At 53.0% G+C, this 122,425-nt stretch overlaps 3 protein-coding genes, 2 long non-coding RNA genes and 1 other non-coding gene across 7 annotated transcripts in view; 4 read left to right on the forward strand and 2 right to left on the reverse strand.

The window, feature by feature from the left end:
* Nos1 (nitric oxide synthase 1) overlaps positions 1 to 13,048 on the forward strand; it is an 85,758-nt gene extending 72,710 nt beyond the window's left edge. The window contains exons 23-28 of the mRNA XM_059249430.1: positions 3,191 to 3,401; positions 4,050 to 4,137; positions 6,251 to 6,372; positions 7,889 to 8,037; positions 10,387 to 10,581; positions 12,858 to 13,048. Of these exons, the coding sequence (XP_059105413.1) occupies positions 3,191 to 3,401; positions 4,050 to 4,137; positions 6,251 to 6,372; positions 7,889 to 8,037; positions 10,387 to 10,581; positions 12,858 to 12,980 (888 nt within the window). The 3' untranslated portion in view covers positions 12,981 to 13,048. The remainder of the gene's footprint in view (positions 1 to 3,190; positions 3,402 to 4,049; positions 4,138 to 6,250; positions 6,373 to 7,888; positions 8,038 to 10,386; positions 10,582 to 12,857) is intronic.
* Positions 13,049 to 32,595: 19,547 nt separating this feature from the next.
* Positions 32,596 to 72,754, forward strand: Fbxo21 (F-box protein 21). The gene is made up of 13 exons (XM_059249750.1): positions 32,596 to 32,621; positions 36,486 to 36,734; positions 37,689 to 37,824; positions 39,744 to 39,838; positions 46,026 to 46,147; positions 48,900 to 49,046; positions 49,280 to 49,416; positions 50,888 to 51,024; positions 55,223 to 55,402; positions 56,480 to 56,612; positions 61,293 to 61,483; positions 63,922 to 64,079; positions 70,713 to 72,754. Exons 1-13 carry the CDS (start codon positions 32,596 to 32,598, stop codon positions 70,898 to 70,900), a joined length of 1,899 nt encoding a protein of 632 aa, XP_059105733.1. The 3' UTR covers positions 70,901 to 72,754.
* Positions 36,111 to 36,217, reverse strand: LOC131898700 (U6 spliceosomal RNA). The gene has a single exon (XR_009376006.1). It is a non-coding gene; the product is annotated as a U6 spliceosomal RNA (small nuclear RNA).
* Positions 72,755 to 72,857: 103 nt separating the features above from the next.
* On the reverse strand, positions 72,858 to 77,153 carry LOC131898638 (uncharacterized). Its single transcript, XR_009375973.1, has 3 exons — positions 77,012 to 77,153; positions 75,587 to 75,977; positions 72,858 to 74,256 (listed from the first exon to the last, which is right to left on the reverse strand). It is a non-coding gene; the product is annotated as an uncharacterized LOC131898638 (long non-coding RNA).
* A 682-nt stretch (positions 77,154 to 77,835) lies between these two features.
* On the forward strand, positions 77,836 to 81,160 carry LOC131898483 (uncharacterized). Its single transcript, XR_009375944.1, has 3 exons — positions 77,836 to 78,018; positions 78,477 to 78,600; positions 80,861 to 81,160. It is a non-coding gene; the product is annotated as an uncharacterized LOC131898483 (long non-coding RNA).
* Positions 81,161 to 90,891: 9,731 nt separating this feature from the next.
* Tesc (tescalcin) lies at positions 90,892 to 121,429 on the forward strand. Of its 2 annotated transcripts, XM_059249510.1 has the most exons (8): positions 90,892 to 91,046; positions 106,133 to 106,202; positions 112,770 to 112,850; positions 114,519 to 114,658; positions 116,001 to 116,062; positions 116,167 to 116,274; positions 118,965 to 119,012; positions 121,168 to 121,429. In XM_059249510.1, the coding sequence occupies exons 1-8, from the start codon at positions 90,989 to 90,991 to the stop codon at positions 121,243 to 121,245; spliced, it is 645 nt and encodes a 214-aa protein (XP_059105493.1). In that variant the 5' UTR covers positions 90,892 to 90,988; the 3' UTR covers positions 121,246 to 121,429. The 2 variants fall into 2 exon arrangements, with proteins under 2 accessions (XP_059105493.1, XP_059105494.1); XM_059249511.1 differs by lacking the exon at positions 112,770 to 112,850.
* The last annotated feature ends 996 nt before the right edge of the window (positions 121,430 to 122,425 follow it).

The following is a 122,425-nucleotide window of genomic DNA, read 5'->3' on the forward strand; positions in this document are numbered from 1 at the left end:
CAGAGCACCTAGGTTTTATTCCTAGAACCCACACGGCAGCTCATAACTCCAGTTACAGGGGATCAGATGACCTCTTCTGACCTCTGGAATCACCAGGCACATTCACAGCATACACACACACACACACATTCAGGAAAAACATTCAGATACATAAAATCTAAAATTTAAAAACTAATATAATTTAAAATAAAGTCACAGACCTACTCAGGTGGACCACCCAATCCAGTGTTTCCAGGAATTGGGGGTCTCTTCCGAGGAAGCAAGCCCCCAGCTAGGGCCATTTCTTATGCTATCCAAGAAAGGGGACCGGGCGGTGAGTAGCAAGGGGGAGGCTCATTAGCAAGAGCGCATTATCGAGAAATGTGAAAATAAACACCAGAAGGCAGCAAGGACTTTGAAGTGGGGAGCTGGAGACAGATGGCCGTGGTAGGCCGGGTGGCCGTCGTTTTGCATCCTAAGCTTAGCAGGATTTTAGAACTTTTAGAATATGTATAATTTAGACTCAAAACTTATGATTAATGGTGGCGGGGGTGAGTATGATGAGGGAACATTTTACATAGCATTCTTTGAGAGAGAATTTCATATGAAGTCCATTTCTCCCGGAAAGCAGAGTCTCCAAGACAAGTGAGCGGGATTTTATTATTATTGTTGCTGTTGTTATTATCAGAAATAACTGTGAGAGAGAAAAATGGGCCGGGAGGTAGCAGGGGTCTGGGAGGGAATGGTCAGGCTGCAAAACAAAGCTGTCCAAAGAGAAGGAGAAAAGGAGCGAGGTCCAGTGGAAGTATCCCACTCGCAATGTGGTTTCTGAAAAATGCCCAAGGTCCTTGGGGGTTCCTAGAGCCAAAGTCAGGGTTCCCTAGAAGGGGTCACCTTGACATCTACCATGAGCTTGAACATCCTGCAGGAATCCATGCCCAGCAGCAGCACAGCTGCCGGATGCCAGCTTCAGATAGCGGTCTCTGCCAGGGGGAAGTCAGTTTTAAGTGAACGCCCGTGTTTTGAATGTGAAACGTGGGGCTGGAGAGTTTGTTCAGCTGTTCAGAGAACTTGCAGCTCTTTTGGAGGACCCAAGTTTGGTTCCCAGGACCCACATCAGGCAGCTTGCAGTTATATGTTAACTCCAGTTCCAGGAGATTTGGGCCTCTGGCCTCTGCTGGTACCTGCACTCAAGTGCAATACTCACATGTAGAGACACACACACACACACACACACACAAACTGAAAACCAATAAAAATAAATCTTTGAACGTGTGGTGTCCCCCACAGGCTCCTCCTTGGTCCATCGCTGGTAGCACTGTTTGAAAAGGTCATGGAACTTTTAATGGGCAGGGCCTCCCTAGAAGAAATGAGTCATCAGGGGAGAGCCTTGAGGTCTTACAACCCAGCTCCATGTCCCTGTTCATTCTCTGCTTCCTTCCTGCTGCGTATGTGCATTAGGATGGCTGCCTCGTGTTCCTGCAGCCACTTGCCCACCATGATTGGCTGTATCTCCTTGAATCGTAGAATAAAACAAATCCGCCTTCCTTTAGGTTGCTTCTTGTCAGGGATTCAGACACAGCAGTTAGAGAAGTGAGTAATGCAGCCTTGAGCAGCTGGAGGCCAGTGAGGCTCAGCGTTGGAAACAGACACCTTTGAAAACACTGTTCTCAGGGCTGGAGAGACAGCTCAGTAGTTAAAGAACGTGCTGTTCTTGCAAAGACTGGTTTAGTTCTCAGAGTCCACATCGGGTGGGCTACAACTGTCTGTAATTCGGGCTCCAGGGAACCTGACGCCCTCTTCAGGCCTCTGCAAGCACTCACATGCACACACACATACATGCAGACACACGCATACATACATGCACACACACGTACACGCAGACACAGAGACATATGCACATAAATAAAAAAATCTAAAGTAAATCTTTTGAAATGTAAAAACTATTCTTACCTCACAGGTCACACAAACAGGTGGCGGTCAGGGATTGGTGTGCTGGCTAAAGGTTGCCTTTCCTGGCTCAGACCCAAAGCCTAGTCCTAGCTTACCAGGACTCTGTGTCTCCATAGCAGCATCTGTGAAATGGGATGATGGTAAACCACTGCTGAGGGGTGAGGGTTTATGGCCCCTAGAGTTCTCACATCAGAATTAGACTCCCTCAGAGTTGGTGTGTCACTTAACAGGGGGAAGACATCAAGAGGTAGGGATTGGGCTGGGGGTGCAGCCTGGTGGCTGGAAGCTACAGTGGCGTGCACAAGGCTCTGAATTCAACCACAAGGACTGGTACTGTAGGAGAGGGCAGAGATAGGAGGGAGGGAGGGAGGGAAAGAAGAAAGAGAGAGATAGGAGGGAGGGGAGAGAAAAGGGAGGGGAGAAAGAAGGAAGAAGAGAGAGAGAGAGAGAGAGAGAGAGAGAGAGAGAGAGAGAGAGAGAGAGAGAGACACTGACTGAGACTTTTGTAAGGCAGTTGAGTCAAGGACTCTGCCCTCCTAGGCCAGATAGGCATTTTCATAAAAAGAACCCAGGAAATCTGCTTCCCCCTTCTGCCATGTGAGGACATGTAGGCACCACCAGGATCTACATGTTCTACAGGATCCACACCAGGATCTACACCAAAGTAGATTCTCCCCAGACACCAAATCTGCTGGCGCCCCAACCACAAGCCTCCAGAATGTGAGTGACAGATTTCTACTGAGCCAATTAACCAGCCTTGGGTATTTCGGAATAGTTATGGCCATCTCTGTGACCAAATGCCCAATAATAATGGGCAGCTTAGGGCAAGAAAGGTCACAGGGTGCAGCCATCGGGACAGGGGAGGTATAACCACAGTCACAGGAGGCGGCTGGTCCCATTGCATCTGCAGTCAAGGAAGCAGAGTGTCAACAGGAAGTGGGCTGGGCTATAAAACCTGAAGGCCCGCCCCCAATGACTCACTTCCTCCGGCTAGGCTCCACCTCCTAAAGATTTGACAACCTCCCAAAACAGCACTGCCAACTGAGAGCCAAGTGTCCAAACACGTTAGCCTGTGGGGATCAGTTCACACTCGAACCACAACCCTAAGAGTCGATCCATTTCAAAGCCAGAGCTGCATAGCCCCATTGTAGGTAGTGAATATCGTCAGGTCCGTTCACCTCTGCCCTGGCCTTCCTCCAGGCCCCGCCAGAAATCTGGGGCCTGGACTCAAGCTCCCCTCTGTCCTCTCTTGCCACAGGGGCTGCAGGAATACGAGGAGTGGAAATGGGGTAAAAACCCCACTATGGTGGAGGTGCTGGAGGAGTTCCCGTCCATCCAGATGCCGGCCACACTTCTCCTCACCCAGCTCTCGCTGCTGCAGCCTCGTTATTATTCCATCAGCTCCTCTCCGGACATGTACCCCGACGAGGTGCACCTCACCGTGGCCATTGTCTCCTACCACACCCGAGGTGCGCATGCGGGAAAGTGCCAGCTGGGAGATCTTTGCGTCTGCATTTCCCCTCAAGGTCTCTCTCCCTGAACTGCCTGTGGAGCAGATCCCAAATTCTTACAAGACACTCCAGCCCAAGCCCCGGTAGCTGAGCTACCCCTGAGTATGGTTAGAAGTAGGGAAGGTGTGTGTTTGGGAGCGGCACCTAAGACAGGCTTCCCCCACCCTGTCCACCCTCCCGGACAGCACTCACGGGGGCGGACAGCACTCACGGGGGCATCTCAAAAGCCTGGCTGGTACTAAATGACACAAGTACAGCTGTGATGTTTTTCCCTTGTGATCAAGCCATTGAAATGCGCAGTGCCTAGAGGCTCTGAGACCTGGATGAACAAGCCATTCAGAGGCACCTGACCCAGGTCAAGTGGGCAGGGTCTGAGTATTCCCATCTAGACCAATCCAAACCCGGTGCCCCGTGCACAAGGAGCTCACTCTGAGGGTGCTAGCTCCTCCTCCCTTTCAGAGGCAGGGATCCAGATCTGGAACTCGGAGGCATGACACATGGCATTGAGGGGGGAGATACTTCCCTGGGGGTGAGGGGTGGGGCTGGGATTGGAAAAGGGAGACTATGCATGATGTGATGAGATGGACCACCTGCTCGTTCTGTTAGATGGGGAAGGACCAGTTCACCACGGCGTGTGCTCCTCCTGGCTCAACCGGATACAGGCTGATGATGTAGTCCCCTGCTTCGTGAGAGGGTGAGTGACAGATATGGGGAGATGCATGGCCATCTCCTATCAGCGTGATGATGCTGTGCATTGGAGTATATGAAGGACCAGCCTGAAGGGCTGTAGATAGAGGCAGGGGTAACGCCAATATCCTGCATCATTTCGAGTTGTTAGGGAGACAGGATCAAGGGACACACAGCCAGCGGGGTATCCGGGTAATAAATACTTATACAAGACCATAAAAAGATGGCCTCGGCCGGGCGGTGGTGGTGCACGCCTTTAATCCCAGCACTCGGGAGGCAGAGCCAGGCGGATCTCTGTGAGTTTGAGGCCAGCCTGGACTACCAAGTGAGTTCCAGGAGAGGCGCAAAGCTACACAGAGAAACCTTGTCTCGAAAAACAAAAACAAAAAAAAAAAAACAAAAACAAAACAAAACAAAACAAAACAAAAAAAAGATGGCCTCAACCTTCATGAGTTTTATAGACCAGTGGGCTTTCTATCCTTGAAGATGTAACAATCCAAAATGTCTTCAGACATCATCAGATATCCCTGAGGTGGGAGGCAGAGGGCAAAAGACACGCCAGGTTGATTTTTTTTTTTTTTTAATTTTACCAGTGTGCGTGTTACGTGTAAGTGCAAACACACACATGGAAGTCACAGCACAACCTCAGTGAGTCAGTTCTCCCTTTCCACCATTACGTAGGATCCAGGAATCGAACTCAGATCAGCAGGCTTGAACAGCACGTGTTCTATCTGCTGAGCCATCTCAGTGGCTCCTCTTTCTGGTTTTCACTCCAGTTTCTCAGAGATTGGGATGTACTAAACACCCCATCAATAGACGATTTCCCCATTTTAAGGATGGTCCTGAGCTGGGACCCTCACCTCATAAACAGCTGCTTTCTCAATGGAAACTCTGCTCCAACACTGGCTCGGCCCACCAAGCTTTTCTCCTGTGGAGGGTAGAATGTTGGTGGTATGGACCGCCTACTGTCCACATCAGAGTCTCATAGAGTTGGCCTTAAAACAAGAGTCCTAAGCCCAGCCTAAACACATAGCCTGAGAACATACATGTTAGCATCCCCAGATAGCTCATTTAGGCACCGATGTCTGTGACTCCCCTGATTAAAGACCTCACGGGTGACTAAAGACTCGTTCTCAAGAAATCAGGACATGGGGCAATGGCTCAGTGGGTAAAGTACCTGTTTTACAGGTGTACAGGTCTGAACTCAAATCCTCAGCACCCACTTAAAAGCAAGGCAGGGTACTCATGTCTGTAAGCCCAGCGCTGGCGTCGGGAAGCAGATAGGTGGGTTAATGGAGCTTGGAGGCAGCTAGCCACTGAATCAGGGAGCTCCAGGTTCTGTGGGGAAACCTGGCTCGAAAAATAAAGTGGAAAATGATAGAAAGACATCTGATGTTGACTTCTGATCTCCACATGCACATACATGTACAGACAAACATACACACATGTATGTGCATGCATACACACAGATAGATAAGATAGAAGGATAGATAGATAGACAGACAGATAGACACAGGTAGATAGATAGATAGATAGATAGATAGATAGATAGATAGACAGATAGATAGATAGATAGAATGAATAGAAGGATAGATAGATAGACAGACAGATAGATACAGGTAGATAGATATACTCACAGACAACTGAAATTTTTTAAACTTAAAATTCAACCCAGGGTGATCTTCTCCCTCTATCTCCCACCCTGGAGACATTTGATGATGTCCAAAGACATTTTTGATTGTCATGACTCTGGAGTTAGTTACTCCTGTTATCAAGTTGGTAGGAGCCCAGGGTGGCATTTGAACTCCCACAATGCATACAATAGTTCCCCAACAAAGGGGTCCCCATTCCCAAAGCCAGAACACACAGTAAGCCCAGGTTAGCTCAGGTTTATTGTTCGTGGGACTTAGCCCGACAAGTGATGAGGAATGGAGAAAGAGCCAAACTCCAGCAAACTGACTTTGAAATTCCTCTGATCTGTGAATTCTCACTCTAAAAGGGAGCCCATGGTCCCACTAAAGAACAGTACATCTCTCTAAGATGGCTGCCTGGGCTATCCTGGGCTACCCTGGGCTCCAACATGGAGCAGCGCACAGTGATGCTTCTCTCTTTCTGTCCAGTGCCCCGAGCTTCCACCTGCCTCGAAACCCCCAGGTCCCTTGCATCCTGGTTGGTCCAGGTACCGGCATCGCGCCCTTCCGAAGCTTCTGGCAACAGCGACAATTTGACATCCAACACAAAGGTACATACAGTCCAGGGGCCACTGAGCTCTGACCCAGAGGAAGATGGAGGGTCCCTGCTTCACCTCACTGCCTGGGGAGGGGAGAGGAGGGGTTGCCATACCGATGTAGCCGCAGGGTGCAGTTTGAGCAGCCCACCCAAACAGACCTGCTACATAGCCTGTTCCAGGGGCCTGAAATCTTATCCTCAGAGAGCATCTTCTTGACTTAAGAGTTGGTCCTAAAAGTCCAATATGCCACCAAGGATAGGCATGCATCCTTCTCGAATGGATTTGTGCATGTGACTGCCCCGTGAACCATCACAAGGACAGGTCTTGCTGTGTGAGATAAAGTTCAGGTTTGGAAAAAGGAGAGAAAAGATCCCCAGTTGCAGACTCGTCAAATAAGGAGTCCAATAATATCAGACAGAAGGACAGCGCAAATTCACATTTAAAACCTAGACAGGCGCCGGGCGGTGGTGGCGCACGCCTTTAATCCCAGCACTCGGGAGGCAGAGCCAGGCGGATCTCTGTGAGTTCGAGGCCAGCCTGGGCTACCAAGTGAGTTCCAGGAAAGGCGCAAAGCTACACAGAGAAACCCTGTCTCAAAAAAACAAAAACAAAAAAAAAAAAAAAAAAAAAAAAAAACCCTAGACAGGCTGTGTTAGACCAGGACTTGGAGGCCAGTCTGGTCTGCACAGTTCTGGGCCAGGGATATTAATAAAAAGAAAGAAGGAAGGGAGGGAGGGAGGGAGGGAGGGAGGGAGGGAGGGAGGGAAGGAGAGAGAGAGAGAGAAAGTAAGTCCCACACACAGTTGTGTTTCCGACAGAACAGTGACCCCAGGAGGTGGTTGGTGGTATTACCATCAGCCCACACACTGGGTTCTGAATCTGATTATCCAACTGCCCATCAAACAAATGAAGAAAAATATGGAATCTGGAGTGAACATCTACAGACTTTTCCCCTTAAACAGTGCAGTATAACAATTATTTTAGAGAGTCTACATTGCACCAACTGTTATAAGTAGAGAGGTAACCAAAGGTGCAAAGGTAGATGTGTAGGAGTTCTAGAAAATGCTGTGCTATTTTACATGAGCTGGGGCAGCTGCAGATTTTCACACCCGGGTGGTCCCTGGAATCACCCTTTCCCATGCATCCTGGGAGATAGTGTGTGCTTCCATTTGCACATGGGGAAACTGAGGCTGCGAGAGAGAAGTGACTTGCTCAGGGTCATACAGAACTGGGACTCGGATCCAGGCCATCAGGCTCTGGTCTGGACTCAGCATTTCCCAAGAGCAGGCTAGTAAGGAGTCAGGGCTGGGCATCTGGAATGAGTGAGATCAGGAAAGGAATGCCCCCTGTTCCCCCACAGGCTGTGCTCATCTGTGTGCATGGATGAAAATGTGTGGGTGCCCCCATGTGTGTGAGCTGTCCTCTGCATGTCACACCCTGAAGTCCTGGCACCCCAGTTCCTGTAGTTCAACCACTGCCTACTTAGGCATCAAAGCCATCTGTGATATGAGGTCTTCCTGCTCCCCAGGAATGAATCCCTGCCCCATGGTCCTGGTCTTCGGGTGCCGACAATCCAAGATAGATCATATCTACAGAGAAGAGACCCTGCAGGCCAAGAACAAGGGTGTCTTCAGGGAGCTGTATACCGCCTACTCCCGGGAACCTGACAGGCCAAAGGTAAACTGGCCCACACCTAGCCACACTCAGTGTGCATGCGTGAGATTGCTTGTGCATGTCAACACACACACCCCACCCCATGTTGGCCACTTTTTATTGCCCATTTGAAACAATCTAGAGCCACCCAGGAAGAGAGGCTCCTGGAGGATTGTCTGGGTTGGGTTGGCTTGTGGACATGCCTGAGGGAGATTTTCTTAATTGGGTTAGTCAAGGTGGGAAGACCGACCCTGAATGTATGCACAGCATCATTTCATGGGCAGGACCTTTGGACTGAGTGAAAAGGCAGGAGCAAGCTCAGCACTGAGCGCCATGCATCCATTCCTCTCTGCTCTTGTCTCTGCATGTGACTGAACTCTGCATCGTGTTCCTGATACTGGGATGGCTCCACAGTGATGGACCTGAGCCAAAAATCAATCCTCTCCTCACCTAAGTTGCTTTCATCAGAGTGTTTTTATCACAACAACAGAAAGGAAACTAAGACACCCCACTTCCAAGTGCCCCCCACCCAAATCTGCTCTGTACTCAGAAGGCCTGGATAGGGCTGAAACCTTTGAAATATTAAATAACAGCTGCATTATATGATCTCGATATATAGCCCAGGCTGGCCTAGAGCTCACACTTCAGCCCAACCCAGCCTAGAATTTGTAACCATCCTGTCTCTACCTCCCAAATGATGGGATTATAGGTGAATTGTATACTTTAACATTCTATGTTGCGTATATTTTTCAACAATAAAAAAACTGTTTTAAATAGAGCCTAGCTGGGCATGGGAGGCCATACCTATAAATACAAGCACTTGGGAGGTGGAAACAGGAAAATTATGAGTTCAAGGCCAAACTTAGCTATGCAATAAGACTGGGTTACAAAAATTAGTGAGTTAAAATTAACAGAGAAGCTCAAAATATATTTATTTACAGTCCACAAGAGACAGCACCAATCAGAATAAACATGGGCCACGGGGCTGGAGTTCTGACCGCTGGGTTGGGGGGCAGTTTGGAGATCCCAGGGATCAGGCTAGGACCTATGGCATAGGGAGAAGGACAGTCAGAGGATGTGGAAAGTGGCAGTTTGGTGACTGGGGTAGGGGGGTGCTCATCAACAGAATTTACTGGCTGAATGTCCAGCCTCACATAGGAGGAGTTTCTGGACCACTAAACAAACTCTGCAATGGAGTACCTCTGTGCCCAGTTTGCAAGCTCCTAGCCTGTCCTTATGCCCACCATTGTGTGGCGTTTACCTACCAACCCCACAGTTCTCCAAAGTTTTCTTGAGTGCCAGCAGCAGGAAATATTAGATAGAAGATTTAGAGTGTGGAGATAGACAGATAGAAAATAAAGGATAGCCTCAAGAGGGCCTGGAACCTATTCCAACGGGCCCCGAATGTCTCTGCCCCAGGGTGTTTATAGAGACACCAAGGGGTGGAGCAAAAGACCTCCTCCCCCAGCACAGCCAAGTGCAGACCATCTCAGACACCTGCACTCAGGCCCGTGGTCCTAATCATCCTCTCTATGCGGATCTGCTGGGTAAAGCCACGAGGAACCTGAAAACGGGCTCCCACACACCATTGCTATAACATCCAGCTTATTGGGGAGGTCGGGTGGGGGGGGCATGGAGGCTGGCAGCCCCTTACCTTGCTCCATCCCTGGCTTTGTGTCCTGAGTTTCTCTGACCCAGTGGTAGCCACCACCCCTTGGGGAAAGGAGAAGGTAGCTAAGGCCTTTGTGTTTCAGTTTCCTTATCTCACAGCCAAGACAAAATGCTTGAGAGAAGCACCTTAAATAAGGGAGGATTCATTTGGACTCAGTGTTAGGAAGTACAGTCTCCATGCCATCATGGCGAGGAGGAGCCGGAGCCACGTGCTCACATTGACAACTGCGGTCTGAGAGCAGAGAGAGAGGTAAACGCTGGTGCTCGGCTCGCCTTCTCTTTTTATTCAGTCCAGAACCCAGCCTATGGAAGAGTGCCACCCATACTTGGTTAACCCAGTCTAGAGACTCCCTCACAGACACACGCAAAGGCTTGTCTCCTAGGAGAGTCCAGGTCTTATCACGTTGACAGTCAAGATGAACCATACATGCTGGGGTGATCCCCCTGGAGGTGACCTGGCAGCACTCCCCCAGCTCCCCAGAAGGTCCAGCAGACAAGCCTGAGCTTGGAATCAGTTCACTCACACACCGTGGTCTGGTCCCCTGTTGCACTCCTTCTGGTCCCTCGTCCCATTTCCCTGAGGTTACCTCACAAAATATCTTCCCTACCCACAAGCCCCCGCATCACACTCTGCTCCCTCTGGGATTGAGGCACAGGAGCCTCTCACAGCGACCCCCCCCCCTTCATCATCCTCTTCTGTAGAAATATGTCCAGGACGTGCTGCAGGAGCAGTTAGCCGAGCCCGTCTACCGCGCCCTGAAGGAGCAAGGAGGCCACATTTACGTCTGTGGGGATGTCACCATGGCCGCCGATGTCCTCAAAGCCATCCAGCGCATCATGACCCAGCAGGGGAAGCTGTCAGAGGAGGATGCTGGTGTGTTCCTCAGCCGACTGAGGGTGAGTGACAGCTGGCAACCCCGTCACGCGATCGGTGCCCATAATTCAGGGAGCTCTTTCTGCCCTTTACGACTGGGGTTGTACCTAGCCACGGCTGAGAGGAGATGAAGAGCCAGGCATGCAGGCATACACACACACACACACACACACACACACACACACAGAGTCAGTATGGTTTGAGGCTCTAGCATACAAAAACAAGTGTGTGAATGTGTGGGTAGTTAAACAGACGTCATCCGGACTCGACACGTCCTGACCCCCAAGCCGAGCTGCCCCTCAGCCCCACGCTGTTGCCTATGGCTTGTACAGCACAAAAAGGCTCATCGAAGCGGGTGGGTGGACTAGAGGCCCAGATGCTCGATCTCTAAACCGCTCACCTGGCATGGAGTATGACTGCCCTAAAGGAAGGGCCTGACTTAGCGCATCCAAAGGCTAGGTTATTGGCTGTGACTGTTTCCCCAGCAGAGTCCGAACTATGTGAGCGCTACCCCCTTAAACAGAAATTGAATCCCAGAGGCGTCCCACCCCACCACTGCTTTCTTAAATGAGAAACAAGTTTTTTTAGTGTATGTGGCGGGGGCGGCGGGGTGGCGCAGGGGATGGGAGAGCATGTCGTGGTATATGTGTGAAAGTCAGAGGATGCCATGCAGAGGGATCTTTCCTTCTGTCGTGTGGGTCCTAGGGATTCAACTCACATCATTAGGCTTGGCGGCGAGTGCCTTTACCTGCCGAGCCTCCTCACTGGCCCCAAGCAGTAACCAGGCATTGGTTTTTAGAAGCTCTTCTCTAAACTCCATTCTAAATCCCAGTGAGAGGAAAGAGATTTCGGCTAGAAATTGGCCAGGATCTGTGGACATGGTTCAGCAAGTAAAGTGCTCTCTGTACAAACATGAAGGTCTGGGTTCGAATCCCCGGCACTTACATAACTGCCAGATGGGCATGACAGCCTGCCTGTGGTCCCACCACACACAGAAGGCAGTGCCCAGGTCGGGGGGAGGGGTAGGGGGGAGACTTCCAAAGCAATCTGGCTATGAGACTAGCTGGATCAATGAGCTCTAGGTTCAGGTGAGAGACCAAGTAGAGAGTGATCCAGAAAGACATCCAATGTTATCCTCCGGCCTTCATATGTGTACACACACACACATGTGCCCACATGGATAGACATACATAGGGACGGGGAGGGGGGGGACATGCCAGGGAGGGAGGGATGCTGTGGAGCCCGCCACTCCCTTGGTGAACACTTGCATAGCTTCCCAGGAACTTTGCAGACTAGGACAGAGAAACCGTCCATGCTGGAAATGAACCACTCCCTCCATATGTGGGCCCTGCTGCAGAAGCAGGGTGCTCGACCTGAGTACGTCGTGGACTCTCCTAGCCAAGCCAAGCTCCTGGCCACTGCCCTCATCAGCACTGAGATCAATCTCTCCTCCCAACCACAAAGATGTCGTCCTTAAAGAATCTTCTTCTTCTTCTTCTTCTTCTTCTTCTTGGGGCTGGAGAGGTGGCTCAGTGGTTAAGAGCACTGGCTGCTCTTCCAGAGGACCTGGGTTCAATTCCCAGCACCCACATGGTGGCTCACAACTGTCTGTAACTCCAGTTCCAGGGGATCTGACACCTTCACTCCAATGCACATAAAATTAAATTAAATTTAAAAAAAAATATTCTTAACTCCCCAGCCCACCCCTCACTTCTGCCAAGGGAGCTTCCATTACTTCTGAATATGCACACACACACACACACACACACACACACACACACACACACACCTGCACACACCCGCTTTCTTCCTCCTGTGCTGGAGATGAAACCCAGGGTTGTGTGCATGCTGAGGAAGCTCTGTACCACTTAGCTATACCCCCCCACACACACACAGCTACTTTCTTTTTCCTCTCCCATCTGCTGGTACCAATAACCTGGGGGCATTTCACACTTAATTCAGCCTTGCTGGGATCTGAACCTTCAGGGGTGAGTTGGAAGGAGGAGAGAGAGAATTCGAGACTTCCTTCAGGCTTTGTTGCTTCTTCTATGCTCAGAATCCTCAAAGCAGCCACCCTCCTTTTATCTAAATGCTCACCCCATCGATTCTTTGCCACCCAGCCTGGAGAGGCACAAAAAGAGTAACTGCTAACACACAGCCTCAGAGACCAAAGATACCCCAGGACCTTCAGCTCAGCCTTTATCTTGTTTGTATATGCTATTCCATGTATCACTCTGGCTGGCCCTCTCCAACCCCTTACCTGCCGTATGATCTATGCCCTGGCTGTTTCTGTCCATAGGATGACAACCGGTACCATGAGGACATCTTTGGAGTCACCCTGCGAACATATGAAGTGACCAACCGCCTTAGATCTGAGTCCATTGCCTTCATTGAAGAGAGCAAAAAAGATACAGATGAGTAAGTTCTCTCCAGGCCTGGGCAGAGGGGCTGCAGCTGGGGGTTGCCTGATTTTCCTGTGTGTGGGGGGAGGGCTGCGGTCCCAGACCCAAATGCATGGCTGTGATCCTGCTCCTACCTGGGCAAATGGTTGCCCATTTGAGGCCAGTTTGAGCCACACGTGAAGACCTCGTCTCAATAAAACAAAGGAGTGCACATTCCCCGGGTGACCCCAGTCCTGCTGAGTCTGGCATTCAAAAGTTAGGTCACAGTATGGTTAGCAAGCCCTCTGGGGATGCTCTGGATACTGACACCTGTCTCGGGTGCCCCCTAGTGGAACGATGATCTCCCCACCAACTACTGTAGCTCTTGATGCTCCCCACCCCAACCCCCATCCCTATCCCAGAAGTCACTAGGAACATTCTCATGGGTGCAGATGAAAACAGAGTATCTTGATGATTTCACTCAGCCTCTAGAAGTTGCTGAAAACAGCCTGAAGCGTCATGAGAGCGGGATGGAGTCTCCCTATGTAAACCTTACCTCCCAGGGTACAGCAAGAGGACCAGTGTACTGGTGCCCATCCTCATCCCCTCCCCCCAGCCCTTCCCTTTGAAGCAGGTGGGAGTCTTTCCCAGTCAGAATGGCTGTTTCCTGAACCTTCTCACGGTTTCTCCTTCAGACACCTCGGCTGCCTCCAAACACTCTCTGTCCACTCAGCTTACACTACCGTGGCATGTGCATACATTCACACCCGTGTGTCAGGTGCCCAAGGAGGCCAGAAGGTAGCGTTGGTTGGACCTGTTAGAGGCGGTTAATTGCAAACTGCCACGCATAGGTGCTGGGAACCGAACTCGGGTTCTCTGGAAGAGCTGCGAGTACTTTTTAACCACTGGGATATCTCTCCCACCCTTTCTGGTCTGTTCACTGTTTATTTGGGGTTTGCCTTTTTGAGACAGAGTCTGTGTATAGCCCAGGCTAGCCTGAACTTGCTCTCCTCCTGCCTCTGTCTCCCAAATGTTGGGATGACGAGTGTGCCCATGTCACACCCAGGTCGCCTGAAGGAAGCTAAGGAGCCTGGCCTCCTTACCGCTAATACCCTCCCTCTCTCATCCAACAGGGTTTTCAGCTCCTAACTGGATCCTCCTGCCCCATGGGATGGTGGGGTGGCCGCCCCAAGTGCCCAAGCGAGGGGGCGGCCGCAGGTTGACTAAACGCGGACACACATGGCTGAACCTTCCCCCCCACAGGACCCCATGTGTCCCCCTCCTTGCCTTTTGTCCTGTTGCTATGTCCTGGTCCTTCCTCCCGCTCCGCTCCGGGCTGGGCTCTCTCTCCAAGCCCCCAACCCTGGGTTTTCTCCTTGACTCTTGGGCTGTCATGCACCACTCCCCTTGTACCCTGCCGTGGCTCTTACAAAACTGCATCCTCCCTACCTGCTTGCTGCCGAGAGGGCAGGTTGCGGCGCATGAAACCACCGGGTCGTGGCTGTCACTTTCTGTTGGGGTCTGGAGGCAACTGGCACTGGGCTTCAGAGTCCCCCTGAGCCAGTTCCTTGACCCCTCCCGTCCTTTTTTATGGTGTGTGCGCATGCGTGCGCACGAGCGTCAGGCCTAAGTCATCCTCTGTCCTCTTGCCTGAGTCCACTGCCTTCGTGAAAGATGTCCAGTGCCATGAGACGTGTTCCTAGCTATTGTTAATCCCTCCCACGTCCGTCCGTCCGTCCATCCATCCGTCGTGACAGATCTGTGCCAGCCTCTCCGAAACGCATCAAGCCCCCTTGCTCATCTGGGTGAACCCATCACAGAAGGAGATAGGCAGAGTGATGAAGAGGAAGGTGTCCCTGCGAAGGAGCCAGTCACAGAGTCCGAGGTGTCCGGAGTCTGACCCCATCGGCAGAGGTCTGTCTGGGAAATTTACCCAGACAGTGAATTGCGCAAGTGCCTCCCCATTCCCACCCACCCCAGCTGGGGCCACCAGATGTTGAGCTTTCCCCCACCCCACCCCCAGGCAACCGCAGCCATGGGCCCAGCGGCCATGCTGTTGTGCAGGGAAGCATGCTGGGAATAAGGACTTTGCCGTCAAGGAACGGTGTTGGCCCTTATTAAATGAATGGGCCTCCTTTAGTGCTTTGGCGCCGGGCGGCAAATGCCAAGGAAGAAGGAGATAAGTTGCCTGTTATTCTTCCAGATGAGTTTGCCTCCTGCTTGAGAATAATCCCCTCCCACCACCACCACCAAAGCCAGCAGCATAGGCAACAGTGAGAAGTTTAGCCAGGGCAAGTCGGCCCTCAGCGGCAACCATCTTCGGAGTCAGCCGAGTGGCCCCTTAGCTGAATGAATAAATAAATAAAAGCTACATCAGGCAGCATGCACAGTCAGGAACACCCCCCCCCCCCGGCCCCCCAGGCTCGAGAGATCAGCTCTGGGTCCCATGTTCTGTGCTCCTCCTGTTTGGTTTTATGAGTCAGGAAAGCAAAAACAAAAACAAATCCCTCTGTGTCCTGAGCCGGGGTCTGGTTCTCCTGATGGATGCTGAGTGTGGGGGCCGCCAAGTAGGAAGTGCCAAGGACTTTACAGTTGTGGGGCCCAAACCCTAAGGCCTTCAATCCTGCCTGCGTTTCTCCTTTCTTTCTTTCTTCCTCCCTTCCTCCCTTCCTCCCTTCCTCCCTCCCTCCCTCCCTCCCTCCCTCCCTTCCTCCCTTCCTCTCTCTCTCTCTCTCTCTCTCTCTCTCTCTCTCTTCCTTTCTTCCTTCTTTTCTTTTTTTTTTCCCCCTAGACAGGGTCTCCTGTTGCCCAGGCTGGCTTTGAACTCATGACCTTGAATCCCAACTCCTCTTGCCTCTATTTCCCTAGTGCTAGGATCACAGGTGTGCACTATCACATCCAGTTTATGCTGTGCTGGGGGTGTGGGGTGGGGTCAACCCACAACCTCCTGCACACTGCACGCCAGGCAAGCACTTGTATTAAGCTCCATCCCTGGCCTTCAGAGACAGTTCTCAGGTTGCCCTGGACAACTCCACCGTGTCCCATCACTAGCATGTGGACTTTGTCCCAGTTATCACCTTACCCACCCTCCTCTGGTCGCAATGGTTCCTGTTCAGTCTTCCGTGACTATGGGGACTAAGCTCCCAGTACCTCATCGCTACCTTCTGTGGCCTGGAGGCAAGGGGGCGGTGACCTCCTACTGCCCCTCCCACACAGTTCCCACGGCTTTCTTCCCAGGGACTTCCTTCTCAATCTTTCAAGCCTCTGAGGACACCTCCTAACATGTAGCTGATTCTCCAGATCGAAATTGCGATGTCCCACCTCCATCCAAAAGCCCTCTCTCTCTCTCTGCACGCCAAGCTGCATGCAAGCACGCATGAGTGATTTTTCCACCTCTGAGTAAGGAGCACTGACTGAGCGGCAGGCTCCTCCCCACTCCCCACCCCGGTGCTCCCAGTAGCGGGTGGACAGACGGAAGCTTCATGTCACTTGCCAGAGAGTCCAAAGACATGATAAACATAACTGGGTTCAAGAAGGACTTTGCTTTTAAAGTGCTAGGGATGAGATCCAGGGCCCCACACGGGCCAGGCTGAGCTACATCCCCAAGCCCCAAGAGGGAATGTTTTAAAAAGACCTCTGAACTCTTAACACAGGCAGCTTCCTTAGCGCCTGGCTAGAAGGGCAGAGACTGGTTGGATGCCCTTCTCTCCTTTTCCAAAAAAGCCTTCTTAAGTCGTTTATCCAAAGGCTGAGCGAGGTGAGCATCGAGGGTGGGTCAATACTGCCCTCTGCTGATGGTTTTTAGTTCAGGCCCACAGCCAGCAGCAACAAGTGCAAAGTATAGCTAGAATTAAAAGACCAAGGTGAGCATTTTTCGGAGACCCAGTTTGTAGCCGGTTTGCCTCGCCTTCTACCTTGGCAGTAGCTCCAACCTCACTTCACAGAAAAGCAGGTTTGACCAGGAGGAAGAAGATGGCCCCTCAAAACAGGAGGGCTGGAGACTTACACGCCCTGCCATCCCTGTGACTTCTGTTCCCAACAAGTTCAGCTTGTGGGAGGCGAAAGGGCTTCCTTGCATGTCCTTAGAGAAGAAAGCAGTTGACTTTGAGGGGGCAATGCTTAGATTCCCCCTATGAAGTTTCTCAAGCTGACCTGACCCACAGACTCATTTTGCCTTGTTTATGCAGAAGGCCTGGTTCCTTGGCATTTCTTAGAATCCACACTCTACCTGAGCAAGGTGGCTTTAGTGAGATAATGCTCCGTGACAGTGCCAACTCAAGCTCTAATGAGCTTCCATTTCTCCTTATGGCTGATGGACAGCGCCTTTCCGACATCAAGATTATCACCATCACTAGCTTGAGTGAGGGGCGGGGCAGGCGAAGTCACAGATTCTTAAACTAAGTCAACAATATTTGCCACCTGTCTGTTGTAGAGAGAATAGAGAGATCTACTGCCCCGCCCCCATGGACAAGAAAGTTGAGTCAGGCCTCAGGACAAAGGAAGCAAGTGAATCAGCCAGAAAACACAGGACCAAGGGTGTGGATTTCCCTGGCAAAGACCTGCTTCGGGATACAAGAGTTCAGGGCAAAATGGAATGGTTACAGACCTTGATGTCTGAGCCCGACATCTCTCTCTCTCTCTCTCTCTCTCTCTCTCTCTCTCTCTCTCTCTCTCTCTCTCTCTCTCACACACACACACACACACACACACACACACACACTCACTCACTCACTCACTCACTCACTACACACACTACACACCACACTACACACAGCCTTTTATTGTGCCCTAGGAAAGTTCTGGGCTTCTAGGTTGAGTTCATCCAAGGTTTAATCTTATTTTCTTTCCACCTCGGGCTCTGCTTCCTCAGGACCCAACCTTGAGAGGTTCAGGCTACCCTGGCTTTTTCTCTTTTCTTATTCACTGCCAGATCCCACCTAGAGGGAAAGGCACCCAAGAGGACACATTGACCGTGTCTTGAACATGAGGACCCAGGTTGGACATCTTAATCCCCAAAGCCGAAATGCTCCAAAACCTGAAATGCTTTGGTACAGCCAAGTGAATGCTTTAATTTAGCCACAAAATGATTTAAAAAGAATGGGGACACTGGGTGTGAACTCAAGGGTAGAGTTTGCCTAGCATGCCCAGAGTCCTCAATTCCATCCCCGTACCATAAACAAATTGCCTCAGGCTACGTAGGTAAGGTGTATCTATGAAACAAATGAATTTCATATTTAGAGGTGGGTCCCAGCTACCAAATATCCCATTATGAATATGCAAATATTATTTTTTAAATCCAAAATCGGAAATACTTCTTGTCACGGTGTTTTAGCAAAGTACAGTCAACCAATCAGGGTCAAGGGAGATAGTGGGGTGAGTGTGCCTCATCTGTGTTTGTTTGTTTGGATCTGGATGTATCTCAGTGGCTCTGGAGAATCGGGCATCTCTGACCCACGGCAGTTGGTTCCTAAGGAAGTGTCACCCAAGGCAGAGCAACGGTGACTTTACGCACTGATAACCTCCGTCTTCCAGACGAGTCAGGACATGGAAGTGGCCAGGTTTGATCATGACCTCTAGGAGATTCTAGCCAGGAGCCCACTAACCTTGGCCTTCTTGTTCGGAGCTAAATGAGTCTTCCTAGCATGGGCTGTCTTGGGTATTGTAGGACGCTGAATACCATCTGTGGCTTTTCCTACTAAATGCCTCTAGCAGCCTCCCACCATCTGTGACAGCCACGAAGGTCACCAGAAAGTCCTGAGTGCCCCTGAGAGGGCAGAACCTTCAGCCATTGGACCAAGAAACCATTGCTTTTGGATCTCAGGGGCCGTGGAACTGTCTACCTGCTGCTGCAGGCCTTCTGGTTACAGATCTGGAAGGAGCCAGCAGCCTGCCTCAGTTCAGTGGTTGCTTCTCTAACCTGCTTCACACCGAGACCCAAAAGCTTTGTGGACGATGATATAGCAAAGTCTCCAACTCCCAAGCCAGAGGGTAGCCAAGCATTTGAAAAACAGATGGCCCTGAGGAGCCATCTCTCAAGTAGGGTCTGAGGCTATCCCCTGCCCCCATCCCACCTCTGTGCCCCGAGCTCTGTTTCCACACTTTTGTTGCTCTGTTGTCCTTGTGACTGTGTGACTCACTCTAGGTTCAGCAATTGCTTGCCGGAAGTCCCACATGGGATCAGGTTACACCCAGAATGTTCACTGTGGGGTTATAGGGAGTAGGGGGCAGGGAGGCATGGGCAGAGCCTGGGTCCCATCTCACCACACACAAGCTGTCAGAAACTCGGCTGCCCCCACCCACCTCTGAGGTCTCTCGATGCTGCTAATCTCTGCCAAGTGTCCCGTGTGCTCCAGCACCGCCACCTGCCCCCCACGCCCTCCGCGAGGTTGTCCAGGCTGTGGTCTCGCATGCTTCTCTTCTATATAATCTTCACCTTCTCATTTTATGGGATTCAACACAAAGTCTACTTATGCTTGTTTGCATTATGGTTAAACTATTAAAAAAAAAAAAAGTGGACCGACTCTACCGGCTGGTGTCTTTTGTCAGATTTGGTTGGAATGTCACACATCCCCCTACCACAGTCACGGGGTTGGGTATCCAGAAAGCATGTATTGAGACTATAGGAAGCTGACAAGGGAGTACTCTTGGGAAAAAGAAGTCTCTTGGGTGTCTTGATTTGGGACCAGAAGACTAGACTTTATCCATCAGTCCCTCTGGGGCCATTTCATTCTTGAGCCGATTGACCACTGACACTCCTGGATTGGGGGAGGGACTAGGTCTCCATTCCGCATGCTGGCACACTCTTCCGAAACACCCCTCCTCCCCATCACAGCCACATCCATTGGAGGGGCCCCAGAGAGGCAACCCCATTGCTCAGTCCTTCCCCGCATATATCATCCCTGAAGACCCCAGAGCTCAAACCTAGCTGGTTTCAGGCCCAGCTCGAAAAATAAGAGATCTCCAAAGCCCTTACAAGGAGGCTGGAGAGATGGTTCAGTGGTTAAGAGCATTGGCTGCTCTTGCAGAGGACCCAGGTTCGGTTCTCAGCATACACATGGTGGCTCACAGCCATCTGTAACTCCAGTTCCAGGGGATTTAATGACCTCATCTGATCCCCACAGGGGGCAGGTGTACGTGTGGTGCACAGACAGACATACATGCAGGCAAAACACTCATATGCATAAAATATTTTTTAATGTAAAGCTCCCGCCAGAGCTGATGAGATGCTTCTTGTCTTAGATACCAGGATGGGTTGGTTACTATAAAGGGCTGCATGGGTGTAGACAGAAGTTTCTTGGTCCTGCCCAGTCCCGCCTGGGCAGCAATCATTTTTTATACAACCACTCAGAGGCTTAATATTAACTGCAAACTGTTTGGTCTATGGTTCAAGCTTATTGCTAACTAGCTCTTTTATCTTAAATTAACCCATTTCTCTTAGTCTGTGTATTGCCACATGGCCATGGCTTTACCGGTCTGCTGGCATCTTGCTCCTTGGGCAGCTGGATGGCATCTGTCCTGACTCCACCCTTCTTCTCCCTGTCTCTCTGCTTGGGTTCCCCGCCTGGCTCTTCTCCTGCCTTACCATAGGCCAAAGCAGCTTTATTTATTAACCAATGGGAGCAACACATATTCACAGCATACAGAAAGACCATCCCACAGCACATGGGTGAGACAGGGCAGGGGGATATGTCTTCACATGCCCTTCAGGACACAGCCAGGAGGACAGTCACACCAATCTCCTGTGCGCTGCAGTACAAAATGACATAGTTCTGTGGGTAAATCTGCTAAATCTGATGATCAGTCCCTGGGCCCCACATGGGGGAAGGAGGGAACTGACTCCGGAAAGTTGTCCTCTGAGCTTCACGTGCACCTTCACACAGTATGGGCATGCAGACCCCACCCCCATTCCCAACCCCTCCCCCTCCATCTCTCTATTCCTCACTCTTGAGCCCCGACCCCGAGCCTCACATCCAAGGTCCAGTGTAAGGTGAAAGGCAGAGATGGAGCGGGAACCAGGCAAGGCCACTCATGCCCTGCTCCTTGCGGGACTACAAAATTGATTAGCCAGTTAACACAATGGCTCGTGGTGATGAAAAGCCAGTCTTCACAGGGTGCTTTGGCAGGTCACCTACAGTCAGTCACACATCACGTAAGGACAGGACATATCCTGAGGATAAGTTCATAGACGTGTGTCAGTATGCAGCCGGTGACCTTCTCTAATTCAAAACTTGGGTAACTGAGGCACAGGGGGACCAGGCAGCTTGTAGAATGTCAACAGCTAATAAATGACAAGGGTAGGGCTAGGATTAGACTATCCATCCTAAGAACCCGCATTCTGATCCACCATGTTGGGTATTTGCTGAGATACCCAATCTTGGTTCGAATCCCAGCTCCTCCACTTCCTAGCTGTGTGACTTTGGACAAGTTACTCAACTTCTCTGTGCCTTCATTTCTCTGCCATAAAAATAGGCTGGTGGTTGTAATTTGTTGGATTGTGATAGGATTAAATGAGTTTGCATGTGTAATGCATGGGATGGAATGGGGTGGGATAAGGTAGGGTGAGGTGGGATGGGGTGAGGTGGGATGGGATGGATTTGATAGGAAAATAAACAGACCTGAATTCTGCCTCTTCCGATTTCCTCAGTTTATTTCTCTTCTGGGTATGAGCCGTCTTCTCCCTGAAGCTACATGACTCCCAATCCTGGTCTTCTCTGGCCTCTCAGGCCCTGTAAAGAGTCCGTTCCTGAAAGCTCCCGGACACGCCCAGTAGCGTTGTCTCTGGAGCTGGCCTCCACATCTGCGTCTTTAACCAGCTTCCCACCTGACGTCTACTCAGGCTGGCGTTGTGACAGGTCCCACCTGAGAGTTAGCCGGGGACAACTTCACCATATGGGCCTCCCAACTGTATAGCTGGGGTTGCCTAGCAACCAGGTGAGCAGTGGGGGGCGGTTAAATTTACACCAAAACAGAACCTTCATAGGCACAAATCAAAGAAGAAAAAGGTGGCAAAGGCATATGGTTTGTGTGGGTGGATGGGGGGGGGGATAAGAATATTGTTAAGTCTTTGGAGATCAATCTAGAGTATGGACTTCCCTGGGACGGTAAGATGACCCGGCGAGTGATGGTACTTGCCACCAAGACGCGTGACCTGAGTTTGATCCCTGGAACCCACCAGGAAGGAGTGAGCTGACTTTACAGAGTTATCCTCTGCCCACCACACATGTATCATGTCACACACACACTCACACATTCACACACACACACACACACACACACACACACACACACACACACCCCTTCCAAATACAGGCACGAGCTTCCAGGTATGGGCACACGCCCATAATCCCAGCAACTTGGGTGTTGGAGGCAGGAGAATCAGATTTTCAGTGTCGTCCTCTGCTACACTGAAAGTTTGAAGCCAGCCTGAGATACAGGAGGCCCTGTCTCAAAAAAGAAGATAAACCAGGCGGCGGCGACACTCGCCTTTAATCCCAGCACTCAGGAGGCAGAGGAGTGAAGGATCTCTGAGTTCAAGGCCAGACTGGTCTACAGAGCAAGTTCCAGAGCTAGTTCCAAGACAGCCAGGGCTACACAGAGAAACCCTGTCTCAAAAAACAAAGAAGGAGAAGAAAAGTCCATTTTTTTCCCTCACTTTACCCTTTGCAAAGTCAACAAAAGGATGAAACCAAGGAACAGGGCTGTGAAGCTGGATCCATGGTTAAGAGCATTTGCTGCGTGACTTTAAGGGCCTGAATTTACATCCCAGCACTCAGGAAACAAGCCGGGTGGGTGTATTTTCATTCTCCCCGGTGAAGCCAGTGCTTTAGAGGCAGACTGGAGGATGGGGGCTTGCTGGCCCCAACCTATCTGAAAAACATGAGCTCTGGATTCAGGAGAGATACTGCCTCAAAGGAATAATAACTCCCTGGCCTTGGAACACGCAGGCACATGCAACCACATACACAGGTGCGCATACACACACACACACACACACACACACACACACACACATACATATCAAGGAGCATATTTATAATTGGCTTGAACTATAGCATTTAGCCTGTGACCTGAGGGTCACTGTCTCAGCTCTTTCTTAATTTGCTGTCTGCAAGATCTGAAGACCCTACACAGTGGTTCTCCCTTTGTGGGGTGGGGTGGGGGTGGGGGGTGTCAAACGACCCTTTCGCAGATATCACGTATCAGATATCCTGCATGCCAGATATTTACATTACGATTCATAACAGTAGCAAAATTACAGTTATGAAGCATCAACGAAAATAATCTTATGGCCGGGGAGGGGGGGGGTCCCCCACGACATGAGGAACTGTATTGAAGGGTCGCAGCCTTAGGAAGGTTGAGCCCAGTGTGGTGCCGGACTAACCTCCAAGCCAAACCGCTACCATCTTCAGGCGTTCAGGTGGGCCTGCTCACGGAAGATCGCCACAGCTGGGCTTGTTAACTACTGACGTTCCCTCACACAAGGTGGGGGGGGGGGGATGGGGGAGAGTCATGGGACTCTCACCTGAGTCTCCAGCCACCCCTCCCAACCCCTGTAGTTGGAAGCAGCCTGAGCCCCGGGGGCGGGGCTAGAGTGTATGTAGGTGGAGGAGGAGTTGGGGGAGGGTGAGCTCGGGCTTCACTGTCCGTGCTTGTGTGCCAGGTACAGGCTACGTGGCTGCTTTGAGGTCCCCTGCGGCTCCTGCCTGCAACCCCTCACCCACTGATCTGTAAGTCCGCCTCAAAAACTCCCCCGGAGTAGAACTTTGGTTTGTCATCGGGCCCTTGGGGGAAGAGGCAGATGTTATTTAGTTCTCTGCCCCTAGGCTGTAGGTGTCCTCTACAAGCTGGGACAGAGACACAGGGCTCTCATCCCAACACTCGAGAAGGAGCATGGTTTATCAGTAACCATTTTTTTTTAGTCCTGTAAGTCTCACTAGGGACTTCCAGCTTCTAGAGCTGGGTAATCAGTTTGAATGGGATTTTTGTTTGTTTCCTTGGTTTTTGAGATAAAGTCTCTTGACATGGCTGTGGCTGGCCAGGAACTCACTCCGTAGACCAGGCTGGTCTCAAACTCACAGAGATCCACCTGCCTCTGCCTCCCGAGTGCTGGGATTAAAGGCGTGCGCCACCACCACCCGGCTACTTTACGTTGTTTTAAGCCTCTACGTCAGGGCTAATTCTCTAAAGCAGCATCAGAAAGCTAAAACAAAAGTCTAGTGATGTAGCTTAGTGACAGAGTGCTTGGCAAGCATGCATAAGGCCCTGGGTTCCATAGAAGACCTTAAAAGGGAATGGAGAAGGAGGAAGAGGGAGAAGGAGGAAGGGAGGCAGGAGGCGACTGGGTTAGTGTGTTATTGTTGAAGTGTTTCCTTGCTGTCTCTGGCTTCTGGAAGCATCACAAATTCCTTGGCCTATGGCCCAGCTTCCCTCAAGCTGGTGTTTCTCAACACGCGGTTATTCTCTGACCTTTGCCCTCCTGCCCCTTTCTCTTGAAGGCCTGTGTAATGACACCAGCCCCAGGTCACTCAGCATAAGGTCTGTCTAAAGCCTCCGAACCTCAGCATACCCGGGAAGATTCTTTCACCATTACGCAACCATTCCTACCCGTCAGTTTCTGGAGATCAGCATGGGGACATGTTTGGGGACTATGATCCTGGCTGCCACAGCCGGTCCCTGAACTCCCAAAGACTCTAGTGCCTCCTCATGTGTAAACGTGACGGCCCAACTCGTCACTTTCAGAATTCATCCGTGCAGTCCAGCGAGGAGAATCCAGCGAGGAGACACGGGCCAGCAGAGAGGAGGGAAAAAATAATGGAGAAGACAGACAGGGTAGTTAAAGAGGATGGGGTGGGGGACAATGCCAGCAATGAGGTGACTTCAGGATCACTCAAGGAAGGAGAGAGGGTCAGACAAGCCCTACAGGGAAAGTGAGGCTGGCTGGACCAACCATGTATCTCTCTAAATCCGGAGAGACCCTCGAATACCCCAGCAGAACATTCCGCCAACCTCCCCCCCCCCCCCCCCCCCCCCCCCCCGAGACAGGGCTTCTCTGTGTAGCTTTGCACCTTTCCTGGAACTCACACTGTGGCCCAGGCTGGCCTCGAATTCACAGAGATCCGCCTGCCTCTGCCTCCCGAGTGCTGGGATTAAAGGCGTGCGCCACCACCGCCCGGCCCGGCCGCCAACTTTTTAAAAGATGTTCATTTTAGTCATGTGTGTACGAGTGTGTTGTACAGGACTACCCTGGGAGTCAAACCACCACCATGGTCATGAGTTCAGCTGTGTGTGCTCTCTTACCAAAACTCATTCCACGTGGACTTGTTGATTCTTAACCTTCTCCCGTAGGTCTCGGGAAGCCGGGTGGCCTGGGACTCATACCTGCTCCTCCCAACCAAGTAATGCAGGGGGTCTAAGCAGGGGGCTAGAGTATACAGTCTAGGGAAGGGGCTCCATCTACATGGCCATGGGGAAGTCATCAGCCACGCTGAGTACACACCCTCCAGAGTGGCTGCTCTAAGTCAGCACATGCTCCTTCCCATAATGCCTTGCTTTACTCTGTAGGTAAGCCTCATAAACCCATCGGTTCCCCATTCAGTGGACTTATGCCTCTGTTTGTCATTGGGACCTTAGGAGGAGGGATAGATGATGTTTATGTCTCCACCAGAGAAGGGATTTTAGCAACAGTGTGTGTGCTATCAAATCCCTCAGTGCTGGAGTTACAGGTGGTTGTACGCCATCTGTCATGGGTGCTGGGAACCAAACTCGGGTCCTTTGCCAGAGAAGTCCATGCTCTTGACCTCTGAGCCGTCCCTCCAGCCCCTCAGTTGATTTTTTTGATAGGACACACCATCTTGTATATGCTGGATGGGGATTCTACCAGTGAATGATATCCCTAGCCTCTGATTTGGTGGTGGTCATGTTTCGTGTGTGTGTGTGTGTGTGTGTGTGTGTGTGTGTGTGTGTGTGTGCGCGAGCTCAACCGTAGTTCACATTCCCCAGGGACCATCCACCTTACTTTTTGAGATATACTTCCTTACTAACGTGGAACACCCTGCCTGATTCCTTCAGGCTGGCTGGCCTGACAGCCCCAGGGACCCCTTCGTCTCCACCTCCCGAGTGCTGGGATAACAAGCACTCAACACCATATTTGACATTTCTTTCCTTCTTCTTTTATTATTATTTTTTTTAATAATTGTTTTCATTTTTATTCGTAAGTATGTCCATGCCACAGGCTTGCAGATGCAAAGAGGTGTCCGATCTCCCAGAGCTGGAATCACAGGCAGCAGCTCCTAGCTAGCTGCCTGGTGTGGGTGCTGGGAACCGAACCCAGGTCCTCTGGAAATGCAAGCATCGGTGCTCTTAACTGCTGAGACGTCTCTCCAGCTTCTCCTTTTCTTTCATTATTAACGTGAGTTCTGGGGATCAAACTCAGGTCCTTATACTTGCAAGCATCTTACGAACCTAGGTATCTCCCCAGCCCCCTCAACCCTTGATTTTTTTTTTTTTTTTTTTGAGACAGACTATCACTAGATGGCCCAGGCTGGCCTCAAACTCTCAATCCTCTTGTCTCAGCTTCCAACTCCTGGGGTCACAGAGTTGTGACACCACACCTGGCTTTGGTGACTATCTGAGCCTAGCTGAGCGGCCGTTCCCCTTTCCTTCACATGCCCATCTCACAGGAAGGGCTGTGTGCAGCGTGGAGCTAATGAATGAGACTACGCTGGGGGGTATCGCTCCCAAGGCCCCCTTTTCTCCTCCTTGAGAAGAACTGACCAACTCTTTTTTAAGTATTCCCTTTCTTAGATGAGACTACCAAACAGGATGAATCCCAGACCTTCAAACTCCAGGGTCTGCCTGGGCCAGCGGGAGAGTTCAGCAGTCACGGTCCTTTCTGTCCGGTCCAGAGAATGATCTGTGGCAGCCATGATTTGGGTTATTTATTTTATGTATATGGGCATTTTGCCTGCATGTAAATCTGCACCCCAGAAGAGGGCATCGGAGCCCACAGGACTATGGCCATAGACAGGTGTGAGTTACCATGTAGGTGCTGGGAATTGAACCCAGGTCCTCTGGATGAGCAGCCAGTGCACTTAACTGCTGAGCCATCCTTCCAGCTCAGATTGATTGATTAATTGATTGATTGATTGATTGATTGATTGATTATGCACCCGGGCAGTGATTTGGGTTTTGACTAGGTAAACAGCCAAAATAAAAGAATGAGGGAGAGAAAACATAATATCATCAGATCGGACTCTCAAACATCAAGCCGAAATGAACTGGGGAAGTTGAGGCTGTGAGCTGAGTGCCCGTCGGCATGTCCTTTCCTTCCACAGCTGAGCTTCCAGCCTCTCTCTGTTGCAGGCATTTTTATATTATGAGATAAGTGATAATAACCCCTGTGAAATGCTTCGCTCCTGGCGTTGCCTCGAGGGCGCTGTGTTCTTACTTTTGGCCTGTTTTGCTGTTCTTTCCCCTCCCTGTCATAGAGGTAGGGAGGGCGAGCCTGTCCCTAGCTGACAAGGGGCCTCGGAGGACACTGGACAAAGACACACTTGAGGTAGAGGAGGGGACCCTGCTTCCAGAGCCAGCTTCCTCAGTGGGCTCAAACAGCACACGACAGCTTCCCAACATAACGTACCTTACACAGACTCTTAGCTGTATGGGCAGGTGAAAAGCAGGGCCTGGGAGGCAGAAGGGCTCATCCAGTCTGAGATCAGGGACGTGTGTTCCTGCACTCTGAGCAGGCTCTGCTGGAAAACAGAATTGCCAGCAAAGGTCTCAGGCAGGAGAGGAGCTGGACCCAGAAGAAAAAAAAAAAAGAATGTGTGTGTGTGTGTGTGTGTGTGTGTGTGTGTGTGTGTGTGTGTGCATGTAGTTGTCTCTCAGTATGAGAGAGGATGGCAGGGGAGGCTCCCTGAGACACCCCAAGTCTATGGTTTCTCATGAAACGGAGGAAACACCCGGATATGCCCCCCAAGCTCTGTGGGCTGTGAGGTCACTTGCTTTTAGCTAACTTTAAAAGTCACTGGGTTAGAAGGTCACACAGCTGAACTATGTGTCATTAGTCTCCCCGACTGGCTCTTCTCACAGCAACAGCTCAGATAACGGTTGTTTAGGTGACGTCTCGAAAGGCGGGAAAGCCGTCTGTTTTCAGAATCGCTGACTCCTGTTTGGAGCCAAGCACTCAAAAATCACTTAGGCTCAGCATTTTGGCCAGTCACAAGTCCCCACTTGGACGGTCGGTCGGTCGTGCGCTGCCAAAAGAGGTCAAAAGCTTGGCTCGTTTATGATATGAACACAAATATTTAGGAGGTGGTTTAACCACATGTCCGTTGGACAAAACATGGGTGGCAGATTTCCCCAACCTAAGGCCTCCCGGACATAGGCAGCTTTCGGCCGGTGCTGCGCTGTCGGGAATGTATTCCCTCCCATAGAGCAGGCCTCAGGTCCAGCTGGGAACAGAGGGTGGGAAGGAGTACTGTGGGCTACTGTCTCCCGGATGGGACATAGCCGTTGCCATCGTGAACACCCAGCAGCTGTGACTGCCTGCGTGGGGCTTGGAGGAGAAAAGGAAAAAGGGCGTGAGGGTACAGTACAGGGAAGGGACAGGACTACTTGGTAAGAAGGGGTCAGGAAGAGTGGGGGAGGCAAAGGGGTGAGTTGGGGGTAAACATGATCACATGCCTCCTACACAAGTGTAATACTGTCCAAAATTTTTAAGCTTTATTTTGTTTTTAAGCGTGCGTGTACGAGAGGTGTTGGGTGTGGGTGGGCGGGTATGAGCCTGTGAGTGCAGGTGCTTAAGGAGGCCAGAGGAGGGTGCCCCAGATTCCCGGAGCTAGAAATAACAGCTGTAAACCTCCTAACATGGGTGCCGGGCTAGATCGTCTCTAAGAGCAGTGCACGCTCTTAACCACTGAGCTGTCTTTGAAACCCTCAGACCCTGCCCTGCACAAGGTATTTCAACTAAGTCATCACCTCTTCCCCTGACCCAAGCAAGTGAATGATAACAAGGAGCCTTTGGATATTGAGGCCAAAATAACCACCCTCAAATCACACTAATTCTACAACCTTTCTACACCTCTCCCACCGAGAACCATGAACATTAATTACCACTGCCCAGACCCATGAGATTCTCATGTCCAGTCACAGCCCTAGCCCTTCAACCTCTTTCCTTTTTTAAAAATATTTTTAAACTTCTATCTATCCATGTCTGTGTATATATATATGTACAGGTGCCCCTGAAAACCAGAAGAGAAGGCATGGGAACCCCTGGAGCTGGGGTGACAGGCAGTTGTGAGCACTCTGATATGAGTTCTGGGAACCGAACTTGGGTCTGTGATGGAGCCGCAGACTCTTAACCACTGGGCCATCTCTCCAGTCCTCATCCTTACTTCATTATGTCATAAATAGCAACATCTGGTTCTTGGAGAGGCTTGAGGCCCTCATATCTGGATGCTCAACCACTTTGCAAATATACTGTTCCTTGTAAAAGTCTTTACCCCAGTGGCTGTCAGATTGCGGTGGCCAAACAGCCCTGGTCCTACCAGGCTCAGGTCCCTTCTACAAAGTGACATTGCATTTGCACATAACCTGCACACAACCTCCATAAACCTAGGTCACCTGTAGGCAACCTGTAATACACAATACAGACCAAATGCTGGATAGGTATTTACTGTTTGCTCTGGGGGCAATAATGAAAGTCTATACATACACAGTAGAGATGCAGGTTTTAAATGTCCTATTTTGTTCTTCAAAGAGGGTCTTGTGTAGCTTAGCTGGCCTTGAACTCACCATGTAGCCAAAGATGACCTTGAACTCCTGATCCTCCTGCCTCTACCTCCCAAGTGCTAAGATTAGAGGTCAGCACCATTACAGCAGTTTATTCATTGTTGAGGGTAGAACCTAGGGATTGATGCATGCTAGGAAAGCACTCCATCCACTGCACCACATCCCAAGCCCATCTGCTGTTGGTATTGTTGTTTTTAAACAAGTTCTTGTATTCAGGCTTGACCCCAAACTCTCAGTGGTCCTCCCTCAGCCCCTATAAGTTTCTGGGATTACAGGCATGGCCACTGCCACATCTGACTTTTTAAAGTATTTTTGATTTCCAGTTGTTTAGTTGGTTGGTTGGATCCACCGAGGGCCTACTGCATTTATCCTGAGAGCAAGGGACCCTGATGAAGGTTTTGTGGTGGGCTCCAAGCCTCTCTCTACCTGTATTACGGAGATTGTGTACAAGACGAGATTGTGTATCAAAGCCCACAGCTAAGATAAAGGGAAGCACTCCCGTATACAGTCCCAAGCCCACAGCTGGAGATAAGGAGAAGCACTCCCAAATGCAGTCCCAAGCCCACAGCTGGAGATAATGAGAAGCACTCCCACATACAGTCCGAAGCCCACAGTGGAAGATAACCAGAAACATTGCCACGTACACTCCGGTAAAATATGTTCCCTTTCTTTAACAACAACGGGGCACTGGGGAGCCAAAGGGATGGAGCATGCAGAATGGGGCCTGAGATTTCTAGCTTGTGTGGGTGCCTTTATCAACCGGGGGTGGGGGTGGGGGAACGGGACTATTAACTTATTACCGGAGCTTTACAGGTCAAGGCCTGGATCTTAGCAATCTTTACATGCTAGACTCGTCCACTTGACCCAAACACACCAACTGAAAAGACAGGCTATTAAAACACATAGAACAGGGGGCTGGAGAGATGGCTCAGTGGTTAACAGCATTGGCTGCTCTTCCAGAGGTCCTGAGTTCAATTCCCAGCAACCACATGGCGGCTCACAACCATCTATAATGGGATCCAATGCCCTCTTCTGTCACGTAGGCATACATGCAAGGAGAACACTCATATACATAAAATATATGGGGGGGAACATAGAAAAGAGGCTTATTCAGTGTAGACACATGGGAAAGAGGAAAAAGAAATATGCCAGTGACCGACCCCTAAGGCAGTCTTGGTAAACTGACATGGTGGTTAAGATAGATTACCTATTTTTTTTTTAATTTAGTCTCTAAGTGCATGTCTGTGTGTGCATGTGTGCAGAGGAGGACAGATCTGGAGCTACAACCTACTGTGAACTGCCAAGATGGGTCCAACCGGTCCCCACAAGGGGTCTGTTAAGCTGTCAGAACTTTGTGAAATCCTTTCCTATGGATTCAGTTCCCTCTATGGCTGACTCCAGGGCTTCAGCCTTTCCCTTTCTCTGGACAAGGGGGTCATTTAAATTAATTAAGGTCCGTTGTTTCAAAGGCCTACAAGTGTCTGGTTTTTTAGAACATCCCCTCCCCCACCAGGATGGTTGAAGCTCTCAGGAAATAGTCATGGATCTGGGCAGTTTAGCTAGAGCACAAGTATGTGGCACTGATTGATTGGTTTATTGATTGATTGATTGAGATAGGGTCTTTCTATGTAGTCCTGACTGTGCTGGAACTCACTCTGTAGACCAGTATGGCCTCCAACTTACAGAGATCCTCCTGTCTCTACCTCCCTAGAGCTGGGATTAAAGGTGTGCGGTGTGTGTCACCACGCCCGTCACGTGTGTGTGTGTGTGTGTGTGTGTGTGTATGTGTATGAGAGAGAGAATTTCTCATTTCTTTTTTTTCCAGTGTTGAGCTTCTCATATGCTAAACTACTGTCCTACCACAGCTTTACTTCTTAAAGAATTTCCTTGTGAAATGTGTCTCTACATATATTCTCTGTCCCTTTGATAGGCAAAGCTTGTGTGTGTGCCTTTGTCTTTGTTTTTGTTCTATCGAGGTAAGGTGAGCAGACTGGACAGTATCCCTCTTAGCCCCTGCAGTTCAATGACATTAAAAACGTCCCCTGCCTGGATTTTCTTATTGCCTCAGAAGGTCAGCATTCATTAAGTAACCCAAAGGTTGGAAGAGATGGCTCCACAGTTAAGAGCACAGGCTGCTTTTCCAGAGGACCCGGGTTCAATTCCCCTCACCCACCATGGAGCTCACGCCATCTGTAAGTCCAGTTCCAGATCCGCCACCTCTTCTCTGGGTATGAGGCACACATGTGGTGCACAGACAGATGTGCAGACAGGCACAACACCCATATATTAAAAAATAACATTTTAATTTTTCAAAAAAAAGTAACCCCTATTTTCCTCCTTCCACTTGACCTTAATAACCTCAGTCCTAGTTCCGTTTGATAAATTCATCTTTCCTAACAGTTTTCTATGAGAGGATCATGTAGAATTTGCCCTATTGTGTTGACTTTTCTGGACATACCACTCTCAGGGGTCACCTCGCAGTAGCAGCAGCAACAGCAGCAGAATTCACATTTTGTTTGTGGTTTGGAGGTATTCTGTCAATCTTTTTTTTTTTTTTTTTTCAAGGCCTAAATAAGTTTCTGTCCAGAATCATTACCCAGAATTTTTTTTAAAAAAAATTTTTACGGGCCTGGGAAACATCTCCTTGAAAATGTAACTATCAAGGAAGACCCTGTCCCTGCCTCCCTGTCCCCAGGGAGAGTTCAGCTGGGTTCTTTGTTCCTAACTGTAACCACCTGTGTGATAAAGAGTTGAAACGTGTTATTATTTCTTGATGCCCGGGGCAGCTGGCCAGCTTGGCGGGTCCCGAATGACTAGGCCAGTTTAGGAGGAAGGAGGCAAGAATGTGTCTCAAAGAAGAAGGGCATGTCTTCACCCAAGGACAAGTTATGGTGAGCCTTGGGAATTGGCAAATGAAGCCTGTGCTCTGTGGCTAGTGCTTCCCGGATACAGAGTGGGGTTGCCACGCTGACATCTCCTTATCACCTTCTCTGTGATGGCAGCTCACTCCATTTAATGCTTGTTCAATAACAAAACGGGTTTCTTCATTTGTAAAGAGCATTTTGACTGCCAGATTTTTTTTTTTTTTTTTTTTTTTTTTTTTTGGTTTCTATTTCCCCAGTGACTGTCTTTGATTATCTTTGGTCATCTAAGAGCTGGTGGCAGGCTGCACAATGAAGGGACAGTCACTCCTGATAAGCTCACTGATCAGCAGCTCCCGGCTGCAGGAAGGATGGCTGGAAACAGTTTATCCAGGTCTGAGCAACACCAAGGATGATTTGCAACAGCTTAGCATGGGGGGGGGGGCAAAGCTGGGGGAGCAATCCAGGGCCACAGCGGGGAACCAGGCAGGGCCTGAGGACAGAGAGGCTTATGGTCTGTGGAAGCCAGGTTTTGAGGGTCCAGGCTGGAGCCAAGTATCTCCAGCTCTAAGTGCATCGTGACGGTCCAGCTGGCTTCTGTTCCACCAGTGTGGGGCCTGCAGTGAGGTCCTCTGTCCTAATGCAAATGCAAACACCTGCAGCTGCCACAGCCACTCTAGGTTGGACGCAGTACTGCACAACCCATGTGCATCTACTCACTTAACACCCCTAGCTGCCCTAGTCAGTAGGTAGGTTATTCTTCCCATTTTACAGATGGGAAAAACTGAGCTTTGCATAGGCTGGGTCACTTTTTCTAGCCCAACAACTGGTTAGACCTGTGCAGTCTACACTAGCTTCATTTCTGTACTTTTGATAAAATTCTGTGATTAAAAAGCAACTTAGGGGATAAAGGGTTTATTTTAGCTCACATTTCCAGGTGATAAGGAAGTCACAGCAGTGGGGATCTGAGACAGCTGGTTACATCACCTCTGTGGTCAAGAGCAGAGAGAAATGGATGCATGCATGCATGCATGCTTGCTTGTGCTCAGCTAGTTTTCTCCACTCTTGCACAGTTCGGGAGCCCCCTTGCCTAGGGATGGCGCCGCCCACAGTGGGCTGTGTCTTCTCATACCAGTTAACTTAATTAAGGCAAACCCTCCTCCATTCACAACGTGCCACAGGTCACCCTCATGTAGACAACCCTCCACAGAGACTTCTGGTCCTGAAGGGGGCTTCAGACCAGAAAGGAGACACATGCTGAAGAAATGGTTATATAGAGAGGAAAAGATTATGGGAGGCGAGGAGAGGAAGGCAGCAATCAGAGAAGCCAGGCTGGCGGGTCAGCAGCTGGAAAGGGGGAGACTTGGCTGAAAGTGCATCCCAAACAACAAGATGCACCCAGGAGAAGGATACCAGTGGGCTCTGCTTGGGCTGGAGGAGGAGAGAAGGGCCTCAGCCACGGACAGGCGACGTTTGTCCCTTTGTAACAATGTTAGGGATTTCAGATTTATTTCTAAGGACCATAGAGAGCCATGGATGGCTTGTGAGGGACCTGCTGAGACGTTCCAGCAGGTTCTGACCCAGAACATCTGACTTGAGGGGAGTTCTTTACTGTGGCCTTTGTAAACTCTAGTCAGGAGCCACATTCTTGAGATTCAAGGACTCTGGTTTTATGGTATCTGTGTTCCCGTAGACAGGCTCTAACAATGAACTGAACTCAGTTTTGTTCACTTGTTTCTCTTAAAGAAGAGATGCCCAGCAGGTAAAGGTGCTTGATGCCAAGCCAGATGGCCTGAGTTCCATCCCTGGGACCCAGATGTTGGGAGGACAGGACCAACTCCTCCTCTAAGTTGTTCTCTGTGGGGCGTTTACCCACCAACCCCACAGCTCCCCAGAGTTTTCTTGAGTGTGAGCAACAGGAAATATTAGATAGAAAGATTTATATTGAGGAGAATATTGCGGAGATAAACAGATAGAAAATAAAGGATAGCCTTGAGAGGGCCTGGAACCTTTTCCAACAGGCCCCGACTGTCTCTGCCCCAGGGTTTTTATAGAGATGCCAAGGGGTGGAGCAAAAGACCTCCTCCCCCAGCACAGCCAAGTGCAGACCATCTCAGACACCTGCACTCAGGCCTGTGGTCCTAATCATCCTCTATGCGGGCCTGCTGGGTAAAGCCACGAGGAACCAGAAAATGGGCTCCCACAGTTCTCTGACTTCCATATTCATGCACCACCCACAGAGGAGCATAGGAAATAAATTAAAATGTGAATAAAGGTGCTACTAAAGATGCAACCGTAATTCTCCTCTGCCCTTCACATACATGTGCACACATATACACATGCATTAAGAAAATAATAAAGCAGAGGCTAACATTGAAAATACCCACTACACCTGTTGACAACACCTGCTTTAGAGGTTCAAATCCACATCTTTGTTCCCCATGACTCAACCAGTGGCTCATGTCTATAAGCCTTAGTTTTCTTAACTGCGGAATGGGTATGCACATGGGAATTATTGTATTGCCAGTGAGGGCATATGCGTGCCCAAATACAAAGAATTGTTGAGTGGAAGACAATTGAAAATGGACACCATAAACACTTCTAATGCCATACCCATCACTTGGGAGGCTGAGTCCAAAGGATCAATGGCTTGAGGTCATTCTGGACCTCACCACCATCCTTTGATTTGCCTAAAAGCAGGACATAGATCCGGGGGTTAATATTATTTCCCACATCTTCAGAGGGCTAAATAGGAGTTCCCAAAAAGCAAATAGTATGCTTGGCCCAGCACCCGCTTGAGAACGAGTTAGTCCTGGGGAAGGCCAAATTACTTCCAGAAAGTGCCTGGCACAAGAGAATAGATAACCATTTTTGACAACTTAATCTGGGGACTAGGGATGTAGCTCAGTAGAGTGCATGCCTAACCTGCACAGAACACTGAGTTCCGCCACCCCGCCACCCCACCCCCACGCTGCCTCTTCTGAAATATATCTTGGTGGTACATGCCTATAATACAAGCTCTTGGGAGATGGAGGCAGATGCAAGTTCAAGGTCGCAATGCAATTCATCGTTCAAGACCAGCCTGGACTACGTGAGACTCTGTCTCAAACTGCAATATAGCCCAACTCTTTATCTTCCTGCCTCAGTCTCCTCAGCTGGGATTACAGAGTAAGCCACCGTGGCCGGCTTTAAGTTTTATTTAGTTACTGTGTGTGTTTGTACAATCATGTCATGATGCGAAGGTGGAGACCAGAGGACAACTTAACATGAATCAGTTTCCTCTCTTACTATGCAGTTTCTGGGATTGGAACTCCGGCTGTCAAGCTTTCCTGCTGAATCATCTCACTGGCTCCCCACTCCCAACTTTAATTCCCCCCCCCCCCCCGAAACAGGGTTTCTCTGTGTAGCCCTCGCTGTCCTGGTACTCACTCTATAGACCAGGCTGGCCTCAAACTCACAGAGGTCCACCTGCCTCTGCCTCCCTGGGTGTGCTGGGATTAAAGGCGTGCGCCACCACTGACCATCCAGCAACACTTCACGAATTTGTGTGTCACCCTTGCGCGGGAGCCACGCTAATCCTCTCTGTATCGTTCTAGTTTTAATGTATGTGCTGCGGAAGTGAGCACCCAGCTTGAAAAAAGAAAAAAAAAAAAAGAATGCTGTTGGGATAATCAGGACCAGGGGAGCCATCTCGGCATCCCGGGTCTCTTCCCGCTTGCTCTAGGCCCAGTGGGCGGGGCGCGGAGGGCGGGGCACAGCCCGGCCCCGCCCCGTGGTGGGCGTGGCGGGAGCCTCTTGTGGGCTTCCTATCGCGCCCGTGCGCCCGCGCGCGCGCGTGCCCGCGCAGCGGCCCCTCAGGTACGCGGACAAGATGGCGGCGGCGGCGGCGGCGGCGGCGGCAGCAGCGGCGGCGGCAGCGGGGGACAGCGCTATGGAGGTGGTGCCGGCGCTGGCCGAGGAGGCCGCAGCCGAGGCGGCGGGCCCCAGCTGCCTGGTGCAGCTGCCGGGCGAGGTGCTGGAGTACATCCTGTGCAGCGGCTCCCTGACGGCGCTCGACATCGGCCGCGTGTCCAGCACCTGCCGCCGGCTGCGCGAGGTGTGCCAGAGCAGCGGCCAGGTGTGGAAGGAGCAGTTCCGGGTGAGGTGAGCCCGCCCGCTCGGTTCCCGCGACGCCTCGAGGGGTGGGGTGGGGGGCGGGGGGAGCGGCGGCGGCCCGGGGGGCCTCGCGGGGGGCCCCACCCCGCCACCCTCCCGCCCGCGCGCCGCCTCCCCTGCCAGGCCCGCTTCCCGCGGGCCGGCCGCAGACAAAGGCCTGGGCCGGGGCACCTCCGGAGCCCCCCAGGCCCCCGGTAGGGTCGCCTCCGCGGCCCAGGCCTCCCCGCTCGGCCCCGCCGCTGCGGCCCTCCCGCGCCTCCCGGCCGGCCGACCCGACGCAAGGCGCCGCGCATCTTTTGTGGCCCCGGCGGCGGCTCGGTGCAGGAGGATGTTTACGTGCGGGCAGCGGCGTTGCGTGCCTTCCCGGCTGGCTGGGAGGCCGGGATGGGACCTGCCATCCCATCTCGTGACCTTGCGGGGTGGGGTGGAGGGGGGGGTGAGGTCCACCTTCCCTTCTCGACAGCCTGGGTGGGGTGGGGTGGGGTCTTCTTCCCATTCCGTGATAAGGCGACTCCCCCCTCCACTCCCCCACCCCCCTGGTCCCCTTTTTTTTGCAGCGTGTTGGTGGGAGGGAATCCAACGGAGGAGATGCGGGCCCCGGGATTGCAGGGCCTGGTGGGTGCTGAGGAGGCGCGCCATCAGGGCGAACCGTTAGCATCATCCCTGCCGTTGATTGTGGCCACCACGGAGATGATGGGGGGGGGGGCGGCTGGGGGTGGTGGTGGTGGTGGTAACACTGCCTTCGTGTGTCGCCACGCCAAGGTCACCGTATTGAGTCGTGAGGGAGGGGAGTGCGTGGATGCCCGGTGGGGATTGCAACCAGAGCCGCTGCCAGCCGTCACCACCCCCAACACCCCCCCCCCTTCCCCGCTGTCAGTGGGTTCGCAGGCTCCGCTGCCGCCGCCGAGCCGAGCTGAGGAGGGTGTTTTCTCCCCTTTCTAGGTGGCCGTCCCTGATGAAGCACTACAGCCCCACCGACTACGTCAATTGGTTAGAGGAATATAAAGTTCGGCAGAAAGCTGGGTTAGAAGCCCGGAAGATTGTAGCTTCCTTCTCCAAACGGTTCTTTTCAGAGCACGTAAGCACCTGCTATATTATGGGGCTCGGGCTCTGTGTGTGTGTGTGTGTGTGTGTGTGTGTGTGTGTGTATACACGTGAGTACACGCGCCTTAGCTGCGCTTACTGCTGTGTCGCTTTTCAGTGCTCACACAATCCCTCCCTCACAAGGCTACAAGAGTCATTGTGCCCCCTCTCCCCTCCCCTCCAACAACAACACGGAGCCATTTGTCCCTGCCAGCCCTACTTTTCTAAAGCCAGAGAGAGTGGGGTGTTAAGGAGCCAGCGGGGCAGGGATACCCAGGGCGGTGTCCACTGGGTCCAGATAAGCGTTATTTCTCTTCAAGATTGTTACACACGCTTCCCCTCGTGATGTGAGAGGCATCGATGATTGGATACTCTAAAGCTCTTGGGCTGGTTTTCCCAGGAAGGCTGCTGAAGTAAATGGCGCCCTGCTCAGTAGCCAACGGCGTTATTAGTTAAGGGAGCGGGGTTAAAAGCTGCCTGTGGGTCAGTTCCATTGCTGCCCCATGGCAAACTGGCTCGCATCCGTTGCTCCTGGCAGGTCAGGATTTTTGTTAGCACTGCTGCTCTTTGTTCTGTGAGAGGAGTTTTCACCGTGTAGCCCAGGCTGGCCTTAAACTCTTATCCAGCTTCCTCCTGAGGGCTGGGATGACAAGTGAGCATGGTCAGGCCGGGCCCAAGTTGTATGTTGCTTTTCTTCAGTGGCTGAAGTGTGTGTTTCTGGTATGGTTTGGGGTTGGTTGTCTTCCCCTTGTCCAGAGTGTCCGGTGGAAATCAGTGTCCATTCCTGACGCTACTTTGCACAGGGCTAGGGAATTGTCCCCTTATATTTTCAGTTTCTCCACGGATTGGAACTGATGTCGTTTGTCTTGCTCTTCTGGTTTGATGGAGGTTGTCTTTCTGAAAACTGCTTCTGACTTTCCACTCTGCTGTGAACGGGATTCACGGACAGTGTTTTCAAGGTGCTTCAAGTTTCGAAAGGGCAGATTTGAACCTTCAGCACCATTTAACTCAGTCCCCTCTGGGGACTACAGATAGTGTTTGTTAACGCTTGTTAATGACAGAATGAACCAAGGTTTCAGGTTTTGTTCAGCCTGGAACAGTGCCCTAGCCAGTGTATAATCACAAGTGGCTTAAAACACACGGGTGTTTTGGTGCAGGGCATGTGTGATGCCACTACTTAACCTTTCTCTGATAACGATGGATGGGTGAGCTTTTCCTTCTTCTTTCCCTGCACCACTGCTGGGTTGGTTAGATGTGTGTGAGGGACCTGGAACACAGCAGGGGCTGCTTAGGGTGGTCTCACAGGTGGATGATTGGTTTGGCTCGGCACTCTGGTGTTGTTATCTTCTCCACGTGCACACAAGTTAGCATGGAACACTGTGGCTGCTATCTTGAGGAAAACTGGGGCAATCCCAGGACTTGAACCCGAGAGTCTTCATGTACCAGCACCTCAACACACATGTATCTCCACCTCAATAGCCGTTGCACCGTTACCTCAACATATGCGCACCTCCACCACAGCGCACATGTACCACTGCCTCAGTGTGCAGAGCAGAGTGCTCATCCAGGGAGCCTCAGGAGCATCTCTGCCTTGGGCTAAATGCCTCTGGCCTCTCCAGTTGTGTGTAGCAAAGACCTTGGGAGATTGGAGACTTGCACCTCAGCCTGTGTGAGCTCTGTGTCTGCACATGAGAATCTGTCACCACCAATCTCAGAAACTCCCGGACTGTGAGAGCGAGGGCCTGGATGTGCTGTGACTTCCATGTTGCTTTCTGCCCTGAAGGCCCTAGGAGACAGTGTGTAAGAGCCGCTGTCTGTCACCATGAGCAGCTGCCCTCACTTGTGGCTCAGCTGTGTATCTGCCAGCGTCAGCCACACTAACTCCTGATTGAGGCCTCCTGTGTCTCTCCATAGGTTCCTTGTAATGGCTTCAGTGACATTGAAAACCTGGAGGGGCCGGAGATCTTTTTTGAGGATGAGCTGGTGTGCATCCTAAACATGGAAGGAAGGTAAGCCATGGCTTTCTCCGGATCCTCATCATAACACTGCAGAGGAAGTGGCTGTGGTGTGTGGGGAAGACCCCTGGTTTTCCACATACTTCCCATCCTGCCACAGTTAACTTGAAAAGCTCTGTGTATGTGAGATCAGCACACAAGACAACTGACACATGTCAGTCCCTGCAGTCCTGGGGGCTCATGTCTATAATTACAGTGCTCAGGAGGCTGAGGCAGGGAGAAGCGGCAGACTCAAAAGCTGCAGAGTGAGTTGTAGAACACTGGGCTACAGAGTGAGACCCTGTCTCAAAATAATAAAATCTTAAAAAAAATATATATGTCGAGGGGCAGGGGAGATGGTCCGTCAGTACAGCTTGCTTTGCGAGCATGAGGACCCCAGTCCGATCCCCACGGCATGGGCTTGCTATCCTAGAACTGGGCTTGATGGCCACTAGCTGAGCCAAGTGGCCAGCACCAGGCTCCAGAGAGAGAGAGTCTCAAACACTAGTGTGTGTAACTCCCGAGGAATGACGCCTGAGCGACCTCTAGCCTCCATGTGTGCTCACATCTGTGCCCCAGGCACACACTTACACATACACAGATCATGGTTTGACTAAGGGTGTGCAGACCCTTTCTCTTGTTGCTGTTGAAACAGTAGCTGCTTACATTGCACTCAGTGATTTAGGGGTGATTCAGGGTGCAGCGGGGAGTGAGCCTGGGTCCTGCACAAACTCTCCTGATTACAAAGAGCCCCTGGGACTGGAGAGACTGACATCTCAGTGCGGAAGAGCATTCCGGAGGGCCTGACTTCAGTTCCCATCACCCACACAGGGTGGCTCCCAGCCACCTGTAACACCAGTGCCACAGGATCTGCGTCCCTCTTTTGACCTACTTGGATGCCTGCATTCACAGGCACAGAGCCACAGACACAAACTCACCCAAAACCACATCACTGACAATCAAAATAAACCCTCTCTCCTACTGTTTAGAATGATGTATCTTATATTGTCTGCTGGAAAGCTTAATTTCCAGTCACCAGTGATTTGCCTGGAAGCCTAACCTCCTGTCGGGAAGACCTTCTGGTCCAAAAGTTAGAGAACAAGATGCACTGAGAGGGGTCACTGTGAAATGTCCAGACCAGGAGACAGTGTTTCAGGGGGGTTCGTGGGGAGAGGTGAGATGCCAGTGCCTGGGCTGCTCCCCTGACCCGGAGTCTGTGAGTAGGTTTATGTGTGCACTGACTGGAGTGAGCACTGTATTGTGTGGCCTCGATAGTCTTTAGGCATGGCATGTGTGTAGATGGGGTCGGAGGTGCACTTTCTTGGCTTTCGTTTGTTTGTGTAAACTGTTCTTCTTGTTTACACTCTTCCTGCCCTTCCCACTCCTGCTTTTGTTTGGGCCTTTCCTGACTCTACCCCTGTAGTTTTTCTTTTGTAGTCTTGAATGCCAAACCCAGGGCCCACTGAGTGCTCTACCCCTGGCTCTTAGCCCCACAGTGTGGTTTTTAATAGTGACCTACGTGTCTTTTTTTTAACCTAACTACATGAGAAACAGAGAGAGGGATCATTGTTTGTTGGAGACAGACCCTGCTTGGCTTTTGTCTTCGAATTACCCCTGGGGTCTGTCCCAGTCAACTGCTGCAGGAGGAGCTCCCTTAGCTAACTGCTACCCTCTGTCTTGGGGGATCGGCTGGTGGACAGCCTCTTGCTGTACTCCATGTCCACTCTAGAGGCTTCAGTTCTTAGTCCTGTGGGGTCTCAGGAATAGGTTTCCTAGGTTGTTGCAGTGTTTTGAAAATGTGAGAAGACTTAGCCAAAGATGTCAGTTCTCCCCAAATTAATACACAAGCCAGTGCTGCTCCAGGTGGATACAAAGAAACAACTAAGGTGTGAGGATGGGAAGGTCTTTATTTTGTTGAGTTGTTTTTCCAACTGGATAATGTTGTCATAAAGTAAGTACAGAGAAGTAAATCTACAAGAAAGCCAGGAAGTGGGGTGGGTGGGTGGGGAAGTAGGAGAAGGGGAGGGAAGGGGAACAGTGGTTGGTATGTAAAATGAAAAAAAATTAAATTAAAAAAAAAGAGCCAGGAAAAAAGTGTTTAAGTTAGTGTAATGGGAAGCTTGCACTGTGAGCTAGTGGGACAGAGTGTGAGGGAACTGGTGATCTGAACAGAGCTCTGTGGGAACGGACATAGACAGGAGGATGCCAGGAGAGGTCCCCAGTGAGAGGGGGGCAGGCAGGTTGTTGAGTAGGGAGCACTAAGTGGAACTGGATGCCCAGCTGGAACCCAACAACCTAGCCTTGTACTCAGCACTTACTCCCCAAGAGTAAGCAGCCCACGCAGTAACACTGTGACTGGAAGGCCAGGCTGGGAGCCATTGGTCTTTTGCAGAGATTGCCACACCCAGGGAAAGCGGCAGGGCGGTGCTTGTAAGGAAGCACCTTGGAATTCACTCTTCAGAGGAATGTTAAAATCACTGGGAAAGCTGCTTTTTCATGCTAGTCAGTTCATCAGGAAAAGTGAACTTGTGTAGCCAGAGGAAGTAAGTATTAGTGGTTGTTTCCAAAGTAACTGTTGGCCCTGCTGGGACAAGTGTAATGACAGGGAATGTTCTGCCTTTTAGAATGTTTGGGGTTGTCAGTGTGCATGGTGACCCTGTTTGCATTCATTCCTATTGTGGAAAGCAGTAGGGAGCGAGCAGTTTCTGTAGATACTCAAGTGCCCCTCTCTGGGTATGTGGTGAGGGTAGCTGTGCTATTCTGTGTGGTCTTCAGGAACAGTTTACCACAACACATTAAAGAGCTTGTGCTGTGCCTGAGAAAGTAACCTGAGTGGCCAGTGCCCAGCAAGACACTTCAGTTTCTGGGTTTTAGAATCAGAAAGGGCCTTTGAGTATCCAGGCAAAAGAGATGAAGTCACGTCTGTGCAAAAAGAAACACTGTCTCCTTAGACTTCAACAGCAGCACTTTATGCCAGAGGAAAAAAGGTATTCCAAGATATAAGGAAATGCCAGCCAAGGATTTTTATATCCAGCTGAACTGACTTCCAAGTGTAAAGAAAGGCTAAAGACAAACTTGTCAGCTTGGAAGACTCAGACTTTGGGCTCTTTCTGACACATCTGCTAGAAAGGGAGTTTGAAACGCAAAACCACAGAGATAGTCTGACTCGAGCCTGCTGGTGAGCACTCAATGTATAGTAACCTGAGCCGCTGCCTCCAAACAAGAGCTGTCCAGGAGACAGTACTGTGTGTGTGGTCAGGGCAGGAGCCCCGACTAGATTCCATGTAGCTAGAGGAACATCGAGCAGTGGTCTGGCAAGGTGGTTGAACAGGTAAAGAAGGTGCTTGCTGCCAAGCCTGAAGACCTGAGTTCAATCCCTGGGACCCACATAGTAGATCCTGCAAGCTGTCCTCTGACTCCCACATATGCCCGCCCCATGGTGTGCGTGCACACGGACCTGGACAGATAGACACACTTGTCCACACAAGATCATGTGGGGATTGCCCAGCTTCTTTATATTCAGGGAGATGATAGGACAGCTAGTCATTAGACTCAGGCCAGTGAATGACTGTCATGTCATCTCAGGTATCAGGGAGGAGCAGAACTGTTCAGGAAGAAGGATACACACAGAAGGAGGTCAAAGCTGTATATGTCTGAATTTGAATTGGAAGTGTCAGTGTGAACTCATGAACACCCAGTAGAAATGGCCGTCCTAGCTTGTAGATTTTCATCCTCAGCTGCCACTTCCCTAAATGTAAGCCAAGATCATGGAGAAATGGCTGCTTCTCAGGCCTGTGTCAGGAATGTACAAGATGAGTCCAAAGCCTCTTGACACCTAGGGCCAGACAGCATGACTACCGTTAGTCCCTCTCGTCAGTGTAGGGTCTTGTGAAGCATCTGTGGGCCAAAGGTGTGCTGGCTGGGGCTGCAGCATGGTAGAGGCAGAGCATATTGGACTGCTCCAGACAGTTTAGCTCTCTGAGTCCCAGTACTATTTCAAGATATTCCTTGGTCTTTGAAGGAGAATCAGAAATGAGTAAAAGGGAAGGCAGAGCATTTGTCCTGTTTTTGCTACATTTCATCCCATGGGAAACTAGGGAATAGATGAGGTTTTGCGACAGTCTTTCTAATAAATGAGGAGGGGCTGGTTCAGTTAGAGTCACCTCTGAAGGATCAGTAGATCTGAACACTGAGCACAGTGGCTGCTGATATTACAGAAGGGACAACCACGCCTTGTCACCACCTCCACCCCACCTTTTTTCCTTTTCTTAAGACAGAGGCTCCCTGTAGTCCAGGCTGGCCTTGCTGGCAGCCTCCTGCCTCTGCTTCCTGAGAGGATCATAGACGGGGCCTTTTTTCTTTGGTGCTGGGGTGGAAGGTTGGCGAAGCAGGCATCCACAGGTGACTTTTGATGGAAGACTACACCACCTCCTGGGGTGGCAGCTTGCCACATAACTGGCATTTGAATTTTGCAGATCCTCTCCAGCCACTTAGTTGTGAATTTATTTTGTGTTTTTGTTTATTGTGTTCTTCTGTGTTTGTGTGGTCACACTTGTGCCATGTACATGAGAGGACAGCTCATAGGAATCAGCTCTTCCTTTCTCCCAGTGTGGATCTTGGGGATCAGACTCAGGCTTGGCGCCCTTCTTGGCAGTCTCTCCATTTACTTGCTAATAAGAAATTCAGAGCAAGTTAAAGCTCACGTGAATGTATCCCAGACTATGTGAAGCTGCTGTTAAAGAGTGGGGAGACAGGAGGAGGAGCCCCGGTAGATGCCAAGGTCTAGAAGATCCCTGAGAACTTTAGGGATGTGTTGGTAGTCACTCTAGAGAGGTTCGGGAAGTGGCCACAGAGGCATGAAGTGGGACTGTGACCTCAGCATTGCACTTCTTGGCCTGGGCAGTGAACACGGCACTTGCCCTCCACCTTTGTTTGTTAGAGGTGAAAGAACAGGTGGAACAGATAGACACTGCCTCTGTGGGTGCAGGGGACTTTAGTGGTGTGTAGAGGCTGCCACACATGTTAGTCCCGTCTCGTTTGGGAGACCTGCTGAAGGGCTTCACATAGTCTTCTGCACACCCTCAGTGTACCAGGCGTTACTGTGGGCACTGGGGGTACAGCTGTGAGCAGCAGCCCCAAACCTCTGCCTTCTCGCGCTCACAGGGTAGCGATACTAACACGGAAGCTGTTTGTCTTGCTGGGAAGTGGCATGTGCCTGGGAAATGCTGAGTGAACTAGAGTGTAAGGGGCTGTGGCACCTGTGGAGGTAAGCTAGGGAGAGGCCTGACTTGGGCCTTCTGCACAGAGCCAAGAGGAGGTACAGACTGTAGGCCTCCAGGGAGGAACAGTCCACTGAGGAAAGTGTGGGGTGACACGGCCAGGTGTGGGGTTAAAGGAACAGTGGGAGCAGTTGGAACTGAGATCGCAGAGGCTGTGGGGACAGGTGAAGGGACATGCTGGGTCTTCACCAGAAGTTGGGCTTTAGCGTGAGGAAGTGAAGCTGGAGAATTGGGTCAGGGGCCATGGTCCTGTGGGTGACAGTATCACTGGAACAATGGACTGCCCTGTCAAGCGGTGACAAGGAAGGGGATGGAAGCAGGAGCAGAGGAGGAGGAGGAGACTGAGACACCCACAGAGTCTGGGCCAGCTGTACCACGTTAGTGGGAGGTGCTCTTGTTAGAGTGTTGGGAGACGGGGTGTCAGGCATTCAAGGTGGCCCAGAGGCCCGACACTCATGAGCTGACAGTGACTCAGAGGAAGAAGTCTTAGGGCGCCCCCCAGTTACCGGCAGGTGTGGAGTAACAGTTGGGTGTGCAGGTTTGAGTTCTCCGGAAACCTCTTCAGAAAGTAACTTCTGGAAAGGTGGTCAGCATGGACACACCTGAAACCGTAAGGCTAGAAGGACTCCTGAGTTCACCAAGCACAAAGGAGAAAGGAGCAGCCTGTGCCCTGGGTGTCGGAAGCAGGCCCTGGGGACCAGCACAGTGCACCTCCCAGGATGCAGTTCACAGCCTTCACCCAGAGTCAGGGTGTAAATGTCTGCCTGCCGTTGGACCGTCACATCAGCGTGCAGAGCCCTGCCCTGTGCAGACAGCGGTGCAGATGTGTGCCAGCTGTGTTTGTCTTGGGAACGAAGAGTGTGTGATGTGATGGGGAAGCTAGGCTACTGAAGTTCTTAGTGGATTGTTTGGTTGCTTCCCAGGAAAGCTCTGACCTGGAAATACTACGCAAAGAAAATTCTGTACTACCTGCGGCAGCAGAAAATCCTGAACAACCTCAAGGCTTTCCTGCAGCAGCCTGATGATTACGAGTCCTATCTGGAAGGTGGGTGTTTCCGTGCCTATGGACAGGGGTCTTGGGCGGCTGAGCAGCCTGTAAGATCCTGTGACAGCTCTCCCTCCAGGACGAGGGGAAGGAAAGCCATGTGAGAGGGCGTTAGGATTACAAAGCAGACAGCACTCAACCTTCCAGCAGAGAGTCCGGTGCCATCTCCACGTCAGCTTAAGTGACCATGTGTCTTAAGAGTCGTCACTGGCTCAGTGACAGTTGAGAGCTGGACATTCAGTCAGGAAAGTGCTTGCCACACAGTTCATGAGGAGTGGATTTTGTCCCCAGAACTCATGTAGAAAGTCAGACTTGCTGGGCATGCTTGTAACCTCAGCGCTGGGGAGGCGGAGACAGAGGATTCTTGTCGTTCTCTGGTCAGTGAGCTTGGCAAAAACCAGATGGACAGCCCTCAAGGACGATGCTGAGGTTGACCTTTGACCTCAACACACAAGCACATGTGGGCCTGCAGAGTGAGTGACCTTTGGCTAGTGAAACCAGTTCTTGCTGCTCAAAACCTTTACTTTAGAGGTCCGCTTGCCTGTGTCCTGGGGGTTAGTGAGGGTAGGCAGTGTGGCCTGTGGCCGGAGGCGTGGCCCAAATGGGGGGGAAGGGAGAGGTGACCGGGCTCTGTGCTAGGAGATACTGGGTTCTTAGGGGAATAGTAAAAAAATGTGACTTGGCTTTTTAAACACTGTCTTAATTCTTAGATAGAAGCCTCCCGTGCTGTGGTTGTGAAGTGTGTGCTTATGGATCCTCCTTGCTCCTGGGGGCCACCAGATGGGTTGACGTTCCCCCTTGCTGGTGTTCTAGATCACATCCTGTCCATTATAGTTCTCCAGGCTCTCGGCAGCCTGTCTGAGGAGTCCTGGCTTTCCCTGGGCATTACTGCCTACTGTCCTCCAGTCAGCCCTGTGCCTGACCCACTTAGTCCCCATCTCTGTAGGACTGCCTCGTGTTTCCTGAATGGCTACTTGCATCCCAGAGCCCTCTGTGGTCTGGACCTCCCTCCCCTAACTTCACACCTTTCCAAATTGCTCTGCAGTGTTCAGCTCCTGCATCCAGGCCTCTCCTGACCCATGCCTAGAGATGCTGGCTTCACTTCCTGTGGTCCCCTGTGCCCTTCAGCTCAGGGCTCACTTGTGTGAGTCTCAGCTGAGCCCTGCAGAGCTCACTGGTCTCCGCAGCTGCAGCTGCCCTGGCTGTCACAGGGACTGCCTCACCCCTCTGTGTCAAGTGTGTTCAGTGCATTTCCTGGCTTTTTGTTTGGTTTTTTTCTTTTTTAAAATGCAGAGCACAGCCTAGCTGTCAGCTTGTCTTCTGAGTGCTAGGTATGCCCAGCCCTTGTAAGTAGGTTTGTTATGTTCCAGGCTTCGAATAAAGATTGCCACAGCCCACAGTGCCTAGTGGAGATACATGCTAACGGTTGAAGGTCTGATGTTGACTGACAGGAGGTGGAAACTGTAGTCTGATGAAAAGAAAGTCACAGCCATCCTCTTGTCTGCTTGTACATTTAGGAGAACTGGGAGTTCAGCTCTCTCGAGGTGTTGTTCTCTTTTGTTTGAAGCAATCTCACTTTGTAGCCTTAGCTGGCTGTGTTGACCAGACTGACCACAGAGATCCTCCTGCCTCTGCCTCCTGAGTGCTGGGATTAAAGGTGTGTGCCACCACACCAGTTCAGAATAGTGAAACAGTCTTTGTTTTCTGTAGGTTATATTTGAAAAATAAATACTTGTTTTTACATTTTTCAAGCACAAAGCTTCAGTTTCCACAGACCACCCACTAGGTAGGCAGTAGAAGCCATTGAGTGGCCGGGGTTAGCTGATGGGGGGTCCTGGCTCCAGAGCCTCAACCCTGACTAGACTACAGCCACTGAAGAAGCCTGAGCAGGTGGCGTATAGCACAATCCCTGTAGTCTAGGCTGGGTCTCCCAATGCCCTGAACTACTACCTTCAGCTTTTGGAGTGTTGGTAGGAGCAGCAAGGTCCTGGGCTAGCCTGAGGTCTCTTGAATTTAAAAGGTTACTGGGAGGCTTTTAAGTAAGCATGTTCTGCCACCAAGTGATGGTTTAGGCATGGTATGAGGTCAGCTGAGGCTGAGGCCAGCGATGAAACTGGACCTGCTCTGTGGGGTTATCAAGGCTCCTTATCTTATGAGCGTGTGTTGTCTCTCGAATCTGTGAGTTGTGATTAAAGGTGTGTGCCATCACACCAGTTCAGAATAGTGAAACAGTCTTTGTTTTCTGTAGGTTGTATTTGAAAAATAAATACTTGTTTTTACATTTTTCAAGCACAAAGCTTCAGTTTCCACAGTCCACCCATGAGAGCTGTGATTGGCTGGAATGGTCTGTCTGCCATTCCTACCCTTGGCTTAGTTGTTAAGAGGAATCGCCTTGCAGGAAGTCTTTCAGTGGTTGGGTTTTGGCTCACAGGAGTGAGTGTAGGAGAGAAGTGGCCTGAGGGTTTCCTTGCGGGCATTTGGCAGTCTTCATAATAGGATGTGGGGGCACGTGTCCTGCTTACTGAATCATGACCTCCCCCAAAATGGTTTGTTTTGTTTTCTTAAATGGTGTATGAAGTGCTTTGTGGTGAAGGTATCTGATCTCCCTCGCTGTGGTAGGGCTTTTCCTGGCATCCAGGGTGGGAGCTGGTGTGGTGTGTGGTGTGAGAAGTCACAGCTCCAGTGCTAGTTCAGTAACACGCTACTACCAGTCAGGTAGAAAGCAAGCTGACTCCACACTTCTCACCCACAGGTGCCGTTTACATCGACCAGTACTGCAACCCTCTCTCCGACATCAGCCTCAGAGACATCCAGGCCCAGATCCATAGCATCGTGGAACTTGTGTGCAAAACCCTCCGTGGTATCAACAGCCGCCACCCCAGCCTGACCTTCAGAGCAGGTGTGAAAATGCTGTAGATGATCCAGGCTGCAAAGGCCCTGGGGGTGGTTGCCTGAATGATGTAAAGCACTAATGCCACCCTGTTTCCATTCCCAGGCTGGCAGCACTTGACTGTCATGCAGGCCCTTGCCAGTCACTGCGTGTTCAGGGTGTGCCTTGCTTGTGTTTGGGGTGTGAGTGTTTGGGGTGTACTTGCTCGTGCTTGTGACCCAGAGGAGCTCTCTGTGCTGCAGGCGAGTCCTCCATGATAATGGAGATAGAGCTCCAGAGCCAAGTGCTGGACGCCATCAACTATGTCCTGTACGACCAGCTGAAGTTCAAAGGGAACCGCATGGACTACTACAACGCCTTGAACCTCTACATGCACCAGGTACATGTGGCTGCAGCAAGAGGAACCATCCAGTTCCCTCCTCCTGCAGCACCCTCTGTGTGCTCCTGTGTAGGCACCGTTCACTGCCTAAACCTGCAGGTGTGCACACGCAGGGGATTTGAACAGTGCCTTAAAGGGAGTGTATGACTTCAAGCTGACAAATGGTGGGTGTGTAGGTTCTGTGCCTGTACCTACTGGATCTATGGATTTTGATGCTCCAGGGTGCTCGGACCTGACTCCCCTCTAGACAGGCAAGGGTGACTGTGTAAGTGTGTGCAGTCACATCTCCGATGGGCTGTCCATTTCTTGCTGACAAATCTTTCCATATCTCAGTGAAGCCCGTTTTCCTCTATCATGCGATAGCATGGTGGGGTAGATCTGCTACAGGATGCTTTTCTTTTTAATTTAAATTTTATGTATGTTTAAAAGAGGGCATCAGATCCTGTTACAGATGGTTATGAGCCACCATGTGGTTGCTGGGAATTGAACTCAGGACCTCTGGAAGAGCAGCCAGTGCTCTTAATCTTAACCACTGAGCTATCTCTCCAGCCTCCAGGATGGCTGTTGTAAGGAAGCCCTGTGAATAGAAATGGGCATTTCTGTGGCTTAGTTTGCTCAGTCTGTGATTATGAGTGTTGAACTGCACAGACCTGCCTCCTGTGGCCTAGCTACATCATCCACAAACCTTTGATGTGCATTTCCTTGTCTGTCCTGTTCTCTGTAACATGGTTTCTGTTGTCATATCTCAGACTTTACATGCTTGCTTTCTGGTAGGAGGAGACCAGCAGGCTGCCTGTAAAGACCTGGCAGTCCGGGTTCACAGGCTCAGTACTGTCTTACTGGGTGAAAGGGCACAGGCAGTTGAAGTCTTGGGTGGCTGTGCACTCTGTGTGCCAGCAGAGCTGTGTGGGCATGGAACATGCTGGTTACGGTTCTTTGCCTATTTTGAGATAGGCTCTCACTTGGTAGCCCAGGCTGGTCTTGGACTTTCTGGCATCTTGCCTCAGCCTCCCGGGTGCTAGGACTATAGGCATAGACTGTAGAACCTCTGGCTTCTGTTATTTTCATGTCACAAAATGGTTTTGTTCTTAGAAAATTCAGGTGTGGGCAGTAGCTAAGTGGTGGAATGCTTGCCCAGTGCACACAAGGCTGCAGCTTCCATGCCTAGCCCAGCAAAAACAAAACACAAGCTAAAAGCAAGAAATTGGGTGTGGGGTCGTCCACACCTGTAAGCCGAGCATTGGGAGGCCAAGGGACATGGTGGCAAGTTTGAGGCCAGCCTGGCTTTGTAAGGAGACCCTGTGTTGGAGCTAGGGGAGGAGGCAAACGTCTTCTGCAGGCTGTGAGAAAACAGCCAGAGTGCTGGGTTTGGTCCCTGATCTAACTGTAGCTCTGGAGCTAGCATAGGATGCTGGCACCACATCGAGCCAGCCCCTGGCCCTCCTGAACCTCAGCAACTTTCCTCCCTCAGGTGTTGACCCGCAGAACAGGAATCCCCATCAGCATGTCTCTGCTCTACCTGACCATCGCCCGGCAGCTGGGGGTCCCACTGGAGCCCGTCAACTTCCCAAGCCACTTCCTCCTGAGGTGGTGCCAAGGCGCAGAAGGGTGAGCCATCTTTGCTGTGTTTAATGGGTATTGAGGAACCGGGTTCTGGTGTTAAATTAGGTATTACCGCCGGGCGGTGGTGGCGCACGCCTTTAATCCCAGCACTCGGGAGGCAGAGCCAGGCGGATCTCTGTGAGTTCGAGGCCAGCCTGGGCTACCAAGTGAGTTCCAGGAAAAAGGCGCAAAGCTACACAGAGAAACCCTGTCTCGAAAAAACCAAAAAAAAAAAAAAATTAGGTATTACCAAGCAGGCATCTGCTTCTGAGGGATCACGTTGAGGTTATATTGGATCCCCCTTATGTGCGGAGTGACAAGCACGATGTATATTTCTGTATTTCTTACACAGGCATGTGACTCTACAACATCTCAAAAGCCTAACTTAAAAAAGGTCTTGTGGCTGTCAGGGTCCATAGTGTGAAGGTCCATCCCATCAAAGGTTCTTCTCTTTTCTCATCAGCCATAAAACAGCCTCCTCCTCCCACACTTGTGCTCCAGCTTGGGAGAGAGGAATACCAGGCTGGGCAGCTTACAGCCTGGCTGAGCTGAGTTGTATTCTGGGATTGACTTGTTTCGGGTCAAGTCCTCTGCTTCTCCTAAGCAGAGTCTTCCCCAGGGAGAAAAGCACTTCTCCACACGAGGGAAAAAAACTCATCCTGTTGTCCTGTCCTGGACAGTGGGATGAGCAGTCCCTGAGCTTTGAAGCCAGACAGGGCTCAAAAACCTGGCTTCATCAGAGCCAAATGGGGCTAGTATTCTCTGTAAATGCTGGCTTAAAGGTTCAAGGACAGCCTCTAGTGTGCGTGTGCAACACACACACACACACTCTTACACATTCACACACATTTTCTTACCCTCTCATCTCTCCTGCTCTGTGGAAAGGAAGTGCAGCTGGACTCCACATGCCCCTCCAGTTTAAGAAGAAAGACATTTCATGAGGTGTGAAGCCCCCTCATCCCCATCCATTACTTTGAGTTTCTCTACATTACTATAGACTGTCATTTTCCAAATGTATAGTCCTCACAGTTGACTGGTAAGTTAATGTTTGCAATCTGGATATCTACTTCCTATTATTTGCAAATAAGAAAACTTATTTGCAGCCTTGGTAAGCTTACCTATCTCCTTGTGCGTCTGTAAGATACTCATGTGACATCTACTGAGGGTCCTACATGATCTGAGCATTTCTGTCTCTTTTAGTGTATTGATTATTTGAGACAGTGACTCACTATGCTACCCAGGCTGTCCTGAACTTGGAATCCTCCTGCTTCAGCCTCTCATCCTGAGTGCTAGTATTACAGAGCTGAGCCACCACTCCAGGCTCAAACAATGCAATGATTTGTTAGTACTTGAAGTCCTGTCTGCTTGGGAGGCTGAAGCAGGAGGATCAATCACTTTACTCCAGGACCCAGACAGGGGCCAGAAACAAACACAGAGAACTGTGGAAGCCTGAGCCACCAGCAGCGCGCGCGCGCACACACACACACACACACACACAGCCCTTGTTAGCAGCTGGGCCCCACCCTCCCTGCCCAGGCTATACTCTGAGCCCTCATGACCTCCCGCCCCCATCCAGATCTTAAAGTGCTCTGGATGTTCCTAGCTTTTGGTCTTCCTTACGGATTGAGAGTCAGTTTATCAGGTTCCTTAGGAGGCCTGTGTGATGGGCACTGGGAGGCTGAGGCAGGAGTTTGTGGCCAGCCTGGACTACAGTCTAGCCCCTATATCAAACAAGAAAACAAAAAGAAAGTTCTACTTGGCTATTGATTGCAGCTAGAAACTGCTTCTGGCTGGTCATAGCTGGTTCTGGCACTAATGTCAGGATCCTGCAGCCTCCTGCTGTCTGTGACTGTGGTTCTGGGGGTCTGTCTTGAATTGTTTACCCTTTCCACATGACTCTGTTAGGGCTGTCCTGAGCTACCAAGTGTTTTGGCTCTAGCTGTGACTGGTACTTGTATACAGGCCTGGCCTTCAGTGCCTGGCTGGATGAGTCTACCCTGCGGATGGTTTGTGGCTCTGGCTTTTGGTGACATGTCACAGTGTCTGAACAGCGCTGTTTTGTTTTTTCTAGCTTAGTATGTTGGCTTTGTATGCTATTGACTACAAAGTAGAAACAGATAGCAATACCCTTGCCTGGGGATGATTTTTGAGGGTTTTTGTTGTTGCTTTTAACTGTGTGTGTGTGTGTGTGTGTGTGTGTGTGTGTGTGTGTGTGTGTGTGTGTGTATGTACGTACAGAAGTTAGAGGAAAACTTGTGGGGGAGTCAGTTTTTTTCCTTCTACTATTTGGGTCCCAGGGGTCAAAGGGCCTTGAACTTGGCAGCAAGCACCTTCCCATCTTTCCAGCCCAGGGGTCTCCTTCCACACAGAATGCTTCTCTCCTCCACACAGAATGCTTCTCTCCTCCACACAGAATGCTTCTCTCCTCCACACGGAATGCTTCTCTCTTCCACACGGAATGCTTCTCTCTTCCACACAGAATGCTTTTCTCCTCCACACGGAATGCTTCTCTCTTCCACACGGAATGCTTTTCTCCTCCACACTGAATGCTTCTCTCTTCCACATGGAGTACTTCTCAGTTTTCAGCATTAGCTTGCTGTTTGGTGTGACACCTTTCATTGGTGTCATCAAAACTACCTTCCAATTTTCTAATTTTGTGAAGTTTTTGTTTGTTTGTTGTTCTGTATAGGGAGACATGGCCTCACTCTGTAGCACTGGCTGGCCTGGAATTTGCAATATTGATCAAACAGGCCCCAAGATCACAGAGATCCTCCTGCCTCTGCCTCTGCCTCTGCCGTGGGATTGAAGTCATGCACTGCTGTGCTTGGCTAATTTTGCTAAGTTGTATTTATATGTAGACATTAGATTTTTTTTAATTTATTTATTTATTATGTATACAGTATTCTGTCTACATGTATACCTACAGGCCAGAAGAGGGTACCAGATCTCATTACAGATGGTTGTGAGCCACCATGTGGTTGCTGGGATTGAACTCAGGACCTCTGGAAGAACAGTCAGTGCTCTTAACCGCTGAGCCATCTCTCCAGCCCGGCATTAGATTTTTTTCAAGAATGTATTTTTTATTGTCTGTACATGTTCTTTCACTTTTTATGTATAGGAGTAGCTGTGTGGATTTTTGTTTGGGGGGCTTGATTTGTGTGTGTGCTGAAGATTGAACCGTGCTTTATCACTGAGGTTCACCTGTCCCCAAATTGATCTTCCGTGTTCAGCCCTATATTCTTGGGGCACAGCTAGTCCAGGTATGTTTTTAAAAAGCCCTGACACTTGGGCACATGCACACTTTGTCTGTGTGTTTCACATCGTGATGACCTTGGCTCGTTAGGCCTGTGTGCTTGTCCATAGGAAGTTCAGCCTCATAGCAGACGCCAACAAGTTCTGTGCTCTTTAGAACATTTATGTAAGTCTCAAGTCTTTGCCAAAAGTGGGCTATGAACGCAACTCAGGAAAGAAATCCGACTGAGATAGTTAGCAGCCAAAGAGGAAAATGTTGTGTGATTGCGGTGGGCACAGGATCAAGATTGCTCAGAAGAAGCACTGCTGTCCCCAACACTTAGCCACCCACCACTCCATGAGCCCTCAGAATCACAGTTAGCAGTGCTGTGAGAATGTGAGCAGGTCCAGGGTCATTGCCCCCTAAGGTCCAGCCTGAGGTTGTGGGGCACAGAGGAGGACCAAGTCCCGGTCTGGGCTCCCTAAGTTTTCTTGGGTCCTCATAGGCCCCGGATCCCAGACAGGCAGCAGTCTGCCACTCTGTGATTAGCATCCGTCTTGGTCCTCATGCCCGTGTCTTTCTGTCAGTGTTCTTTGAACTGGCTCAGGGCTGTAGGACTCTGTCTGCTGTCGGGCGGCTTCCCTGCTGCCGCTTCCTTGTTTGTTTGTTCACGTTATGTGTGCGCATGCACAGCGTATGTGTAGAGTCAAGACAACTTGGTAGTCAGTCCTCTGCTTCCACCATGTGGGGCCCAGGGATCAGCCTCAGCTAGTCAGGCCGACAGCAAGCACTTGAATCCACTGAGCCATCTCCCTTGCCCAGTGCTTCTCAAGAGCAGGGCGGTGTGGTCACTGCGGCCAAGGCCTCGATGGTACTGGTGACAATGGTAAAGTGGTGCTGTGACCTCCACCTCTGCCGTGGCCGCCTCCTCCTCCAGGTTGTAATTCTGACTCATTGGCTGTCTTTGGGCAGGGCAACCCTGGACATCTTCGACTACATCTACATAGATGCTTTTGGGAAAGGCAAGCAGCTGACGGTGAAGGAGTGTGAGTACTTGATTGGTCAGCACGTGACGGCGGCGCTATACGGCGTGGTGAATGTGAAGAAGGTGCTACAGCGGATGGTGGGCAACCTGCTGAGCCTGGGCAAGAGGTGAGGGCCTGGCTTCCTCTGCTCCCGCACAGTGTGGGCCTTCTAGGGTTCTGTGCAAACACGGGAAGCCTGTTTAATGAGCTGCCCTGTGATGACTGCTTCGGGGTCAGCAGCCATGCATTTGTTCGTAGCCTCACCCTCTGGTGTTTGTGGTGGGCTTAACTCTGCTCAAACACTGAATGCATTCTTTGGAAGTCAGTGGCAGAGTGGCAGAGGTCGTGTCTTCCTGTCCAGGTGCTGTGACCTCTGACCTTACACCCTCCTGTAAGAGAACAGAGTCTGGGGTTAACTTTGCTCCATAGTTGAAGGAAGCCTGTCCTGGGAAATCGCTGTAGGATGTGTGTTGCCATCAGTTTCCTGATGCCCAATAGCATTCACCTAGCAGAAGTCGTTGTTAATAGATTCTTTTAGAACAACTGTCAGTTGGTGGCACAGGTGAGCAGACTGCAGGGGGGTTCTAACCTCACAGGTGAGCAGACTGCAGAGGGGTTCTAACCTCACAGGTGAGCGGACTGAAGGGGGGTTCTAACCTCACAGGTGAGCGGACTGCAGGGGGGTTATAACCTCACAGGTGAGCGGACTGCAGGGGGTTATAACCTCACAGGTGAGCGGACTGCAGGGGGTTATAACCTCACAGGTGAGCGGACTGCAGGGGGTTATAACCTCACAGGTGAGCGGACTGCAGGGGGTTATAACCTCCTGTCCACATGTGTACGCAGCTTGTCTGCTCCCTAAGCCCTAGCACAGAGCAGACACTTGTTACAAGCGTTGACCCCAAACTGACGAGTAGAACCAGGGTTCACTCCTATTGGTGTGAGCTCTGCAAGTGTCACCCAGGGTAGCTTTGCTCCCCTCACAGCCTCTGTTCTGCTCTTCAGAGTTCTGGATCTGTGTGTGCTGCTGAGGGGACTGCTTAGTGAGGACAGATTTTAATGTGGTATAAGACTTTTATGTTCACTGTGGATTTTGCTAAGAGCTCACAGTATTGAGCAGGGGAGTCTGGGAGTCAGTAACACTTGTTTTGAGACATGTGTTGGGAAGCCCATGCTGAGTCAAAGGTGATTTATTCTCCCCCAGGGAAGGCATTGACCAGTCCTACCAGCTCCTCAGAGACTCCTTGGACCTGTACCTGGCCATGTACCCGGACCAGGTGCAGCTCCTGCTCCTCCAGGCCAGACTCTACTTCCATCTGGGTATCTGGCCAGAGAAGGTAATTATCTTACTTTGCTGCTCGGCCCTTGCCTTAGAGAGGAAAGCTGTAGCTGGACCAAGGCTGTTGAAGGTCATCCTCCTGTTAAAGGAGTAAGTTCAGATCTGCTCCATCCCCCAGTTCTGACCCACTAAAGAAATGTTTTTCTCTCCTCTTCTAAGAAGCATTGGTTCTGTCACCAGGAATGACCTCTGAGCTCTGGACACAAAACCCCTGTCCTGCCTCTTGCCCACTGCCGCCCCATGGTGCCTTCCCAAAGTCACCTGACTCTGCAAAGAGAGGCAAGACAAGTGCTCGGTGCTGGCCTTGCTGCAGCTGTGGGACATGGGAAGATCCAGCTGAGACCGGCTGAGGCTTCTTACTGTCCGGTTCTGGGTTTGCCCATGCTGTAATCCCCGCATCTGGCAGCAAGTTCTATGAGGAGTCACCTGTGGAGCTCAGAGCTGACTTTGGGCACACTGTGCAGTTTTGTGTGAGTCTGAGTGTGCAGGAGTCATAGCCCATTCCCATTCCACCCTTGGTCTGGAGAGAGGCCATCAGTCCATGTTGTTTGTCTAGAAGGCCTGCAGAGGGCATTTGGTTCTGAGCCTCTGTGGGATGTTTCCAGAGATGGTCAGTCTCTCCACAGAAAGCCACTGCTCTGGGGCCTGGAGAGATGGCTCGGCTGTTAGGAGCACTTACTGCTCTTGTAGAAGACTTGAGGTTCAGTTCCCGGCGTGCACTTGGCACTCTCAACGACCTGTAACTCCAGCTCCAGGGGATCCAGTGCCCTTTTCTGTCCTCATGTACCCCGCCCCCACAAACACATCCACATAATTAAAAGTAAAATCTTTCAGAATTTATTTTTAAAAAGTAAATTCTCTCATTAAGTGACTGTACTGGGCCATCAGTTCATGGTTTTAAAGATATATAGTGGGATGCAGACATGGACAGTCCTGAGTCTTAAGATGTCTTCCATGGCCCAACAGATGTGCTCTGGAGGAGTGCACCCTGGGAACCGTCACCCACTCAGCAGCCCAGGGTTTAGTCCTTTGACTTTGTTCAGCCAGTTCTGTTTGTTGAGGGATTTCAGGATCATCCAGAAGGAGAGAGAGAGAGAGCAAAGGTCCCGTCACTGAGTTGTCCCAGTTGAGTGGCAGGTCCAGTCACGGGCCTTTGTGATTGAAATTCTCAGTGCTGCCTTCCAAGTCTGCAGCTGGCTGGCATAGTCCCACTGGGGACACGCCCACTGGGGACATGCCCACTGCCTAGCAGCGCCTGTCACCTTCCGTTTCTCTTCTGCACGTGGTGCTGCCGTATGGAACATCTGGACCCGTCCCCTCAGTTCATGGTGACCCCAAGACGAGAGAGGTGCTTAGGGGCCCATGTCAGTAGACATGGCTGCTCTCCAGAGGAGGGCTTCTGGAGGAGCTCAGAGGGTGGGTCACCTGAGGAAGGCAGCCTGCCAGAGGCCTGGGGGAGGGGTGTGCTGGGGTGTGGAGGTGTATGTATTGAATGAGAGGAGGTGACATCAGCCTGTGGGCCATGGGCCTTGTTTGTTAAGATGATCTGTCCCTGAGCAGGAAGCCTACAGGTTGGCTCCCTTCTCCCTCTGTTTGGTGAAGTCAGGAAGAGCTGCAGAGCCCAGTCCTCTTGGTCACTGTGGCTGTGAGTGGGAAAGTGGAGTCAAGAGGTCATGTTTGTGGAAGTCACCGCTTTTGCTCTGTCCTCTCAGCTGTCCTGTTAACTGTTTGGTTCTTGCCGGTTTCCCATACTAAATGTCAAGAAGTTACCTCTCAGTGCACTGAGGCCACCGTAGGTGTCACCCTGAGGGTCACGGTGGCTAAGGAGAAGCTGGCTGCACTTAGTGCTGCTGCAGGAGCCTCCAGGGACTGTGACCCGCCTGCTTTCTGTGCAGTGCAGGAAGCACCCTCCTCCCTTCCCTGCATGAAAGCCTGAGTCGTTCTTATCGGCCCCGTTGGCCTTGCCTTGGCCACCATCCCCTCTACTCCCTGCATGTTTACCTCACACATGGCCACTGTATGCTGACTGCCCACCACCTACCTTTGCTCTGACACTCCCCAAAACATGCGTGCTCTCACTCCCAGCCCTTTCCCCAGGCCCTGATCTGCCAGCGGCCCTTCTGTCGCTGTGGCAAGGCCAGGAAGTGGCCTTACCCTTTCTCCTACTTCTTTGATGCCCCGCCTGCCTCATGGCCACTGTTTCCCAGGCTCCTTCTGTTCTCTTGTCTTGGGTCTCCCGTTGAGGTTCACACCGGGATGCTCTTAGGTTCCTCTACCCTGTGTACCGTCCCAGGGGCTTTTTTCAATGTCTTTACACCTGCGCAGGGGACGAGAAGACATGCCTGTCTGCCTCCTTGTCATGCACACGGCAGTCAGGGTCTTATCAGGATAGTGGGCCCTGAGGGGCTCTCTGCTGACTGGGGGATGCTTTTCTCACCTTGCAGTGTGGCTCACAAGTCTCCATGGTTTTATCCCACCTGCCTGACCTTCCATGTCCCACATCTGTGTGTCGTGGTGTCCCCACCCACCCGTGCGCTAATGCACTCCTGCTGTGTCCGCCATGCACATGCTGCCTGCTCCTCTGCTGACCCCTCAGCTGCATTGCCACCCCACCCTCCTTACACTGACAGGGTACACACAGTGTGCTCCCCACTAGCCATCTCTGTGCTCACAGCACTGGCCTTGGCATGTTCGGGGATGGTTGGGTGACCATAGTTCCCTTGGATGGGAGTGAGGGGGACTCTCAGAACCTACAGACTTTCCAACGTGGGGCTGGCATTCCGCTCCGGAAGAGGGTGTTTAAGGCTTAGGCTGTTGGGGCTGGGAGAAAGTGCCATGGCAGGCTGTATAGAACTGGCCTGGGACCACCCATGGCAAGCAGTGTTCTGGCCTTTGTCAGGGGCTCCTGCCCTCCCAACTGCAGCCAGCAGACAGTCTAACAGACAAGCAAGGGGAGCCAAGAGCTCAGAGGGAGACTTAGTGGACAGGCAGGACTCGTGCACACAGGGCGGTGGACTAGTGGCCTTGGAGCTGCCTGTCAGTGGACTTAGAGAAGTGGGACTGTCGTCTTCTGTGGGAGCCGGGCCACAGCCTGTGTGCTGCTGTGTAGACAGAGGAGGAGTGGTGGGTGGAAGGGAGTGTCCCTGAGCAGCAGGGCTCCTCCCAGCTCTCTCCCTGAGCCTCTGGGTTTTGGTTTTGGTTTGGTTTTTATTTGGGCGGATAGTGGCTTGTTTTTATTTATGAGGCAGGGTTCTGCACTGGCCTTGAACTCGGGATCCTGTTTCCCAGTGCTGGGATTATAGATGTAAATCACTATGTCCAACCAAGGCCTTGAGCTTTGCCTGGGAACATGATGCCCACTGTCAGCATTGTCTTGTAAACACACCAGATCCAAGTCACATGTCCCCTAACCCTCAGCCTCATACATCCATGCAAGGAGTCAAAACTTCCTGCCTTACAGTCTGAATGTGGGCCACCTTTGTGCCTTGAAGAGTCCATGTCTAGCTGTGTGCACAGTGGCTCACTGGCCAGGACACACAAGGACGGCCATTGTTTCTGGCCGAGTCCACAGAGGCTCACTGTTGGATGCTCTTAGCTACAAAGGACAGATGTCATGAGCACCCCCACTTTTCGAGCCCCTCCTGGACGGGTGTGAACGGGGACTGCTCCTGTGGATCTCTGTTGAAGCAAGCTTTGGGGTGTTTGGGGTGCTGGCACTCTGCCTGTTGTTCTTACATTAAGTTGCATCACAGTAATTAGGATGATTCTGTTGTATTTCCCTGGCACAATGGCGGTTGAGACTGGGCTGAGGGTCATACCAGGGCCACATCTTTGTAAGCCTCTGACCTCGGACCAGCATTTAAACTCACTGAGCCAAATTCCCTTTCTTGGAAATCAGTAGTGGCTGTGCGCTACCCATGCCTAATAGACACCTCCAGTTCATCACTGAGAAATACCGGAGCCTGTTGGTATTTTTTGTATTCCTACTGTATTGCTCAGGAAGGTGAGGTTGAGCTTCAGAATAATTGCTGAGGCATCTGGCTGTCGGTGTGACGGGGAGTAGCTCAGCAGAGAAGCAGCTGGTTGGTGGATCTGGGCCTAGAGTGAGGTCACCTGTCCTAGTAAGGAGCTCCAACTCAGGCAGGACTCAGTAAACCAGCACTGATGTGTGCTGTTCTCAAGCATCACAGGGCTGTGTGAGTTCGAGCATGTTGATGTGCATACACACACTTTGCTTGAAGCCTGACCCTTGAGTGGAGGCACTGTGAGTAGCAGACAGACCGTGCAGGGTCAGCCCTGCTCCTGCTGCCAGCCTCAGCTCTGCAGCCATCCGGAGGCCTAGCTCCTCCCTCGACGTCTGATTAGGAGCTACTCGCCCGGCACCAAGACAGTTCTGCCAAGTATCTTTTGTCTTGGTTAAGGGGTCTTGAGGATTTTCCCTTCTTAAAGCAAGAATGACAGGATAGAATGGTTTCTGTACTTTAAAAATAAAGACAAGTGGCTTCCTCAGCTCCTAGGCTAACCAAGAAATGTTTGGCCCGTTACAACTCCTGGTCCACAATGGTGTGCCGTCGCCGGTCTTTGTCAGGGCTTCATGGGTAGGTGTCAATCCCACACTTCGGAAAAGAAAAGGCCTGGCGAAAATATTATCTCCTAGTCTTTCTGTCTTGTCTTGAAGGTGCTTGACATCCTCCAGCACATCCAGACCCTTGACCCTGGGCAGCACGGGGCGGTGGGTTACCTAGTGCAGCACACGCTGGAGCACATTGAGCGCAAGAAGGAGGAGGTGGGCGTGGAGGTGAAGCTGCGCTCCGAGGAGAAGCACAGAGATGTCTGCTACTCCATCGGGCTCGTGATGAAGCACAAGAGGTGAGTGCCTGCTCGGCCTCCAGGGCTGCCCGTGGGGCCACCCAGGGGACTGCAGGCCATTTCACCGAGCGCCTACCACAGGCAGCACAGTGGGGGGGGTGGGGGGGCGCGTCTGCACCCTGCTTCTAACTGGGAGCTGTAATGTCTTTCATGGACTCTGACTGCTCCTAGAGTTTGTCTGGGACACTGGGGGTTGAGCCTAGGGGACTGAGCAAGCTAGAAGCTCACTGAGCTGCGGCCCCAGCTCCTCCTCCTCCTGCTGCTGGCCCTTCTCTGCCCCCTGCTATCTCTGATCTGGGTTAGCAGGGCTTTCCTGAGCTATAGTTCTGCACATGTCTGTTCACCAGGCAGGATGAACTCCAGAGTGCTGGTGCAGGTTCTTATCCCACAAGCACCCTAGGAGCTGTGAGTTACTACCCCACAGCATGCCTTGGCGTGCTGGAAAACCCAGCAGCAGGTGGCACTTTGTAAAGATCAGTCCACGTGAGTCTATTTAGTGGGTAGTAGGGATCTATTAAGGTATAAATTGAGGAAATACACTCATGAATGCAGAACGGAGTAGACGGCTGAACTCATTCTCTGTTATGACTGGGAGCAAATCCACCTGGCAGTTGGCTCAGACCAGAAGCAGGCAGCAGGGAGAAGGCGCTGGTGACTCTTCTCACTTTCCTTTTAAGAGGTCAGGTACAAAGGCAGGAAGCACCGCCTCCTTTGGGCCCTATATCCCAAGGTCATGGGCGGAGCAAATACCACTACATTTCCCCTTTTTGTCTAAATAAGAAGATTCTAAACTTAATGCAAACTATATACAATAAGAACGATTATCAAGTATTGTCCAGGAAAAACAAAGGGTAATCACATAAAAATGGAACTACAACCAACAAGAACAACATCAAACAAGAAAGACATGCGAAATGTCCAGAAATGTCCAGATCATAGGTAAATGGCAAATTTCCGAGATTGCTCCAGTAGCTGTCCCTGTCCCGAAGATTCTGACTCTAGTACTAATATGTTCTAGCTAAGATACGGGAGGATCAGCCTGCCTCTGCCTCCTTTCCATCTTCAGGACTCCCTCACTGACAGAGGCAGTTCCGTCTGGCCACACGGTGTTCCTTGCTGACATGTGGCTGCTCCTCACCCTCCATTGTCTCTGTGAGGATAACCAGCAAACGCCTCCCCTGTGAGAGGCTGTGATTTCCACTCAGTTAGTGAATTCTTTCTTCTTAACTCTCTTTGGGAACTTTCCAAACATGTAAGAGTGGAGAGAAGAGCACACGAGGCAGCTTCAGCAGTGACCACCACCACCACCACCACCACCACCACCACCACCACCACCACCGCCGCCGCCGCCGCCACCACACCACCCACCACCACCGCCCCACCACCACCACCACCACCTCCACCTCCACCTCCACCTCCACCACCACCTCCACCACCACCACCACCACCACCACCACCACCACCACCACCACCACCTCCACCACCACCACCACCACCTCCACCACCACCACCACCACCACCACCACCTCCACCACCACCACCACCACCACCACCACCACCACCACCTCCACCACCACCACCACCACCACCACCACCACCACCACCACCACCACCTCCACCACCACCACCACCACCACCACCACCACCACCACCACCTCCACCACCACCACCACCTCCACCACCACCACCTCCACCACCACCACCACCACCACCTCCACCACCACCACCTCCACCACCACCACCACCACCACCCACCACCACCACCTCCACCTCCTCCTCCTCCTCCTCCTCCTCCTCCTCCTCCTCCTCCTCCTCCTCCTCTTCCTCCTCTTCCTCCTCTTCTTCCTCTTCCTCCTCTTCCTCCTCTTCCTCCTGCTCCTGCTCCTCTTCCTCCTGCTCCTCCTGCTCCTGCTCCTCAGTTCTGGACTAATGAAGCTGATGTTGCACTTTCCCCCTAGCCATTCAGTTGGCCTCTCTAAAGAGGAGGAGGGCTCCCCTACTTACTCTGATTTAACCTCATCTTACCAAAGGTAGTCTCTTGCTCTGCTCCAAAGTTTTTCTTAAGCCAGGCATGGTAGGAGCACAAGCCTTTAATCCCAGCACATGGGAGGCGGAGCAGGCTGATCTCTGTGAGTTGAGGCCAGCCTGGGCTACGTAATTCCAGGACAGCCAGGGCTACATAGTGAGAACCTGTCTAGAAACAAACAAACAAGGTTATTTTCCAGATAAAGTGCTTTGTTGATGGTGAAAGGAAGGTTTGTAAAAAGGGACAGGGTGTCCTGACAAGTGACCCCACACAGGGTAAAAGCAGGCAATGAACAAAGGGCGTGGAAGAACCCCGGCCAGGCCCTCCTGACTCCCCTGGCCAGGCCCTCCTGACTCCCCCACAGCTTCGAGGCTCCCCAGGAGCTCATCTGTGGTCTTCCTGTGCTCCCCAGGTACGGCTACAACTGTGTGATCTATGGCTGGGACCCCACCTGCATGATGGGGCATGAATGGATCCGCAACATGAACGTGCACAGTCTGCCTCATGGCCACCATCAGCCCTTCTACAACGTGCTGGTGGAGGATGGCTCCTGCCGATACGCAGCCCAAGGTAAGGTCTTTGCTGGACCTGCACCCGCCCCTGACTGACCATGCTGTGGGCAGAGCTCACCAGTGTGTCCAGGGGTGGCAGCTCTCCACAGCTAGTCACACACAGGCACACCAACATGGGATCCTTGTTCTAGCCCTGCTCACTGTCTTCATCAGCCAGACTCCTGATTCCTATCTCCCAGGCCTAACTTCCAGCGGCGCTGGCCTGAATCGCCCTCATGTGGCCACAGGTGGAAACTGCAGTTCCCTGCACAATCCCTGTGTGTTTGGTGACCTTTGGTAGGCATTTGTGGTCATGGCCAACTTGACAGGCCAGCCCAGGGAAGTCCTGAGCTGAAGAGTCAGAGCAAAGAGTACAATGTGAGCCTTTCTGTGTCCCTTTTAACTTTCATACACCTGACCAGCACACTGGTTTTATTAATAAGAGGGAATGTGGATACTGGTGTGATAAATAGTGTGCCCTCATGGGTGCTGAGTCTGTTTGGGACCCAGGCTGGGCATTTCATACATGCAGAGCTTGGACCTTGTGCAGGCCACCTCCACTTTATCTTGCCCACGAGGACGTAAAGCCAAGAGCTTGGTGATGGGCTATGACTTGAACCATCAGGCCTGCTCTACCCACACAGTGATAAAGTACTGAGGGCTGGAGTGTCGGGGTTTCAGAAGGCGGGAATAGTGGCATGTGAGTGATTGTGACCCATCCGAGGCCAGGAGGACTCGTGCAGTATGGCTGCAGGCACCTTACCTCCTTGGTTCCTGGGTGAGGTAAAGGGGCTGAATGCTCCCTGGGTGTTCTGGAGGCTCCCACAGGGCAGTGTTCAGCGTTTGAAGCTGAGCCCAGTGATAATCGAAACTCCATTTCTGAAAGTCACTGTGATTTAAAAATGGCCTGGGGCTTTGCTACATGACAAATGAGGAAGGCTTTCTGTCCTGAGCCATGACTCCTGGCTCTGGTGGTACCAGGTGCAGCAGTTGTCCACTCTCTACAGAGTGAGTGTGAACATCTTTAAATCGGGTACTGGGGTGGCTAGAAACAGTTCATTTAGTTGGTTTGCTCGGTGCAGTTTGTAAACGGAGCACTCAGCTTCAGTTTCTGAATAGTTCTGCTGAAGCCTCAGCGTACCTCACTGCACGTGTGCAAACACATGGATAGTAGTTTGCAGTCACAGTGGTGACCAACCAAAAGAAGACGACGATGTCTGTGGCCCAGTGACCCAGTGACCGACCGTGGGAGTGGCTGTGATCACGTTAGCTTTTGCTGGTTTCCAAAGGCCCTTCTGTTGGCCACAGGACCATGGCATCTCCCGAGGGCTGCTTTGTGATGGCTGTGAGGTGCAAGGTCACTAGGAACGCCTTCACAGCCACACGTATGCATTCCCTCACCTTCCTGGGCCAGCTCATGTGTCTAGTGACCTTGTGAACTGTTTATGTGTGTCGGGTCTCCAGCCTGGGCTCTCTGCTCTGTGATTTTGGGGTGTCTCGTTCTTTTCCCTGAACGGCTGCTCCCCCTGCCTGCTCCTGCACACGCACTGCACATGGTGCCCCGTTTACTGACAGTGGGTTCCATGTCTCTGTCTGTTTCATCAGTGAATAGAGATGCAGGCTTTCTTGCCAGTGTTGGAAGGGGCATTGCAGGATCCTGCCTGGGTGTGCACCAGGGCTGTGGCAGCACACCAAACCCCGTGGCTGATAGCTTGTGTTTCCTCGGCATTCTCATCGCCCAGGTGTCACCACAGGCTGGCCTTTCCAGTCCACCAGCTCCAGCAGATGGTTGTGCTGTGGTTTGCCCCCTTTGTAAAGCCTCGCTTGAGAAGGACTTCTCACTGCCCATCCACCCTGCTCTCCTGCGCCAGGGCTTTGAATTGTTGGAAGCTTCCAGGCCTTGGTTGCTTTGGGGTTGTCTGAGGTTGAGCTCAGCTCCTTGTCTCTTTACCTGCTCTACCTGTGGACGGACAGTGATGTCTGAGGCCTGACTACTTGGGTATCACTGCCCCACCAGGCTGCTCGTAGGGTGCTGTGCTTCCATGTCGTCCCACCCCCGGTGATGCTGAGTTCATGCAGAGGTAACTCAGCTTCTGCAGTTAGCAGGAAGGCCAGGGTCGTGCTGTGTCCTGTCCGTGTTGCTCCCCAGAGACCATGACACTGCAGCTTGCACAGCACTTGTCCACGGCTGACACAGGAGCATTGCAGCTTGGGAGTGTCTGCTGCCCCTGCTCCTGTCCAGTGACTTGGAGATGCTTTTCCTGGATGCCCCCCCTCGTCCCTTTACCCTCCAACCTCCACCTTACCCCCTCCGGCTCCCTACCAGAGTCTGGATTCCTTTGTAGATTTATTTATTTATCATGTATACAGTATTCCTCCTGCATGTATGTCTGCAGGCCAGAAGAGGACACTAGATCTCATTACAAATGGTTGTAAGCCACCATGTGGTTGCTGGGAATTGAACTCAGGACCTCTGGAGGAACATCTAATGCTCAAGAGTCTGGATTCTTATTCCAGTGTGTTATGATCACAGGGACAGTTCGATGCTCACAGCCCATAGTTAGCTGCAGGAGGGAGGCCTGGACGAGCTAGATTTTTAATTGTTTTAGAAAATTTATTGTTATTGCATGTGTGTGCCATAAGCAGGGGTATATGTGTTCCAAGGTACGTGACCAAGGAGGTCAGAGACGTTATGGAGTTAGTTCTCTCCCACCTTGATGCGGGTTCCAGGGATCATCTTGGGTCCTCGGGTTTGCACAGCACATGCTCTGACTCACTGAACCACCATCTCAAAGGTCTGAGGAGCTACTTTTTAAAAAGACTTTATTGTGCTTTTAATGATGTGTATATGTGTGTGTATGGATGTGTGGATGTGTGCAGTGTGAGTGTAGTGCCTGCAGAAGACAGAGGCGTTGGATCCTCTGGGACTGGAGTAATGGGTGGTCGTGAGCCACCCCAAGTGAGTGCTGGAACCAGACTTGGGTCCTCTGGAGCAGGCGCTCTTCCCTGCTGGGCTGTCTGAGTGGCCAACAAGCTACATTTTTAAATTGCTTTCTTCAGTTTCCCTTCAAACGTTTCTGGGTTTTTATTTGTATTATTTGTCTTACTTCTTTTGATCTAATTGTAGTGATTCTAGTTCCCTCAGTAGAGGCCGTTAGTGACGCCACTCCAGTCCTCAGCCCTCCACAGGGCACTGAAGAGTGGCTGCAACAGCCCTGGGGTGGCACTTTGCAGTGTCAGAGTTCCTGAGTCTTGTGTGTGGCTCTCTGTGCCCACTAGGGGGAGCACTGCAGATCTTCATGGCTCCTGTCCCTTACTTCATGGCTGTGTGCCGGGGGAGGTGTGTGCCGGGAAAGCTCCCCTCACCCCTATCAGAAGGCCGGATATTTGTCTGACACCAGATGGCTCTTGGTGCGGTTTTGGACCCAGGAGCCCTGGTTGGGCGGCGCTTCTCCGTTCGTAACTTGTGTCACACGCACACTGCTCTCTCCACCCCAGTCCGTTCCTGCTGATACATGTGTACTGGGGTGAGGTCCCCGTGGTGGGGGTGGGGGTGTAAAGTGATGTTTGGTCATTTCAGGGGGGCATTTGGCCTTCTATTGTTTAGATTCTATTTTGTAAGATGGACTTGGGCTGTGGTGTGCATGGAGAGATGAGAGGCCAGCTTGTGGGAGTCAGTTCTCTCCACCACGGGGGTCCTAGGCACCAAATTGAGGTCTTCGGGTTGGTGAGAAGTGCCTTTACCCACTGAGCCGTTTAGTGGCCTGGCATTGTCATTTAAGATGTAAAACCCTCAGGCGTACACTCTTCTGCCTGGTGGTCCATCCCATGGCCCCTTGACTAGAGACACATCCACACTGAGTACCAGGAGGTTTGTGGTCCCTGTTGAGACAGTGGAACAGTGTATGTCTCTAGACTGCTGAGTAGCAGGTAAATCCGATGCAGATAAATGCTTAGTGTGCATTTGATATAGATAGCAACAGAAATGAGTACCAAACTCCAGGGTATGCAGGACATATCAAGGGTAAAGGGACACACTCCACTGGTGTCCCCCTGAAGAGGGAGGCCCTGGGCCAGGTGCCCCTAGAGGACTCAAGGTGGTGTTTCCGAGTGTATGTCTGTGGAGTTGAAGGATGCTACAGATTTGAGATTAAATAAGCAAACATATTTCTCTGAGAACTGCAAGTGTTTGGGATTCTTCAAGTACATTATTTTAAGGCATGTCAGGTGACATGTTCCCTCCAGATGCACAGGACCAGCTTCTTCCCTCTCTTTGCTCCTGCACAGGTTGTTCAGTCTCTGCGTCTGGGGTGCACAGCTATGGTCCCTGCTCTTGGGAGACAGGAGGAGCTTTAGTTTGAAGCCAGCCCGGGCAGCTTAGTCTCAAAGTAAACCTACGATGTGGCTGGGGGTGCAGCTTGAGTGTAGTGCGCTTGCCTGGCATGCACAAGACCCCGAGTTCAGTCCCCAGAACCCCAGAACAGAATGTCTTATGTTCTCTTGTTTTGCTCCACAGCAGGCCTGAGGGCCAGCAAGCTAGGGCACCAGTCCAGCTGGAGGCGGGTTCCAGGTAGCCTGGGGCCTGTGCTGTTAGCTCCCAGTTTGTACTGTTCTTGCCTGGGCCTCCCAGAGCAACCTCTCGTTGGAAGCCATATTCAGAAGCTGGCTATGTTGTCTCCACAGAGCTGTGTACCCCTCCTCCAGGCACGCAGATGCCAAGAGCTCCCTGCACGGGCCACTGTTCAGCACCTAGAGAGAGGGCAGCTGTGGCAGGGCTGCTCAGGGACAGGAGTTCCTGTGGAGCAGGGCATCTCCCCCAAGCAGATGGGCAGGGGACAAGATTGTCTATAGTGGGGCCTGTACTCTGGGGGTGCACAGCAGTACCCCTGAACTCCTCCCCCATTGCAAGCCAAAGCAGCTCCCAACTCTGACCACCAGAAATGCCTTCAGACTTGGCCACACATCCTTCTGGGGGTTTGTAGCTTCCAGTGGAACCCCACTACACTAGACAAACTCGCCTCAAAGCAGGGGTCAGATGCCCACTAGAATTGAATTGGCTTTACTTCTTCCTTCCTGCCTGCAGTACGACATGCTCCTTGAGAGCATGAGTCTTCCTTTCTTGAAGGTCCAAGACTCTGTTCTCGCTGGTGTTTTCTGTGGGGCCTGAGGCCTCAGCAGCTGGCCTGGTATGGTCTGGGCCCCAGGAGAACATGGCTAGAGCCACACAGGCAGGTTCTAGTGCTGGGCAGCACAGGCAGTGCTATTGTGAAACAGCCACTGGGGTGTTTTATTTTACTTTTATATGTGTCAATCTGTCCCAGTTACAGCCCTTAAACAGTGTAAAATGTGAAGAGACTGAAATTGGCTGTATCAGCTGATTGCGGGCAGGCCAGCCTTGCTGGTGTGTAGGCAGCCCAGCTCCTCCATGAGCATACACGTTCCCCTCAGCTCTACACTTTCTGGGTCTGACCTGCCCAGAGCCCACAGGCAGGTCCCTCCCTGTGCAAGGGTCTCCCTGTGGAGTGGGGCCAGAACAGGGCCATGCTGTGAGGCTATCACAGGGCTGGCCAAAGTAAGCTCCAGATTCAAAACTGATCTGCAGTCTAGAATTGCCAGGTCTCCGGTATCTTCTCAGGGGCACACTTTCCCTGACCCAGTGCCCTCCCTCCTGGTCAGACCCCTGTGTCCACACTAAGTGTCTCAGTGTGCTGGTGACTTCCTACCAGTTTTACTTCTCATGGGGACACGTCCCTAACCCATTCTGAAGATGCGGCCCCAAAGCAGTATATCCACAGTTTCCCCAGACCCTTAAAGGGAAACACAGGGGTGGTTGGCCATACTGTCTACCTCTCACAGACCAGCACAGGGACAGCCTGCTCTAGGGGGGCCTCTGGGGTCGGGGGCCACCCTGTGTGCTGCTGTGGCAAGCCTTGCCAGGACCTGCTTAAAGGAATTCTGGAGCAGAGCCGTGTCTGTGCCCTGGCCTGGGAACACGGCCACTTCCTCTCTCAGGGACCTTCCCAGCAGTAGGACTTTCTGCGCCACTGTCTTCTGTGTGAGACACCTGGAGGATCTGTTCCTCCACTGTAGGTGTCTGGGTTCTGTCCCTCTCTCCTGCAGCAAAGCCAAGGTCGGGAGAAGGCAGCCAGGCTCTGCTGGGGGCCGGGCAGGATGTGAGTGCAGCCGTAGCCACAGCTCACCCGGGCAGTGTGAGCCCCGAGTGAAGGGGCTCTGGTGGAGAAGGGTGGCTGTGTGCCAGGGGCTTCTCTCTGTGGACAGGTAGAGCAGGTTGGAGACTTCCAACCAAGTGTAGGGTGGGTTCTGACCCTGCCGCTGGCTGATGTCTGTCTGTCCTGTGTAGTGAGTACCCCGGAGGCACCACTGGGATCCTGGAGCCAGGTGTCCCACTCAGACTAGGAAGAGGTCTTCTGAGCAGGGCCACAGGGAAGGGAACCTGTGTTCCCCCCTCCCAACTGGGGCCACCTCCGCCTTTTTCTCTTGGGTCCCTCTAATACCAAAATTTCTCTGTGGTAACTTTTGCTCTGTTCCAAAAGCTCCTGTGGAAGGAGCGGCTCCTGTGGAGGGTTTCTGCAGAGAGCCGCTGCAGGAAGTGGAACGCTAACCGCAGTGTCCGGTGCCTCTTTGCCAACAGAAAACCTGGAATACAACGTGGAGCCTCAGGAAATCTCACACCCGGACGTGGGGCGCTACTTCTCAGAGTTCACAGGCACGCACTACATCCCAAATGCAGAGCTGGAGATCCGGTACCCTGAGGACCTGGAGTTTGTGTATGAGACGGTGCAGAACATTTACAGTGCAAAGGAGGACCCAGCCGAGTAGACTCGGGATGTTGCACCTTTGCTGCTGCTGCTGCCGCTGCTGCTGCTGCCGCCGCTGCCTTCTAGGGGACCAGGATTCCTGAAGGACGAGTGCCGTCCCCTGGGGTCAGCACAGGACAGCCACTTCACAGCAGCCTTGGCTGCCTCCCCACTTTAGATGGCGTGTGCTCCTCCGGCCACAGAGACAGCGTCGCTCTCCGCTACACTAGTGAATCAGTTGAAAGGCACCGTGTCCAGTGGCATGGCTTGTCTGCTTGTCCCGTGGTGACAGTGTGTGACATTCTGTCTTCATGAGGTCTCACCGTCCACACTCTGTTCTTTCTTCCTCTTCCCATTCCTGTCTCCATTCACATTGTGTCAGCGTTTCTCCAGCTGGACAGACGGGCTCCACGTTTCCTGCTCTCTCTAGAACTTGTGCACCCCCGAGTCAGGACTGCCTGCCCCTCTGCCTTGAGTTCGTTTGTATTCAGATGAAGGCATGGAGATGGGACTCGGAGCCTTTTTTATTTTATTTTTATTTTTATTTTTTGTTAATACATGAAACACAGATTTTAAGTGTTCCCTTTTCCCCCTTTTAATTTAATTGGGAGAAGGAACGGCAGCATCTCCCTTGTCTCCCACTGGGGTCTGTGCACATTTCCACCCATTGTGAGCTTCCGTCTTACTCCGTTGGCTCTCTGAGCAAATGCACAGCAATGGCCTTTCCCAGTGCCGTTCTCCACAGTCAACAGCTGCTCCGTTAATATGACTACTTATTTAATTTAGGAATCCGCCCCAGTGTCGGGAGTGGGTCTTAAGTCAGTCATAGGTCCATTTCCCTAGTGAGGCCTACAGACAGGATGAAAATTGCTCTTAAAACTTTTAGCTCCTGGTCCCCATAGACCAGGGGACCCGGTCTGTGTTCTGATCAGGAAAATGAACTAGAGAAGCGTAACCGGGATAAACAGGTCTCACACCCCTGTCACCCCTTAGAGTCACATCCAGACCCTCCATCCTGCGAGTGTAGGGCTTATGGGAAGAGGCGTGCATGCTCTGGGCTTCAAGCTGCCAGTCTGAAGGCTCCAGGACACTGTCCAGGATGAGGTCTAGCCTCGGGTCACCCTGCCTTCAGCTGATGCTCTTTAGCAGATCCTAGCAGGGGCCCCGGGTTCTCAGACAAGCTGCCTTGTAGGTAATTACCCTTTGGGCTGACGGCACCTCTGCCCTGCATTAAAATGCCGTTGCTCTAGTGAGTGGGCTTTAGGGAGCTGCCTGCCTCTCCTGCCTGCCTTCTGCATGTGTATTCTCACAACACTAGATGACTGCCCCCTCCTTGATTGCCCTTCACCAGCCCCAGGATGACAGGAGGGAGACCACTGGGTAGTCTCTGGAGGGACAGGAAGCCTGAGGCTCTTACAGCTGATACGGCTCTCGTCCAGCGTCCATGTCTCACCAGTCAGAACTCAGAGGCGGGTTTGAACTCGTATTTGGCAGTTGGACCGACCACTTAGCATCTGCCTGAGGCTGGAGGATCTTACAGCTACTCATTTCAAGGTGAAAACCAACCCACACAGACTCACACTCTTGCATCCCGTTACTAAGCAGCCGCGGAGCATGCTGGGAGTTCCCATTGTTGGGCTTCTGCTTTGATCTCCTTTTTCCGTAGAGAGACATCAAAGCTGAGAGATGGTTTCCCCCCTGACCTGACTGTAAATATGTACCTAGACTGTTTTTAAACGTGTCTCTCCACGAAGGCTTCGTTTGGCTGAGGGAGCCTGTATCACCCGTGTAAGTTGGTATTTGGGCACTTTATATTTTTCTAAAAATGTGTTTTGGATCCTGTACTCTAATAAATCATAAGTTTCTTTTTAAAAAATTTTCCAAAAGTTTTCTCCATTTTCAAAAGCCCTGTTATAAAAAGTAGAACTTTCACAATGTTAAAATACTAAATATTTGGTTATAGCAACTTCTCTTCAAATGAATGCCAAGGGGTTTTTTGTTTCGTTTTATTTTTTTTTTGGTTTCTTTTGTACAATTAATAAACGAACTTACCGAGAGAAACCACACCAGTGACCTGCCCACTTTCATTCAGTAGCGAGAGAAGAGAAAGCAGAGTCTCTCTCCAGAACAAAACAGGGGAAGAAGCTAGCCGACCCTAGTGATTCTTTTAACGTTTGACAAGTGTCGTACCGAGGCGGACTTTCTGGGCCCTGGAAAGGCTCCGAGTGTCTGGTTGTCAGAGGAGGGCTCCTTTTGTCTGTGAACTGAGAACTGCAAATTCAGGAGGGAAAAACCAGGACAGTGGTGTCTGTTGTCACTGTTGGCATGGTAGCAGCACTCCGCAGTGGTGTCCTGTTGGGAACACTGGCTGGGGCTATTCAGAGTAGGGGAGGGACCCTTGTACACCTGCAGCCCTAGACCGCAGCCCTAGACCGAGAGGCCAGACGGGGACATGTCTTCCTCGGGACCTAGAACTTGCCCAGCACACCCCCACACACACACGTGCATGCCACCCCAGGTCCAATGTCTGCAGGCATAGTCTGAAGTGGGCTCAGAGAGACTTGAGATATCCAAGGCTAGCTAGTCCATCCCTGTCGCCCCAGTTTGCCCTGGCCTTGTTTTCGAGCTTGGAGTGCCTTCTTGGACTCGGTTATGTGTGTCACACCAGCTGCTTACGCTCTTGTTCGGAAGTGTTTCCGTCTTCCGTAGTAAATAGAGCCAGGCCAGCAGCAGGTCCCTTTCCTCTAAAGTCAAACCCAACTGGAAGTGGAGGGATTTGGATGACCAGAGACTTCATTTGAAAGCATCTGTGACTATGGTCATCCAGACGTGTCCCGTACTGTCTTCGTTTATCTGACTTTGGAAGGAAGGAATGTATACGGAGGCAGCGTTGAGAATGGGCCACTGGGCTCTTGAGGACTCAGCTGTCATGGTGTGCTGGCTTACCACGGCAGACACTAACCTAAATGGTCTCCTGGCCACATGGCTGGCAAAGCTGGATCACCAAACATCTCTGCTGCGCTGGGTGGCATCTCTCGCTTGTCTTGATTTGAAAGGAGTGATGATCCCTGTCCTTCGAAGCTGCTTGGAGGCAGGCTGCTGCTGGGTTAGGCACTTGTGAGCATAGCGTCCTGCTGTGTGAACCTAGGCCAGGCTGTTGGTGTGGGTGGGTGGATGGGAAACCCACCCTTGAACCCAGCCCTTCACAGCCATGCTATGGACACAACTACCTCACTGCACTGCTCCCCCAACCTGTTCTGAGCATCCCCAAGCCTGGGAGTTCAAGAACGTTCCCTGCTATGGATAAAAATTCTGTGCAATTCCAGCATCGATGTGCGGCAGCCGAGTAGTGATGATTGTATCAGGTTAACACTGCTTCTGTAATAAACAGACCCCCAAACACTGCGGCTCAAGCACCGTAGAACTTTTGTGCTCTGGGGTTGCTGGGGAGGGGGAGGGGCTGGCATCCGGAGACTCAGGCTTAAAGAAATGACTACCAAAGGTCCCCTGGGGCTTCTCCCCATCCAGTCTGAAGAGAATAAGGGTGGAGGGACATGTCTAAGTTCCTGTGAATGATCAGGTCAGCCCACTACAGCCACTCATCCTGCATGCAGAGATCACTCACTATCTGGTAGCTGCCAGAGGTGACCCCTGCTCATCCCACAGCGGGCAGCTAGCATTAAAGATGGCCGTCTGGAAAAGTGTCAACAGTACCCCAGCCTTGTGGGACATGACAAGCAGTGGGGTGCCCCTTACACGGTCAATGCCCAGTGTAGATGCTGTGGGGGTCACGGAGGGGTCTCCTGGGGTGGCCTCTGCTGGGCACCCATCACTAGCTGGGACCTTCATCCGGGCTGGGCAGATAGCTCCGCTGGTAGGACCATTTGCCCTGCAAGCCTGAGGGCTGAGGAGCTTCCTCCTGGTTCCCACGCTGTGAACGGGTTGTGGTAGTATTTGTAAGGTCAGTTCTGCGGAGGCAGAGGCTGCATATCCTGGGGGTATGTGGCCAGCCAGCCTAGCTGAACTGGTGAGTTCCAGGCCAATAAGAAGCCCTGTTTCAAAGGATGTAGACAGCCTGAGATGGTCCTCTGGCCTCCACACACAGGTGCACAGGTGTGTACTGGTACGTACACACTTGTTTAAAAAAAGTTTTTTTATGTACATTAGTGTTTGGCCTGCATGTATGTCGGCATGAGGGTGTCAGATCCCCTGGAACTGGAGTTACAGACAGTTGTGAGCTGCCGTGTGGGTGCTGGGAATTGAACCTGGGCCTTCTAAAAGAGCAGTCAGTTCTCTTAACCACTGAGCCACCTTGCCAGCTCCTACATTTGTTTAAAAAAAAAAAAAAAGACTTGAGTCAGGGCCACCATAACTCCAGAGGAGCCTGGGAGACACCTCCCTGGAGGGATGTAAGGCCAGTGGGCACTATGGTCCTCATGTGTCCATCCCCAGAGTCCTTCCTGTTCTCAGTGTCCCCACACAGTTCTCCGCCAGCTATGGGGAGCAGCAACCTGCAAAGTAGTGAGTGACCAGGGCTCCAGCTCCTAAGGACCCCCTGAGTGAAACAGGGCCCAGACCACTGCAGCCGAAGCGCACAGAAACCACCAGTGTTTAGGAGCAATGAAGGCCTTACGTAACCCAACGTTAATCTTGGACTTGTCACCAAGTCCACCTAGAAGCCCTTTCTCAAGCCTGCCCGCCTGGTTACCTCAGAAGGGAGTGTCGTGTGAACCTGCTGCCAGCTTGGAGGCCATGCTAGTACTCGATCCTTCAGCTTGTAACACTCTGTCACTCTTCCTGAGATGACACTCTGAGGTCTCTAATTGGTTACCCAATAACCTATAAATGGTATCTGGAGTTCTCTTCCAGAATGTTCCAGCCTCTTCGGTGGCCTTGTGCTGCCTCCTCTCCGTGATGTCACGGTTCTCTTCTCAGCTGATACCAACCAAGGTACATCTAATCACTGGAAATGTATTTTCCAAACCATTGTGGCGTGGAGATTTCCTTGTCTCTCTTTGCGGCTGGACCACTGTATGCCACACTTCCTTTATCTCTCCCTCTGTCCATGAACACCTAGCCGGTCCTCTGCCTTAGCCGTCCTGAATACAGCAAGGCACAAAACACAAACATAAGACACCACAGACTAATCCATGACACAGTGCCACCCCTCCATCCAGCCACTTCCAAGATGGCACCCCTTTCTTCCTCCTCAGCCTGACCGCTCTTCTCTGTTCCTGTGGATCTGTCTCCTGTGGACACTTGTGTCTGTGGAATGCTGGCCGTGAGGCCTTCTGTGTCTGGTCTCTTTCTCAGCGTCCAGTCATGATGGCAGCTGGGAAGGTGTGCATCTCTGACACGAGACACCATTCTTCCGCTTGGCTGTGGATGGACATTTGGGACCAGCGTGCCATGAGGCCCTGGGAAACGTCCACATCCTGGCACAGCTGTTATCTCTATGTCAGAAGTGGTTCTTGCTGACCTCGAGAACATTTTGCCTGCTGAGGGTGATGCTGTCCCACTGAGAGTGTGACCTCTGTCTACAAGTGCGGAGGGGCACAGCTCATGTCTGTCTTGCTGAGTCAATATGGAAAGCTTAAGGGCCACAGATTGCTCAGCCCTAAAGGCATTTGTCCCCAAGCATAGTGACCTGAGGTCCAGCTACTAAACACACATGCTGGGTGGAGAGAACTAACCTCAACAGGTTGTCCTCAGACACACACACACACACACACACACACACACACACCACACACGTTTGCGCACATATGTACACAAATATATAAATAACAGATAAATATGCTTCAAAATATTTCTCAAAAGATGAAAATGTGGCTGTGGTGGAGCCCAGCCACAGACCACACATTCAGCATGCAGAAGGCCTCAGGCTCTGTCTCCAAACTCCACAAACCATGCACTGTAAACAGTATAATCTAGACCTGAGTCCCCCAGTCACCCCCTTGCCCGACTCCTCACGCCCATGCCCATGTTCGCTGTTCCTTTTCCATGCACCGTCCCCTGATGAAACCGGCTGGCACTTCTGCCTGGCACCTGGCCGGTGCCTGCAGAGTCAGGACCCACCCACTGGCAGCATCCATCATACTACAGAAATGAAATACTGAAGTAGTGACCTTACACTGCTCGTGGACAAGGCTCTAGCAGGGCTGTGGTCCCACGGAGAGGCTTAACTTTTTCCCTTCCACAGCACACGGTGGTCCCCAAGCCAGAGTGAGGACCTAGATGTTGTCCGGAAAATGCAGCCCAATGCTGATGGTCAGGTTAGGGTTCCAGAATGTTCTTTTGTTCCAGGTATGAAATGCATAGGAAACAGTTTGTATTGTTCTCAAGGACTGGATTCTAACATTTTTCAGGCCCGGGCTAGGGGCTGCAACCCTGTCTTCCCTTGGCCACCACTGAGTCACAGGAGAATGAGGCAAGGCACAAGGTAGGGTGGTCACTCACAAAGGCCCAGATGCTGGTGTGGGGTTTCCTCTGGGGTTTTGTTTTGTCTTAATTAGTTCCTTTTCTCTCTCTCTCTCTCTCTCTCTCTCTCTCTCTCTCTCTCTTTCTTTCTTTCTTTCTTTTTTTTTTTTTTTTTTTTTTTTTTGGTTTTTCGAGACAGGGTTTCCCTGTGTAGCTTTGCGCCTTTCCTGGAACTCACTCTGTAGCCCAGGCTGGCCTCGAACTCACAGAGATCCACCTGCCTCTGCCTCCCGAGTGCTGGGATTAAAGGCGTGCGCCACCACCACCCGGCCTTTCTTTCTTTCTTTCTTTCTTTCTTTCTTTCTTTCTTTCTTTCTTTCTTTCTTTCTTTCTCTCTCTCTCTCTCTCTCTCTCTCTCTCTCTCTCTCTCTCTCTCTCTCTCTCTCTCCCTTCCTTCCTCCCTCCCTCTTTTTTTTTTTTTTTTTTTTTTGGTCAAGTGGTTTCGTGTCTTCATTTGATCTCACTGTTTAGCCCAGGCTGGCCTGGGATTCCTGACATCTTCTCTCAGCCTGCCATGTGCTGGAGCCTCCGCATCCCCGCTGTGATCTCTGTCTGTGAGGGGCCAAGACAGTTCTCAGCAATTTCGCCAGCAAAGAACTAACAGTCTTCATTCTCATGAGAGCCTTGCGTGACGCAGAGATGTTGACGCACGGAACACAGGTGAACGCTTCTAGCACGTTCTGCAAAGTCACTTTATTGTCCCGTGACAGAACACTGGCAGAAAACAATACGTATCCCGTGTTGTCGCAGCGCTCAACACAAATGGATATCCTCGGAATTCTTACAAAAGGAAATGGAGGCTCAGAGAGGCTGAGTAACTTGTCCTGGGTGAACAGGGCTCAGGGCTCAGGGCTCAGCCCAGCTCTGCTTGGCCCCCCGAACCAGCTGCTGCTCACAGCTCTCTCCTGGTCTCATCTATGTGAACACCTCACCTTCCTGGGAACAGCTGAAAATCAAGCCGCCACCAGCACCACCACCCCGCCCCCAAGGTGCCTGCGGTTCTCCGTGGCCGGTGTCACAACCATAGCAGGAACAATTTGGTTGTTAGTGAAACATAAGGAAGGATAGACAGGCCAAGGCACTGCTGGGTGTGTGCAATACCGTTTTTACCTTTCCAGGGATCAGAAACTGCCAACCCAAGATGCTCAGAGGCTGGCCTGTTGACTCCTTGGTTTCTCAGACTGGCGGCTTCGTTTCGGGGTTTTCCTCCACAAGATCTTGCCGCTCTCTAAGATGCTCCAGGTAAGAGCCATTGGCCATGCATCGCCCCTGCTTGGAGCTGGGGTGGGCATGATGCTGCCAAGCAGAAGGCCTGGTTCCCTGGTTCTCAGATGAGCATGGTGGGTCTGTGTGGTGGGGACGGCAATCCCACGGTCCCAGGGTGAGGGCACTTGGGCAACCACCTTGCGGTTCACTCTCACAGTGAGAGACTGCTCACCAGCACCATCCAGGCATGAGTCACCCCAGCATGGCCTCCTGGCAAACTCAGGCCAACAGTATCACCCCCCCACCCCCATCCCCATAGAGCTCATTAAGCCCCAGAGCCCGGTGACCTGCCAGGAGGAGGCCATTGAGCTGGGAACACAGCCAGGAACGAGCCAGTGCATAAGATGAGCCAGGCACCCGGCCAGCTGGTCGCATGGTCAGGGCTCTGCTGTTCCCTCCAGGGGACCGAGTTCCTCTGTGGGGATGAGGGTGTGGGGGCGAGGTAAGTTTCCACATCCCCTCCCAGACTCTGGAGAAGGCAAGCCTGGCTGGCAGCCTCACTGTTTCCCCCGTGGCCACGTAGCTTGGGTGGAAGGCACGGAGACAGGCGTCTGCCCACCTTCTCATGGACAGTGCCTCTCTTCTCCTCTGAGGCCTTCAGGCTGCGCACGTTTGCCTGGGGATGACATCGCTGCCATTTTAAAGAGAAACACTGTCACATCTCCAAGGCCCAGGCGCAGTGCATGTCCCTGAGGCCAGTGGTGCCTCCGGGGTTTGAGTCAGGGACCCACTGGAGTCTAAGGAAGCTTAGGAGCCAGCTGGGAACTCAGCGATCCTGTCTTGGGGCTGTGAGCACTTCCTCTATTCACTGGGAGTGAGTGACATGGAGAAACAGATGGTGGTTCTCTTCTCATCCTGGGACCAGGCCGTGGGGCTTCCTAATTGTCGCCAGCAGCATGGCCAACACAGACCCGGAGGACGCTCACCCCAGGGGAAGGCTGGGGGTCTCGGGGTAGACACCAGCGCATGGCCCACTGGGTGGCTGCCTGGAGCAGGTGGAGACTGTGGTTCATGCTTGTCACCCCAGCAGGAAGATTATTGCAAGTTCAGCCGGGCGGTGGTGGCGCACACCTTTAATCCCGGTATTCGGGAGGCAGAGGCTGGCGGATCTCTGTGAGTTTGAAGCCAGCCTGGTCTACAGAGTGAGTTCCAGGACAGCCAGGGCTACACAGAAATCCTGTCTCAAAAAACAAAAAGAAAAAAAAAAAGATTGGAAGTTCAGGCTAGCCTGACCACATAGAGATATTAAATTAAAAAAAAAATACTAAAAAGTTAAAATGTAATATTCCAGTCTGGGCACAGCCTGATGGTAAAGTCATGCTCAGCCCAAGCCAGGGCCAGGTTCAGCCACTAGCACAAGAAATTAAATAAAGATACCCTACATCAGGCATGGGGGACATGCCTGTGATCTCTAAGTCCTGGGGGAAGGGAAGCTGAGGCAGGAGGATTTCCACAAGTTCAAGGCCAGCCTGTACTATGTAGTGAGATCCTGTGTGTAAAATTCTGCACACTGAAATACAAACACAGCTGTGGTCCTGTTGAATCTGTGCCCACAAGTGGCTTGCTCTAAGCCAGCTGGATTGTACGAGCACCGTGAAGCCTCTAAACTAAATCCCCTCGAGCGCTTTGAGTTCACCGACAGACATACTTGGTTCATGAGCACTTTGGTTATGGCGAGACGGAAGGGCCCATTGTAAACGGCAATGGTCCATGTACAAACTCGGGAGAATCCTCTCGAAGCTTTCCAAGTACAAAGACCTGACAGTGCATTCTGGGTACTCAGCTGCCTCAACCGTTGATTTAAAAATGGCTGCCTACCTCACTGGGTGAGAACCCATGGCACACCAGCCTGGGGACCTGAGTTCCAGCCCACAAGAAGGTGGAAGGAGAGACCCAACTCCAGGAAGCTGTACTCTGATCTCTTCACACACTGTGGTATGCACACACACACACACACACACACACACACACACACACACACACACACATATATATATATATAACTAAAAGAAAAATTAAACAATTGGGTGTGGCACACACCTGTAACCCCAGGATGCAGGAGATGGATGCCAGAGGTTCAGTAGTTGAAAATATCTTTGGCTACATAGTAAGTTTGAAGCCAACCTGGGCTACATTGGGGATCCCCTACCCAGATTATTCTGTACGAGAAGATAGCAGACCCTTCCAACTGGGCTCAGGGCGCCTCCTCAGACGGCGCCTCATGTTTCTACCCCAGTACCCAGTGCTCTTTGCTCCCCATGTGTCTCCGCTCTTCTTGACGCTGCAGCCCAGGGCTGTGACACCTGTCCCTGGCCTGACTCCAGGACGCAGATGTAGGGACAGCAGAGAAACATCCCTAGGGTTACTCCAGGAAGCCTCAAGCTGCCCCAGCCTGCAGATCTGTGAGAACTCAGCAAGCAGCTCCAGGTACCCGTCGGTGTTCCACGGCTCTTGTCTGTCCAAGGGTGACACTCTGGCCCCGTCCACAAAGTGGGGAAGGAGGATGTGCCCACTCACCACGGCTGCCTCCTTCAAACACCTCGTGCTTCCCCAGGAGCGCCTCCCCCGCAGCCCCCTGCCCCCCCCCCCGTGCACACTCCCAGCTGGGGTTATAAAAAGCCTGCAGAAGTTGGTAGATCTGTGCCAGGCAGAGGTGTGCTCTGCAGACAGAATAGTGGTGGGACCTGGCAGGGTCTGCTTGCCTGTGACATCATCTGGGAGCAGCCACCAGGCATGTGCCACCCTCACACTAGCACTACACACACACACACACACACACACACACACACACACACACACACACACACCTGTCCCCAGGAAGTTGCCTGTTCTTCCCTTGCAGAAGGCTGAGTAGAGGCTGGGCATCTTGGTAGGAGGAAAGAGGGGATGGAAGGAAGCCACGGGTATGCTAGCTGAGGCTGGGGGCTCTAGGTCGCCCCTCTCCACATCCTGCCATTTGCTGGCCACCTGGCCTGACCAGTGGGAGGGAACAAGAGCCAGAGGTCAGCCCGATGGAGCCAGGCAGGTCCCACCCCTATACACTTCCCTCCTGTTCACCGAAGGGCTATCTCACTCAGCCTGGACCCCAGGCTGTCCCCTGTCAGCAAACGGGATGCTCTGGAGTCCTTGTGCCTGCTAGAGCCTGCGACCTTGGCATCCAGAAGAACCACTGAAACTGGGAGTGTGTTCAAAGTCCAACAGGGGGCCGACAGGACGGCTTCAGCAGGTAAAGGTGCTTGCCTCAAAGCCTGACAACCTGAGTTCAGTCCCCAGAACCCACAGGATGGAAAAAGCCAAATCCTGCCATCCTGCAAGTTGTCCTCTGACCTCCACATCTGCACCATAGCATGCATGCATTTACAACCCACACACACATGCATACACACACGTGCATGCACACACGCAGCTCCAGCTGGATTTGACTTTTGATCTGCAATTCTCCAGCTAGTTGTGCTTTCAAAATTGTTTTAAACATTATATATATAATGTATGTGTGCGTGTGGCCATGGCCACACAAATGCCATGGTGTATGTGGAGGTCAGAGGACAATTAATGAGATTCAGTTCTGTCCTTCCTTATACAGGTCATGGGCTCAAACTTGGGTCGTCGGGCTTGGTGGCTGAGATATCAAGCTGGACATATTGGAATCACCTGGGAGACTTAAACTATACTAAAGCCCCCTCCTGTCCCCCACCCTCTCTAATGGGGTGTAGGCACAGCTGAGCCAAAGTTTTAACCACTCCTGGGAGCAAAAATTAATGAACAAGTGCATTTGAACATGCTTGGGGTCCAGCTCATTTTGGTGGGGGCTCTCATCCCCTAGCAGATGGGGACCACCCACAAGTCCCCAGAAGGAGGCCTTGCCCCTGTAGCTACTTCTAAGTTTGTGTGTATATGGAAACGTCTGTGGGCTTATGCTGGCCCAAAGCGGTGACCCCTGGTCTATGCCCTTTGGTTGGTGTGTGGGAAATAACTGTCAGTGAAATGGGGGGCGGGGAGCTCTCCATTTACCACGCCACTGTGCGGAGGCCTTGGCTGTAACTCCAGGGCCATCTCACTGTGCCCTCCATCACTGTCCATCTCTTAGATTGAGGCCCCCTCAGGACAACTAGTGCCTTCTGTGTATGCTCCCTCCTGCACCATGGGGCCCCGGGGGGCTGAGTTCTCACCTGCCACACCCTCCTCTGTGCCCAGAAACCCCAGGTCTAACCCAAGCCCTATGACATCTGGTGGTGGCATCCATGCTCCTGGGTAATGAAGTCTGTGTGTACCTGCCCTTCCTCCTTCCTCCACAGCAGCTGCTCCTGGGAGACGAAGGACAGCAGCTAAATTGTCCTGGCAGTCACCCTCCTCTGTGCTGTCCCCACTGAGATGCACAGCCGCCCCTCAGCACCCCCAGTCAGTGGTGTCCGAAGTCACACCTGCCCACTATCAAGCCTTGCCTGTGTGGCCCGAGTACGAGCCCCAGATGGGACCCGAGGCTTCAGGGTGAGGCTGTTTGTCATGGGGCTCGAGTCACTCGGTCCTCTGGGGTCCCTCTCCGGTTCTAGAGCAGAGGCATGAGGTTCTAGTGTCCATAGAAATGCAGGAGCCTGCATGGGAACACAAGCAGGCCAGCCAGTCTGGCCTGAGTGGCCTGGCCCAGGGATGCCTTTGGAGGTCACAGCCCACTGTGCCCGTCACACCAGGGTCTGAGTCTAGGTCCAGTCCCACACTTGCTGGGGACCACTTTGATCCTCGGTGTCTTCCTCTGTGAAAATAGTCTAGCCTTGAGGGTCTTTCAAGCTTACCTGGAAGTGGAAAGATGGGGTACCCCCCCATTCCAGATCCCTCAGCTGGGGGCCCCCAGCTTGGCTCATGTTGGGACCCCTCTCCCCAGTAGAAATGACGCCCCCCCCCACACACACACCTCCCATTGGCTCATGAAAGAGGAGTGGAATTCTCTTCCTTGGGCTCTTGCAGCCCTGGAGGGTTTGGGCACCAGCGAGAGTGGACAGCTGGAAGGCAGTTTGTCTCCTGCCCCTGCCTCGTCAGCAGCCAGCAGTGGCCCAGGGTTCTGCTGAGTCAGTCCGGCCAGCCTGGGCCCTTGGCTCTGCAGCACCTGCCTGGGCTGGTCCCCTGATAAAGGCTCTCCTCGCTTAGCTTGAAATTTCACCCTGTGTAATGCCGCACCCCACCCTGTGTTTATTATCCCCTTGTCTCTCTGTGCATCCCACGGGTGCAGGTGTTCACAGAGGTGGGGAGGAGGGAGGGAGGGAGGGAGGAGGAGGACCCTGCAGAGGCCCCCCTCACCTCCACTGCCCCAGGCCCGGAAGGAGGTGGCAGGCTTGGCTCACACAACTGATGGTCTCATCCTGCAGGACAGCTCTGGGTCCCTAGATACAGTCTCAGCGTCCGGCCCAGACTGCCATGATGCCATGATGTCAGGATGGAGGTGGGAGCCTGGCTGAAAGCCAGACAGCCAGGGACAGTCACCCCAGAAACCCCTGCTTTCTCCACAATCTCCACCCCCCTCCCCCACACTCCCTCCCTCCTCCCCTTGTGTGGTCTGTTCCAGTGATGTTGTGAGGAGGCTGCACTTGGGCCCAAGGGGCCAGCTCCCCTGTAGTGCACCAGCTCACAGTACACTTCAGAGTCCCTGCAGGTAAGTGCATCGGACCCCATTTCTGTCCCAGAAGTCCAGGATTTGTCCCTGGCTACATCAGGACCAATGGGGACCTGGATAGGGGTGTGGTTCCCCTGAGAGTAGAGGGGGTCCATCTCCAGCTGTAAAAACTGGGCTCAGTGACACAGCCCTGTAATCCTAGCTCTCCAGAGGCAGGAGAATCAGAAATCCGAGGTCATTTTCAACCGCATAGTGAGTTCAAGGCCAGCTTGGGCTACGTGAGACTCTACCTCCTGGGTTGCCATGTCCTGTAGACGGGAGGAGTGACCATTTGCATTCTGGGTAATAAGACCTGTGAAATTCTAGGTTCTCACAAAGTGACCCCATGGCTCGGTGGGTCTGAAGAAGTGTTTTTCATTTTCCTATCTGCCAGCTGGGTCACCCTGGTGGCAGTAGTCACCTGTAAGAAGTGTCAGCAGTCACGGGACCCAGTAGGGCTCGGTCACCGGCTTACTGGGGGAGCTGGAGCTGGAGATCTGAGCCCCCTTGAGCCTCAGTTTCCACATCTCTGACATGGGATGGTGAAGGGGTAGTGTCTTCCCATTTGTCCATGCTGGCTGAGACGATTTAAGGAAAGCCGTTGGTGAATGGAGACCCTCCTTGTCTGGTAGCCACACCCACACCCACTTCTGGGACCATAGGCATGACCCTGCCTTTGGAAGTAATACATTGAAAAGGAAGAACGCCCTCCTGCTGTGGAATATTTAACTAGGTAAAGATGTGTTACAGCTGTTCATGCTGTGGAACGTTACTTTTAACTGTGTAAAGGTGTGTTACTTTTGTTTATGCGGCGTTAGTTCCATTATATAAAGATGTATTACATCTGTTTCTGCTGCATTTGTTTAATTATGTAAAGATGTGTTGCATCTGTTTCACCTTGCCTGCCTAAGGCACCTGATTGGTCTAATAAAGAGCTGAACAGCCAATAGCTGGGCAGGAGAGGCGGGGCTGGCGGGCAGAGAAAATAAAGAGGAGGAGAAATCTGGGCTCAGGAGGAACTAGAGAAGAAGAGAACAAGCTCATGGCAAGGAGCGAGGCAGCCAGACATGGGAAGCGGTGAAAGTAAGATATGCAGAAAGGTAAAAAGTGCCAGGTTAAAGGTAGATAAAGAGAAACAGTTATATTAAAAGAGGTAGCTAGAAAGAGCAGAAGCTAGGCGGAGCATTCATAGCTAATAAGTCTCTGCGTCATGATTTGGGAGCTGGTTGGTGGCCTAAAAGAAAAAGCCTGACATACCTCCCCCAAGCCACCATGTTTTGTAACTCCAAATATGGCTGCCACAGTGGCTCAGTCCGATCTTCGTACATCAATGTTCATAACAGAATGAGTCCCAACGGCCAAAAGACAGAGTCCACTGCATGTCCATCCTCTGAAGAAACAAACAAAATTGGCTGTCCCCGTGGTGGAATAGTATTCAGCCATGTAAAGGAAAGGAGTAATATTGAAAACATGCTACGTGGAATCAGCTCGACGTGAAAGGCCACCTCACACACGATTCCATTTACATGGGAAATCCAGAGTTGGTGAGTACCAGGGGCTGGAGGGGAGGGGGGATTGCAGGGTCATAGCTGAAAATGTGAGGTATCGTTGTGAATGAGAAAAATGTAAACATGACAGCCACAATGGTCACACAAACCCCGGGAAGAAAGTAGAACTGTCCAGGTTGTTCATTTTAGTCAGGGAAATCAATGTAAAACATCACACACACATCCGCAGCCAGTCTACCTCAGAGCCACCTGGAGTTCTGATTTAAATGTCCACATCCTGGCTTCTGGGCTGCCATGTCTGGACCCAGGAACCAGGATTTTAAGAAGAACCCGAGGCAAGCTGCACGCACGCGCGCACACACACACACACACATACACACACACATACACACACACACACACACACACACACACACACACACGAGAGAGAGCAGAATGCCCACCTGGGTCGACAACCTTGTCCCCACCATATTCACAGCCCTGGGGTCTTACAGGCTCAAACATTGTCCCTGTTTGGTGATTTTTTTGTTGGTTTTGTTTTGTGCTGCTGTTCCAAGTCACAGCCAACTTTGTAGCTTAAAGGAATACGGTTTATCTACTGGATCTGGGAGCCGGGGGTCTCAGTGGGCCAACAGCAAGGTGAAGTTTGCATTTCTCCAGCAGCCTAGGGGGAAGGGGTCTGTTTTCCCGCATTTTTTTCGGACTTTAGAAGTTGCATTCAGGCTGGGCGGTGGTGGCGCACGCCTTTAATCCCAGCTCTCAGGAGGCAGAGCCAGGCTGATCTCCGTGAGTTCAAGGCCAGCCTGGTCTACAGAGCGAGAGCCAGGACAGGCACCAAAACTACACGGAGAAACCCTGTCTCGAAAAACCAAAAAAAAAAAAAAAAAAAAAAAAAGGTTGCATTTTTTGGCCCATGGTCCCTTCTTCCATCTTCAAAGCCAGCCATGACTGGTTGGGCCAGTGTCCTGTCTCTTGTTACTCTGGACTACAACCCTCCATCTCCCTCTTCCCTGTATAGGCCCCCGCTGGGGTTACATGGGACCCATCCGGACCGCACAGAACAGCCTCAAGGCTTCTCTGCAGCCCTGACTCCCCCACATCCACGACCCAACAGTCCCAGGTTTGAGGGAGCAGGATGGCTCCTTGGGACTGGACTGCCTGATGATGGAGGCGGCTCCTCAGAGCCCCCTCACAGACTGATACACCAGGCTGTGAGGAGAGCCACATTTACCCACTCATATGCACTGGCTCTCGAGGACTCCCGTCCTTGACCCCCGAGCTCCATAGAAGGGACAGTGAATTTGAAATGGATTCTGGGCCCTGGCCACCTCGCTCTGCCTCTTGACTCCAATGCAGATTTGAAGCCCATCCAGAGACAATCTTCCGTCTGCCCCTGCCAACTCCAATGATTGGTCACTATTTATAATTGTGTAAATAATGGAGAAGTGCACTCAAGCCGCCCTCCCCAAGGAGACCCGCTCTCCTATTTTTAGGCCCCCCTGGCCCATGGAGTGGTGTCCCTCTGAGGTCTGTCCAGGGATTAAAGATTCTGAGGGCTCAGTGGCCTTGCAACCTGGAAGAGGCTGGGGATGGGAATGAGAGGTCCGAGATCACCACCCAGAGGAGCCCCCACCCAGGTCGACGGGGTGACTTTGGGGAGGTGTTTCAAGGTGCCCGGGGATGGTGTGGGGGACTCCTAAGGTCCCTTGTTGAGCTCTTGTCCCAAATCAGAGTGATTTAATTAAAAAAAAAAGGGGGGGGGGAGGGAGGGCCTAGAGAAGGGTGGGGACTGATTCTGTTCTTTATTATTAGATAATAAGAAATATTATTATTATTTATTGAACTAAAGAGCTTGGCTACAATCATGACCCATGGGGAGTGCACCATGGTGGTGGTGGGATCTCTCTCTTTGTTTGAGAAAGGATCTCATGTAGCCCAGGCTGGCCTTGAATTCTGTGTAGCCAAGGATGACCTCGGGTTCTTGGACCTTTGCCTCCAGTTCCCAAATGCTGGGATTACAGGAGTACTCCACCATGCCTGGTTGATGCCGGGCTAACGTAGTACTAACTGAGCCATAGCCTCAGACCCCCTCCTCTTCAGGGACAGGGTCTCACTATGTATCCCAGGGCTGCCTGTGAGTCCCCAGCAATCCTCCTGCCCCAGCCTCCTGGGTCTGGCACCAGAACACCTGTGTCCTTGGAAGGATTTGGCAGGAGCCTCAGTGATGGTTTCCTGTTTGATGTGGTCCGGCTGTCAAGCTGGCTGGCGCCTAGAGTCCCTTCTGATTTCTTGGAGTCAGTGGCCTATAGGTTAAGAAGAGTGCCCCTGTGCCCCCGAGGCATGAGCAAACCTGGGGAGTTACCCCCACCCTCACAGGATCATAGAGATGGCTGCTCAGAGTTCAAATCCATGTTCTTTCTGATTCTGACTCAGCTCACCGGGGTCACCCACCAACAAAACAGGGGTGTGCCTGGTGTCCCTCCAGGCCCCCACAGCATCTGGTGAGCTGTGATGGCTTCCCCACATCTCTGTTTTCACACTGAGGGCTCTTAGGGTCACCCATGTTCCTGGCTCTCCATAGCCAATGCATGAATGACATATATGGACACGTGGAGCCTTCACAGTCCATGGTGGACTATGCCAGGCTTGAGCTGGCCGGCGCAGAACTTTCTTAAATAGAGGGGTTCCGGCAAGCTCCTTGCTGAGTTACTGTTGGCTTAAAATCAGCCATGTGGGATGTCTACATTGTGTAAATTGGCAAGCACCGCTGCCGGACTTCCTAGAGGGCCTCTACCAGCAAAGCCTGGGTGTTCATTGCGGGCATTATCATTTCTGGCACTTGGAGCAGACGAATCTTTATTTGACCCTCGAAGCCACCCCAGGAAGACAGCACTGTTGCTCTGGACATCTTACAGATGGGGAAACTGAGCAAGCAGGATCCCACAGCAGAGCCAAAGGCAGGGCCCAGCTTGACGTCTCTGGGCTCAGCTGCCTCCGGTTTCCTAGGGACCAGACTTGCAAATCACATGGCACAGAGACAAACAGGTTTGTCTGCCCCTGGCTTTTTAGCTCCTCTAGGGGACCTGTGTCCCCAAGGAGAGGCAGTTACCTGGTGACCGAGACAGCCCTGGGGAGGGAAGCCGCCCTGCGTTGCAGTAGGAAGGAGCTCCCTTTGGCTCCTTCCCGGGCAGCCACACCCCACGTCACGATCCAGACCTCCGTCTAGCCCGATGACGCCAACAGGACCACGGGTAAGATTGAATGAAAGCGCTGGCGTCCTGGACTAGCGGCAGCAGGCTTGGTGTGGCCAAGCCCTGCTGGGTGCTCACATCACTGCCAGAGGGAGAGAGTGGGTGCCGCTACAGCACCCACGCACTTTCCCGGAACCATCTGTCTCTGTGGGGCTACAGGTGGGGACCATTATGGACTCGGAAGCTCAGTTTGGACGTTCTGATCTCTGCAGTCCTCCGGGGAGCCCACGCCCACCCTCGCCCGCTCCTCTGCTTCGTGTCTGCCTCCCTCCCAGTCCATGGGGAGTGAAAGTAGCGCCTTATCCCTGTGTGCAGCTTAGTCAGGACCCTGCACATAGTAGGCCATCCCATCGGCAACCCTGCACTCAACGCGTGAACAAACACCCCAAGTTAAACTGTCGCTCCCTTTCCTGCTTCCTGAGGACTCCTCGCAGCCCTGGGGGGGGGGGGGGAAGGGCGGGCTCTCCTCGGCGGCGACCACACCCCAGCCTTCCTCTAGGTGGCTGGTGGCTTGCTTGGCAGCAGCTGGGGAAAACAGGGGGACCCTTGAGAAAGGCCTCTCCGAGGATGTCTAGGAGGAAGAGCGGGATCTGGGCAGAAGGATGGAGCCGCCAGGAAACGCGCTGTCGGCTGGAGGTGCCGAGGGTGCTGGGCTCATAGGAGCCACGACCCTGAGAATGCAGATCGTCTCTGACAGGAAGCCCTAACCAGAATGCAAACGCGAAACTAAGTTGCAGGGAGGCATGTTTTAGGAGCCTCAACACCCCGGGTCCGGGGAGCCCTTTCCTGTCTTCCACCCCCCACCAAGGTCTGTTGGGATTTGTAGAATTCTTGGGGCCACAATCCCCCCCAGAGGTAGTCCACCCTAGCCAGCAGCGACGCCCCACAGTCAAGCTTCCCTGACCTGGAGGGGTGTCAGTGAGCCCTGGGCAGCTGCAGGGGGGGACCTCCGAGGAGGACCCTCAGGGAGGACCTTCAGGGGCTGACTCGGCTCCTTGGAGGAGCAGAGTGGACTGTAATCGGTTTTCACCGGTAAGGCCGGTTCTTCTGGTTCTGCCAGGCCCCCTGGTCCTGGGTTGGCCACAGTCGGCTCCTGAGAGCCCCAGCACCAAAGAGCTGGGCCCACCCACGGCCGTGACTGGCAAGGTGAAAGATCCTGGCGACCCCAGCACTTCCAGCCAGGACAGACTGTTGGCAGGTGGACCCATCCGGGTGTCACCGAACTGGGCAGGGCATGGCCGGGGTAGGGGGGGGACCCAGAGCAGCCTTGAGGAAGAATTCTTCCCGGTCCCTCCCTCATCGCCTGGATACGATCCCACGGGACCCCCCAGCCCCGGCGCCTTGCTCCGTGCGCGTCCTTTGGCGAGCATCTCACCGCGCGCGCCCTATTTGGAGGTGGAGCGATGGTGGTTAGAGCAGCAGCAGGACCGGCCAGTCACAGCTTAGCGGGTCCCCGGGACCCACGGGTCCCCCCTTCTCCACTCAGCAGCTAAACTGTGGCCACCTGCGGACGGACGCGCCCTCCTCCAGGCTCCCACCTGGGTGCGGGGAGCAGGGGAGGGGCGGCTTTAGCCTGTGCTCACGCACACGCACGCTCTCCACTGTCCTGCAAGACCCCGGGAGGGTGGGCGCTGGGGTGGCGGGTCGCGGTGCCTGCCTGCAACCCCACCCCGCGGCAGGGCTGCGGCAGGGGCATGACGGAGTTGCGTTCTCCGCCCCGCCATGCCCCCGCCCCCGCCCCTGCCCCTACTCCCCACGGCCGCGAGGGAAGCCGGCTGGCGCTAGGACCGCGCCGCTCTGCTCGCCCGCTCGCCCGCCGCTATAAGAGGCCGCTCGGGGCCCCACGCGGAACCGGCTCCGCGCCGCCGTCCCCGCGTCCCCACCCGGCTCGAGTTCAGCGCAGCCCAGGCAGTCCCCGGCCTTCGAGGGGGCGCCCCCCCCCCCGGGCCCCGCCGCGCACCATGGGCGCTGCCCACTCGGCGTCCGAGGAGGTGCGGGAGCTCGAGGGCAAGACCGGCTGTGAGTACCGTGACGGTGGCCGAGCTTCCGCCGCGCGCGGGGACCGTCGCCTGCATGCCCCCCGCTTCGCGCCGCCTCGCGCTGTGTGACCTTGGGCTAGTGGCTGGCCCTCTCTGTGCCTCGCTCTCCGGTTGGTTGCTTCCAATGGGTTCCCGCCCGCTGCTGTGCTGGCGATGTCACTGAGGGGCTGGAGGGGACCCCCCGACGGGGGTGGAGGGGGGGTGGCGGGAGGTGACGAGTCACCAGCCTCCCCTGGCCAAGGCGGAGGGCAGGGCGGAGCCGGGCAAGTGGCCGCCGCTGTGAGGGCCGGCACCCCGGCAGCCCCGGAGAGCGCTGAGCGCGCGGTGCCGCACCTGCAAGTCTGCGGCTGGGGATGCGCAGGGAGGAAAGTTTGGAAGTGGCGGCACCCGGAGGAGCCGCGCGGCCCGCGGTGACCTTAGGCGAGGGGGTCACCCTCTCGCCTCCCCGCAGTCCCCACCTCCGGCTGCAGGCTTGGGCACCGAGCCTCGCGTCCTCCGAGCTGGCTCTCACTCCGGGGACCGCAGAGACCGGGCTGGGCGAGCGTAAGGAAGTGCGGGTCCGCCCTGCGCTTGACCCTGGGCTCGGAAGGGACGCGTGGACCCGGACCTGGGCAGGCGAGTAGGCAGAACCTGCTTTGCTGACCCAGACAAAGCCGGTGTTAGCCCTTCCAAGGCTGTGTGACCTTGGGCTAGTTAGTTTACATCTCCCAGTCTGTCTCAGTTTGCCGGCTCAGTGCAAAGGGAGGCACACGGTGCACCGGGGGTGCTCCGAACACCGGGAGCTGCGGCTGGAGGCTGCTGCGGAGTTGAGAGCAGCCTGTCAGCAGCCACCGAGAGGGGACCCCCGCTGCCACCCGCCTCCCTAGAGCCGGGTGAAGTCATAGAAAGTCCCAAACTGCCGAGCGTCTACACCCGCGCACGCAGTGTGCCAAAGTGTGGAGTGGATCCGTTAAAGAGTCGTTTACATAACTCACTAAGGGCGACATCCGAGCTGTCCCGTCCTAGCAAGAGCAAACTGTGGGAGGGAGCGCTATCGGGAGTGTGTGCACACTGTGTGCAAGGCAAGTGTGGATGTGTGCAGACCGGGAGCGTGTGCAAACTGTGCAAAGCAAGCGGGAGTGTGTGCAAACTGCAAAGCAAGCGGGAGTGTGTGCACGCAGTGTGCACTGCTGTCTGAAGAGGCTGCTGTGATCTTGGACCCTCCTTGCCTCAGTCTCCCCAGTTCTGGGACTGCAGGGCAGCGCTCCCCCAAGCCCCACTTTTGAATTTTCTCTCTGAATTCACTTTACTGACCACAAACAAACAAAGTTTTATAAACGCGATCCCTGAGGCCCACGTGACAGGACGGAGGCTGGCCGGAGGCCCCACCCACTCCTGACTCAGTTTGACCCATTGCCGGTTACTGGCCCAGCAGGGCGCAGGTTGAACCCCTACAGGGGCAGCACCCAGGGCCTTCTGGGGGCAATTCCAGCGGGCTGTGGGTTTGACAGTGATGGGCCGCAGAGCATGCTGGGAGCCTTGTCAGTTTCCTGGGCTGAGCCTCCCACGGTGACAGATGCTCCGCTCAGGCTTGATGGCTGAGGTGGCTTCTCCTCTTGCTGCCTGGGCTCAGAACTCGAGTCCAAAAGGAGCTGGGGGGCGGGAACCCGAGGTGGTTACACCCGGGGGACAGTGCTTCCTGGGGTCCCGCAGGCCTTGAAGGTGCCAGGTAAAGTCTGGGCACTTTCACCCACTTAGCGAATCTTTATGGACCCGGATTTTTGAAGATTTTTAGAGAATGTGTCTGTCACCCAGAGAGGCCCATATTCCCAAGCAGGATGCACAGCACAGAGATCTACCCCGTAGGTGTTAGGTTTCTGGGAACAAGTGGCGGGGGAGGGGTAGACAGGTAACTGAGCCAGTCCTGTGACAGTGACAGGAGCATTGGAGCGGCAGATGCCAAGGCCTTGTGGCAGGAGGCCGTTGTCATGTCGGTGATAGTGGCTGATGGATGGCACAGCAGTCCTCGAGGCTCAGGCTGCCCTGCAGCCCACCTTCTGGGGTGCCTCGGTTTTCCTCTACTGTCAGATGGGCGCAGCACCTTAGAGGTGCTGCTCAGCCCTCAGAGGCGCATCAAGCTAAGTGTTGGCCCCTTTAGCCCCACGGTGAGACCTTCAGCAGGTCACACCGTCTCTCTGGGCCTGGGTGCTCGACCTGGGCCTCGCCATTGTGTGGACCTGAGGAGGTGATGATATCGGGAAGGGGCTTGGCGTGAGATTAGTGGGCTGGACGGGGCTGCGTCTGTGAGAACTTTTGGAAAGTGTCCCAGGACTGGGGTGGCCAGGGGGACACGTTGCACTTGGGTTTGCCCACTCCAACGCTGAGCACTTTGTAAGGTACCCAGTTGGTCTTCAACCACATTTTCTGGGAAGGGTGATGGTGATATGGCCATTTTCCTCCCATGAGGCTCTGAGAGAGACCGCATCTTGCCTCCAGCCCCACAGCCAGGCGCGGAGGTGGGGATGAAGGAGGGTTCGGTTGCCTCTCTGACCCCAGGGTAGGGACCGCTGCCCAGGTTGGATTGCTTTTCCTTCCCTCACCCCAGGACCTTTGCACAAGCCAGGCTGTGGCCAGTCCACTGCGCAGCGTTTTTCGTACTGTTTTCTGTTGATCGGGAGAATGCTCCCATCACTTCCTCCCGGGTTAAGACTTCTGATCATATCTCCCTGCCCTGTCTCAGGGCAAAGTTCCTGTCACTGTTGAGGGCTCTGAAAGCTGTTGGTTCCTAGAAAACTGTCCTGCCTGTCCACTCTCATGAAGCCTCGGTGGACATGCTCAACTAACTCCCTTGGTTCCTGGGTTCCTCCCACCACCTCCTCTGCATCATCACCTGCCCCTCCCCCCATTAATGGGCTGGTTCCTCCCACCACCTCTGCACCATCACCTGCCCCCCTAAAAGATAGGCGTCAGGTGCCCCCCACTCCCCACAGTTGCTGGTTGGCAATGAACGCATATGAGGCTCACACAGGGCGGGGGGGGAGGGATGTCACTGAACCCTTCATAACCCAGAAAGCATCACTGAGCCAAGGGCCACCTCCCCCTACAGGCCTTGTCCATGCCAGCCCAGAGCCACCCCATGGAAATTGGGCCTGACAGACGAAGGATGGAGCTTGCCGGCCTGTGCAGGGCACAGCAAAGACCGCTCCCCGCTCCACAGAGAGAACTCAGTGACTCATGGCTCAAGCCTCCCTCCGAGCCAAACCAGCACCCACCTAGACTGTCCCCAAGCAGCAGCCGGGGACTTTAGCTTGTCTTTCCAGAAGGGATATCAAGCCTGGGGTGCTCCCGCTGCCCCACTCCTGATGGAAGCCAGGCAGGAGGCTGCTGGGAAAGGCAGCGGTCTGTCCTCCTGTCTCCAAGACGTTCTCTCCATGCCTGCAGAGCCAAGAAGCTGCCAGAAGCAGCAGAGCCTTGGGACCAGAGCTCAGGCCTCCTGGCCACATTGGCAGGCCCATGACATCTGTCCAGGGCCAAGCGCAGCCCAGCTGTCAATCACAAGGTCCTGCCATTCCTGGACCCTGCCAGGGACACTGCTGGCCCATTGCATGGATGAGGTCATGGAGGCTCTACAGATGGATGAGAGGGAGAATCCCTCCCCTCCAGGGGAGAGCCAAGGCCAGCTGGGGCCTGGTTCCTGCTTTTTCATTGAGTCCAACATCCCCCCTCCCTCCTCCCCTCCTCCCCTCCCACCCCCAGTGTGATTTCTTAGGCCATAGACTTCATAGAACTATGATTGGGACCCAGGGCCTCACACATGCTAGGCAAGTACTCTGCCAGTTAGCTGCACCCCTGACCCCCCTTTTTAAAATAATTTTGATACAGTCTTCCCATGTAGCCCAGTCTGGCCTTGAACTCAGAACCCTCCTGCCTCATCAGCTTTTTAGGTTGCCGGCTCAGGCCTATATATATCATTGTCTGGGAGTAACCTCTATTGTTCCTAAGGCTTGCAGGCCCTGGATGAAGCTGGGGGATGGGTGGGTTCTCTGCCCTTAAGAAGCTGGAGGGCTCGAGGTACAGGGGGAGGCTGGAATGGTGTGGGGCTGACACTTCTGTACTCAGCCATCCACAGATGGCACGAGAACAGCCAGCCAAAGCCATTGTCCCAGCAGTGGCCAACGCTGTCGACCCTGGGAGCCCCACCAAAGGGGGCTTACCCACATCTCTCTAGATTCTCAGGACAGGAGCCGTAGAAGCCATTTGTACCTGGTACCTGTTGTCATCCCAGCAGAAGGTTGAAGGAGGATCATGAGTTTGGGCTAGCCTGGGCTAGACAGAGAGACCTTGTCTCTAGGAAAATGGGGGGAAGGAGGAAATTAAAACAATTTTGCTTTGTTTTTTTCCAGACAGGGTTTCTCTGTGTATAACCCTGGCTGTCCTAGAACTCACTCTGTAGACCAGGCTGGCCTCGAACTCACAGAGATCCTCCTGCCTCTGCCTCCCGAGTGCTGGGATTAGAGGCGTGCACCACCGCCGCCCAGCATCTACTCCCCTGTCCTGAGGTTGCAATCTTTCCTTGTAAAAGCTGACTGAGGGAGGGTTCCTCCTCGCGGCCAGTTGACAGACAACAGAGGTTTATCTCAGAAGGTGACTGCCCATGGTCACTTCGATGCTGAATTCGAATCCAAAGCAGGTCCTCTAGTGAGGGTTCAAATGCGGAGAGGAGAGAGGAGAGAGAGACACACACCACAGGTAAGGGGCAGAACCCGCAATCCTTCGGGTCCCTGGCATGCCCAGGAGAGGCGGTGAGCATGTTACAGCCACACGCTGGTATAGTGGGTTGCACTGGACCTCAGGGCTGGCAAGATGGGTTCTGGGTGGTATGGAATGTTCTAGAACTTGCATGTTTGGTGGTAGGCAAGTTAGATTGGGGTGTGAGCCATCTGTCTCCTGGAGGCTTCCAGGGTGGCTCACATCTGTTCCTTAAAGAACGTGTGTTGTCTGTGGGAGCGCAGGTGGCAGTTGCTGGACTCGCTGGCTTGGGGACCTGCAGTAATGAGCTCCCCATGCATCTTCCCGCCCGGCCTCCCCACCCGCTATGGGCATGGTATTTTGTTTTGAGCTAACGTCCTCCTTCCCCCAGATGGGAGGTTAATCAGAGCTCAGGCATACAGCCGGCTGGGTGACAGGTCAGATGACAAGATCAGGAGCTCCTGTGTCCCCAAAGCACTTCGGTCCCTGGTACCTTAACCTGAGGGACATGGGGTCTTTGCACCTCTGAAGGACCCATTGCTGTAGGAAGAAGGTGGGGCCAGGGCCCCGAGGGAGGATCCGGGCCACCAGCCACCATGTCACTTGCTCCACCTTGTCACTTGCTCCACCTTAATTATTCATAAAGCCAGAAGGTCAACTGGGCATTTCCGTTGGTGCCGGCGGTTACCTTAGGCACTGGGACAAGAAGGCCCTTTGTTGTCCCTGCGGTGTGACCTTTTCGGATGGGCAGGCTGTCAGGAGTGGCTTTCCATTCCCCTTGGGAGGCGACAGGAAGTGTCCGAGGTCATGCCAGGGCCTGAGGTCCTCTAGAAGGGGAGGCAGGGGCATTGCTGATGAGGCTGAGCCTCTGAGAGCCCCCTCAGGAGGAGCTTCGCTGTGCCTCAAGCTCCCTTTTGTGGAGAATATCTTGTTCCAAGTGCTGCGGCTGGAAGAGGGGCCCCAGGCAAGCATGGGCTGAGCACCCATCTCCAACCTTGAGTGCTCCCAATTACAAACTTCTGAGCACAGGTGTGACACCCCCACGTGGAAAATTCCTTCCTACACTCGACACATGCAGGAAACTTAACAGGGAATGCAGGGGTGGGTAGGGCACTTGCGTAACGTAGCACCATGAAAACAAAACAGAATAGATGCCTTAAAAATATTATATAGGGCCTCCGTGCATAGTGTGCCTGCTTAGTGTAGTGAGCTCAGAGCCATGGGTCCAATAACCCAGCACCAAATAAGACCAGTGTGGTGGTGCCAGAACTTGGTGTGTGTGTGTGGGGGGGGGGGGGTTGGAGGCAAGAAGATCAGAAATTCAAGGTCATCCTCAGTTACATACGGAGTCTGAGGTCAGCCCAGGATACATGAGACCCTGCCTGGAAACAAACCAAAATGTTATATCGAATCCCTTTTGTGTTTTGACTTGGGCTCCCATCCCCAAGATACCTCATCCGTCACAAAGTAAAACCTGAACCACGCACAGTCCAAGGCTTTTGAATCATTCTCATTATAGGGTGATGCGCACATTCCAGTGTAAACGGTTCTTAAAATTGTATTTGTGAGCGTGCAGACCCCGCGGCACAGGCTCAGCCATAAGAGCCTCTGTTCTCTGAGCCATCTCGCCAGCCCTGTGTGGCCGTCCTCACATCCACGGTCCATAATTCCCTCCTCTCCCATCGTGGACACGCCTAAAACGAACTGTTACCTCTGCCTCTGTGCTGAGTTTTGTCTGGCTGTGTGTTTTTACTTTTCAAGCCTACCTACCAGCTGGCTAATTATCCTTTTGGGCAAGCATTTATTTTCGCAAACGCCACTCATTATAAATCATCTTCTTTCTTATTTAATATTTTTTCCCCATAGATTTCTTCTCTGTGAATTATAAACTGAACTCTTTTGCCGGTGTCTATGAATGAACATTGAACTGAGTATAAAATTTTAGCTTGCTAGATGATTTCTCCCCACCCCCACCCAATGTTCTGTTTTGGGTTGCTACTGATAAATTGGGTTTTTGTCTAATGGCTTTTTTGTTGTTATTGAAACCTATTTTCCCTCTTTTAAAATTTGTGTTGGGATTTGTTTTTGTTTTTGTTTTTTTTTTTTTTTTTTTTTTTTTTTTAAATTCTGGCAACTGAGTGCCACACACTTGTTTTTTAAAATTATTTAACTTTATGTGCATTGGTGTGAAGATGTCAGATCCCCTGTAACTGGCATTCCAGACAGTTGTGAGCAGCCATGTGGGTGCTGGGAATTGAACCCGGGTCCTCTGGAAGAACATTGGCTGCTCTTAGCCACGGAGCCATCTCTCTAGCCCCTGTGTTGGCATTTTTAGATGTGATCATAACCTGGGAATGGTTTGTGTCGTTTGATTCTACAGACGACTCATATCTTCTATCACAAAAATATTGTCTCCTGGCGATCTTGCCCCTCAGTGGTTCCCATTATAAATATGTTGGACCTTCTTGTTGCCTCCTGAACACCTCCTTTCATGTTTCTCCATTGCTCTGAGACACATTCAGTATCATTTCCTTAGGCTTGCCCTTCAGTTCACTAATTCTCTCCCCAGCACAGTTGCAGCCTTCACCCACTGTGCTGGATAGTTTTATGTCAACTTGACACAAGCTAAAGTCATCTGAGGAAGGAGCCTCAATTGAGATAATGCCTCCATGAGATGCAGCTGTAGGGCATTTTTTAAATTAGTAATTGATAGGGAGGGCCCAGCCCATTGTGGGTGGGGTCATCCCTGGGCTAGTGATCCTGGGTTCTATAAGAACGCAGGCTGAGCAAGCCAGTAAGCAGCACCCCTCCATGGCTTCTGCATCAGCTCCTGACTCCAGGTTTCTGCCCTGCTAGAGTTCCTATCCTGACTTCCTCCTAAGATGAACAGCCAAATGTGTGAGCCAAATAAACCCTTTCCTCCCCAGCTTGCTTTGGTCATGGTGTTTCATCACAATAGAAACCCTAAGACATCCATTAAAAATTTAATTTTTTTTCTTGTTTTTTGAGACAGGGTTTCTGTGTGTAGTCCTGGCTGTCCAGGAACTCGCTCTGTAGATCGGGCTGGCCTCGAGCTCACACACATCTGCTGCCTCTGCCTCCCGGGTGCTGGAATTAAAGGTGTGTGTCACCACACCCAGCAAAACTTTTAAATTCTAATTACTTTACAGATCACTTTTAAGTTCTTGTTGTAGGGTTTGAATATCCTCCTTTGGTTCATTTGCTTGTGTGGTTTGACCTGATTCTAGGCTTATCTTCTGCCAGGGCTATCTCTGTCCCTCCCACTGGCAGGGCTATCTCTGTCCCTCACAGTGGCAGGGCTATTTCTGTCCCTCCCCCTGGTAGGCTATCTCTATCTCTCCCCCTGGCAGGGCTATCTCCGGCCCTCCCACTGGCAGGGCTATCTCTGTCCCTCCCACTGGCAGGGCTATCTCAGTCCCTCCCACTGGCAGGGCTAGCTCCATCTCTTTGCCTGGTAGGGCTATCTCCGTCCCTCCCACTGGCAGGGCTATCTCTGTCCCTCCCACTGGCAGGGATCCTGAGCATCCTGAGTCACAGAAGTGGTTTCTAAGATACCTTTGCATCTGTTATGCTAAGTACCTCGGGGTTATCATCAGTGTGCAAACACTTTCTATATACACTTCTCAACGTGGGGCTCACCTCCCTCCTCTCCCCCCTCCTAGCAGAGGTAGAGCCTGGGCTGGCAGAAATGTTCCTATCCAACCCACCCGACCTGGATGGCTACTGTTTACGTTTCAGTGTTTTGTGGGGTCCTGGTTTAAGTTTACACAGACCCATGGCCAGGAGGGTCTCGCGATGGGTTTCCAGCCTCCACGTTTAGCCATCAGAGCTTGCTGCCGTTCTAACACCATCCGGCAACTTCTGCTCATCACCCTGTGGGGGTCTCGGTCTCTCCTTGTTTCTGGCTTCTGGGTGTGTCTCCTCCCTCCCTGGGACAGGATCTTGTCCTGCAGCCCAAGCTGTCCTTGAACTGGAGATCCTCCTGCCTCAGCCTCCTAAGTGCTGGACTGACAGGTGTGTGCCACCAGGCCCTGTTCAGGGAGAGAAAGCTTTCTTCTAAGCTTAGTAGAATATGAAGGTGTTCCCTGGATTTCTCCAGTGGCCATGTGTTTGGAGTGGCAGGTGCAGCCTGTGCTAGCCCTCAGAAGCAGGGCCGATTTCTTTGGGACTTCTTCCCATGCACGTGAGGTAAGTTACCACCACTCGCTTCAGCCTCGGGATAAATCCGGAGCTGGGATGGTTCTGAAGGCGGGGTTGAGCTGTCTCTTCTTGGATGCTGTGCGTGGCACCCACTCTCGGAACAACGTCAGCTTGGATGGAGGCTGCCCCGCCCTTCCATATCGCTCCACTCGCGTGCGGAGATGTCATGTGCCCCTTGCTCCAGCGCACAGAGAGCACAGCGACACGTGGCAGGGAGAACAGCTCCTACCTCTGCTCTTCCGAGCTGTGTGACCCTCGGGGAGCCACGCGGCCTCTCTGATCCTGCCTCCTGAGCAGGGAAGTGGGGTGTGCCGGGCGGGGCGGCACTGTGAGAAGAGCTGAGCCCTGGCTCGGCTCCTGCCTCTGAGTCAGTCTGTCACTCTCTTTAGTCCTGCTATAAGGCGAACGGTAAAGAGCCAAGTAGGGCTGGAGAAAGGCGGGCACACCCCAACTGTAACGCTCCGAGCCGTGCTCTCCCACTCACGGCTTTCTGCCTTTGCCTCATTTGCTTAGAGTGCAGGGTGTGTGGCAGAGCAAAAGCAGTCCACCCATCATTGTGCCTACTCCCCCTCCAAGGATGTGTGCTGTGCAGAAGCAGCCCACAGAGACCCCAGCGGGGACCCTTGGGGCCCCGAGGTGACCACAGATGGTGGTGTTTCTGTGCTGGGGACATCTGTGGCTTTTGCACTGGGCTGAAAAGTCTGCGTGAAAGAGGGTCTAAAGGGTCTGTGTTCCTGCCTCCCTGATGGATTTGAAAAACTACTTCAAAAGGCCGGGTGCACCCTTAGCAGGTCTTAAAGTCCATGGCAGTATGGTGGGTGCACACCAGGGCTGTGGCTGCCGCGGCGGCGCTGGCAGGTGGGTGGGGGAGGGGTGTTAGGGAGGGCAGCTGGCATAGGCTCCCCTGCAAGGCTCCGGAAGCCCAGCCTCTCTCCCTTCCCTCCTTCCCCAGTCCCGCATTAGTCACTGCTGTGTCTGGAGCCCCAGGTGGCCTCTCTGTGGAGCCCAGAGGCAGCAGAAGAGCCCTGAAGACTGGAGTTGCTCAGGGGACAGACAGCAAGCCAGTCACCGCCACGCCACGCTGATGGCTCTTGTTTTCTCCACCCAGATTCAGAGCTAAGTAGACGCGGATCTTTCAACTGGGGGCCAAAGTTCATGTGACATAAAATTGACCATTTTAGGACTGGCTCGGTCGGTACAGTGCCCTGTGAGCACGAGGAACCAAGCTCCATCCCTCGCCACCCATGTGCAAAGTAGTAACACACATGTAATCCCAGCGCTCGGGAGGCAGGGAGGGGACTCTGGCTGAATCTGTGACCTCAGGTGCAGCGAGAGACCAGAAGATGGCAGATGTTGACCCCACCCCCTTCCCATGTGCACACATAAACTCCCCCCCCCCCACCCAATATCTCTCTGACCATTTTAACTGCTGTGAAGTGGGCATCTTGGTTGGGTTCCCTGCCTTTAGTATTCTAAATCGCCATCTCTATTTCCAGAATATTCCATCACCCCCAAATTAAACCCTGCGCCCACCCGTTACCCATCTTCACCCTCTCCTCCTGGCTCTTGCCCAGCAAGAGTCCACGTTCCCCTTCCAAGGAATCACACAGCTGGGCGCTTGACATGTAGACAGGTGGACCAGGTGGCCTTGGTGCCGGGGACAATTGTCACTGTCCCACCCTGCATCAGTGAGGGTCGCAGCAGCTGCTCTTTCGATTGTGAACAGGATTGTGCCTGTGGATTTCCCCTCGTGCATACAGTCAGCCATCCACGGGAGACGTGGCTGTTTTCACCTTGGAGAGCTGTGAATAGCATTTGTGACTAGGATGGCATGTCACCATGGGAGCCACCTCCTAGGAGGTGGGAGGTGTTATTGTTCTGTCAGGGAAGGAGGCAGCATGATGCTTAAGCAGCAGCTTGAGCTGCTGGCCTATGCCCCGGCTGACCCTCTGTGGACCTGGGGCGTCCACGGGGTCCTGGCCTGTCAGTTAGGATAGTGAGCCACAGAGCTCTGGGTACCTCGCAAGTCCCCAGATCCTACTTGGTGTGCTCCTGGGTGTCGAGCATTCACATTCAGGCTGGTGTGGCTGCTGAGGACAGGAAGCAGGGAGGCTTAGGGAGCCCCTGAGGAGAGCAGATTCAGGTACCATGGTCCCATTTACAGCTCCTGTATCCGAGTCCCTCTCTCCTCACCAGGTCCGCTGCAGCTGCTGGCTCCCAGCTGTCCCCAGCCCTCTCTGTGTCTACTTCTCCATCTTGTCTTGCCAGGGGTGACAGGTCTGGGTCCCTGGCCTGGGGTCCTATGTTCCCTGAAGGCGAAGACGCTAAAGCTTGTCCTAATGGATGAAGCCAGCACAGCCCACCACAGCCATCCCCATTGCCTCCACCTTCCCAGGAGTCCTGGGTCCCAGACTCGTCAGAGCAGTCACCATGTCCTTCTTCTGCTACTGTGCTCTCACATGTCTCACATCTCAGGCTGCAGGGACCGGCAGTGGACATCCCCTCCTGCCCGCCCCTCCCCCGGGGGCGTGGCTGGAAACATCTTTCCCATCACACTTTTCTTCCCAGTGAAATGTGAGGCCCAGAATTCACACGGCCTTCTAAAGCCTTATTACTTTATGTGTTGACATGGTAGTATTCTAGATATTGTGGACTAAAATTATATTACTAAAATTAATTTCACCTGGACGTGGGTCAGTGGTTGTTAGAAACTCCAGGAAGCACAGTTTACAACTTACGCTCACCAGAAGTATAGGCATGGGGACCATGCCTTTGATCCCAGCACTCAGGAGGCAGAGGCAGGTGGATCTCTGTGAGTTTGAGGCCAGCGTGGTCTACATTGTGAGTTCCACGACAGCCAGAGCTATATTGGAAGACTGTTTCAAACAAACAAATCAGGCTGAGGAGCTGGGACTCTGGCTCTGGTAGAGCATTTTCCTAGCATATTTGAGGCTCTGAGTTCAATCCCCAACAGGTGAGGATCAGAGCTCAGGGTTATCATTGGCTACATAAGTGAGTTGGAGGCTAGCCTGGGCCTCATGAGAGCCTGTCTCCAAAAGGGAGGGAGAAAGGGACGGAAAATTGTCCTTTATAAGATCACATGTGCCTGGACCACGGCACCGAGCCAAGGATGACTTATTAGTAATTTTGAAAGCGTCTGCTGTCCCATATGGACTGTGACATGTGCAGGGAAATGTTGTTATGGCTGATGCCTACGCACTGTATGGAGTGAAACTGGAAAACACAGGCAAGCCAAAGACAAGCCTCAAGTCCCAGTTACACTGTGCTCTGTCCCGTGTGATCATGCACCTTCAACGTGAACTTCACGTCAAGTATCATCTCGGCTGGTTGGATTGTCCCCTTGATGACATGCCGGGAGCATGACTCTCACTACTTCAAAATAGTTTTTCAATGTGGCTCAGTTCATAGCGTGCTTGGTGAGCATGCATGAATCCCTGGGTTCAGTCCCCCAGCAACACATAAGTCACATGTGGCGGCATATGCTTGTAGTTCCAGCACTTGGGTGGTGGAGGCAGGAGGATTATCCTCAACTACACAGAGCATTCAAGGCCAGCCCGGGATACATAAGACTCTGTCTCAAATACGTTTTCAAGGCTGTGTAGTATTCTAACTTAAGGATGTCCCAGGATGCTTGCGGTCTCCTGGGGGCTGGGCATTTTCTCCACACTGTGGTTATTATTTTATTACGAGGCAGGCAAGCTTCCTGTGGCCAGCTCTCTATACTCCTCACTCCCTGGGTTTGTTCTAGGGATTGATTGCTGGTTGGAAGGGTGTGTACACCATCATCTGTTACAGATGTCGCACAAGACAGAATTAAGCCTGAGTTTTCTAGTAATTGTGGTGTAACCTAATTCTACACTTTCCAGTAGCCACACTGACTGAAATGGCTAAAGATGGAGCAGGACTTTCAGTTGTAGCATCTCGGGAGGCTGAGGCAGGAGGATTGCTTGGGCAAAGTTCAGGCTCAGCCTGGGGACCCAGCTCAGCAACCGATGGTCAAAGACTTGATAGATTTGATACAGAGAGACAGTTTGAAAACAGTCCCAGTTTGGAAACACTTCTGGTTCTTCCCAAGTGTTTCTGTGAGGGCTGCTGGGCCATGAGGGCAGTTGGACCTCAACAGGGATGCTGATGTGCATGCATATTCTCAGCATCTGATGGATTATTTTCAGGACCCGTTCCTCCCCGGGGGTGTTACTGAAGTTGGTGGGTAAAGTTTTTTTGGTGAATCACAGGGCTCAGAAAGCATTGCGCCCCTGGGCTGGGAGTGTAGCCCTGTGGGTAGAGTATTCACCTGAAGCACACAGAGCACTGGGTCCCGCCCCCAGCTCCTAATAACTTGGGTGTGGTGGCACACACTTGTAATCCCTGTGCTGAGGAAGTGGAGGCAGGGGGAATCAGGAATTCAAGGTCATCTTTTGCTACATAGATCATTTAAGGCTAGCCTGGGCTACATGAGACCCTATCTAAAAAAAAAAAAAAGTTCTTCACCCATAAGCATGAAGCTCCACATCTTACAAGGAGACCACTGTGTCACTTGTGCCCACATCAAGACATAGAATATTCTCTGTCCCCCAAGGCCCTGCTCACACTCCATTCACATTACTCTGCCCCCGGGGCAGCCACTGCCCTGATGGCTAACACTGCAGACGTGTGTTTCCTGAGTATGAGTTTTGCGCAGGTGAAATCGTGAGGCACTTGCCTTTTCATGCCTGGTTTCTGTGGTTCCGTGTTACATATGGTGCCCGACTTCATTACTGTATACAGTTCCATCGGTTGGCTGCATCACACTTATGTACTTTGGCTGTTTGGGTGGTTTCTAATTTATAATGCTTCGCACCGCCCAGCCACAAGGCCACAAGCACCCTGTGTTCATCCTGTTACGTACATACTGGGCGTGGGACCCTGGTCAGCTTGCTTGCTGCCTCGCCTGTGCTGTCCATGGCTGTGTCTTTCTCTGGAAAGGTAGCTCTTGTCCTGAATATCGGCCTTTCCCATCATTTGTGATTACATGTGCGGCGTGGGGAGGCAGGCCCTGCCTGCCGGTGCTGTGTGGGATGGATGAGCTAATCCCTGGAGCGGTGCCTGGCCCAGGTTGGCAGCCTTCCCTAGTCCTTCCCTGGTGAGCAGCAGCTGCTGGGGATGCTTGAGAACTCTGTGGTGGATTCTTGAATAAACCAAGGCTCGAGCCTGAGGTGGAAGGTGGCGGGGAAGACTCCCGGATAGGGGGAGGGCCCTTAGGTCTCAGGGATTCACAGGGATTCTAGAATGAGAGGTGACGTGGAGGTGGGGGCGGGGCGTGAGGTGATTGCAGGTGGGTATTGGCAGGTCCCCAACCCAGTCACTGCACGGGCAGGTTTGGCCTGAACTGGACATGGTCCTCAGGAGTGCTTGAAGGCCCTGAGCATCAAGCCACCTGGGTATACCTAGGTGACGTCCCATGAGGGAAGGTGTGCTTTGGGTTGTATCCCAGAGTTCCCGGTTGCCAGTGCTGTGGCCTTCGGCCTTCTGATTGGCAGCTGGCAATAGTCAAGCCAGAGATGACCATATGGGGACCCCCTTTGGTCACACGCCACTCTCTGCACCAGAGTTTGTATATTTGGGGGATTCCCTCTCCTTCCAGGCCCACCTTGTCCCTTCTCTTTCTGCTCTCCCTCCCTCCCTGGCCCTCTCCCTGCCGAGACAAGCCCCACAGGCAGATATGGGAGAGGGTGGCAGGGGTGGGGTGGGGTGGGCAAACAAGCAGGCCCAAGGTCCCCTTTCACGGGCGGTGGAGGACAAAGCCTGGGGGAGTGGCTGGTGGTCCCTGGCCCGCCGTCAGGGGCTGTCATTCATAAATAGCCACCATCTTGCTGAGGGAGTAGCCGATGACCCCAGAGCTGCCCCAGCAGGCAGAAAGGGAGGCACTCCTGTGTCCCTCGGTTATGGTTCGATGTGGTCAACGGGGATGTCTCGGTGTTATGAGAGGGATGGAGGAGGCCGAGGAAGGAGGGGGCCAAGGAATACCACAGCCTCTGACCACCTCAAGTTAAATGTCAATGATCTCTCCCTCTCTCCCTCTCTCTCTCTCTCTCTCTCTCTCTCTCTCTCTCTCAGTCTCCTCCGACCAGATTGAACAACTGCACCGGAGATTCAAGCAGCTGAGCGGGGACCAGCCCACCATTCGGTAAGATGCGCAGCCAGGCCGGGCTCGAGGTTATTTTCTGTCCGTTATCTCTGTCCCCGGGGTCCGGTGTCCGTGTGGCTCTGGGCTGGCTGGCTCCGGGGGCTCTCCCAGTTTCTGCAGCAAACCTGTTGTGTGAATTCTCCTGGGTCTTTCTAAGACACGCAGTGGAGAGAGAGGAAGGGGCCCGATCTGTTTCCTAAAGGATCAGACACCTGCACCTGCGGGGGGGGAAGCCAGGGAAAAGGAGGAACCCAGGGACACCAGGGAAGCTAGTCAGCCACCCGGTCCTGCCCAGCCACTTTATGCAGTGTGCGATCTGGACCTGTCCTGAAGTTTTGCTCCCTCCCCTCACTCACACACTGAGGGCCTGCTGGATCTTCCCTGGTGCTGGAGTGTGAGAGCCAGCTGATCCAGCTGTGTTCCCCGGGTGCTGGCCTCACCCTGATGAGCCTGTCTCTAGACTTTACCTCCTCTGTGTCATTCTAGCCTTGGACAAGATGAGGTGGGTGGCGGCGTCTACTTTCTGGTAGGGATGATGTTTTCCACTGTGGCTTCATTTATTTGTTTTTTTTGGTACTGGGGATGCACACCGCCCCATACATGCCAGGCAGGCGCTTCACCCTGGTCTACAGCCCCAGTCCTCTGTTTTTCCTTTTTCCCCTTAGCTGCATCTCCGCTAAATAGCCCAGGCTGGCCTCGGACTCACCCTATAGCCCAGGCTGGCCTCGGACTCACCCTATAGCCCAGGCTGGCCTCGGACTCACCCTATAGCCCAGGCTGGCCTTGGACACACCCTATAGCCCAGGCTGGCCTTGGACTCACTTGCTATCCTCCTGGCTGTTAAGAAGCTGGACTGACAGGTGGGAGCCACAACCCTGAGAAGTGAAGAGCCTTCTGTCATAAACTTTCTAGCAGACAGCAGTCTCCTAAAATATGCATGGCGTCTCAAGGTGACCTCATTGGAACACCGATGCAAGCCTCGTACAGGTCCCAGGGAAGCGCCCTTCTTCATAGGTGGACGTCATTTCGCCCTTCGAGGGACCCATGTGCACATGCATGTTTCCTTGCTTGCTTACACAAAGGCACATTATTAACCCAGAGTGGCGCCCCGAAGGTTCCCATGGTCTCAGGGTTCTGTGGCCTCTGGTCTCAATGTAATTGGCCCCCAATTCTATCAAAGACAAGGTTGATCTGTGCAGAGCACCCAGAGGAAAAACCTGGGCACACCCCATGAAGTCACCTGGCTTCTCACCTGCTCTCATGGGCTCAGGCGCCAATTGCCGTGGCCAGGGGCTAGAAACAAACTGTTTTGCCTTGCCTAGAATTGAGGAGGAGTAGGCTCTGGGGTCAGACACAGCCTTACCTGGGAGACAGACCTCAAGCTCTTGGCTGTGGGGCTTTGGACCAGTCCTTTCTCCCTGAGCCGGCCTTCTGGGTAAAGCATACTGCTTCTCTGAGCTTGGATCTGAGCACTCGGCTCACAGATGTGCGCAGCTAGCTCCCAGACATTTGGCAAATGGGCCAGGTTATTGTGCCCCACCTGAGATGTAGATCAGAGCCTGCTGATCTGCTTGGAGGGTGTAGAAACCCTGAGTCCTGGGAGGGAGGGACCTCACGAAGGTCCCATCTGCACAGAGGTGAACTTGAGATCAAAGGGGGGATGGTCCAACTGTACGGTGTGAGGGGATGTTGAGGGGACCCCTAATGCTGTAGGCAGGCAGAACCCTGGCTCTTAGGATAGTTAGTAGTCACCTCCTCATTCTATGTGGGTGCTCACACAGCAGGTTTCTAGGGACTCTCCAAGAAGTTTATGGCAGCTAAGCCAACCTATCCCATATCATAAGCAGTGTGACCAGTCGGGTTCCTTGGGGGCCGTAGTGGGGAGGGTAGCCTCTGGCTGGGTTATCAGGGAAGGTACTCACCCCCAACTTCCCTAGAGAGGTCATGGCTTGACATGCTTCCTGCACGTCTCTGTGCCTGACCAGGGCCTCAGCCCACATGCCACAGCAGACTGCAGCCACACATCCACGTGGGTGCCCCAAGGTGGGCCCTCACCCCTCCCCACTGCTCCTTAGTCATAGTGAACGGGGCCTCCCCTTCTGCTGACCCCCTCCCGCCCCCACCCAGAGCTGCCCTGTGCTGTGTGTCTGTCTGTCGTCTGGCTTGCTTCAGGTCCATCAGAAAGTGCATAATTCTACCTAGTCTGTTGTCCTGTCCTCTTGTCCTTCTGTCCATCCCACTCAGCTGTCGACCCCAGTGTCCTCTCCAACCGGCATTGCCTGGGAAGACATTTGCCCTGTGAGACAAGGTCCCTTCCTTGAAGAGTCCCCACGAGGCCTCAGTTTCCCCAGTATGGGAAAACTGTGTGCTCTGTGAGCTCACTGTGAGCTCTGCCCTGAGGCCTAGCAGAGTGACCTCGGCAGCTGAGCGGGGCCTCAGAAGCCACTGGAAACTAGCCATGGCACTGGGTTTACAGAAGAGGCCAGCCCAGCCCTGGGTGGTTTTCCTTGGTTTTGTGTGTCCTTTGTGGGCTGGATGCTTGTCCTATCCTCTTTGTGAGTCTGGGCAGGAATGGGTGCCCATAGCTCTAATTCTCTCCAAAGCCAAAAGGTCCAAGCTAGGGGAGGGGAGTTTTGGGCTCTGGGGCCGGAGTACTTCTGCTAGTGAGCTGTGTGGCTGTGGCTTTCGGGCTTGGCCTCTCCGGACTCTTGTCTATGAAAGTGGACCCATCACTGTCCCTACTTGTGGGTGTGAGGGTGACTGAGACTCCCAGTGAGTGGCCTGGCATGGGGAGGGCACTCCAGAATGTGGGGGAGATGATGTAACACGCACGCACACACACACACACACACACACACACACACACACACACACACCCGGGGGCTTCAAGCTGCCCTGGAGGAGGCATGGAAGGTGGTCTCTTGGGGCTTCCTGTGGTCCTTCTCCTTGCTGACCACTAGGGCGGCAGTGCTGGGCTGATGGCAGGTGGGTCAGCTCAGTCCCGAGGGCAGTGACCTGATAGCATCCAGGGCCCCAGGGTGGAGCGGAGCTTTTTTTCAAAAAGCCCAGTGAGGGCCTGGCGGGTATGAGATGGTGACCCCGAGGCCGCTCAGCTTGGCCTGGCCCAGCTCCGTCCCCAAGACTTCTTACCTTCTCTTTGTCAGAGTGGGGGGGGGGCGGCAGAAGTTGGAGTCTCTGGGTACCAGCTAGCCAGACCTACTTCTTGTGAGTGACTGCTTCCAGACCAAGGCCAAGACATCACACCTGGGCAGTAGCCACTGTCCCTGCTCTCCTATCTCCTCCCTTCCTCTCCCTCCTTTTTGGGGGCCTCCAGCAAGTGCTCTATACTGAGCTACATGCCCCCCATCCAGCCCCTTTCCTGCTTCTTAGACAGGGGCTTGCCAAGCTGTGTCGGCTGGCCTCACACTCACAATCCTCCTGCCTCAGCTTCCTGAGTGCCTGGGGTAACAGGTGCTACCACTCCTGGCTAGGATGCAGTTTCTATCCCTCTCTGCCTTGTCTGTCTCTAAAATGGGTTAAGTACCTGCCCTCCATGGTAATGTCACGGGGGTGGGACGTCCCTCCTTGGGAGGGCTGGTGTCACTAATGTCTCTGTCCACCACTGCAATGCCATGGTCCACGGCCGCCGCAGCGTCTCTGTTCCCACCGTGTTCATGTGTGACACCCCCATCCCAGTGTCTTTCGTATTCTCGTGATCCCCATCTTACAACCGGGACATCTGAGGCTGGGGTGGGGGAGCATCCTCTCTCCCAAGACCATGTGCTGCAGAGGGCAGAGCCTGGGTCAGCAGCCACAGCCTCTGTACTTGACCCTCCGTCCCGTTGGTCCAGAGGGAAGGGTTAGGTCTGCACCCATCTCACTAATGTGGAGACTGACCTTCACAGAAGCAGGTGCCTGAAGTGAGGGGTGGGTGGGGTAGGAGTGTGAGTCTGGCAGGCACCTGTAGAGACAGAGAGTGGGCAGGGCAGTGCCAGGGATATGAGTGTGCCTGAGTTCCAGTGTGACTCCCCACAGCTGGGTGAGCCTGGGCAGGGGACTGGCTCCCTCTGTGTCACACCTGTTACTTCGGGGAGTCACAGGAGCCCCTGTCGGGTACCCTGAGGTACATGCTTCAGGCCTCACAGCTCACACAGCCACTGACTGTCATCTGAGCGGTGACCAGCAAGGGGGGTGGGGGTGGGGTCTGATGATCTGATCGTCTCCGTGGTAACCTTGACTCCTTCCGTCCAGGGTTCTGGTTTCTCTTGCTTCCTCCTGTGGTTGCTGGAAGCTAGCAACTGCGTTGGGGCGGGGACAGAGCCCTTGTGTGTCTGGCCCTGAGGCTCCCGGTGTCCTCTTTCTGGGTTGCCCGTTGCAAGGGCAGTTAGCCGGTATCCGGTGTGGAAATTCCCTCTGTGGAAATGGAGGGTGCTGTAGTTCTTACTGTTTTAACGAAACCAGGGGAAAGTTTTTTGGTAGTTTGGAGGAAGAACTCATTCCCATGAACGATCCAGCCAATTAAGCTGCTCGGTCCCTTTAAGCATCCCAGAAAGACACCCGCCCCCATCACCCTGGAAACCAGACTCGGCTTCCATCCTGAGCGTGATGTTCTTGAGGTTTCAGCGGCAGCTTGTGTCCTTGCTCCATTCCCTTGTTTGGTTTAGGTTCTCAGCAGACAGAGTCTGTGCAGCCCAGGCAGGCCTTGAACTTGTGATCTTCCTGCCTCAGCCGCCTCGGCGCCAGGATCCCAGGCATGCACGCACCACCACACTGCTGCTTCTCAAGTACCCAGGACTGCAGATTGGACCATGGGGACCCACTTAACTCGTTTTTGTGTGTTCGTTCACACGACTTTGTGGAGTTGGTTCTCTCCTGCCACATCTACGTGGGTTCTGGGAATTGAACTCAGGTCTCCAGACGTGCACACAGGTGCTTTTACCCACTCAGCCATCTCTTCAGCTCCCTGGTTCCTTTCATACCCATCCTGCCCCAAATCTAATTTTTGGTCATATAGTGGCACCCATCACTCCGGGACAACTGTCTGAAGTGTGTCCTTCTTCCAAACTGGGCTCTGGTGAATGGAAAAGGTGGCTGCACCCAGTCACCAGCTCCTGTTTGGCTAGCGGGCACCAGGCCAGCCATGAGGGAGGGGCAGGAAGCCACCCAGGGGTGGTAAGAACAGGAGAGATCCGGTCACCTGGTTCTGCTTGTGTCTGGAGCCCGAGGCCCCTCTCCTGTGAGGTGAAGCCAGGATGGGACAAGGGACCGTTTGTGAAACCTTCCAACTCAAACAGCCTCAGCTCCCAGCCCCAGTCTATTCCAGGGTCACGTTCCCCACTAATGTCCTCAGGTGTGTGTGTGTGTGTGTGTGGTGTTTTAATCAGCTGACTCCTCCCAATCCTGGACATTCTTTCTTGTCCCCTGAATTACTGGGCTATGCCCCAGGTCCCTTGGAAGGTCACTGCCATGGAACAGGCACAGGTAACCTGGATGGAGACTGGGCCCCTCCTGTGAGGACAGGCAGCTGGGACACGCGCCTGCACCCTGCCCAGGCCCGTAGCTGCTGGTGGGTTTCTTGTCTTTCCTGACGTGAAACCCACACACCCTATAGCTCAGTTGTCAAAATGCATGGCAGTGTCAGCGTCTCTATGGAGTTAAATATCCAGAATTCTTGTCAGCAAGAGACAGACGCCTGTCCCCTTAGGGGTTGTCTGGCTCCCCCATCCCTGGGTCACCCCTCTCCTGTGCGTCTCAGTGGCTGGGCTGTTCTAGACACGTCATTTAAATGGAATCGTGACCTTTCACTGCCAGTGTCTTTCCAGGAACGTCAATCTTAGGGTTCATCCTCCTGTAGTGGGTATCAGTGTTCCAGTTCTTTTCCTGGCTGTGTAATATTCCCCTGTGCGGATGGCCTGCAGTTCAGCTATCACTGATCTGGTCGCAGGCATTTGGTTGGCCCTTCTGTGGTTCTTTTTTTTTTTTTTTTTTTTTTTTTAAAGATTTTATTATGTATACAGTGTTCTGCCTGCATGTATGTCTGCAGGCCAGAAGAGGGCGCCAGATCTCATTACAGATGGTTGTGAGCCACCATGTGGTTGCTGGGAATTGAACTCAGGACCTCTGACGGAGCAGTCAGTGCTCTTAAACTCTGAGCCATCTCTCCAGACCCCCTTCTGTGGTTCTTACGTGGTTCCTGTGGAGACTGCCTGTGTGTCCTTGCTTCTCTTGGGGCACAAGCTAGGGGGTGCCAGCTCAAGAAATGCTTCAAAAGTTCATTTCCTTGAGGCCTTTAGGCCAGTATCCTACTGCTGGGAGCCCAGATAAGCTTCCCGCCTGGTCTCTACAGATTTTGTCGCTGCAGCCTGTGTGTGAGGGTCCCACCCACCTCTCTTGGTCTTCCATGTGACAGGCCTCCTCCGTCCGTCCCCCCCCCCCCCATCTGTAGGCAAGAGGCCTGAGGAGAGAGGGTGGGACTGTTGGGGATAAAGTGACGCCACACTGCCTGTGTCCCATGCCACTGACAACCACCCTCTTGTGACTTTCTCTCCTGTGCGTCCTGGAATATAGCAAGGAGAACTTCAACAATGTCCCTGACCTGGAGCTCAACCCGATCCGATCCAAAATTGTTCGTGCCTTCTTCGATAACAGGTGTGCTCTCTCCCCTGGGCAGGCTGAGGTGTGCCACCTCTTCCATTATGAGATGCAGAGAATGGGGAGGGGGAGCGTGTCCTGGGTTGTAAGGAGTCTTTCTCTGCCCCACCAGCCAGCTCCCAAATAATGACACGGAGACTTCGTATTAATTATGAAAGCCTGGCCTGTAGCTTAGGCTTGTCTCACCAGCTCTTACAACTCAAATCAACCCATTTATTTTAATCTACATTTTGTCATGTGGCTTATTACCTTGTTTCTCTGTACTGCCCACGCTGCTTCCTCTATGTCCCCCACGCACCTAGATCTCTCCACCTCTTCTTCCTCTCCCTCCCCGGAAATCCCGCCTATACCTCCTGCCTAGCTATTGGCCGGTCAGCCCTTTATTACACCAATCACAGCAGTACACCTTCAGTGTACAGTGTACACAGATATCCCACCACATGGGCGGGGTGGGGGGGCTTTGGACAGCTCTCCCAGCTCCCTCCACTTCTGCCTTAGTCATTGCTGGCCGCGAGACAAATGCCTCCAAAGTTAGCAGGTACTTTGGGTTCTGTTTCTTTTCTTTTCTTTCTTTTTTTTTTTTTTTTTTTTCCGAGACAGGGTTTCTCTGTGTAGCTTTGCGCCTTTCCTGGAACTCACTTTGGAGACCAGGCTGGCCTCGAACTCACAGAGATCGATCCGCCTAGCTCTGCCTCCTGAGTGCTGGGATTAAAGGCGTGCACCACCACCGCCCGGCTGGATTCTGTTTCTTTACGTTTGTCTGTGTGCACATGTTCATGGAGGCAGGTGTATGTGTGTGTGCGGAGGCCAGAAGACAACCTTAGCTGGTATTCTTAGGCACTGTCCTTGCTTCGAGACAGGCCTTCTCATTGCCTGGAGCTTGTCCATTTGGCAGGCAGGCTGGCCAGCCAAGGGAGCTCCCAGGGATCCCCCTGCCTCCACCTCCCCAGAACTGAGATTACAGGCACACACGACATCCAAACCCAGACAAGCACTTCGCCTCCTGAACTGCCCCCCAGACCCGCGTTATACATTTCACCCATGATTTGGGGATGAACCAGGCTCTCGACATGGGGGGCAGGCACTCTCCCGCTGGGATCCGCCCCCAGTCCCAAGCCCGGCATTGACTTATCACGGCTTCTGTGGCCAGGAGGCCAGAGTCGGCTTCTCTTCCTACATGTGGCCAAGGACAGGAGGGATGCCTCCCAGGCTCGTGTGCGGAAGTATACGGCTCTGTCCATCCCCGGCTGGTGGGGCTCCGTCTGATTGGACAATGAGGGCTCTGACCTCTGAACTGAGGGGCCTGTCAGTAGATGATGTCATTTATTGGAAAGTCACTGAACTAGGCTGGGGCCTTGGTGGTGGAACATGAACCCTGCCAGGTGGGCTGCAGCAGGAAGCTCAGGAGAAGATTCTTGGGAATGTGTACCCAGAGGGCCATGTTGTCATGAGCTTATGTGTGTGTGTGTGTGCGCGTGCGCATACACTCTGCAGTATTCTGTACACGTAGAGGTCAGAGGAACATGTTTATAGGGGTCAGTTCTTCCACCATGTGGGTCCTGGGACTTGAACTCAGGTCAGCAGGCACCTTTACCCACCCAAGCCATCTTGAGATTTTTTTTTTTTTATGTATCGAGGTCCTCCCTCCCCCTGCTGTCCCCTTAGGAACCTGCGTAAGGGACCCAGTGGCCTGGCTGATGAGATCAACTTCGAGGACTTCCTGACTATCATGTCTTACTTCCGGCCCATCGACACCACCCTGGGCGAGGAGCAGGTGGAGATGTCCAGAAAAGAGAAGCTGAAATGTGCGTGCTGCGTCCTCAGAACACGGGACTCCCCAAGAGCAGGGGAGGCTGGGCCATGTAGGAGGGAGGGAGACAGACGGGGACCTAGCCTGTGTCCCTAAACAGCGGCGTTGGTGTGGCCACTCTGAAGTTGTACCTTGGCAGCCTCATAAAAGAGCAGTAGCTTCGGATCTGGGGGACAGGCAGGGTGGGGGGCTGCAGGGTGACATGCTTAAGAGACCTGGAGTTTTACTTGAGGTCTTCCACTTAGCTGAGTGACCTTTAACCCGGGCATGGTGTGCTGGCTGTGACCATGGGCGACTGTGGGGCTGAGGACTCTGTTGCAGACAGAACCTCACACCCGGGGCTGGGGATGTGAGCACAGTCTATGACAGCCGTCTCCTGAGGCAGCTCCTCAGGTCACCAGCTCTGGGTCGCATTTAGTGGCCATCCTGGCAGCACTGTGATCTTTCCCACGACTCTTGACGTCCCTCCCCACCTCCTCAGACTCCAAATACTCAGCTATGTTTAGCACTGGAGTGCATGTGAGGGGCTGGTGGGAAAACCACGCTGGGTATCTCCTGGGCCTCCTGTACTGCAGCTCAGGAGGTACCCACAGTCCGGCCCGAGATTGTTTGCTCTGAGGGCTGGGAATATGAGGGTCATGAAATCAGAGGAATACAGGTCTGAACCGGTTCAGGACCCCTGTCTTAACACACGTGGGACTTGATAGCCCATCTGTGAAGTGGACCGTAGCAGCCCTGATCTCACAGGGTCAGACTAGAACATCATGACCAGGAAGTACACTGCATGGTTCTGGGCACTTGGTTCCTGAGAAGATGCCAGAGTACGTAGGGGTGGTGGGGGCGGGGGACAGTAAGCAGCCACTCAGCACCTCATTTCTGTGGGGGCTGCTGTCAAGGCTGAGAGACACAGCCAGGCCCTGCTAAACTGCCACCGCCCTCAGGATCCACCTAGGACCGGCCAGCAATCAGGATGTGGGCAGTGTGGCTCAGGACCTGGCATTTTAACATAATGGCTTTGTGCTCATGAGGTGTCCAGTCCTGTCACGTGTCTGAAGTGTAGTGGTGGCGGCAGGCGGTACCTCCAACTCCCATTTTATAGATGGGAAACTGAGGCTTAAGAGGAATCACTGGCTCAAGGCACCCCACCAGGAAGAGGGCAGTTAGTTCCCATGGCTGGTGTCCTTCTGCCCCCAAGGCTCTGGCATCTGGATCTTGCTACGGTATCTTGTGTTCAATCTGGTATAGCTTGCAGAGCAGGAGCCTGGGGGGGGGGGGGGAGACACAGGCTCCACTCCTGGCATCTCCTAACTGGCTTCCACCGCCTCTGCCGTCTGCAGTTCTGTTCCATATGTATGACTCGGACAGTGACGGCCGCATCACCCTGGAAGAATATAGAAATGTAACGTATGCCCCCTTGGCCCTGCCCGGGGCTCCCAGCGCCTTCCCCTCCTCAGACCATCATGGAGTCCCAAGGTCACCAAGTGTCTGCCCCACTGCTGGCAGGTGGTGGAGGAACTGCTCTCTGGGAACCCTCACATCGAGAAGGAGTCAGCTCGGTCCATTGCAGATGGAGCCATGATGGAGGCGGCCAGTGTGTGTGTGGGGCAGATGGTGAGCGCCCCTTGGGGTAGAGGGAGGGAGGGGAGGGTGGGGAGCAGGGGCCCACCAACAGAACCCCCCGTTCTGCGGCTCCACATTGCCTTTCCCGTGGCATGGAGTGGAAGTCAGGACCTCCTGCAGGCTCTTCCTGTTCCCAGGGGACTGCTGTGTGATGCAGCCAAGCAGAGCTCAGTCTAGGTGGTGCCCTGTGGCCTCCTTTATTTACCCTTGTGGGCAGCAGGGAGCCCCAGGAGCATCGCCTCCTCAGAAGTGGAAGTCTTCTCAGGCCTCAACCCTGGGCTCAGCGTCTTTCATTTGTGAAGACCATTGGTGTTGGGGGGCGTGGCCGAGGGACTGAGGGGTGGGGCTTGGCCATCTGTGCACCCCGTTCTATCAGTGGGGAAACAGGTTCAACACAAAGATTCTGGGGAGCTTGTGATCTTTCCTGGCTGGCGTGGGGGGGGTGTCTCTCGCAGGGTGGGGTACAGCCCAGTAGCCCTGGGAACAACTTGGGTGGGTAGATGGCCACCTCCACGGGCCGGGCTTCCAGCAAGTTCTGGTGTGGTTGTACCGTGTTGACAAGAGCTCCACGTCAGATCCCACCCTCTATGCCCCCTGCCTGTCACTGAGGCTCCTCACTGCCCAGAGGCAGAGCTGCTCTCAGAGAGGCAACCGGGCCCCAGTAAAACCCGCCACATTCTGCATGTGAACCGCCTCAGGGAAGGGCCCTGACCCAGGTGGAGAAGAGAGCTCCCCCTTGTAACTGGGGCAGAGCCAAATGCCCATTTGGTTTGGTTTAATTACACTCTCTAAATGACTCCCCATCCCACTCCACTTTCAATCGGTGACTTTTCTTAATTTGCTGTAGTAAAATTGTTGGCAGCTGGGCGCCTGCTGTGATTTGTATAAAATCCACTCTGCCTCACAAGTGGAGGCTCCCCCGCCCCCGCCCCCCATGCAGATCCCCGGGAGGGGGGGGGCAGAGCCACTGGGGAGCCTGGCGTGCGTGTTTACCTATGGAGCGCACCCTGTGCATCAGCCAGATCAACACAGACCTGACTCGGTGCTGAGCTGTGGGTCAGGGCGGCCGCTGGCTTCCTTCCGATGATGGTTAATGCTTCTGACCACGGCACTCGCCGAAGCCGAGAGAGCCACCCGCCATCCCTGCTTTGATGTCCTTCCAAAGCCACTTATTGACTCGGGGGCGGGGACTCTTTAAGTAGCATCTCTAGACCATGTCTGTGCAGGGATCTCGGTGGGTAGAGGGGGAGGGGCCGCTAAATTAGGCTTTGCCCTGGGCTCGCCAACTCCCAGCCTCCTGCCCTTGCCGGCACCACACTCCTGCTCACCAGACTCCCCACAGTGAGTCTATAATTAGCTCCCCTCACCCAGCCTGGGAGCCTGGTGCCCTGGGAGAGAGAGGGTGGCCACTTCTCTCTCCCTGAGAGGGAGGAACAGAGAGGAATAGTCCCTGGGGACAGGGCAGGCCCAGGCCAGTGGAAAACTTTTTTTTTTTTTTAATGAAGTGTTTTATGAAACAAACCCTAAAAGAACATTGACACTTGACTCCAGGTCACAGGTCACTCTTTCTCCATGCCCACTCGAGGCCATGCCCTGTAGGGAACCACCCTTGGGGGCTTTTTCCCCTCTTCAGCGCCAGTGGACACACCATTGTGTGTCTTTGTTGTTTTGTTGGGTCATTTATATTTTGGTGGGTCTGGGATTTGAACCCAGTACCCCACGCATGCTAAGCTCAGTCTGTACCACTGAGCTCCAGCCTAGCCCCTGACTTGCAGTTTCACCAGATGGGGTTGATTGGACATGGCCCTCTTTCCCCTGGTGACCCTGGCGCATGCAGCCTTGGGAACTGCAGGCACTTGCTCCTTGTGGCGTTCCTGTTTCTTCTCGGTGGAGTGTGCATTTCCGAGCCTTTCCGTGCTGAAAAGAGGCTAGCTGCCGCTCGGTAGCCACAAAGGGCTGAATCCTGGTGAAGGTCTCTGGGACAGTACAGGGGACCCCAAATAGCCAGCAGGGACCTTTGGGGTCCTGCAATGGTACTGTCACAGGGGATGCTTGGTGGAGTGTTTTGGAGACTTGTTCAACAGTGCAGGGGGCAAGGGTCAGTGCTCTTGTAGGGTTTCTGTTTCATAAAACATGTCATAAAAACCCCAGTTGTCCACTGGCCTGGGTGGAGCCCTGGTATCATCCCTTCTGTCCCTACAGTAGGATGAACACAGCTGGAGTCTTGCTTTGTCAAGCATGCTAGGCCCCTGGCTGGTTATCACGGTGACTCATTCGCACAAGGGTGGCCACAGAGCCCTTCATTCCCTTCTCCTTCCCCCAAGGGCTGTGAGTGTAGATTAGCCCAGAATAGTTCTGTTATCAGTACAGGGAGCCCAGATGGGACCCAGGCTGGCAGGACATATCTTGGTGGCTGGACTTGTAGGGATAGGGTGAGGTGGTCTGTATTAGGAAGGAGGGCCCATGCCTGGGTCCCACTGTTTTCTCACCGACCCTCCTGGGGAAGCTTAGTGGGATGAAGCCTCAGCCACTGTTGGGGTTCCAGGAGACTGGCTGGGGACACGTGACCCCCCTTTTCTACCTCTTATCTCTGTGCTCTGGGTGTTTGGAGGAGGTGACCTGTCTCAGCAGAGCCTGGGGGAATCCCTGGCCACTCACTCCTTCTACAATCTCGTCCTTAGGAACCGGACCAGGTGTATGAGGGAATCACCTTTGAGGACTTCCTGAAGGTGGGTGCCGGGGGGGGGGGGCAGAAGGGCCTGGGCATGGGGGTACCAGGACACCATGAGGACCTTGTGGAGCTGTGGCAGATCGCAAGTGCCTGCCAGGGCTGTTCTATAAGGAAGGCCTTGGAAACCACGTTAACTGATCCGCTTGGCTTTGTGGAAAGGGTAGTGTGGCTGTGTGGTCCCTGACCTCAGCAGCGCACAGGTAGGTTGGAGAAGTCAATTTCTCTCCCTCGGGACACTGGTGTCCCTTCCCAGGAGTAGTCGCTTTTCACAGTACGGCAGGGATTCTGGAAGATTCTGGAAACTTCCTGCACCTGGACGAACACCAGCATTCTGCCATCAGACTGGTAGACAACACGTTGCTGAGTTCTGCCTCCCTAGTACGTCCTGATGGGAGTTTTAAGTGGCCACCCACTCATCTGTCCTCCTCCTCATGATGGCATCTGTACCCATCTAGCAGACGGCCTTCACTGTCACAAACACACTGGGAGTTAAGATTGGCTCCTGGCTGCTGGGACGACCAAGTTATCTGGAAGCAGGAAGAAGAAAATGCTAAAATCCTCTCTCCAAGCCTTCTGGGCATGGAGGTGGGCAAGGAGGTCGGGAGACAGGAGGACCTCTGAACCCAGGCCAGCTTCCCAGCACGCAGGCTCCGCCAAGGCCTGTGCGTGGAGGGAGCCTGGAGCCTCTAGGGTTCGGTTTGCAGAGCCAGGGCCGGCCACTGTCCTTAAGTCTGCCCCTCTGTCCACCCGAGAGAGGCCGACTGCAGCCTCCCTGCCTATCAGGCAGGCAGCATAGACAGTGGGCCACAGGCATGGGTCCCATCTCTCAGGGAAGGAGACAGGTCAGCAGCTACTCTTATCTCATGTCAGAGGCCCACACCCAAGGCCGCACAGGGGGTGTAGCGGGGGAGGCCAGGAGCTGCTAGTGTGTGGATTTGCTCAGGCTTGCCCTGGGACCTGTTCATCCAGGTACACAGTGCAGAACACCGGGGGGCAGGAGTATCGGGGAGGGTGCAGTTGCTTTGAGCGTGGCATGGTGGCCCACGAGTGCCATCTTAGCACCTGGCAGAGGCATCTTGAGTTTGAAGCCAGCCTGACAAACCACTCTGGTGCTTTCCCCAGGGCTCTTCAAAAGCTAGGTCCCCTTCTCTGTCCCTTCTGTGCCCCCCAGTGACTGTCCCCTCTCCTAGAACTCAGCTGAGTTTATCATGGAGTCTAGGATCTTTCTCGGAGAACATCTCAAACTCCCAACAGTTGGGGCTGCTCAATGTGAAATCAAACTGTTCCCATGTCCCCACAGGACCAGTGCGGGGGACAGCGGGAAGGCCATAGGGGCATCTCTATAGATGCTGAGTGACAGCTTGGCACTCCAGCGTCACAGGGAGACATGTCACCTGCCTATTAGGTTCCTCTGTCCCTGCTCCCATCCTGACTCCCCACTTGTGCCCCCCCCCCCGAATTGTTAATTGCTAAGGAACAGGGAGAGGGTGATCTTGGGAGGGACAAGGCTTTGTCCTGTAGGCCAATGGCCTTGTGACCTGAATATCCAGGCCCTAACCGGCCAGGGTTGACAGTCTACAGCAGTGTCACTCGGTATAAACTGCTGAGCTCAGGTTTGGAGCAGATGGACCCGTATCCCACAGGGGTTATGGTGACCGAACTGGTGGGTTATTTAATGCTGACTGTCTAATGAAGCTTGCCATGTAACAGCCCCTAGTAGTTCACATAGTGGTGCTCTGTGGATGAGGCTGGCCCGATCTGAGTCTGGAGAGTGGAAAGCATGGTGGGGTGATCCTGGAGTTGCACGGTGGAAAAGGAGGCTCTCATTTGCATGAATTCTGAGCCTGTTGGGGTGTGTATGGGGGGTGAGGTCAAAGAGCCTGGACAGTGAGGACCCTGGATCCAGGACTTCATTCTAACTCGCCACCGTAACCATCTCAGCAAGAACGTGAAGGTCAGCGCCAGAGCAACCGGAAGAGAGGGATGGGAGTTGTTCCTCACTTAGCTCACGGCCTTGGAACCCATCCTGCTTCTTATCGGCAAAGTGGCTCCGTCGGTGGCAGAGGAAGGCGGGTGGGAAGGCGGAGGACCTGGCTCAGGCAGGCGACAGGCCGTGGTGGGAATGCCTTCTGAAGCCACTCCCTCCGTTCCAGATCTGGCAGGGAATCGACATCGAGACCAAGATGCACATCCGCTTCCTCAACATGGAGACCATCGCCCTCTGCCACTGACCAGCCGCCACTGACCGGTGCAAGGGGAGGGGGTGGTTGGAAGCTGGAAGTGGCGAGGTCCGTTGTTCAGCCCTTTGCCTAAGCTGCTGTGACGGTACCCCTTCGATTATCCTTCCCGTGGGGTGTGGTGTGCGGGACTCTGCTGTTTTTATTTCTAATGATGACAATAAAGGTTTCTTAATGAGCCAGGCATCCCCGTCTGTCCCTCATGTTCCCTTAAAGGACCCTGGTCCTTGGTGACATGAGACTGATTCTGAGGAGCAGGCAGACTGGTAAGGAAGGACCGATGTCTGTTGGTCCTGGTGTACCATCTGTTTTCTCCTTGAAGGACCAGGCATCCACCTGCAGACTCCACCCAGGGGAAGCCTGGGAGAGCCTGTCTGTCTGGGCAGGCTTCCAGAAGACCTAGAACATAGGTAATGGAGCTCTCTCAGTACCATCATGGCTGGCTGGCTGCTGCTGCCAACTCCTGATGGTGGATGCCTACAGCCGGGGCTGCCACCATGGACACAGCTGTGAGCCCAGGACACCCCAGTTCCCAACACAGGCAGCAGTGGAGACCCGAGGTGCCTACTGCAGGTAAGCTCAGACAGCTCTGCCTGTCACCTCTCATTTCAGGACGGGTGGGGGTGGGGGTGGGCCCAGTAGGCTGGTGCTGAGACCACCCATGACTCTGCCGTCTGGGCGGCTGTCCTTACACGGTGTGGAGCAGAGTCCCCTCACGGCGTGTGGCTGGCCAGTGTTTGCTCTCCAGGTCGGTCTGTTCCAGGATGGTTTATTCTCTCTGTTGACACTGGGAGGTGCCTTTCTAGACTCCAGAAAGTTCTTTGGAGACTGGCACCTGCTGCTGTTGGCATGCTTCTTGTTCACAGTCCCAACAGTGAACAAACATGCATGTGAGCATGCTTGGTCTTGTGTAGTCCCAGGCCTTTAGGGCCACAGAGGGCGTCTGTGATGTATCTTCACTCCGGCCCCTGTCCTGTTTCCCTTCCACATCCCTGTCATGCATGTGCAGGTGGATGTGGCTTTAGACATTGTTTTCCTTAAAACTTTATTGTTACTTGTGTGTTCGTGTGTGTGCATGTTGGCTAGAAGAGGGGTTCAGATCCTTTGGAGCTGGAGTTAAGAGGTGTTGGAAGGGCACCTGGTTTGTTACATGGGTGCCAAGATCCAAACTCTG

This window comes from Peromyscus eremicus, chromosome 23, assembly GCF_949786415.1.
Source record: "Peromyscus eremicus chromosome 23, PerEre_H2_v1, whole genome shotgun sequence".
NCBI lineage: Eukaryota > Metazoa > Chordata > Mammalia > Rodentia > Cricetidae > Peromyscus > Peromyscus eremicus.

Coding starts and splice junctions, on each gene's coding strand:
- Fbxo21 (XM_059249750.1), top strand. CDS start 32,596: ATGTCTTCACCCAAGGACAAGTTATG. Junction 32,622..36,485: donor TCACCCAAGGACAAGTTATG/GTGAGCCTTGGG, acceptor GGCGGCGGCGGC/GGCGGCAGCAGCGGCGGCGG. Junction 37,825..39,743: donor AACGGTTCTTTTCAGAGCAC/GTAAGCACCTGC, acceptor GTCTCTCCATAG/GTTCCTTGTAATGGCTTCAG.
- Tesc (XM_059249510.1), top strand. CDS start 90,989: ATGGGCGCTGCCCACTCGGCGTCCGAGGAGGTGCGGGAGCTCGAGGGC. Junction 112,851..114,518: donor CGTGCCTTCTTCGATAACAG/GTGTGCTCTCTC, acceptor CTGTCCCCTTAG/GAACCTGCGTAAGGGACCCA. Junction 116,063..116,166: donor CCCTGGAAGAATATAGAAAT/GTAACGTATGCC, acceptor CACTGCTGGCAG/GTGGTGGAGGAACTGCTCTC.